The sequence below is a fragment of the Pristiophorus japonicus genome, chromosome 3 (genome assembly GCF_044704955.1).
Source record: "Pristiophorus japonicus isolate sPriJap1 chromosome 3, sPriJap1.hap1, whole genome shotgun sequence".
Classification (NCBI taxonomy): domain Eukaryota; kingdom Metazoa; phylum Chordata; class Chondrichthyes; family Pristiophoridae; genus Pristiophorus; species Pristiophorus japonicus.
This window is the reverse complement of record NC_091979.1, coordinates 64,204,833-64,349,011: the sequence shown is the minus strand read 5'-3', so window position 1 is coordinate 64,349,011 and position 144,179 is coordinate 64,204,833. Positions and strand designations below refer to the sequence as shown.

The 144,179-nt window shown below is 45.4% G+C and overlaps 1 protein-coding gene across 1 annotated transcript; it reads left to right on the top strand.

The window, feature by feature from the left end:
- Positions 1–59,011: 59,011 nt before the first annotated feature.
- LOC139253903 (histamine N-methyltransferase-like) lies at positions 59,012–123,012 on the top strand. The gene is made up of 8 exons (XM_070873602.1): positions 59,012–59,148; positions 79,918–79,973; positions 84,217–84,324; positions 89,886–89,961; positions 91,276–91,282; positions 95,436–95,543; positions 112,999–113,092; positions 122,648–123,012. Exons 1-8 carry the CDS (start codon positions 59,012–59,014, stop codon positions 122,986–122,988), a joined length of 927 nt encoding a protein of 308 aa, XP_070729703.1. The 3' UTR covers positions 122,989–123,012.
- Positions 123,013–144,179: the final 21,167 nt, after the last annotated feature.

Below are 144,179 nucleotides of genomic sequence, written 5' to 3'. Positions count from 1 at the left end.
CATTGCTTCTGCTGCCCCCTCCGCTTTGGGGCTATGTTGATGTCAATGATGGATCGGATTCGGTGGTGGTCCATCCAGCAGTTGTCAGCTCCTGTCATGGCGCGGGTGATGTGCACATCCTTGCAATCCCTGACTCGGACAATGACATAGTCGACGATCCCAGTGACTGCAGCATGGCTGGTGGAAGGCTGCTGACTTTCAGTGGGGGACACTGCAACTTTTGGTGTTGCCTCTCATACTCAATTAGTCACTTAAGGTTACATTGACAGGACCATCGACAAATGCAGCACCTTTAGACTCAAAACCATTTACTACTTTTAATACATAATAAATATATCAATGACCAGAGATTAGAAGGCCAATTTCTAGGAGACTTCAATGATCATAGCTGCTCACTTACAACTCTCAGCATTGACAGCTATCCTCAGTTTTCTGTTATGTCATCAATTCATTTTGTACTTTGCAATGTTGTTACATTGTTCTAGGAGCTGCTTCTATAGTCAATAATTGTTATTGTTTGCACATGTCCCAGACTGCATAGAACTAAACTTCAGGAGGAGAATGTATTGCAAACATAAGAAATGTGATGATCTTTTTCCTGTAGAATTTCAGTTTGTAAAACAGCCATCCTTAGTGCTAGCATATCAGAAACACAGGACAAACACCTACCTGAAACAGTTATAATTGGAAGTTTGCCATTGGTTTCCAGAAGGCTGTGGAAGTACTTGATGGAATCATGCACACTTTCGACATAATACATCACCTACACGAGAAAACACACTAAGAAATACAAATATATTCTCATTTAAGCTTCATCCTTAACTTAAAATTGATATTAGTTTTGTGAAGACATGCCCCACAGAGTCGAAAAGATTACCTTGAAATTCTGTTTGGGGCCAAGGTGTAATCCTGGCAGACTTCTGATCAGAGGGTCAGAAGATGGGTGGAACCTGCTTCTGCCTGAATAACACTCTGTTTTTCCTGGTTTGTCATTTTCCATTCATGGGGAGGTGTCGATGAATTTCCAGCTGCCCCCTCCCCAACACAACTACATCTGGGTGAGTTTTGCATAACCTGGCAATTTCACCCAGTACACCTTTATAAGGCTCAGCATAGAGCTGGTGAGTTGCATTGTGGCCTTTGGAAAGGACCCAGATCTTAAACTATTTTTGGCATGGTTTTTGTATCTGCCACTGTGAAGACCGAAGCAAAATAATTGTTTAAGGTCTCAGCCATTTCCACATTTCCCATTATTAAATCCCCCTTCTCATCTTCTAAGGGACCAACATTTACTTTAGTCACTCTTTTCCGTTTTATAATCGGTAAAAGCTTTTACTATCTGCTTTTATGTTTTGCGCAAGTTTACTTTCGTAATCTATCTTTCCTTTCTTTATTGCTTCCTTAGTCATTCTTTGCTGTCATTTAAAATTTTCCCAATCTTCTAGTTTCCCACTAACCTTGGCCACCTTATATGCATTGTTTTTTAATTTGATACTCTCCTTTATTTCCTTGGTTATCCACGGCTGGTTATCCCTTCTCTTACCGCGCTTCTTTTTCAGTGGGATATATTTTTGTTGAGCACTATGAAAGAAATCCTTAAAAGTCCTCCACTGTTCCTCAATTGTGCCACCGTTTAGTTTGTGTTCCCAGTCTATTTTAGCCAACTCTGCCCTCATCCCACTGTAGTCCCCTTTATTTAAGCATAGTATGCTCATTTGAGACACTACTTCCTCACCCTCAATCTGTATTACAAATTCAACCATACTGTGATCACTCATTCTGAGAGGATCTTTTACTAGGAGATCGTTTACTATTCCTGAATCATTACACAGGACCAGATCTAAGATAGCTTGCTCCCTTGTAGGTTCTGTCACATACTGTTCAAAGAGAATCCCGTATACATTCTATGAATTCCTCCTCAAGGCTACCCTGTGCGATTTGATTTCACCAATCGATATGTAGGTTAAAATCCCCCATGATTACTGCCATTCCTTTTTCACATGCCTCCATTATTCCCCTGATTATTGTCTGCCCCACCGTGAAGTTATTATTTGCTGGCCTATAAACTACGCCCACCAGTGACTTTTTCCATTTACTATCTCTAATCTACACCCACAATGATTCAACATTTTGTTCATTAGAGCCAATATCGTCTCTCACAACTGCCCTGATATCATCCTTCATTAACAGAGCTACCCCACCTCCCTTCCCCTCTTGTCTATCTTTCCAAATTGTCAGATGCCCCTGTATGTTTAATTCACTCTGCAGCCTCATAGCATCCCCCTCGCAGCTCACACTGCCACCCAACTTAGTGTCATCCGCAAATTTGGAGATACTACATTTAATCCCCTCGTCTAAATCATTAATGTACAATGTAAACAGCTGGGGCCCCAGCACAGAACCTTGCGGTACCCCACTAGTCACTGCCTGCCATTCTGAAAAGTCCCCATTTACCCCTACTCTTTGCTTCCTGTCTGACAACCAGTTCTCAATCCATGTCAGCACACTATCCCCAATCTTATGTGCTTTAACTTTGCAGATTAATCTCTTGTGTGGGACCTAGTCGAAAGCCTTCTGAAAGTCCAAATATACCACATCAACTGGTTCTCCCTTGTCCACTCTACTGGAAACATCCTCAAAAAATTCCAGAAGATTTGTCAAGCATGATTTCCCTTTCACAAATCCATGCTGACTTGGACCTATCATATCACCTCTTTCCAAATGCGCTGCTATGACATCCTTAATAATTGATTCCATCATTTTACCCACTACCGATGTCAAGCTGACCGATCTATAATTCCCTGTTTTCTCTCTCCCTCCTTTTTTAAAAAGTGGGGTTACATTGGCTACCCTCCACTCCATAGGAACTGATCCAGAGTCAATGGAATGTTGGAAAATGACTGTCAATGCATCCACTATTTCCAAGGCCACCTCCTTAAGTACTCTGGGATGCAGTCCATCAGGCCCTGGGGATTTATCGGCCTTCAATCCCATCAATTTCCCCAACACAATTTCCCGACTAATAAGGATTTCCCTCAGTTCCTCCTCCTTACTAGACCCTCCGACCCCTTTTATATCGTTATGGCTTTGCTCAGGTTCGGTGTTTCAGCAGTCAATAATTTGCGAAGGATAACCTCATGGCCAATGCCAAGCACAAAGAAGTCTCATAGCATTTGTTCCAGCTGCAAGTTGTTGCTGATCCATTTAAAAAGCACTGGTGGGGGTGATTCCTGCAGCTGAATGCATATTCAGCTAGTTGTGATTTGGAGAGGTCGCTAAAAGGAATGGCGATGTTCAAAATACAGGTTGTGCATCAAATGAACGTTGCACAATCATTGAAGTCACAATCATCCTCATTTCCATATCTGCTACAAACACAGGCAACACCAGTGCTGCCGACCTGCCATAAATTGCGGCTGCAGCAGGACCCGGCCGGAGTGGTCATAAGTGAGGCGGCTGCCATTTTGTTAATCCAAACCGGCCTTCTCAACTGGTGCAAACGGTCCCAATTTTAAGCCCTTTGTTTTTTAAGTTTGCTTTTTTCCAATTTTCTTCTTCTGCTCACATCCACTCTAACACTAACTCCCTGGGACCTTTCCGAGCTGAAAGGGCAGTAAACTATCTGTTGTGTATGGAGAAAGAGTCAGACTGAACACTGTGAGCTCAAAGTAAAGTATGACCTTAGTCTTTTATTGCAGGTCTCCAGAGTGCCTCTCCAACCTGTGAAACCTTCTTAAGTACCTGTGCTCCCAAGGGATTATGGGATCCTGTGGGATTCCGGGGGATGAGCCCTCTGGTGACTGTACAGAGTAAATACAAGTCCACATATATAACAACATTCCCCCCCAAAGTCAATCGTGCAACTATTTACAATGTGAGTCGATCTGGGGCCCTTCTTGCTCTGGTTGATTGTCTTGGTGTGAAAGCTGGTGTTGTTGAATCATTTGCTGGGCCCTCGCTGGGCTGCTGTGCAGCTGGTCTTGCTGGGCTGCCTGGTGTGTTGGGCCTGCAGGGCTGCTGTGGATTATGGGTTTTGCTTCGTGGTCAACCATGGTGCCGGTTGCCACTGGTGTGTATGGAGGGGGATCAAAAAAGGTGGGGTCCAAGGTGGGTTGCTCAGGATAGTCCATGAATCTGAGTTTGATTTGGTCCAAGTGTTTCCGGTGAATGAGTCCATTTGAAAGTTTGACCTGAAACACCCTGCTCTCCTCTTTAGCCACGACAGTGCCGGGAAGTCATTTGGGACCTTGTTCATAATTTAATACAAATACAGGATCATTGACTTCAATCTCGCACAACACATTTGCGCTATCATGGTATGCACTTTGTTGAAGCCGCCTGCTCTCTATCTGTTCATGTAGATCAGGGTGAACTAACAAGAGACTTGTCTTAAGTGCTCGTTTCATGAGCAGTTCAGCAGGTGGGATCCCAGTGAGTGAGTGGGGTCTCGTGCGGTAGCTAAGCAGGATGCGGGATAGGTGAGTCTACAGTGAGCCTTCAGTTACCCTCTTCAAACCTTGCTTGATGGTTTGTGCTGCTTTCTCTGCCTGACCATTGGATGCTGGTTTAAACAGGGCGGATGTGACATGTTTGATCCCATTACAGGTCATGAATTCTTTGAATTCAGCACTGGTAAAACATGGCCCGTTGTCGCTCACCAGGACATCGGGTAAGCCGTGTGTGGCAAACATGGCCCGCAGGCTTTCAATGGTGGCAGCGGAAGGGCTAGCCGACATTATCTCACATTCAATCCACTTGGAGTACGCGTCTACAACCACAAAGAACATTTTACCCAAGAACGGGCCTGCGTAGACGACGTGTACCCTAGACCATGGTTTGGAAGGCCAAGACCATAAACTTAATGGCGCCTCCCTGGGTACAATGCTTAACTGCAAGCATGTGTTACATCTGTGAACACAGGACTCTAAGTCCGCATTGGTACCGGGCCACCACATGTGGGATCTGGCTATCGCTTTCATCATTACAATGCCTGGGTGGGTACTGTGGAGGTCATTGATGAAGGTGTCTCTGCCCTTCTTGGGGACCAACACGACTGCCCCACAGAAGGCAATCTGCCTGTTTAGACATTTCATCTTTGCGCCGCTGGAACGGCTTTATCTCTTCCTGCATTTCCACTGGGACACTGGACCAGCTCCCGTGAAGCACATAGCTTTTGACTAGAGATAATAACGGGTCCTGGCTTGTCCAGGTTTTGATCTGATTGCTCACTCTCAAATGCTTCCATAACCATGGCTAGATCTGTGGTCTGCGCCATTTGCACCCCCTGTGGTGGGCAATATCAGCCTATTGAGAGCATTGGTGCAGTTTTCTGTGCTGGGCCCGTGGCCGATGGCATAGTTATATGCAGACAACGTGAGCGCCCATCTCTGGATGCGGGCCGATGCATTGGTATTTATCCCTTTACTCTCGGAAAACAGGGATATAAGTGGCTTATGGTCAGTTTCCAATTCGCATTTTAGCCCAAACAAGTATTGATGCATTTTCTTTACCCCATAGACACACGCTAACGCTTCTTTTTCAATCATGCTGTAGGCTCTCTCGGCCTTAGACAGACTCCTGGATGCATAAGCAACTGGTTGCAGGTTCCTGAAATCATTCGCTTGTTGCAATAAACACCCGATGCCATATGACGATGCATCACATGCTAGTACCAAACGGTTACATGAATCATACAACACAAACAATTTCTTTGAGCATAACAATTTTCTCGCTTTTACAAAGGCATTTTCTTGGCTTTTGCCCCAAACCCATTCGCCCCCTTTTCATAGTAAGATATGTAGTGGTTCCAGCAGGGTGCTGAGACCTGGTAAGAAGTTACCAAAGTAGTTCAACAGTCCCAGAAATGACTGCAGCTCCATCACGTTCTGTGGCCTCGGTGCGTTCTCGATTGCCTCCGTCTTCACATTGGTGGGCCTGATGCCATCCACAGCAATCCTCCTTCCCAGGAACTCCACTTCAGTACTTGTAGCAGCACTTGTGTGCTGAGAGAAGTGCTTCCTATTGTCACTGGTGGCAATGAACGCCTGGGCTATTGCTATGGCCTTACACAAGGTTGGGGTCTCTACAGTCAAAAGTTTGTGAAGTATGGTTTCGTGGCCAATGCCAAGTATGAAAGAGTCTCTGAGCATGTGCTCCAAATGTCCTTCAAATTTGCAATGTCCTAAAAGGCGTCTTAGCTCAGCGACATAACTTGCCACTTCCTGGCCTTCAGACCTTTTGTAGGTGTAAAACTGGTAACTCGCCATCAGAACGGTTTCCTTCAGGTTCAACTGCTCTCGGACCAGTGTGCACAAATCATTGTATGATTTCTCCATGGGTTTTGCTGAAGTGAGCAGATTCTTCATGAACATTGGTGAGGAGGATCGCCCTTCATTTGGCAGTGCTCTCTTCCTCATCCAGCTCGTTGGCCACAAAGTATTGGTCGAGTCGCTCAACAAAAGTTTCCCAATCATCTCTCTCTGAAAATTTCTCCAGGATGCCCATTGTTCTCTGCATCTTTGGGTTCAGTATCTGTATCTCGTTGCCAGTTGTTGTGTATGGAGAAAGAGTCAGACTGAACACTGTGAGCCCAAAGTAAAGTGTGACCTTAGTCTTTTATTGCAGATCTCCAGAGTGCCTGTCCAACCTGTGAAGCCTTCTTAAGTACCTGTGCTCCCAAGGGATTATGTGATCGCTTGGGACTCCGGGGGATGAGCCCTCTGGTGGCTGTACAGAGTCAATACAAGTCCACAAATATAACACCATCTATTCCAGAGCTCTGCCAGTGCCACAATATAATGTGTCACGGCGAGGTGTGTCTGGATGTTTGCCTGCCTCCTTCACTCACTGTGAGGATGTGTCTAGCCTTTTCTCAGTGCTTCCAGATGACCTACTTCTCTCAATGTACTTCAAAAAGGAAATAACGCTTGCAGTTACCCTGAATGAATAGCAGTTTCAGGCTATGCTGATCATGCTTAAAATGAGTAATGGCAGCTAGCTTTATATTGTTATTTATTACATTCTTGAATTTCTGGATCTCAAGCCATTAAATATTGGAGATAATATTTGTCTAAATGGTGATGATTTCTCTCCGAAATGATAGCTTTCTGTTTCAGTGGTGGTTGGCCAGTATTCAAAAATGTTAACTCGGGACACGAAATTGGCCATGGAGGCCGGTTTTGCTGAACAAATGGTGGCCGCCTCACTTCTGACGTGGAATGCGGCTGCTGCCGTTTTGGGTAGGTCGGCAGCACTGCCATTGCCTGCGCTCATCCAAATTTAAATGATGCAGATCATGATGTCAATTGATGCATGATCTGTGATTTTCGACATCGCCGCTCGTGATACCGCCCTTACTGATCCACTCATGGAAGAATGTGTGTGAGCAGTACAACAGAGACTCTGCCAGTGATGCTTAAAGGGACACACACACATCTTTCAGGTAAGTTTACATTCTTGCTTCTGAAACATTGTTTTACATTTTACTGGAGTACTGGCTTGGTGCAATACATGAAAAACATTGTTAAAGTGTGCAAGGAGTGCTACTGGACATTTGGTAGGTTTTGACTGCTATAGGAAGGCCTCTGAGAACACCACTTGCTCCCAGTAAATTCCAATAAATGGGAATACACAATAAATGGTAGGACAATGAGATGTGTAGAGGAACAGAGGGACCTTGGAGTGCATGTCCACAGATCCATGAAGGTAGCAGACAGGTAGATAAGGTGGTTAAGAAGGCATTTAGGATACTTGCCATTGTTAGCTGAGGCATAGAATATAAGAGCAGGGAGGTTATGCTAGAACTGTATAAAACACTAGTTAGGCCATAGCTGGAGTACTGCGTGCCATTCTGGTCACAGCATTACAGGAAAGATGTGATTGCCCTAGAGAGGGTACAGAGGAGATTTGAGGGTGTTGCCTGGACTGGAGAATTTTGGCTATGAGGAAAGATTGGATAGACTGGCGTTGTTTTCTTTGGAACAGAGGGGAGACCTAATTCAGGTGTATCAAATTATAAGGGGCCTAGATAGAGTGGATAGGAAGGACCTATTTCCCTTAGCAGAGGGTTCAACAACCAGGGCGCAAAGATTTAAAGTAATTGGTAGAAGGTTTAGAGGGGATTTGAGGAGATTTTTTTCACCCAGAGTGTGGTGGGGGTCTGGAACTCACTGCCTGAAAGGGATGTCGAGGCAGAAACCCCCATAGCATTAAAAAAGTTGAACTGTTTCTGTCAGAGTGTAGTGTACGGTGAGTGATAACTCTGATTTTCCAACTAGCTTCAACATTACACCAAGAAATATGACTAAAAGTGAGAGCTTCAGAATCCAAATCCTTTAATAAATGCAGTGTAAAACTGTTGGCAAAGAATAAAGATAGATCTAGAATTCTTGTAATACAACAGTAACAATTGAATAAAAACAGCAATAAAGAGAAGTTACTTATATATATACTATACATCAAAGATAAAACACAATCATTCCAGAATGATTGGATAAAAAGTTACTTACATAACTGTACTTCGAGGAAGGTTCGCAAATACAGAAGATCTGTTTCTGATTAACAAAAGGTAAAGATTGTTCGAGCTAAAATGGATGCTGCTCTTTCTCTTTCTGCCTATCTGTGTCCAATCGGAAAATGCCACCTCGAGGCAGGAAAATGGTAAGACAGCATACGGTGGCCACAAGTTGTCAAAAAGCTCCAACCATTACAAAAGTACTTGGATATGCACTTGAATTGCCATAACCTACTATTGCCGTAAGACTCCGGACCAAGAGCTGGAAAGTGGGATTAGGCTGGCTAGCTCTTTGTCAGCTGGCATGGACATGATGGCGGAATGGCTTCATTCTGTGCCTTAAATTTCTATGATTCTATGATTCTATGATTCAGTCCTGGGAGCTCTAGTTGCAGATCCCCTTGGGGTGAAACATCATTTAGAGATGGAGCAGAGGCAGCAAAGCGAACAAGCTCACAGAGGGAGGAGGAAGCAGAAGGAAGAGGCAACCCAGACAACACCTTTCTGGCCAGGATATCTTGGAGCGAATCTTCCACCTGTGGTACCAGTGGCCACAACCTCAATTCCCCTTTCAACATTTGTCCCACACCTTGCCTTCCCTCTATTACTGACCATCACAGCGTTCTCTTGGCCACAATGCTGTTTGCTAGTGCTGTTGGGGAGGGGTTAAACCAATATGGCAGGGGGATGGGAACCTATGCAGAGAGACACAGGGAAATAAAATGGGGGCAGAAGCAAAAGATAGAAAGAAGAAAGGTAAAAGTGGAAGGCAGATAAACCCAAGACAAAAATCAAAAAGTGCCACATTGCAGCAAAATTCTAAAGAGAAAAAGTGTGTTAAAAAGACAAGCCTGAAGGCTCTGTGTCTCAATGCGAGGAGGATTCGTAATAAGGTGGACATGTTAACTGCACAGGCAGCTATTAACGAATATGATGTAATTGGGATTACGGAGACATGGCTCCAAGATGATCAAGACTGAGAACTCAACATCAGGGGTATTCAATATTCAGGAAGGATAGACAGAAAGGAAAAGGAGGTGGGGGAACATTGCTGGTTAAAGAGGAAATTAACCCAATAGTAAGGAAGGACATTTGCTTGGATGATATGGAAGCTGTATGGGTAGAGATGCGGAATACCAAAGGGCAGAAAACGCTAGTGGGAATTGTGTATAGACCACCAAACAATAGTAGTGAGGTTGGAAATGGCATCAAACAAGAAATTAGGGATGCATGCAATAAAGGTACAGCAGTTATCATTGGCGACTTTAATGCACATATTGATTGGGCTAACCAAACTGGTAGCAATACGGTGGAGGAGGATTTCCTGGAGTGTATTAGGGATGGTTTTCCAGACCAATATGTTGAGGAACCAATTAGAGGGCTGGCCATCCTAGACTGAGTGATGTGCAATGAGAAAGGATTAATTAGCAATCTTGTTGTGCGAGGCCCCTTGGGGAAGAGTGACCATAATATGGTAGAATTCTTTATTAAGGTGAAGAGTGACATAGTTAATTCAGAGACTAGGGTCCTGAACTTAAGGAAAGGTAACGTCGATGGTATGAGACGTGAATTGGCTAAAATAGACTGACGAATGATACTTAAAGGGTTGACGGTAGATAGGCAATGGCAAACATTTAAAGATCACATGGATGAACTTCAACAATTGTACATCCCTGTCTGGAGTAAAAATAAAACGGGGAAGGTGGCTGAACAGTGGCTAATAAGGAAAATTAGGGATAGTGTTAAATCCAAGGAAGAGACATAAATTGGCCAGAAAAAGCAGCAAACCTGAGGACTGGGAGAAATATAGAATTCAGCAGAGGAGGTCAAAGGGTTTAATTAGGAGGGGGGAAATAGAGTATGAGAGGAATCTTGCTGGGAACATAAAAACTGACTGCAAAAGCTTCTATAGCTATGTGAAGAAAAAAAGATTAGTGAAGACAAATATAGGTCCCTTGCAGTCAGAATCAGGTGAATTTATAATGGGGAACAAAGAAATGGCAGACCAATTGATCAAATACTTTGGTTCCAGCTTCACGAAGAAAGACACATATAACCTTCCGGAAAGATTAGGGGACCGAGGGTCTAGCGAGAAGGAGGAAATGAAGGCAATCCTTATTCATCAGGAAATTGTGTTAGGGAAATTGATGACCAATAAATGCCCAGGGCCTGATAGTCTGCACCCCAGAGTACTTAAGGAAGTGACCTTAGAAATAGTGGATGCATTGGTGATCATTTTCCAACAGTCTATCGACTCTGGATCAGTTCCTATGGACTGGAGGGTAGCTAATGTAACACCACTTTTTAAAAAAGGAGGGAGACAGAAAACGGGAAATTATAGAATGGTTAGCCTGACATCAGTAGTGGGGAAAATGTTGGAATCAATTATTAAAAATGAAATAGCAGCGCATTTGGAAAACAGTGACAGGATCGGTTCAAGTCAGCATGGATTTATGAAAGGGAAATCATGCTTGACAAATTTTCTAGAATTTTTGGAGAATGTAACTAGTAGAGTGGACAAGGGAGAACCAGTGGATGTGGTGTATTTTGACTTTCAAAAGGCTTTTGACAAGGTCCCACACAAGAGATTGTTGTGCAAAATTAAAGCACATGGTATTGGGGGTAATGTATTGACGTGGATGGAGAACTTGTTGGCAGACAGGAAGCAGAGAGTCGGGATAAATGGGTCCTTCTTAGAATGGCAGGCAGTGGCAAGTGGTGTGCCGCAGGGCTCAGTGCTGGGGCCCCAGCTATTTACAATATACATCAATGATTTAGATGAAGGAATTGAGTGTAATATCTCCAAGTTTGCAGATAACACTAAGCTGGGTGGTGGTGTGAGCTGTGAGGAGGATGCTAAGAGGCTGCAGGATAACTTGGACAGGTTAGGTGAGTGGGAAAATGCATGGCAGATGCAGTGCAATGTGGATAAATGTGAGGTTATCCACATTGGTGGCAAAAACATGAAGGCTGAATATTATCTGAATGATGGCAGATTAGGAAAAGGGGAGGTGCAATGAGACCTGGGTGTCATGGTACATCAGTCATTGAACGTTGGCATGCTGCTACAGCAGGCGGTAAAGAAGGCAAATGACATGTTGGCCTTCATAGCTAGAGGATTTGAGTATAGGAGCAGGGAGGTCTTAATGCAGTTGTACAGGGCCTTGGTGAGGCCTCACCTGGAATATTGTGTTCAGTTTTGGTCTCCTAATCTGAGGAAGGACATTCTTGCTATTAAGGGAGTGCAGAGAAGGATCACCAGACTGATTCCCGGGATGGCCGGATTGACATATGAGGAGAGCCTGGATCGACTGGGCCTGTATTCACTGGAGTTTAGAAGAATGAGATGGGATCTCATAGAAACATATAAAATTCTGACGGGATTAGATAGGTAAGATGCAGGAAGAATGTTCCCGATGTTGGGGAAGTCCAGAACCAGGGGTCACAGTCTAAGGATAAGGGGTAAGCCATTTAGAACCGAGATGAGGAGAAACTTCTTCACTCAGAGAGTTGTTAACCTGTGGAATTCTCTACCACAGAGAGTTGTTGATGCCAGTTGGTTCGATATATTCAGGAGGGAGTGAGATATGACCCTGACTGCTGAAGGGATCAAGGGGTATGGAGAGAAAGCAGGAAAGGGGTACTGAGACGAATGATCAGCCATGATCTTATTGAATGGTGATGCAGGCTCGAAGGGTCAAATGGCCTACTCCTGCACCTATTGTCTATGTTTCTATGTTTCTGTGAAATAAAAGTCACCACAAAGCAAACTTTCCAATCAAACTTTATTGGTATATGCATCCAATATTAGATCAAAAAATAAACTAATCTGCATTATACATTCGCTTAGTGACTGTCTTGCATATGCATTTGCGTATCCTAGTGATGTTACGCAGTGCTACCTCAGTAGCTGTAGCATTGCTGGGGGAAGACTGTTGACTTTCAGTGGGGGACACTGCAGATGGCCTTGCAGGAAGACGTTTCTTCTTATTCCTCTCCTCTCCCACTTCTTAATCAACCATTGGCTGGGCAGGCTGGATATCTTCGGTATCTGAAATGAGGAGAGCGAAAGGGTGGAGTGGTGAGGGGAGAGCGGTAAAGCAAGAGGTGCATGCTTACATCATGTGCAGCTTGTAAATCAGAACAGATTGTTGGATGAGGGGAAATGGGATGTGAGAAGGAGAATTAGATATGAGGATACTGACATCCTGTCTCCTTTCAGCTCCATCACTGGCCAAGGGATCACTCATATCCCTGCCAAGAATGCCCAGTTTTTTTTATTCGTTCTTGGGATGTGGGCACCACTGGCAACGCCAGCATTTTTTGCCCATCCCTAAATGACATTGAGAAATTGGTGGTGAGCTGCCTTCTTGAACCGCTGCAGTCCTTGTGGTAATGGTGCTCCCACATTGCTGTTAAGGAGGGAGTTCCAGGATTTTGACCCAGCGATGATGAAGGAATGGCGATATACTTCCAAATCAGGATGGTGTGTGACTTGGAGGGGAATTTGAAGGTGGTGGTGTTCCCATGCACTTGCTCCCCTTGTCCTTCTAGGTGGTATAGGTCGCAAGTGTGGGAGATGCTACCAAAGAATCCTTGGCGAGTTGTTGCTGTGCATCTTGTAGATAGTACACACTGCAGCGACGGTACGCCGATGATGGAGGGAGTGAATGTTTAAGGTGGCGGATGGGCTGCCAATCAAGTGGGCTGCTTTGTCCTGGATGGTGTCGAGCTTCTTGAGTGTTGTTGGAGTGGTACTCATCCAGGCAAGTGGAGAGTATTCCATCACACTCCATACTTGTGCCTTGTAGATGGTGGAAAGGCTTTGGGGAGACAGGAGGTGAGACAGCCATCACAGAATACCAAGCTTCTGACCTGCTCTTGTTGCCATAGTGTTTATGTGGCTAGTCCAGTTAAGTTTCTGTTCAATGGTGACTCCCAGGATATTGATGGTAGGGGATTCGGCGATGGTAATGCCATTGAATATCAAGGGGCAGTGGTTAGATTCTAGCTTACTGGTGATTGTCATTGCCTGGCATTTGTCTGGCACAAATATTAATTGCCACTTATCAGCCCAAGCCTGAATGTCATCCAGGTCTTGCTGCATGCGGGCATGGATTGCTCCATTATCTGAGGAGTTATGAATGGCACTGAGCACTGTGCAATCATCAGCGAACATCCTCACTTCTCACCTTAAGATGGAGGGAAAGCCATTGATGAAGCAGCAGAAGATGGTTGGGCCTAGGACACTGCCCTGAGGAACTCCTGCAGTGATGTTCTGGGGCTGTGATGATTGACCTCCAACCACCACGACCATCTTCCTTTGGGCTAGGTATGACTCCAGCCAGTGGTGAGTACTGTCTCTTCCAAGGGGGTGAAGTAAAGCTATGGATGTATCTCGTGTTTGGTAGAGATTGCTGGTAGCTGAGTGAAGTGGGGGCGGGGTGGGGGGGGGTGGGGGGGGTCATGCATTGAGCAGTGTGTGAGGCTAGTGATGTAGTTGGTAGGAGATGGCTTTTGAAGATGCAGTTACTGTCTTGACCACTCGTCTGAGGTCATGAAACTTCTTTGGGCACTGGTGCCAAATCCTGGGGGCGACACTTCTGACAGTGACCGCCTTGGCGACCTGGCCCCACATCCTTCTTTCTGGAGGGCCTCCTGGTCCCCTGTGGTTAGAGGACCTCTCTTCCAGTATTGACCCTCTGCGCAAAGCTGGAGTGCTGCGTCCGAGACCCTGGATAACATTCGCCTGGCCTGCTGAGCCATTTGTGTTAGTGCTGAAGCACTTTTATCATTTTTAATATGCAGAAGGCAGTTCAGCTTTCAAAGCCGTTGACTGCCTAGTTCTGAAGAAGTTTTAATTTTTTATATGTGCAGAAGGCTGTTCGGCTTTAAGAGCTGAAGATTGCTTTGAAAAGGAGCAGGCTAGCTTTAAGTAAAGATAGCTTCTCTCCAGCGACCTGAACTTCGGCCCCTTGCTGAGCACACAGCCTGTCAGCAGCAGGTTCATCGCTAAGCTGTGCGCTCCTATTTTGTTAATTAGCAGGCAGCATCAAATTGACATGGTGCCTACACTTTCTGTGTGGGTGCATGCATGGATCACATTGCGGTGCCGATGCCCGTTTTCAGGCCTTATCGAATTTCAGGTTAGGCGGTGCAAAGATTTATTTTTTGCTAATGCGTTTTTCGTGAGGTTTCACAATCTTACGTCGTGCTGCAAGGTTGTACATTAAGAAGGTCAAGACTTCTAGTTGGCAGGTGGCTAAAGCTGATGAGGTTAATTGGGAGGGGCATCCATATGGGAGTCAATCTGTGCTAGCTGCAGATGGTACTGAAGTGTTTCAAAGTTTAAAGATTAAAGTCTAGTCAGGGCAAATCCACATCTGGTCTCAGCAGATAACAAATTTCAGTCAACACAAAATGCAAGAACTTGCATTTATAATGCACATTTCATGTCTACATGAATTCCCAAAGTGCTTCACAGTCAAAGAATTACATTTGAACTGTGGTCACTGTTGTTACATAAGTTAGCAGGACAGTCAATTTATGCACAGCAGGATCTCACGAAGAGCAATGACATAAATAAACTGGCACCATTTTTAACTGCAGGAAATAGAGATTGAGTTACCAATGAAATTCCTCTGCTTAGTCTTCAACTATTATTTCTAGACTTTCAATATCTTCCTAGAACATTCCACCAAACACCAGACAGTGCAAAAAATCATCAATGAGAATCGGCCAGCTATAGTAGCCAGGTATGGTATCAGGATTATGGTTTATGCCCATTGTTAAGGTGGCTAGTTGAATTTGGAAAGTCTACCAATCACAAACACTGTTACTTCACTGGCAGAAACTGATATTTAGTTACTTAAAAATATGTTGCTGATGTCATAGATGTTATTTATATATTGGCAACACTCATGCGCCGAGTTAAAAGGTTGAGGGCTGAAGTCTCACTTCAGGACTTGAGCACAAAATCTAAACTGACATTCCTCTATGATGCTGAGGAAGTGCTGCTTTGTCAGATGAGATATTAAATAGTGATCTTTTCTGTCTATTCAGGTGACTGTTAAAAACCCAATTAAAAGTTATTATTATTACTTACAATGATCATGGACCATAACTTACACAAGGACTAACTCCATTGATAAATTTGTTGTTGTCAAATGTAATATATTGAATCAAGCTTCGTGTAAATTTTACTCACGAATAAATCAGCTGTTTCATGCAATTATATTTTTCTATTTATTTGGCAGTAAAAGTCCTGTGTGTCTTATTTGACTATTAGGCTTTTTCAAACATATTTTGACGAAAATTTGAACTTGATCACCACGTTGGAAGTGCAAACTGAGTTTTGACTTTTAAAAAGCTTGTATCACTTGTTGACATGTGAGTCATGCTGTAATATTTTGAGGTTTTTACCTATTTAGCCTGGAAAGGATTTTGGTTGAATGTGTGTTATGATTTGGTTGTGAAGTTAGATTCAGTTCACAAAGGGTTAACTCTCAGACAGATGCCATTTAGGATGTTGATTGGGGCAATTAGTTTGAAGCCAAATGAAACAGCTGTCAACATTTTGTACTCTTGCATACCACCTCAATTTTGAGACAATGTGGGGATGGGGATAGCTAAACAGGCAAAAGCATTTGTGTCAAGGCAGAGGCTTTCTCATTCAAGGTGGTAACATGACATGATAGTTCGGGGCCACAAGAGACAAGGGCCCAGGGGCAGCACGGGCCAGCCCACACTGCAATATGTGTGCACATTAGGCCCGTGCAGCAGAGCTGGTCTCCAGTTAGTCTTGGGTAATCCTTGCCACTGGACCAAGACCTAGCTCTGTCAAGCCTGTGTGGTGGCTGGTGTGCAATGGCCACCCCACGTTAAAAAAGTCCATGCACAGGCTTCTTCCACCCTTCAAGATGTAGTTCGGGATCTGGAATATTAGGTTCTTCATTGAAACACTTTTTGGCATGGAAATAAGTCATCCTCATTTCGAGAAACTGCCTATGATGATGAAAAACCCAATGGAATTTTTTGAAAAACAGCAGGGAGTTTTCCCAGTTCCTGGGGCAATACTCTCTGACTAATTAGTTATTCATCTCTTTGGGATTTTGCAGGGTTGTTGTGTTTGCTTACATACTAAGAGTGGCTGCACTTCAGAAGTATTCATTGGATGCAAAACACCAAGGTTGCTTCAAAATATCTCTTTCCCTTAATCCCATCTGACTTTCCCAATCTTTATTTTGCTTTCTGTGGAGCATTGAGATATAATTTATATTTCCTGCTTTTAGAAATTCTGGTTTGGTCTCTGCCAATCTCAGTGGGGATTCTTCAATATGATTGGTTGATGTGTCTCGCTGTTTCTTGCTCTGCCCTTTAGAGGGCACCATGCTGGAACAGACGCCAGATTAGAGGAGCCTATGCTATGAAGCGAATCAAAACTTTATGGACAAATGTCAGCAAGGCGAATGGTGAGCGCTGTTCCTTCATCGATGACTGCAAAATCGGGACCGGTTTGAGGGTTCAAAGATAGGAGCAGAAGTGGAGTTGTTATGCTGCTGAGTGTGTACTGTAGGCCACCAAATAGTAGGATGGAAATGGAGGAGAAAATTTGCAGGAAAATTTAAGAAAAATGTAAAAACAATAGAGTAGCAATAATGGGGGACTTCAATTATCCAAATATGGACTGGGAAAAAACAGTGTAAAGGGCAAAGAAGGGGAGGAATTCTGGAAATGTGTACAAGAGACCTTTCTTGATCAGTACATTTCCAGTCTAACGAGGAAGGAAGCAGAGCTGGTTACAGTTCTGGGGAATAAAGTGGGACAAGTAGAGCAAGTTTCAGCGAGAGAGTATTTGATAAACAGTGATCACAATGTCATTACGTTTAGAGCAGCTATGGAAAATGACAAGGAACAATCAAAGGTGAAATGCTCAACTGGAATAGGGCTATGTTCAGTGAGTTGAATAGTGGTCTGGCCCAGGTGGAATGGAAAAAAGATTGACAGGTAAAACAGTAAATGAGCAATGGGAGGCCTTCAAAGAGGAGATAGTTCAGGTACAGATTAGACACATCCCTTTGAGGGTGAAATGAAGGGCATCCAAAGCTAGAGCTCAGCTTCCTGGATCACTAAAGAAATGGAAGAAAAGACTTGTACTTATGTAACGGCCTTTCACAACCACTGGACATCCCAAAGTGTATTACAGCTAATGAAGTACTTTTTGAAGTGTAATCACTGTTGTATTGAGTATAAAATGAAACAGAAAAAGGAGGCTTATGATAAATGCCAGGTTCATAATACAAGGGAGAATCAAGCTGAATATCGAGAGTGCAGAAGAGAGCTTAAAAAGGATATAAAACGGACAAAGAGAATGTATCAGAAAAGATTAGCAGATAATAAAGGGAACACTAAAGAACATAGGACTAGACTTTCCACTTTGCTGCCGATGTTCCAGCGATGGTCGATGTGTCAGCCTTACTGATCGCTGGAACATCGCCCATATTTTGGATCACGATTTTCCACTCGGCGATAGACCAGCGAAGTGAAATGGGCGAAGCAAAACGTCAGCGATGCTATGTGGGCCCAAGGAACGGCCAGCAATGTGGAAGGTAAAAGCTTCCCTAGCAACGGCCTTCTGTGCATCCGATTATTTTTTTTGATGGACAGCTTTTCCCGCATTTCGGGAGGTCAGGGGTCATCCACACATGTGCAGAAGGCTGTTGCTGATGGGGAGAGAGAGAGAGAGAGAGAAAGGAGAGGAGGAATGCAGTAGAGAATAGAGAATAGAGAATACAGAGAATGCAGAGAATACGGGTTCTGTAAAGGGGCTTTCACGGCAATGTGCATGCAGTCTATTGCTCTCTGCACCTTGGGGAAGTTTGCTGTTCTCGAGAAACCCAAAGCCCTCCCGGTCTGTGCCGCCCTGGTCATAGGGAAGCTTATAAAGTCCATCCTGCGAGCGTAAACGGTTTCAGTCACCTGTCGAATGGAGCAGTGTGTGGTGTGCTGAGAGATACCATAGATGTCACCAACTGAAGCCTGAAAGGATCCAGATGCATAGAAGGATAGTGCCGCAGTAACCTTTACCTCTTCGGGCAGTGCAGTCCTGATGGTGCTGGTAGGCTGCAGATCCCTTTGATGAGCTGGCATATCTCATCGATGACCTCCTTCCAGAAGTGCAGCCTCCTAAGTCAAGCATTTTCAGAAAAGTTGCAGTAAGATTGCTTTTCCCTGTACCTTCATTGGCTGTACTTTTGCCTCTTCTGCCTCCACATTACTCTGCCACCTCTTCGATTGATCCTTTCAGATGCCAGCGTGTGAGCAGTTACAAGTAATCGCAGAGAATCCATCGGCCCCATCACTATCACTAATATTATCACTTGCTATAAATGTACTTTTTAGTACAAAAATGCCTAATCTACTAAAATAAAAGCTAATATTAGTATAATTATTATATATAAGTATAAATGTGAGTGGATCTATCTGTAAAAGACCCTTAAATAACTCACAATTTATAAGCTTGCATTTTTTAGCAGCCTCCTCCCTTCCTCCCACATTCAAAATGGCATCAGTAGTGCCCAGTTCTGTGAGGAAGACCCGAGAAAAGCAATTATTCTCCAGCAATGTTCTCGGCGAGCGATCAGCCCGGCAATGTGTGGGCGATGTGCCGAAAGTTGGACTGGACAATGTGTGGCCAATCACCTCAGCGATCACCTTGACGATGTGAACCAAAAGTTGGGGGAGAATTTTCCGGCGTTGTTCCAGCCTAACTTTTCACTTTTCAGTCAAAATGGATGATAGCAGGCCATTTTGGGCGATATATGGGCACTCATCATAGGCAGTCCCTCGAATCGAGGATGTCAAAAAGTTCACTGGTGTTTCAATGAAGGACCTAGAACTCGAGGTCCAAACTAAATCTTGAAGGGTGGAAGATGCCCGTTGCACACCAGCCACCACATGGGCTTGACAGAGCTAGGTCTTGGTCCAGTAGCAAGGATTAACCAAGACGACTGGAGACCAGCTCCGCTGCATGGACCTAGTGCATACACATATTGCAGTGTGGGCTGGCCCGTGTTGCTCCCGGGCCCTTGCCTCTTTTGGGCCCCAAACTCACGCCTCTCTTGGGCCCGAATCACATCCCTCTACAATCTCTTGCCGCTCCTTCACCCTGACCTCGCCGCTTCTTCGCCCTGACCTCGCCGCTCCTGCAGTACCTGCCCACGCTCCAATCACTGATCTGGACCTTGATGACGTCCCTTTTCACTGCTGTTGCTCTCCTGCTCCAGCACAAGCTGCTCGCTCCACTCCCCGGCCTGCTCCAATGGTGCTCACAGGCCGGGGGCCACTCAGACTGCTGGGCTAGGCTGCCACGCTGCTCCTTCCGCTCCCTGGCATGCTCCGATGGTGCTCGCAGGCTGGGGGCCACGCAGACTGCTGGGCTAGGATATGGGCACTAGGCCAGCGATGTGAAGTGGAAAGTCTAGCCCATAAGAACATAAGAAATAGGAGCTGGAGTAGGCCATTTAGCCCCTTGAATCTGCTCCACTAATCAATGAGATCATGGCTGATCTTCTACCTCAACCACTTTCCTGCGCGATCCCCATATCCCTTGATTCCCTTAATATCCAAAAATCTATCGATCTCTGTCTTGAATATACTCAAAGATTGAGCCTCCACAGCCTTCTGGGTTAGAAAATCTAAAGATTCACCATCGTCTGAGTGAAGAAATTTCACCTCATCTCAGTGCTAAATGGCCGACCCTTTATTCTGAGACTGTGACCTCTGATTCTAGACTCCCCAGCCAGAGGAAAGATCCTTCCTGCATTTATCCTGTCAAGCCCTGTAAGAATTTTGTATGTTTCAATAAGATCACCTCTCATTCTTCTAAGCTCCAGAGAATATAGGCCTTATCCACTCAATCTCTCCTCATAGGACAATACCCCCATTCCAGGAATAAGTCTGGTAAACCTTGGTTGCACTCTCTCTATGGCAAGTATATCCTTTCTTTGGTAAGGAGACCAAAATAGTACACAATACTCCACCGGGGCCCTATATAGTTGTAGTACGATGTCTTTACTCTTATATTCAAATCCTCTTGTAATAAAGGCCAACATACCATTTGCTTCCTTAATTGCTTGCTGTACCTACATGTTAACTTTCAGTGATTCGTGTATAAGGATACCCAGGTCCCTCCGAACACCAACATTTCCCAATCTCTCACCATTTAAAAAATACTCTGCTTTTCTATTTTTCCTACCAAAGTGGATATGTTTACATTTAATTTGCCATGTGCTTGCCCACTCACTTAGCCTGTCTATATCCCCCTGAAGCATCTTTGCATCCTCCTTACAACATACATTCCCACCTAGCTTTGTATCATCATCAAACTTGGATATATTACACTTGGTCCCCTCATCCCAATCATTGATACAGTTTGTGAATAGCTGGGAACAAGCACCGATCCTTGTGGTACCCCAATAGTTACAGGCTGCAAACCCTAAAATGTCTATGATTCTCTGATTCTATGATACTATGACCCGTTTATTCCTACTTTCTCTTTTTCCTCCATTGACCAATCCTCAATCCATGCTAGTATATTACCCCCAAACCAATGAGCCGTAATTTTGTTCAATAACCTCTTATGTGGCAACTTATTGAATGTCTTCTGAAAATCCAAATACACCACATCCACTGATTCCCCTTATATATTCTGCTAGTTACAACCTCAAAAAACTAACAGATTTGTCAAACATAATTTACCTTTCATAAATCCGTGTTGATTCTGCCCAGTCCTATCATTATTTTCTTAGTGCCCCATTACCACATCCTTAATAATAGATTCTAGCATTTTCCCTACTATTCATGTCAGGTTAACTGGTCTGCAGCTCCCCATTTTCTCTCTCCCTCCTTTCTTAAATAGTGGAGTTACATTTGCTACCTTCCAATCTGCGGGAACCGTTCTAGAATCTATGGAATTTTGGAAGATGACACCAGTGCATCCACTGTCTCTATTGCCACCTCTTTCAAAAGCTTAGGATGTATGCCATCAGATTCAGGGGATTTATTGGCTTTCAGTCCCATTAATTTCTCCAGTACTTTTTTTTTTACTAATACTAATTACTTTCAGTTCCTCATTCACGTTAGATGCTTGGTTCTGCAATATTTCCGGGAGGTTTATTGCGTCTTCTTCCCTGAGGACAGACACAAAGTATGTTTAATTTCTCTGCCATTTCCTTATTCCCTATAATTTTTCCTGTCTTAGCCTGTAAGGGACCCACGTTTACTTTTGCTAATTTTTTCCTTTTTCTTTACCTATAGAAGCTTTTACAATCTGGTTTTATGTCTCTCGCTAGTTTACTCTCATATTCTATTTTCCCTTTCTTTATCAATTTTTTGGTCCTCCTTTGCTGAATTCTAAGATCCTCCCAATCCTCAGGCTTACTGCTCTTTTTGGTAACATTGTAAGCCCCTTCCTTTGATCTAATACTATCTTTAACTTCTCTTGTTAGCCATGGTTGGACCACTTTTCATGTCAGGTTTTTGTTGCTTAAAGGAATGTATGTGTGTTTTAAATTATGTATGAATTATTTAAATGCTAGCCATTGCTCATCTACCATCATACCTTTTAATGTAGTTTCCCAATTTATCTTAGCGAACTAGAGTCGCGTACCTACGTATTTTGCTTTGTTTCGATTTAAGACCCTAGTTTTGGATTTAACTAAATCACTTCAAACTTAATATAAAATTCTATCATATTATGATCACTCTTCCCAAAAGGCCCCTTTACGACAAGGTTATTAATTAACCCTTTCTTATTGCATAATACTAGATCTAAAATTGTCTTTTATAAACATATAAAGAGTAAAAGGATAGTCAAATGAAAGGTGAGGCTGATTACAGAACAAAAAGGAACTCTTCATGTGGAGGCAGAGGGCATGGCTGAGGTACTGAATGAGTGCTTTGCATCTTTCTTCACTAAAGAGGAAGATGCTGTCAATGTTACAGTGTAGGAAGAGGTGGGAGAGAAATTGGACAGGATAAAATCAGATAAACAGGAGGTATTAAAACAGTTGGCAGTGCTCAAAATAGTTAAGTCATCCAATCTAGATGGGATGCATCCTAGGTTACTTAGAGAATGAAGGGTGGAAATAGCAGAGGCTTAGGTCAAAACCTTTCAATAATTCAGAGGACTGGAGGGGTGCAAATGTTTCAGCCCTGTTTAAAAAAGTGGAGAGAGATAACCCAGATAACTAGTGGCTAGTCAGCCTAACATGTGTGGCGGGAAAACATCCAGAGACAATAAACCGAGACAAAATTAATTGTCACTTGTAAAACATGGGTTCTGTAAAGTCCTGTCCCCTCAGTACAGAGTCACCCGAGGCATGTAGTGAAGTCAAGATCACTCTGGAACTGCACCTTTTATTTCACAGCTCCGGAATGCTGCACTTGCCTGAGACCTGTGCTTATTTTCCTGTCTCTTGCAACTGCACCCCCGGTGGTAAGGTATACTGGTGGTTACAGGTCATATCTTATTACAGTCATGTATAGCTTGTTGGGATACAGTTATATATAATAATGTAAGATACATGACATCACCCTCCCCCAAGGTCTTATTGTCTTTATAAGTTCAGTCTCTCAGGTGGTCTACGCTCTCGCGTGGAGCGTCTGAGTTGTGGTTCAGTTGTTTGTCTTGGTGTCTGTTTTTCTTTGGGTGTGGTTGCTGGTATCTCACCTGGGCTGTCTGTTTCAATTGGTGTGATTGTTGTTGATTCGCCTGGGCTGTCTGTTGGGAATGACCTTTACTCAGGTTGTTCCCTCTGTCTGTCCACCAGGTGTGGTGCGAGTTCCACATTGTAGTCTGGTTCCACAGTACTGTTGGTAAATCTGCTTTTGACTTGGTCTACATGCCGCCGGCAGGTTTTGCTATTGTCCATTTATACTACCAGTAGCCTGTTTCCTTCCTTGCCCGTTACTGTCACTGCAAGCCTTTTGGGACCCCTGCCATAGTTTAGGACAAACACTTTGTCCCCTATGTCATTCCATCTCCCCCTCGAATTTCCGTCATGGTAGTCAGTCAGCTTATGGCGCTTTGCCTCACCGATTTCGTGCATGTCTGGGAGGATTAATGAGAGCCTTGTTTTTAAAGTCCTTTTCATCCACAGTTGCTCGGGGGGGGATCCCAGTCAGTGAGTGAGGACGAGATCTGTATGCCAACAGCAGTCGCGACAGGCGACCCTGCAGTGTGAGACCTTGGATTTTAAGCATGCCTTGTTTAATGATTTGCACTGCTCTATCCACCTGGCCGTTGGAGGCCGGCTTGACAGAAAGGAGATAAGGAAAAGTGGAGGGCACAGAAACCCAAGAAAAAGAACAAAAAGGGCCACTGTACAGCAAAATTCTAAAAGGACAAAGGGTGTTAAAAAAACAAGCCTGAAGGCTTTGTGTCTTAATGCAAAGAGTATCTGCAATAAGGTGGATGAATTAACTGTGCAAATAGATGTTAACAAATATGATGTAATTGGGATTATGGAGACATGGCTCCAGGATGATCAGGGCTGGGAACTCAACATCCAGGGGTATTCAACATTCAGGATGAATAGAATAAAAGGAAAAGGAGGTGGGGTAGCATTGCTGGTTAAAGAGGAGATTAATGCAATAGTTCAGAAGGACATTAGCTTGGATGATGTGGAATCTTTATAGGTTGAGCTGCAAAACACCAAAGGGCAAAAAACGTTAGTGGGAGTTGTGTACAGACCTCCAAACAGTAGTAGTGACGTTGGGGAGGGCATCAAACAGAAAATTAGGGATGAATGCAATAAAGGAGCAGCAGTTATAATGGGTGACTTTAATATGCACATAGATTGGGCGAGCCAAACTGGAAGCAATACGGTGGAGGAGGATTTCCTGGAGTGCATAAGGGATGGTTTTCTAGATCAATATGTCGAGGAACCAACTAGGGGGGAGGCCATCTTAGACTGGGTGTTGTGTAATGAGAGAGGATTAATTAGCAATCTTGTTGTGCGAGGCCCCTTGGGGAAGAGTGACCATAATATGGTGGAATTCTGCATTCGGATGGAGAATGAAACAGTTAATTCAGAGACCATGGTCCAGAACTTAAAGAAGGGTAACTTTGAAGGTATGAGGCGTGAATTGGCTAGGATAGATTGGCGAATGATACTTAAGGTGTTGACTGTGGATGGGCAATGGCAGACATTTAGAGACCGCATGGATGAACTACAACAATTGTACATTCCTGTCTGGCGTAAAAATAAAAAAGGGAAGGTGGCTCAACCGTGGCTATCAAGGGAAATCAGGGATAGTATTAAAGCCAAAGAAGTGGCATACAAATTGGCCAGAAATAGCAGCGAACCCGGGGACTGGGAGAAATTTAGAACTCAGCAGAGGAGGACAAAGGGTTTTATTAGGGCAGGGAAAATGGAGTACGAGAAGAAGCTTGCAGGGGATATTAAGACGGATTGCAAAAGTTTCTTTAGATATGTAAAGAGAAAAAGGTTAGTAAAGACAAATGTAGGTCCCCTGCAGTCAGAATCAGGGGAAGTCATAACGGGGAACAAAGAAATGGCAGACCAATTGAACAAGTACTTTGGTTCGATATTCACTAAGGAGGACACAAACAACCTTTCGGATATAAAAGGGGTCAGAGGGTCTAGTAAGGAGGAGGAACTGAGGGAAATCTTTATTAGTCGGGAAATTGTGTTGGGGAAATAGATGGGATTGAAGGCCGATAAATCCCCAGGGCCTGATGGACTGCATCCCAGAGTACTTAAGGAGGTGGCCGTGGAAATAGCGGATGCATTGACAGTCATTTTCCAACATTCCATTGACTCTGGATCAGTTCCTATGGAGTTGAGGGTAGCCAATGTAACCCCACTTTTTAAAAAAGGAGGGAGAGAGAAAACCGGGAATTATAGACCGGTCAGCCTGACCTCAGTAGTGGGTAAAATGATGGAATCAATTATTAAGGATGTCATAGCAGCGCATTTGAAAAGAGGTGACATGATAGGTCCAAGTCAGCATGGAATTGTGAAAGGGAAATCATGCTTGACAAATCTTCTGGAATTTTTTGAGGATGTTTCCAGTAGAGTGGACAAGGGAGAACCAGTTGATGTGGTATATTTGGACTTTCAGAAGGCTTTCGACAAGGTCCCACACAAGAGATTAATGTGCAAAATTAAAGCACATGGGATTGGGGGTAGTGTGCTGACATGGATTGAGAACTGGTTGTCAGACAGGAAGCAAAGAGTAGGAGTAAATGGGGACTTTTCAGAATGGCAGGCAGTGATGAGTGAGGTACCGCAAGGTTCTGTGCTGGGGCATCAGCTGTTTACACTGTACATTAATGAGTTAGACGAGGGGATTAAATGTAGTATCTACAAATTTGCGGATGACACTAAGTTGGGTGGCAGTGTGAGCTGCGAGGAGGATGCTATGAGGCTGCAGAGTGACTTGGATAGGTTAGGTGAGTGGGCAAATGCATGGCAGATGAAGTATAATGTGGATAAATGTGAGGTTATCCACTTTGGTGGTAAAAACAGAGAGACAGACTATTATCTGAATGGTGACAGATTAGGAAAAGGGGAGGTGCAATGAGACCTGGGTGCCATGGTACATCAGTCATTGAAGGTTGCCATGCAGGTACAGCAGGCGGTTAAGAAAGCAAATGGCATGTTGGCCTTCATAGCGAGGGGATTTGAGTACAGGGGCAGGGAGGTGTTGCTACAGTTGTACAGGGCCTTGGTGAGGCCACACCTGGAGTATTGTGTACAGTTTTGGTCTCCTAACCTGAGGAAGGACATTCTTGCTATTGAGGGAGTGCAGCGAAGGTTCACCAGACTGATTCCCGGGATGGTGGGACTGACCTATCAAGAACGACTGGATCAACTGGGCTTGTATTCACTGGAGTTCAGAAGAATGAGAGGGGACCTCATAGAAACGTTTAAAATTCTGACGGGTTTAGACAGGTTAAATGCAGGAAGAATGTTCCCAATGTTGGGGAAGTCCAGAACCAGGGGTCACAGTCTAAGGATAAGGGGTCAGCCATTTAGGACCGAGATGAGGAGAAACTTCTTCACCCAGAGAGTGGTGAACCTGTGGAATGCTCTACCACAGAAACTTGTTGAGGCCAATTCACTAAATATATTCAAAAGGGAGTTAGATGAAGTCCTTACTACTTGGGGGATCAAGGGGTATGGCGAGAAAGCAGGAATGGGGTACTGAAGTTGCATGTTCAGCCATGAACTCATTGAATAGCGATGCAGACTCGAAGGGCCGAATGGCCTACTCCTGCACCTATTTTCTATGTATCTATGTTTCTATGTGCCGTCTTGACGTCAATTATAAAGTCTTGGAATTCTGCGCTGCTGAAACATGGACCATTGTCACTGAACAATATGTCAGGGATTCCGTGCGTTGCAAACATGGTTGCGAGGCTCTCCACAGTGGTGGAGGCTGAGCTCGAGTTTAAAATGGTGCATTCGATCCACTTTGAAAATGCATCTACAACTACGAGGAACATTTTGCCCATGAATGGGCCCGCATAGTCTACGTGCACCTGCGACCACGGTTTGGTAGGCCAGGGCCAGGGGCTCAGTCGAGCCACCCTGGGAGCATTGCTGAGTTGGGCACAAATGGTGCACCTTCGGACGCAGAGCTCCAAGTCCGCGTCAATACCAGGCCACCAGACGTGGGATGTGGCTATGGCCTTCATGAAAACGATCCCCGGGTGCTCGCGGTGGAGCTCCCGGACAAATGCCTCTCTGCCTCGCAGAGGCATGACTACTCGGCTGGCCCACATCAGGCAGTCTGCTCGTACTGATAGCTTATGCATGCGCCTGTGAAAGGGTTTTAATTCCTCGGGGCAGGCATCGCGAGCCTCTGCCCAGTCACCGGTTAGGATACATCTTTTTACTAAGGATAACGTGGGGTCTTTGGCCGTCCAGGCTCTGATTTGACGAGCCGTCATGGGCGAACCTGTGGACTCAAAGGCATTTATTGCCATGACTATCTCACAGTTCTGTTCGTCAGACCCTTCCGTAGTCGCCAGGGGTAGCCTGCTGAGCGCGTCGGCACAGTTATCTGTGCCTGGTCTGTGCCTTATGGTATAGTCGTAAGACGCCAACATGAGTGCCCACCGTTGAATTCGCGCCGAGGCGTTGGCGTTTATTGCCTTGCTTTCGGATAGGAGGGACGTGAGGGGCTTGTGGTCAGTTTCTAACGCGAACTTGGCCCCAAAAAGGTATTGGTGCATCTTTTTGACACCGTATACGCACGCGAGCGCCTCCTTCTCTACCATTCCGTACCCGCGCTCCGCCCGCAAAAGTGACCTGGAGGCATAAGCTATGGGTTGTAATTTGCCCGCACTATTGACATGTTGCAAAACGCACCCGACCCCATACGCTGACGCATCGCATGTGAGAACTAGCTTTTTACCTGGGTCAAAGAAAGTCAAAACATTGTTGGAACACAGAAAGTTGCGTGCCTTATTGAAGGCGCGTTCCTGGGCGTCCCCCCAAAACCAATCGCACTCCTTCCTGAGTAGCACGTGGAGAGGCTCCAGCAGCGTGCTTAAGTTCTGCATAAAGTTCCCAAAGTAATTGAGTAGCCTGAGAAAGGCGTGCAGTTCTGAGACATTCCGGGGCCTGAGTGCCGGGCGAATTGCTTCTGTTTTGGACTCTGTTGGGCGGATTCCATCAGCGGCAATCCTTCTGCCCAAAAATTCAACCTCGGTTGCGAGAAACAGGCACTTGGATTTCTTGACTCGTAGGCCTACCTGATCCAACCGCTTTAGTACTTCCTCCAAATTACGGAGATGGGAGTCAGTGTTTATGCCCATGATAAGTATGTCGTCTTGAAATACAACCATCCCCGGGATGGACTTGAGCAGACTCTCCATGTTGCGCTGGAATATGGCAGCTGCCGACCTGCTGCCGAATGGGCATCGATTGTACATGAAAAGGCCTCGATGTGTGTTGATGGTGGTGAGTAGCTTGGATTCCTCGGTCAATTCTTGCGTCATATACACAGATGTGAGGTCTAATTTTGAGAAACGTTTACCTCCAGCCAATGTGGCAAATAAGTCCTCCGCTCTGGGCAGCGGGTACTGGTCCTGTAGGGAGACTCTGTTTATGGTAGATTTGACGTCCCCACAGATTCGTATGGATCAGGCTTCATGACTGGGACGATGGGACTTGCCCAGTCGCTAAATTCCACAGGTGATATAATGCCTTCCCGCAGAAGCCTGTCTAGTTCGTGTTCAATCTTTTCCCTCATCACATAGGGTACAGCTCTGGCCTTATGATGGACCGGTCTAACATCCTGTATGATGTAGATTTTGACTTTGGCCCCTTTGAAAGTGCCCACACCTGCTGAAAGAGATGTTCAAATCGCAGGAGGTCCGTTCCTCTAATGACATGGCATGGACATCATCCCATTTCCAGTTTAGTTTTGCTAGCCAGCTTCTCCCCAGCAGTGCTGGGGGGTCTCCGGGGACAATCCACAGGGGAAGTCGGTTCACTGTCCCTTTGTGTGTGACAGAGACCATGGCGCTGCCGAGGACTGGTACGATTCATTTGGTATAGGTCCTTAGTTTGGTGTCGACCCTTGTGAGTTTTGGTCTGTCTCTTTTATGCGGCCACAGTTGTTCAAATTGTTGAGCGCCCATGAGAGATTGACTCGCTCCTGTATCCAGCTCCATGTTGACAGATATCCCGTTGAGTAGGACCTTCATCATTATGTCGTAGGAGCAGCGGCCATTGATCGTGTTGACCCGCTGTACATCGGTGTCCCGGGTACTGTCCCCACTGTCTTCTGGTCCGCTTTCCGACCCATCCGATTCGTATACCAGCCGAGCTGCTGTTTTTTTGCACATGTGGGACAAATGCCCTGTATATTCACAGTTCCTGCAAATAGCCTGCTGAAATCGACATTCCCTTAATGAGTGCCCACCCCCTCACCTCCAGCACAGGCTGCTTGCAAAGAATAAGCTGCGTCTGGCTGATCTCTCTTGAGTTTCTCTCAGTTTGTAGTTGATTGCTCGCATTGTGGGTTGATGAGGTGTGAACGGCCGTTCCTGTGGCCCTTGATGGCTTCTGTTGCCTCTGCTTGCTGTCGAAAGCCTGTTCTGCCGGTTTTGTCTGTGTGTGGGGGTAGCAGCTTTTCTAATGCTGTGAACTCCTTGTTCCATTATTTCGTTAGTTGTCGTACCTGCATTGTAAATCAACCTCGTTTCTTCTTCCCCTACCAAGAATGTCTGTGCAACCAGTGCTGCTGCCTCTAAGGTCAGGTTCTTGGTCTCTATGAGCTTTCGGAATATGCCTGCATTGCCTATTCCTTCAATGAAAGAGTCTTTCAGCATTTCTCTCCTCAGTTCATCGGAGAACTCACATAAACTAGCCAACCTCCGAAGTTCCGCCACGAAGTCGTGTATACTCTGGCCCACACAGCGTCTGTAGTTGTAGAACCTGTGTCTGGCCATGTGTAGGCTGCTCGCTGGCTTCAGGTGGTCTCTTACAGTGTGCTCAATTCTTCAAACGACTTGCTTGCTGGTTTCTCAGGTGCCAACAGATCCTTCATTAAAGCATATGTTTTCGAGCCACAGCTGGTCAAGAGATGGGCTCTTCTCTTGTCTGCCGTATCGTCGCCTAACCAGTCTTTGGTTACAAAGCTTTGCTGGAGCCTTTCTATAAAGTCCTCCCAATTGTCTCCCGCATTGTACTTTTCATCTGATCCGTTGTTCGCCATTCTGTGGATTCTGTAATCCCCTAACCCGTCGCCATGTAAAGTCCTGTCCTCTCAGTACAGATTCACCCGAGGCATGTAGTGAAGTCAAGGTCACTCTGGACCTGCACCTTTTATTTCACAGCTCTGGAATGCTGCACTTGCCTGAGACCTGTGCTTATATACCTGTCTCTTGCAAGTGCACCCCTGGTGGTAAGGTTTGCTGGTGGTTACAGGTAAAATCTTATTATCGTCATGTATAGCATGTTGGGATACAGTTATATATAATAATGTAAGATACATGACAGGTTCTTTAAATGTTAGCCATTGCTCGTCTACCATAAGCTGATTTCTTCCTATCTTGACTATCTTTTCTCCCCTTGTCCAATCTCTTCCCACCTACATCTGTGACTCTTTCGACGGCCTCTGCCACTTTAACAGTTTCCAATTTCATGGTCCTACCCATCTCCTTTTCACACGGATGTCCACTCTCTCTACACCAATATCCCCCACCAGGATGGCCTGAGGGCGCTCCGCTTCTTCCATAAACAGAGGCCTAACCAGTCCCCATCCATCACCACCCACCTCTTCCTGACTGAACTTGTTCTCACATTGAACAAATTCTCCTTTGATTCCACTCACTTCCTCCAAATAAAAAGTGTTGCTATGTGGGTCCGAGCTATGCCTGCCTTTTCGTGGGATACACAGGCTCTTTCCAACGTTCCCTACAAGGTGCGCGGCCATTTTCACGTATGAAACTGTAAATGGGCCATGCAGCCCCTTAAAGGGGCCGCACACCCAAACAAAAAATAAGAGCGAACATTGGTCCCCTCCCTCACGCCTTTTTCTGTTACATTGATGACTGTATCTGTGGTGTATGTAGCACACAAATCACTGACTCCACACGGTCTGGTGTAAGTCTAACTGCTGTGACCTTCGTTCTTTATTGTTCAGCTCCAGAGTGCCTCCCAGGTGTGGTGGTCAGCCTTATATAGCACCCGTTGCAGGTACTACCAGGGTTTCCCACCTCAGCGCCCTCTGTGGTGTGGCATAGTACTTACATTACATTTAAGGTACTGGGACGATACACACATCATTACATAACATCACCTTCCCCCCCCACCCACCTGGACGCAGGACAACTATACACACGTCATTACATAACATCACACTTGTCCAACGGAAGGCAGGTGGGCATAGACAGTGCGTTAGTATGGTACATATTATCTGGTACATTAATCGGTTATTGACTGGTAGAGGAACCTTGATTTCCTTGTTAGCCTTTATCATTAATTGTACTTCATCCATTATTTTACACAAATACAGTGGCCATTCAGCATAAAAAAAGTAATTCTTATTAAAAATTCACTATCTCACATTAACATAGCTCATTTTAGACTCGCTCTGCCAAACAGAAGTACTTTGTGGGGACCACCTCTTTGTAAGGCCCTTTTAAGACTCCCGGGTGCATTTCCTCTTTAAGGCGCCATCTTTGATGCAGGATGATTCCACGAGGCTTCTCCTTGGGCGCCGCCATCTTTGATGCTCTGCAGCTCCGACACGATACCGCCGCCATCTTCTTCTCCGCCGCTCCGAATGCCCTCCGCCGTCGCAGCCTCCGCTCCCCTCCGCTGCCACCTGACTTGCCGCCTCTCCTGCGGCCGTCGTGGCCTCTCCAGCAGCCGCACTTGCCGCGTCCCCGCGGCCTCCGTAGCGGCCTTCCCTGCGGCTGCCATGGCCGCCCGACGCTACCAGCTCCTCTGCGGGGCCCTTCCGAACCGCCGGCCCCTGGATCCCTCAGCACCCCGCCCGCAACGCCCCGCCGGCTCACCCCCCCCCCCCCCCCACTAGGCCCCTCTGTGCAGGGCTGCTTGCCTGTGGGGGCTGAGGTTGCAGGGACTCTGTGTGAGGTCCGGGCCTGGGACTTGCCTGTGGGGATTAAGGCTGCAGGGTCTCTGTGTGAGATCCAGGTCTGGGACTTGCCTGTGGGTGGATTGAGGCTGCAGCTCCAGCTCAGTCGGCGCTGCTCTCTGGGGACCCAGGGCACGGCAGCACCCCGGGGAGCAGCAGCCTGTGGAGGAATGAAGTCTTCCCAGCTCCCACGGACCTTCCCCATCCACCTCCGGCCGAGGAGCGTCGGCCCATCGCCTGCAACGACCCACAAAGGTAAACCGTGCGTCTCGTCCCCGTGAGATACCTGCACCATCGCTCTGCCAAGAACAGGTATTAGTTCCCTGGTGTAGGTACGCAGCTTCACCGTGACCGGGACCAGCTTGGGTCGTGCAGCTGGGTTAATCCACAGTTTATCAAACGTTCTCTGACTCATCAACGACGGACCCGAGCCCATGTCCACTTCCATACTCACAGGGACTCCGTTGATTTTTACTTCACTTATCACTGGGGGCGAATCGTCGGTGCACGTATACAGTCCAAGCACCTCATCTTCTTCTACCTGTTCCTCGCTGAACAGCAGATCATCTCCCATCTCCTCAGCCACATGGTGAGTCCGATTTCTTTTACACATACGCTGAAGGTGGCCTTTAACGTGACAGGTATTGCACGTCTACTCTGCAAACTTGCACCGGAGAGCCCCATGGCTTCCTCCACAGCGCCAGCATGGTGCTGCTTGATTGGCCCCCCTCAGCGTACTCTGAGCTCCAGGATCCCGAGGTTCGTGCTCTCTGCCCCGGGCAGAGCCACGTTCTGCAGTTTTGTCCGTGGTGGGCGCTATCCTGTGGACAGTGCCTGCCGGGTTCGAGACTGTGTGGATTATTTGCTTGGTGCTGCAAGTTGAGGTCATATATGCCCGGCTGATGGCGATGGTCTTTGTCAGAGTGACTGTGGGTTCCATGGCCAGCAGCTTGCGAAGGAGGCCCTCGTGGCCAATCCCCATAACGAAAACGTCCCGCAAAGCCTCGTCAAGGTGTGTGCCAAAATCACACGGCGCCGCGAGTCTCCTGAGGTCCGCAGCATATTTGTGATATCCTGGCCCTCAGATCTGCAGTGATGGTAAAATTTGTATCTGGCTGTGAGGATGCTCTCCTTCGGTTTCAACTGGTCACGAATGAGTTCAGTCAGCTCCTCGTATGACTTGTCCCTGGCGCTCCCAGGTGCCAGCAAATCCCTGACGAGACAGTAAACCTCATCTCCACAACTGGAGAGCAATATCGCCTTACGCTTCTCTCTCATTGCGTCCGTGTCCTCCGTCAGGTCATTTGCTGTGAAGTAGTACTCGAGCCTTTCCGTAAAGGCCTCCCAATCATTGCCCACGGTAAAATCCTTTAGCGATCCCAGAGTAGCCATGGTTGCGTGGAGTTCGTCCGCTTCCTCGTTGCCAATGTGGTGTATGTAGCACACAAATCACTGTCTCCACACGGTCTGGTGTAAGTCTAACTGCTGTGACCTTCGTCCTTTATTGTTCAGCTCCAGAGTGCCTTCCAGGTGTGGTGGTCAACCTTTTATAGCACTCGTTGCAGGTACTACCAGGGTTTCCCACCGCAGCGCCCTCTGTAGTGTGGCATAGTACTTACATTACATTTAAGGTACTGGGACGATACACACATCATTACATAACAGTATCAGTGCCATTTCCTGCTCTCGCGCTGAATTAGAAAATGTCATCAATTTTGCTTCCAATTTCCACCCTTCACTCATCATCACATTGTCCATCTCCGACTCTTTGTCTCCCATCCTCAACTTCTCTGTTTCCATTTCTGAGGATAGGCTATCGACCAATATCCACTATAAGCCCACTGATTCCCACAGCTACCTTGATGACACTTCATCCCACCCTGCTTTCTGTAAGGACTCTATTCCATTCTCCAAGTTTCTCCGTCTCAGTCGCAATTGCTCTAACAATGCTACCTCCCATACCAGTGCTATCGATGTCTTCCTTTTTCCTCAATCAAGGATTCTACTCCACCATGGTTGACATTGCCCTCGACTGTGTCTGTTCCATTTCCTGCATTTCTGCTCTCACCCCTTTCATTCCCTCTCAGAACTATGAAATGGTTCACCTTGTCCTCACTTTCCACCTCACCAGCCTCCGCATTCAATGGATCATTCTTCTCTATTTTCGCCACCTCCAGCGTGGTCCCACCACAATCACATCTTCCCCTCCCCATCCCTATCAGCATTCTGAAGGGTCTCCTCTTTCCACGACACCCTGGTCCATTCCTCAATCACCCCCAGCACTCCCTCCTCTTCCCGCGATACCTTCCTGTGCAAACACAGGAGATACAGCACATGCCCTTTTACCTCTTCCCTCTCCACTGTTCAGGGCCCCAAACACTCCTTCCAGGTAAAACAGCGATTTACTTGTACTTCTTTCAATTTAATGTCTTGTAGTCGCTGCTCACAATATGGTCTCCTCTACACTGGGGAGACCAAACGCAAATTGGGTGACCGCCTTGCGGAACACCTCCATTCGGTCCATAAGTGTGATCCCGAGCTTCCAGTCACTTGTCACTTAAATTCTCCGCTCCATTCCCACTTTGATCTCTCCATCCTTGGCCTCTTACACTGTTCCAATGAAGCTCAACGCATGCTCGAGGAACAGCACCTCATCTTTCGTTTTGGCATTTTACAGCCTTCCTAGTTCAACATTGAATTCAACAATTAAAGATCAGAACCACTGCCCCTCCACTCGCCCACCCCCCCCCCCTATTTTTTCGGGCAGCACTGTTGGTAATGATTCTGCTATACCCATTTACACCTGCTCTAGACCCATCTTTAGTTTCTTTACTTGTCCTATTATCATCCCTTTTTGCATTGCACATCATACCTTTCACCATTCAATCTCTCCTGCGTTCCACTCTATCTCAGAACATCGCTTTTGTTCTGTATTCCTCTCCGACCTTTCCCTGCTTAAAACCTGTTACATCTCTAACATTTTCCAGTTCTGATGAAAGGTCATTGACCTGCAATGCTAACTCTCTATCTCTCTCCACAGATTTTGTCAAATAGTTCCAGCATTTTCTGTTTTTCTTTCAGATTTCCAGCATCCGCAGTATTTTGCTTTTATATATAGGTTAATAAATTACAGTTAAAGGCAAATCATATCTGACTATCCCGATTGTGTTTATCGATGAAATAACAAAGAGGGTTAATTAATGTAGTGCAGTTGATGCTGTGTATATGGACTTTCAGAAGCAGTAAAATTCACACCCTTTGGATCAAACGGGCAGTTGCAGCGGCGATACACAATTTCCTGTTGTGCACATCACCAACACCCCTCACTCTGCCTCATCAAGCCTACTCCATTAAATTACTGCTCAAACCCACTTACCTTGCAAGTGCACCCATCTTCACATCCCAATCTATTCATCCACAAATGCCATTCATCCTTATGCAATTTCATGCCTCTCCATGAAAGTTACCCTTGCAAATGCATTGCATCCATTGGCTGAACACATTGCATTACAGTCAATCATAGTTCTGTTTTTTCTCACATTGTAGGAGAACACTAGGGAGAGGGAGATAACTGGAGGCAGTCCTCACAGCCTCAAACGACTGAGGAAGAAGCACTTGAGATCAATGGTTGTTTTGGATCGATAATAATAGACTCAGGTTCTGGATCTGGATGAATGTTAAATAAGAGACAAGACAAATGAAGTAAAGAATAAAACACCGTTTACTGAGAGAAAAGAAACATAATAATAATACAGTTTATGAAGAAAAGAGAATTATGATAAGATGCAACAAAGCTCACGGCTGTCATCACGTTGGGAACTCCGCAACGACAGCTGATCTGGAGCCTTGGGGGTCCCGGCACCACTCACGAATCACGGTCCAAGGTGAAGTTCAAAGAGCTACGGGACAGTGTTGAACCAACATGGGTGCATGTGGCTTATGGCCAACTCCTAATCTGTAAGGCCCCAGCTGCTTGTCCACAAAGCTTGAGATCTCGAGGCGCCGACCGTCTCATAACAAGCTGGTGTGCGTCTCAAGGTTGCTTTCCCTCTCTCTCTCTCTCTATAGCAACAACATTCCACGGGGCATGGGACAGAAATACACTATAAATGTCTAAATATCATAATTAACAGTATGTGATTAACCCCATACAATACAATACACCCTTGATATTTAGACATTCTAAGTAATATAATCAAGTTGAAGGTATCAGTTACACGTTGAGTATGTGCAAGCAATGCCCGCAATCTACACCAAAAAATACATACAAGCAGTAATATCAGTAATAACGCGACGAGTAAAACAATGATAGGACGTATTAACAGCTTCAAAGCGGCAGATGTTTTTGGGGACCATCCGTAAAAGATGTCCCACCAATGGTGTACCGTAAGGTCAGTGACCATTGTCGCAACTCTGACCAAGGGCCTTCACTGTAATTCATAGCAACTTGCAGAGTATGAAGAGTACGCCCTCATTTGCTCAATTTGTCAGTGACCTTTTGATTATCTTTTAGAAATTGAGCTAAACGAGTTAGGTCTACAGTGGGAGGAAGGTTAGTAATGCCTAGGACAGTGCGATGGCGCACAACATTTTTCCATCGTCCCCATCTTTAAAGCAAGCATTTAGAGGAGGATCTTTACGGGCGCCGTCAAGATAAATGGGATAGACACTAGTAATACAAACATGATTCAGACCGATTTCATGTAAAATTGTATCATTGTATGGTACAAGTGTCCAAATACATGTTCCCGCTGTATGCTGTAGGAAGCATGGTTCAAACACAGGTGTGTGCAAAGGACACACCATACCGAAAGGCCATATTTGACAATCTTGAGCTTGGTGAGTTCTATTGCGAGCATCAATCCATCCACCCTTGAACTTGGGTACTCACAGATTTTGGCCATACAGGTGGGGAAACACTATAAACTGGCACCAAATGTTGGTTTTTGTGATGTTGACTATTCTCATAGTGAAGTTACACCCCTAGTCATCACAATGTGTATGTTGCATATCAGGTTTTACCCCTAGATTTCTATTGCCGAAGTGGAATATCTTGCTCTAACTATTTGCATGCCCTGACATAGCAATACATTCTAACTCGGCCCTTAATAGTTGCCGGGTTACTTCTTCAAACATGCATTGTGTGTGATGACCTCATTCTTGTTGTCGCCCGGTGACACTCCCTATCTCTTGAGTAGTTTTATCTATGTGTTCCCATCGCATTACGTCCGACAGAAAACATCTGTTCTGTGAGACCTCTGTCCCATGCATTTCACAATCGAATTGCATCTCCAGTGAGTCTCCCTACTTTTTGTATTTTGTTTTGTAAGGTCTCGATATCCATAGAGTTTAATGTTCCTATCCCTGTTGCTATGCCTCCTAATATTGTGGCTAATATATCACGCCTTTGTCTTACTAACGTTTTCAGATTTGCTTTAAGTGTTGTTATATTACAAGTGTCAGATGGCTTGTCCGCATACCAGACTTATAGTGTGTGATTTAATATGGGTGGGGATGTAAGCACAGGTGTACATGTAGAGTGTAGTCGTTGCAAATGATCCATGGGGCTCTTAGAATGCTTAACTACACGCATTGACCAAAAGTGGCCCATAATCCCCCTACCAGTGATTACGGAGGTATTTGTACATCCATACCATAGAGACGCATTTAACTTAATTTCGTCTGACATAGTGTCATTGCTTGACGTAACGCTGCGGGCCCAACTCCTTAACCACGTGACGTTGTGCAATAACGACACATTGGGGTGCACATTGCATATCATTGTCATATCTTTTTGCCACTTGATTAATAACGTGATGCTGGCCCCTGTGCTTACTGTTAATAGCACCTGTCCTGGGTCTCCCCAGTACCCGCATGCATCACAAGTGATGTTCCAGTGTCCTATAGTGCAGGCTTGCCCGGAAGGACAGGTAAAATTGTCTTGCGTACGATCAGTGGTAGCTAACCGCCACCCTATACGGCCATCCCATGCTGTGTTTGAGGATGGAAGTAGCACAGTCACAGATAACGAGACACAGAGACTTGCCAGCACGAGTTGGTAAGTCCGCCATTTTGGGCAGAATTCCTGTGGGAGGAAACATAAGTATATTAATTCAGTCCCGTTTAGTCAATTTACCCTTGTCAACACAGAGAGGAATATCTTGACCAGTCAGGAGCACCCAATAAGTGTTTCCTTCTCCTTTCGCTAAGATTTCCCCTGCTTGTAAGGGTTTCTGGGGGTACTGCACCCACACTTTTCCTCCTTCACAAACTGTGTCCTGAGTCTGATTTTCTTTTTCAATAGTAGGGACACTAACTTTGCCTAACATGAGGCTTATGGGAGATCCCCCGCGCAAAGGTCGGTGATTCAGATTGTGCACTGCTTGTGGTGAGACCTTCAACCACCTTTGCAATGTGTTAGTGGGAGTTAATATTTTAATCTGTTGTTTAAGTGGTCCATTCATGCATTCTATTAACCCTGCAGCTTACGGATAGTAAGGTATGTGAAACATCCAATAGATCCCGTTGTCTACCGCCCACTGTTGCACTGTTTGACCTGTGAAGTGCGACCCATTATCGGACTGTACTTCTGCTGGCTCACCATAGTATGTGATTAAATTCTCCAGTCCTTTAATCATACTTTGTTGATTCGCTTTCGTCACTTTAGCTATCAAAAGTCCAGAATAGGTATCAACAGCAGTGAGCAAATATTGGAACTGTTGTTGCAATGGTAAAGGTCCTACATAATCAACTTGCTATATTTGTGCTGGTTGAGTCCCTCTCTTAATATGGGCACTGGGTTGTCGTTGTAGGGGAAAATGCTTCACCTTTCGACAAATTTCACAAGTGTTTATGATCTGTTTAACACCGCCTGTAGTCAAATGTAACCCCCTATTTCGTGCCCATTGTATCGTACCCTGAATGCCCAAATGTCCAGATTTGTGGTGTGCCCACTTGCCTATGCCATATTCTTCCTCTTCTGCCTCTTTGACAGCCCATACCCGGGCTATATTATCAACAGTGTTATTATATTCAGAGGTCTTTGAAGTGTTTTCATGTGAGCATCCACAAGATACACAGTTATTTTCATCTTCTGGGCTTTGGACCATATTTGTTCCCATAGGTGCTTTCCCCACATGTCTTTCCCAGTTATTTGCCAGTTATGTTCATGCCAGTTTTGCATCCAGCTCGCCATGCCATTGGCTACTGTCCATGAGTCAGTATATATGTGTACTTGTTGCTGTTCCTCTTCTAACGCAAGGACTACAGCTGCTAGTTCTGCTAGCTGGCTGGAGCCTCCCACGCCCTCATCATGCTCAATTGTCTGGGTTTTTGGATTGAAGACAGCGGCTCACCATCGCCGAAGGCTGTTTCGCCAGACCGCTGAGCCATCGGTGAACCAGGCATGGCTACGTTCTTCAGGTGTTAACTGTTCAAAAGACACGGCCCAGGAGATCGGTGACTCCTGGGTTAAACTGACAGACGACTGCGTAAGTTCACTCTCAGCTGTTTGTGGGTATTCAGCCACATGCTCATGTAGTCGGGTGATTCCTTCTTTTCCTTTACTTGCTCTGTCTGCGATATACCATTTCCAGCGCACTATGGAGCTTTGCTGCGCTCACCCGACCTTGTGTGTCTCATTTTCTGAGAGAACACAGGATAATATGAGTAGGTCTGGTCTTAAACTGACTTTGTCGTCCCCTGTCTGTCCTTCTGTTTCTGTTTGGGCCCAATAACATGCTAACAACTGTTTCTCGAGTGGAGTGTAATGAGTAGCAGCATGTGTCAATTTTCTAGACCAGAACCCTAACAGTATACGGGTGCTATGTTGAACCTGCCACAAACTCCATACTGTAGTATCATTGGTAACGGATACCTGTTGCTCAAAAGGCTGTCCAGGCACTTGCGGGGCGCGGGGTAAAGCTTGAGCTATGGCTTCTTTGGCTGCATCAAAAGCCACCTGTTGTTCCTTTCCCCACTCGACGTGGGCCTTTTTCCGTGTTACGGCATACAGCGGTTTTAATAACATCGTGAGGTGAGGTATGTGTCTCCTCCAGTAACCCAATAGTCCCACGAACTGTTGTGTCTCAGTTTTATTCGTGGGGGTGGCCATTTCTTGAATTTTATTCTTCACAGGCTCGGGTATGATGTGCTCACCCTGAGACCATTGGATCTCCAGAAACTGGACAGTCTTGCTAGGGCCCTGCACCTTCTTTGGATTTATCTCCCAGCCCCTGTCTTGCATGCGTTGGACTAAAGTAGCTCGGGCTTCTGACACCACTGCCTCGGTGGGACCCCTTATTAGTACATCATCGATGCAGTGTGCCAGTGAGACATTAGGAGCCAACGTGCACATGTCCAGATCCCGAGCCACCAATCCGTGGCATAGGGTAGGGCTATGTAGGTAACCCTGAGGTAGGCGTTTAAACGTGTATTGCCTCCCTTCCCAAGTGAATGCAAACTGGTCCTGGGATTCTTCCGCTATTGGAATGGAGAAAAAGGCATTGGCCAAGTCGATTACCGCATACCACTCCGTACCTTCTTCAGACAGCCGCTCGGTTATAGTTACTACATCTGGGACAGCGGTTGCCAGGGGAGGGGCAAATTTGTTCAGTTGTCGGTAGTCCACAGTCATCCTCCAACTTTTGTCGGGTTTCTGCATAGGCCAAACAGGGCTATTGTAGGGGGACACCGCATGTCTAATGATACCTACCTCCAAGAGCCCTTGTATGGTTTCCCCTATTTGTTTGTGTCTCCCAGATATTCGGTACTGTTTCATAGTCACTATACGCGATGGCCGTGGTATTACCACTGGTTCCCACTTTGCTTCCCCTGCAATCACAGTGATCGCCCGTATCCCAAATGAGAATCGCCCGAACGAGATGTTGTGTGTGGTTCCCTTTAAAAGGTCCATCCCAATAATATGTTCCTTTACTGCCGATATTAAGACCATTACCCAGTGCGGGGGCCCATTTCCCAACACCAATCTGATAGTTGTTCGGACAGCGGGCGTTTCTGCCCCTCCGAACCCATTAATCATTATACGGGTCCCTGTGTGTTTCCTAGGATTTCCATGGATAATAGTAACTTCTGCCCCTGTGTCTAGTAAAGCAACATCTCTTTGTATGTTCCACTCCCGCCAATGTATCATAATCAGAATGTGTGGCCTCAGATCCCCGGGAGCTTGGGTTGAAGTGGTTCTAATGGGGGTTACTCCCGGATCCCGGCCACACCCCTAGTCGAGGGGATTACTAGCCTTCCACAGCTCTTCTACGTTGGGGTATAGGCTAGCGGGAGGTGGTTTCTCCACATCCGCAGACTTATCGCTATCCGACTTAGTCTCCCTCACCTCCCTCCTTTCACCCTTCTCTGTTCCCGGGACGCAGTGTTGCTTCCATATAAAATACATCGCTCCTGTTGGGATTCCATCAATTTTTCCCTTGGGGACCCCTACCTTCAGTAAAGCCGTGAACATGTCCCTCCGCGTAATTATTTTTTTTATCTTTCCTGACCCTGTACCTTTCCCAGAGGTCGAACCTTGTCGCTGGTCTTGCTCCCCCTCGACATTAGCCGTTCTTGACTCTCGCACGCTATCTTCTGCATCCTCCTACTGTCCTAACAATAGGCAAGCTTGCCCCACCCGCTGCCCTTGGGCTGGTCCCAATAATGCGAGTAGCGCACCCCTCATCATAGGAGGGCCACTCTTCATCAGCCTGCTCCGCATTCCTGCCGTAAAGAGCTCCTGATCTGGCCCCCCATATGGTTGGTGATATATTCCTCCCTGTGTTGCCATGTTGCGCAACTGTATCGCACCCTCCGCCATAGTATTCCAAGGTTTTACCTCCCCTTCCTAATCAACGGCAGAGGGATATTTTTGCCGGACCCCTATAGTAACCATGTCCCATAGTGAACTTGTGCCCTGGACATTCCGTAGCACTGCTGTGATAAGGTGGTCCGTAGTCATAGTCCCCATTTTTGTTAACTCTTCAGGGTTAAGTATTACGCCTGATGCTCCCTGGTCCCAAATCCGGGTTAGCCATTCTGACAATGATTCCTCGGGTTTTTGGCAAAATCGAGACCCTATTTCTTGTAACTCACGAGTGGTGAAGTCACGCACCCCTCTAGTGGTTACCGGCTGTTCCCCATCTTGCTGTTTCGTCTTATTTGTCATAAGAAGTCTAGCTTCCGTGCCCGGAGCGTATGGGGGAGGGTTTTTAGTTTCCTCCCGTTCCCTCCCCTCTCCATCTGTCCACTCATATTCTGAGTCAGAGGAGTACCAGATGTCTCAGTCCCAAATAGCCGGATCCCAAGTGGGTCCAGCTACCAGTGCACGTACCTTTGACCGATCTATCTGTAATTTTCGTCGTCTGGCTTTCTTTTTATTTTGTACTGTTGGCAGACGGCATATTAAAGTTTCTGATTGTTCATTGACCTTGTCCGCCCGTTATTGTACAGTGCGGACCGCTTCAGTCAGAGTCGAGTTTTGACTTTCCAAAACCTTAACAGCTGTTTTTAACTGTAGGTTTTCTGCCTCACTTTCCTTAAGTTGTTTACACATCGCCCTTAATGCTGTCAACAAAATCCATCCCATTTGTGGGGGACTACTTTTCTCCTGTGGGAAGCCTGCTTCCTCCAGGAGAGACAGTACCGCGTGGGGTACGGTTCTATCTTTGCTCTGTTCCAATAACTGCGTATCCCAATGTTGCGGGGGTCCAAACTGGGCTAGCACATTGGCAAGAGAGCCAAAACCCTCAACCCTCGTGCTCCACCCTGGTATTCTATACTTCTCTCCTGCAGGAGGAGACTGCTTCTTATCTTTTCTCTTAAACATTTTACCAGATCCTGTTCGTGACGCCAAAATGTTTTGGGTCGATAATAATAGGCCCAGGTTCGGGATCTGGATGAATGTTAAATAAGAGACAAGACAAATGAAGTAAAGAATAAAACACCATTTACTGAGAGAATAGAAACATAATAATAATACAATTTATGAAGAAAAGAGAAGAATGATAAGATGCAACAAAGCTCACAGCCTTCGGCCCGTTGGAAACTCCACAATGGCAGCTGGTCTGGAGCCTTGGGGGTCCCGGCACCGCTCGCGAATCACGGTCCAAGGTGAAGGTCAAAGAACTACGGGACAGTGCTGTTCCTTTATACTATTAAGCAAACATACTATTGAACAAAACATGGATGCATGTGGCTTATGACCAACTCCTAATCTGTAAGGTCCCAGCTGCTCACCCGCAAAGCATGAGATCTCGAGGCGCCGACCGTCTCATAACAAGCTGGTGTGCGTCTCAAGGTTGCTTTCCCCCTTTCTCTCTCCATCGCAACAACATTCCACGGGGCATGGGACAGAAACACACTGTAAATGTCTAAATATCAGAATTGACAGTATGTGATTCACCCCATACCATACAATGGTGCCTTGGCGTCTCTGGCCATTGGAGATGGGGATATGTGGACTTCCCAGTTACCTGGTGACAGAAATAAATTTCAGCGACCCACATGTCATAGAAACAGAGAAACACAGAAAATAGGTGCAGGAGTAGGCCATTCGGCCCTTCTAGCCTGCACCGCCATTCAATGAGTTCATGGCTGAACATGCAACTTCAGTAACCCATTCCTGCTTTCTCGCCATACCCCTTGATCCCCCTAGTAGTAAGGACTTCATCTAACTCCTTTTTGAATATATTTAGTGAATTGGCCTCAACAACTTTCTGTGGTAGAGAATTCCACAGGTTCACCACTCTCTGGGTGAAGAAGTTTCTCCTCATCTCGGTCCTAAATGGCTTACCCCTTATCCTCAGACTGTGACCACTGGTTCTGGACTTCCCCAACATTGGGAACATTCTTCCTGCATCTAACCTGTCTAAACCCGTCAGAATTTTAAACGTTTCCATGAGTTCCCCTCTCATTCTTCTGAACTCCAGTGAATACAAGCCCAGTTGATCCAGTCTTTCTTGATAGGTCAGTCCCACCATCCCGGGAATCAGTCTGGTGAACCTTCGCTGCACTCCCTCAATTGCAAGAATGTCCTTCCTCAAGTTAGGAGACCAAAACTGTATACAATACTCCAGGTGTGGCCTCACCAAGGCCCTGTACAACTGTAGCAACACCTCCCTGCCCCTGTACTCAAATCCCCTCGCTATGAAGGCCAACATGCCATTTGCTTTCTTAACCGCCTGCTGTACCTGCATGCCAACCTTCAATGAATGATGTACCATGACACCCAGGTCTCGTTGCACCTCCCCTTTTCCTAATTTGTCACCATTCAGATAATAGTCTGTCTCTCTGTTTTTACCACCAAAGTGGATAACCTCACATTTATCCACATTATACTTCATCTACATGTATTTGTCCACTCACCTAACCTATCCAAGTCGCTCTGCAGCCTCATAGCATCCTCCTCGCAGCTCACACTGCCACCCAACTTAGTGTCATCCGCAAATTTGGAGTTACTACATTTAATCCCCTCGTCTAAATCATTAATGTACAATGTAAACAGCTGGGGCCCCAGCAGAGAACCTTGCGGTACCCCACTAGTCACTGCCTGCCATTCTGAATGCAACACTCAATCATATTGACTTGATTTCAGCAGCGAGTGAAATATGAGGATCATCATCATGGAACATTGCAACATTCTTATCTTGCCAGTACTAATTCATACCTTCTCTCTTTGGCTGGGCCAAGCAGCAGCAGTCGGTGGAGCAGAGGATCTGAATCCTTGAGGTAATACCATCAGAGCACTCATGCTTACCATGCACCAGCGTAGAGACTCGCACTTCGGTGGGTCCAGCTCGGCAGATAGTTGGATTGTCACCTGGTGAATCACAATCCACAAGTAAGCAGAGCAGTGGTGGCAGGGACAGCTGCGGAGACTCCTCACTGGGGCACGCTGCTCTCTCCAAGCTCTGCTCAGCTGGACATAGATGCTGCACCACCACTGCGCCATCGATAAGAGAAATAATCGTTGAGGGTCAGCAAAAAATATGTAATGAACTGGCAGGCCTTCCACACACATTGTCCACAATTGCAGACAGAATGCAGAAGTCCACATCAAGCATGAGTGCTGTCACAGGGCATTGCAAGGGTGTAATTTTCCATGGAGTGAGTGGCCAATACTGTGGAACATCAATCGTGGCAATCAAATAAGACCATGCTTTGCTTGACCATGGTGGTGCAGACTCTGGATGTGAACATGCCTGGCTTCTTAACTAGGATGACAGACACCATAGCCTTGGCCTTACAGCGCGTCACTTATCTGCACTAAGCTTCTTTCCAGCACAGATAGCAGTGAAGTGCGGTGTTATGGGGAAAGGGGACATGGAAGTGGGGACTACACTCAAAGTGCTCCCATTTCTCACCATTGAGTTTGGGAGGGGCAGTTAGTACCCAACATGCTGTCTCGTGTCCTAATGGCTGAGTATGTCCAGCACAGGTGCAGAAGGAGCAGTCTTTGGCGGGGCCCCCATGGGCTCCAAGACCCAGAGCTCGTCGGACAAGCGCATCTCAGCAGTCAGAGTAGGGAGCTGAGCAGCCTGCCTCTAACACAGCTGAAGCCACAGGGGTTGCACCCTGTAGGAATGGTAGGAAAAGGAAAAGTAAAGCTTTGAAACTGCACAAGGGTATGGATGTAGGTGTTTGAAAAAAAGTTGTTCCGTTTCTGTTCTTTAATAGAATTATTTAAAACGTATTACTTTGTGCCACTTTCCCGCGTCGCCTATTCTTGGTTGCTAGGTCGCAATTCGCCTTCTCAGATGCTTGTTGATGAATGGGAAGACATGAAATTACAGGGACCAATGTGTTTGGTTGGTAGAAGGTGATGAAAGTGGTGGTGGGATGTGGTTGTTAATTGGGCCCAGTGGTGGTAACTAACTGAACTTCACGGATATTAGTCAATTCCTGCATTCTGGGCAGAATGTGGCGTGTTGGGGTTGCCATCCTTCTTCTCCTCCTCCTCCTCTTCCTCCTCAGATTCATCCACAGACAACGTATGCTCAGTGCCTTGTTCCTCATACAACTCCAATCTTTACTGTTGCACAATGTTGAAAAGAGTGCAGCACACCATGGTCATTCTGGGTAGCCTGGCTGGTAAATACTGAAGGGTGCCTCCAGATCTGTCCAGGCACCTGAAGGGCATCTTGAGCATGCAGATCGCTTGCTCAATAATACATCTGGTTGCCATGTAGCTTTTCTTGTACTATTCTTGGGCTTCATTGAGCTACTCAAGTTTAAAGAGGGGGGGATCTATTGTCTCCTAAAAGCAACCCCTTAAGTCTGATTGCAGGTCCAAAGAGGTCAAGTGCTTGCACTGCCAGGATGAAAGTATCATGGCAGCTCCCTGGGAATCTGGTGCACACCTGCATAAACCTTTCCTTGTGGTTGCACACCAGCTTCACATTAATGGAGTGGAACCCCTTGTGGTGTACAAATATTCCTGGTTGATCCAGGGGTGCGTGGGTTGCCACATTTATACAGTTGATGATACCCTGCACCTGTGAGAAGCCAGCTAGAGACGCAAACCTGAGCGGCTGCTCATTCTGACAAGCAGCGTCACTGGCAAAGTTGAAATAATTGCCGGACCTGCCAGCAACACATCAGTGACCTGCCTTATGCATTTGTGTGCAGACGACTGGGAGATCCTTGATATGTCTCTGCTGGCGTCCTGGAAGGATACAGAGAGAAAATATTTAAGAGTGCTGGTCACTTTCACAGCCACTGGTATTGTGTGGTCACCAGGTCCAGCTGGTAACAGGTCTTCTTCTAGGAGGCTGCAGATGTCTGCCACCAACTGACGTGACAATCTCAGTCTCTGAAAGCACTGCTTTCCTGATAGGTCAAAGAAGCTGAACCAATGCCTGTACACCCTGCTTTGCGGAGAGTGTCTCCTGCGAGTTCAGCACCTCTGCTGCTCCCCTCTGAGTTCAGCACCTGCAATGCATTCCGACAGACTGCCGATGATGAAATGACAGCAGACTGTTGTTGCTGCTGATCGTCACCTTGTTTCTGGTCTGAGGCCCAACCTAAGGCAGCTATCCTGATCGGAGTCTCAACACTCTAAATTGCAGAAACTAATCTCTCACCACAAGTACTGTGAACAAACCCAAGAAAGCAGCTGTGAGCACTGAGTATTTATTTTACTTTAATGAGCCCCATGAATTGCTGTTGTGTTCTCGCCTTAGTTTCAAGGCAAATTTCAGGAAGCCCAGGAAACGAGTGTTGGTTGAAATATCGCAACAATTGAACGATGAACAAATTTACATTGTTAACCCGCCTCTCCAAAGGAGTTTATGCACAACCAGCCAAGAACACCCGAGTTAAACCCGGAAGTCAGCGCGTTGAAGCTGCCGTCCGGACACGTGTACATTTTCAGTCACTTTAACCCCACCACCCAAACCCTAAACACAAGTGCTGCACCAGCATCACAAGGACGGCAGTGGCTCAAAAACAAGGCTCACCACAGCCTTCTCAGGGCAAGTAAAGGTAGGCAATAAATAGAGTATTGCCAGATTCACCCACTTGCTGTGATCAAATTTGACAAAAATCCTCATTTCTTTCTTTCGGTGACTTTCTTTATGGCTGACCCTGTTACCATTCTGTGCTGCTTTCCTTTTTTGTAAATCACTACCTTACTTCAGCCAATTAGCTAAAGTGCTTCTGTGGCTTTAACTTTTTCTTGTAAAGAAAAAAGAAAGACTTGCATTTATATAGCACCTTTCATGACCTCAAGACTTTCCAAAGCGCTTTACAGCTAATTAAGTACCTTTGAAGTGTCTTCACTGTGTTAAAGTAGGAAATGTGACAATTTGCGTACAGCAAGGTCCCACAAACTGCAGTGTGATAATGATCAGATAATCTGGTTTTAGCTGTTGGTTGATGGATAAATATTAGCCAGGACACCCAGATGAATTTCCCTGGTCCTCTTCGAATGCTGATATGAGATCGTTTATGTGCACCTGAGGATAAATGGGACCTCAGTTTAACATCTCAACCAAAAGACGGCACTTCTGATAACGCAGCACTTGCTCTATACTGCAATGGAGTGTCAGCTAAGATCTTGTGCTCAAGTCCTTGGAATGAGACTTGAACCGACAACCTTCAATGATAATACAAATGTTGTTTTGGTTTATTAAATTCAGTATAAACCTGGCCTGGCCGTTGAAGCATCCTGAATATGTTGTATTTTATTTTTTTAAGTTAATTGCTATTTTCCCACTTCCCTCTTCTGGACAGAACACTTCCCAGGCACCTTTCTGAGCTGAAAGGCAGCAAGCTATCTGCCAGTGTCCCAATATAACCAGTCACTTGGAGGTGTGTCCGAAGTTTGGCCTCCCTCTCTCCCTCACTGTAAGGATGTGTCTAGTCTTTGCTCAGTGCTTCAATAACACCTGTTCTTCTCAATGTACTTCAGAAAGGAAACAAGTTACAATAAATGAGTAACATTTTCAGGCTGTTCTGATTATAGATAAAATGAGTTATGGGAATTAGCTTTATATATGTATTTGTTACATTTTGGAATTTCTGAATTTCAAGACATTGAAGATAATGCCTGTTTAAATGGAAGATTTAATGAGTAATTTATCTCAAAAACAATAGCTGGTTGAAAGCAAACGTTTTTGAAGATGTTTCATACTTGCAAATGCCAGAGTAATCATTTTGTTTTTTTCATTTTTAGTGAATAATAACCTGATATTTCCAAATCTGAGCTGACTGATATATTACGAGAATAAAAACATAGAAACATAGAAAATAAGAGCAGTATTAGGCCATTTGGCCCTTTGAGCCTGCACCGCCATTCAATATGATCCTCTATCTCTGCACCATATCCTCGCTTTCTCCCCATACCCCTTATGCCTTTTGTGTCTAGAAATTTGTCTATCTCCTTCTTAAATATATTCAGTGACTTGGCCTCCACAGCCTTCTGTGGTAGATAATTCCACAAGTTCACCACCCTCTGAGTGAAGAAATTTCTCCTCATCTCAGTTCTAAATTTCCTACCCCGTATCCTGAGACTGTGACCCCTTGTTCTAGACTTCCCAGCCAGGGGAAACATCCTCCCAGCATAAAGTCTGTCTAGCCCTGTCAGAATGTTATACGTTTCAATGAGATCCCCTCTCATTCTTCTCAACTTTAGTGAATACAGGCCTAGTCGACCCAATGTCTCCTCATACAATGGTCCTGCCATCCCAGGAATCAGTCTGGTGAACCTTCACTGCACTCCCTCTATGGCAAGTGTATCCTTTCTTAGGTAAGGAGACCAAAACTGCACACAGGTGTGGTGTCATCAAGGCCCTGCATAACTGTCGTAAGACATCCTTGCCCCTGTACTCAAATCCTCTTGCAATGAAGGCCAACATACCATTTGCCTTTCTAACTGCTTGCTGCACCTGCATGTTTACTTTCAATGACTGGTGTACAAGGACACCCAGGTCCCTTTGGACATCGACATTTCCCAAGCTATCACCATTTAAATTATTATGTCTGTAATGTACTTATGAATGACTCCACGAGGCAATGTGTTGTACTCAAACTGTAGTGACCTTGGTCCTTTATTCCAAACTCCAGAGTGATGCACAAGCATAGTGTGCAGCCTTTTATACTGGGCCCTGACACCAGGGCAGGAAACCCCCCGGTCTCCACCAGTTGCACCCTCGAGGTGCCATCATGTATATACACAGTGTAAACCTTATTGACAGTACATCAGGTAAACATCTTATGCAACCACACAGTGACTACACAGAAATAAAATCCATAGTCTGCATTTACAACATCACTCTCCCCCAAGTCCTTTGTGCCAATTACCTTTGCACTATATGCTCTGGCTTAGTTCTCCCCAGACTTAAGTGCCAATAGCCCTTTCACTTTGGCTGTGCTTTGGCTTGGCTCTCTCCCTGTTAACCCCCAAATCCTTTTGCCACAACATTTGGTGGTGGTTACCAGGTCAGATGGTTCGATGATGCAGTGGAGGTTCCAGTGGATTCTGGGTATGATCCATGTGTGTGTCCATGGCTATGTACATCCATTTCCCTTCCCCAGCGAGATCATGCAGCTGGTTTGTTACATTAACATACAGGATCGGACACAGTGCAAGTACAAAGAAAGGAAGAGAAAACATTTTTTTTACAGTTTGTATCGTGACACCTTGGCTCAGTGACTTACATTCGTTACCTTTTACGATTGGGTAGATTGCATTCATGGTTCAGTCATGGTCAGTGCTGAGGTAACAGTACAGGTATGCAAGGACGCTAGTTCCAGAGCAACGGATGGGGTCCTAGTCATCTGATGGCGGTGCGGAACCCCCTGCTAGCGGGGTAGGCTTGGTTCACTTACCTAGCCAGGACTCAGGGGCCCTTGCCATTGCCTAGTGGTCACAAATATGTGTGGCTTCCCTGTCCTCCTTTGAGGGCTGCAGAATCTTCTGCCTGCTCTCTAACGGTGTTGGGAACCTGGCTGTTCCAGGTCCCGTTTGGGGAACTCGTTGGTCCTGAGCTTTCGCTCCTGGACATGGCCGAGGTAGTGACTGGGTCTGGGGGCTGCACCGTCTCCACCTGGATGGTGGGCAACGGCGGTTGACCACATATTGGCGCCATTTTCGTTTCCAGGTCCATGGCAAATAGTGCCATTGGGTGCCTACAGCGTGGGATAGACCTGGGGCAGGGTATCAAGATCAGTGCCTTCACCCTCCTGAGGTCTCTCGCTTGCTACTCTTGGGGATGCTCTACTCCCAACATCTCGCAGCAACAGTTTATTCTTTACATTAGGAATAGTACTGTCAAGTCGCAACAACATTTTGTTCACAATCTTAATCGGTTCGTTACATTGATTGCCATGCACACAATGTCTCTTTAATTTAAGTTGGTTGCAGGTCCCCTTTAAGAGAACCCTGCTAGCTTCACCCCAGTCAAATCCTTTGTTAGATACTACATGTTGGTCCCTCAGCATTACTCCTCGTGATATTGCCGCGGCCATCTTTATTTTCAGCCACGCTGCCCCTCGCTGCATCAGGGACGCCACCTTGCCTCTGTCCTCAAGGTCGACTGCCTTGATCCTTCTCTCCCGCGATTCTGTCACAAGAGTGCCTGTGAATTTGATCTTCCTCCCCCAGGAGTCCTGTCACTGGAGCCGGAAATGTACATTTAGATCATTCCGATCGGATTATTGCCATGCAGTCTTGATGGACGGTCTGTGCCACAGGTGCTGCACTGGTTTGTTCTCTGGCGCCTGGCCCAAACAAAGGTGAGGTTTTCCTCTGCCTCTGAGCATGGGGGACATCAATTGTTGCAGTGGAAAGGTCTTACCATTTCCACTGGATCTACCCCATTCACCTTCTTCCGAGTAGTGTTGGACCATCACATGCAACAATCCACAGAGGTAAACATAGAAACATAGAAAAAAGGTGCAGGAGCAGGCCATTCAGCCCTTCCGATGAGGTCCTACAAGACAACTTTAGGGAGCAAGGAGCTAAATTAAAAAGTAGGACCTCAAAAGTAGTAATCTCATGATTGCTACCAGTGCCACATGCCAGTCAGATTAGGAATCGCAGGATAGCTCAGATGAATACGTGGCTTGAGGAGTGGTGCAGAAAGGAGGGATTCAAATTCCTGGGACATTGGAATCGGTTCTGGGGGAGGTGGGACCAGTGCAAATCGGACGGTCTGCACCGGGCAGGACCGGAACCAATGTACTAGGGGGAGTGTTTGCTAGTGCTGTTGGGGAGGGGTTAAACTAATATTGCAGGGGGATGGGAACCTATGCAGGGAGACAGAGGCAAGTAGAAAGGGGGCAGAAGCAAAAGATAGAAAGAAGAATAGTAAAAGTGGAGGGAGAGAAACCCAAGGCAAAAAGCAAAAAGGGCCACATTACAGTAAAATTCTAAAGGGGCAAAGTGTGTTAAAAAGACAAGCCTGAAGGCTCTGTGCCTCAATGCGAGGAGTATTCATAATAAGGTGGACGAATTAACTGCGCAGATAGCAGTTAACAGATATGATGTAATTGGCATCACGGAGACATAGCTCCAGGGTGACCAAGGCTGGGAACTTAACATCCAGGGGTATTCAACATTTAGGAAGGATAGACAGAAAGGAAAAGGAGGTGAGGTGGCGTTGCTGGTTAAAGAGGAAATTAATGCAATAGTAAGGAAGGATATTCGCTTCGATGATGTGGAATCAGTATGGGTGGAGCTACGGAATACCAAAGGGCAGAAAACGCTAGTGGGAGTTGTGTACAGACCACCAAACAGTAGTAGTGAGGTTGGGGACAGCGTCAAACAAGAAATTAGGGATGCGTGCAATAAAGGTACAGTAGTTATCATGGGCGACTTTAATCTACATATTGATTGGGCTAACCAAACTGGTAGTAATGCGGTGCAGGAGCATTTCCTGGAGTGTATTAGGGATGCTTTTCCAGACCAATATGTCGAGGAACCAACCAGAGGGTTGGCCATCCTATACTGAGTGATGTGTAATGAGAAAGGACTAATTAGCAATCTTGTTTTGTGAGGCCTCTTGGGGAAGAGTGACCATAATATGATAGAATTCTTTATTTAGGTGGAGAGTGACACAGTTAATTCAGAGACGAGGGTCCTGAACTTAAGGAAAGGTAACTTTGATGGTATGAGATGTGAACTGGCTAGAATAGACTGGCGAGTGATAGTTAAAGGGTTGACGGTGGATAGGCAATGGCAAACATTTAAAGATCACATGGATGAACTTCAACAATTGTACATCCCTGTCTGGAGTAAAAATAAAACGGGGAAGGTGGCTGAACCGTGGCTAACAAGGGAAGTTAGGGATAGTGATAAATCCAAGGAAGAGGCATATAAATTGGCCAGAAAAAGCAGCAAACCTGAGGACTGGGAGAAATTTAGAATTCAACAGAGGAGGACAAAGGGTTTAATTAGGAGGGGGAAAATAGAGTATGAGAGGAAGCTTGCTGGGAACATAAAAACTGACTGCAAAAGCTTCTATAGATATGTGAAGAGAAAAAGATTCGTGAAAACAAACGTAGGTCCCTTGCAGTCAGATTCAGTTGCATTTATAATGGGGAATAAAGAAAAAGCGGACCAAATACTTTGGTTCTGTCTTCATGAAGAAAGACATAAATAACCTTCCGGAAATAGTAGGGACCGAAGGTCTAGTGAGAAGGAGGAACTGAAGAAATCCTTATCAGGCAGGAAATTGTGTTAGGGAAATTGATGGGATTGAAGGCCGATAAATCCCCGGGGCCTGATAGTCTGCATCCCAGAGTACATAAGGAAATAGCCCTAGAAATAGTAGATGCATTGTTGATCATTTTCCAACAGTCTATCGACTCTGGATCGATTCCTATGGACTGGAGGGTAGCTAATGTAACATCACTTTTTAAGAAAGGAGGGAGAGAAAAAACACAGGTAATTATAGACCAGTTAACCTGACATTAATAGTGGGGAAAATGTTGGAATCAATTATAAAAGATGAAATAGCAGCACATTTGGAAAGCAGTGACGGGATCGGTCCAAGTCAGTATGGAGTTATGAAAGGGAAATCCTGCTTGACAAATCTTCGAGAATTTTTTGAGGATGCAACTGGTAGAGTGGACAAGGGAGAACCAGTGGATGTGGTGTATTTGGACTTTCAAAAGGCTTTTGACAAGGTCCCACAGAAGAGATTGGTGTGCAAAGGTAAAGCACATGGAATTGGGGGTAATGTACTGACATGGATAGAGAACTGGTTGGCAGACAGGAAGCAGAGAGTCGGGATAAACTGGTCCTTTTCAGAATGCCAGGCAGTGACTAGTGGGGTGCCACAGGGCTCCGTGCTGGGATCCCAGCTATTTATAATATACAGTAATGATTTGGATGAGGGAATTGAGTGTAATATCTCCAAGTTTGCAGATGACACTAAGTTGGGTGGCGGTGTGAGCTGTCAGGAGGATGCTAAAAGGCTGCAGGGTGACTTGGACAGGTTAGGTGAGTGGGCAAACATGTGGCAGATGCAGTAGAATGTGGATAAATGTGAGGTTATGCATTTTGGTGGCAAAAACACGAAGGCAGAATATTATCTGAATGGTGACAGATTAGGAAAAGGGGAGGTGCTGCGGGACCTGGGTGTCATGGTACATCAGTCATTGAAAGTTGGAATGCAGCTTCAGCGGTTGGTGAAGAAGGCAAATGGTATGTTGCCCTTCATAGCTAGGGGATTTGAGTAAAGTGCAGAGAGGTCTTACTGCAGTTGTACAGGGCCTGAGTGAGGCCTCATCTGGAATATTGTGTTCAGTTTTGGTCTCCTAATCTGAGGAAGGACGTTCTTGCTATTGAGGGAGTGCAGCGAAGGTTCATCAGACTGATTCCTGGGATGGCAAGCCTGACATATGAGGAGAGATTGGATCGACTGGGCCTGTATTCACTGGAATTTAGAAGGATGAGAGGGGATCTCTTAGAAATGTATAAGATTCTGACGGGACTGGACAGGTTAGGTGCAGGAAGAATGTTCCCGATGTTACGGCTAAAGGGATCAAGGGGTATGGAGAGAAAGCAGGAAAGGGGTACTGAGATGAATGATCAGCCATGATCTTATTGAATGATGGTGCAGGCTCGAAGTGCCGAATGGCCTACTCCTGCACCTATTTTCTATGTTTCTATGTTTAACTACCTCTTGAATATATCCAACGAACTGGACTCAACAACTTTCTGTGGTAGAGAATTCCACAGGTTCACCACAATCTGGGTGAAAAAGTTTCTCCTCATCTCGGTCCTATATGGCTTACCCTTATCCTTAGACTGTTACCGCTGGTTCTGGACTTCCCCAACATCGGGAATATTCTTCCTGCATCTAACCTGTCCAGTCCCGTCATAATTTTATATGTTTCGATGAGATCCCCTCTCATTCTTCTAAATTCCAGTGAGTATAAGCCTAGCCGATCCAGGCTTTCTTCATATGTCAGTCCTGCCATCCCGGGAATTAGTCTGGTTAACCTTTGCTGCAATCCCTCAATAACAAGCACATCCTTCCTCAGATTTGGAGACCAAAACTGCACACAATACTCAAAGTTTGGTCTCACCAAGGTCCTGTACAACTTCAGTAAGACCTCCCTGCTCCTATACTTAAATCCTCTCACTATGAAGGCCAGCATGCCATTTGCTTTCTTTACTGCCTGTTGTACCTGCATGCCTACCTTCAGTGACTGATGTACCATGACACCCAGGTCTCGTTGCATCTTCCCTTTTACCAATCTGTCACCATTCAGATAATATTCCGCCTTCCTGTTTTTGCCACCAAAGTGCATAACCTCACATTTATTCACATTATGCTGCATCTGCCATGCATTTGCCATTTCACCTAACCTGTCCAAGACACCCTGCAGCCTCTAAACTGTCACCCAGCTTAGTGTCATCTGCAAACTTGGAGATATTACATTCAATTCCTTCGTCTAAATCATTCATGTATATTGTAAATAGCTGGTGTCGCACCACTGAACCTTGCCGCACCCCACTAGTCACTGCCTGCCATTCTGAAAATGACCCGTTTATTCCCACTCTTTGCTTCTTGTCTGCCAACCAGTTCTCTATCCACGTCAGTACATTAACCCCAATACTATGTGCCTTAATTTTGCACACTAATCTCTTGTGTGGGACCTTGTCAAAAGCCTTTTGAAAGTCTAAATACACTACATCCACTGGTTCTCCCTAATCCACTCTACTAGTTACATCCTCAAAAAATTATCGAAGATTTGTCAAGCATGATTTCCCTTTCATAAATCCATGCTGATTTGTACCGATCCTGTCACTGCTTTCAAATGCGCTGCTATTTCATCTTTAATAATTGATTCTAGCATTTTCCCCACCACTGATGTCAGGATAGCTGGTCTATAATTCCCTGTTTTCTTTCTCCCTCCTTTTTTAAAAAGTGGGTTACATTAGGTACCCACCAATCCATAGGTACCGATCCAGATTCCATGGAATTTTGGAAAATAACCACCAATGCATCTACTATTTCTAGGGCCACTTCCTTAAGTACTCTTGGATGCAGCCTATCAGGCCCTGGGGATTTAGTGGTCTTCAGTCGCATCAGTTTCCCGAACACTATTTCCTGACTAATAAGGATTTCCCTCAGTTCCCCCTTCTCGCGAGACCCTAGGTCCCCTTGTATTTTTGGGAGGTTATTCGTGTCTTCCTTCGTGAAGACAGAAAAAAGTATTTGTTCAATTGGTGTGCTATTTCCTTGTTCCCTATTATAAATTCACCTGATTCTGACTGCAAGGGACCTACATTAGTCTTCACTTGTGCACCATGCCATTATGGATTACACTTATATCTGCACTACCAAGGACTGCGATCAGCTCCTTGGTGTAGGTGCGCAACTTTTTCTGTACTGGAACCAGCTCGGGTCGTTTTTTGTTCCATAGCCTCTCGAAGGCAGCCTGCCTCATCACTGACTGGCTCGCTCCCGTGTCCACTTCCATGAAGACTGGAACGGCGTTTATCTCGACTTCCATCTTCACTGGAGGACAATCGGCGGTGCAGGTATACACTCCATACACTTCTTCTTGGGGCTGAGCTGCCTCTCTGGCCAAATCATTATACTCCCTACTGGATTCAAAGTCATCTACCGACTCCTCTGCTAGACAGTGAGTCGTATTTCTTTTACACATATGCTGGAGGTGGCCCTTCGTGAACCAGGCTTTGCATACGTACTCAGCAAACCGACACTGATGAGCCCTATAGTTTCCTCCGCAACGCCAGCATGGTGCTACTCGATTAGCACCCCTCGACGGACTCTGAGTTCTGGAACCCTGAGGTCTGTGTATCTCTGCACTGGGCAGAGCCACGTTCTACAGTCATGCCTGTGAAAGGCATCATCCTGTGTACAGTACTTGCTAGGTTTGAGTCCACAGGATGAATGATTTGCTTTGTGCTGCAGGTCAAGATCCTGAACGCCTGACTGATGCTGATAGCCTTCTGCAAGTTGACTGTGGTGTCGGCAGATAATAGCTTGTGAAGGAGGCCCTTGTGGCCAATTCCTATAATGAAGATGTCTCGCAATGCGTCGTTGAGGTGCATGCCAAACTCTCATGGTGCTGCAAGTCTCCTGAGGTCGGCAGCATATTTTGCAATTTCCTGGCCTTCAGGTATGCGGTGAGTGTAGAATCTGTACCTGGCCGTAAGGATGCTCTCTTTTGGTTTTAGTTGGTCGCGAATTAGTTCAGTCAGCTCATCGTATATCTTGTCCTTGGCCTTCATGTGTGCCAGCAAGTCCCTGACGAGGCGGTCGACTTCGGATCCACAACTGGTCAGCAGTATAGCCTTGCGCTTCTCCGCCAATGTGTCCGTCTCCCCTGCCAGGCCGTTTGCCACAAAATATTGCTCGAGCCTTTCCGTGATGGCATCCCAATCATCACCCTCTGTAAAGTCTTTTAGTATGCCAAAGGTAGCCATGATTGCCTGAAAGTCCTTATTCTCGTCGCCAGTTATTATGTCTGTAATGTACTTTTGAATGACTCCACGAGGCAATGTGTTGTACTCAAACTGTAGTGACCTTGGCCCTTCATTCCAAACTCCAGAGTGAGGCACAAACATGGTGTGCAGCCTTTTATACTGGGCTCTGCCACCAGGGCAGGAAAACCCGGTCTCCACCAGTTGCACCCTCGAGTGGTGCCAGCATGTATATATACACAGTATAAACCTTATTGAAAGTACATCAGGTAAACAAGTCTCCATCTTATGCAACCACACAGTGACTACACAGAGAGTACCTCCATAGTCTGCTTATACAACATAAATAATACTTTGTCTTTATGTTTTTCCTACCAAAATGGATAACTTCACATTTATCCACGTCATACTGCATCTGCCATGTATTTGCCCACTCACATCACCTATTTAAATCACCTTGCAGCATCTTTGCATCCTCCTCACAACTCACAATCCCACCTAGTTTTGTGTTGTCAGCAAACTTGGAAATATTACACTGGAGTTCCCTCATCCAAATCATTTATTTATATATATATTGTGATCCCTGTGGTACCCCACTAGTCACTGCCCGCCACCCCGAAAAAGACCCATTTATTCCTACTCTCTGTTTCCTGTCAGTTAACCAATTTTCAATCCATGCCAATATATTACCCCCAAATCCTGTGTGCTTTAATTTTGCACACTAACCTCTTATGTGGCACTTTATCAAAGGCCTTCTGAAAATCCAAATACATTACTTCCACTGGTTCTCCTTTAACTATTCTATCAGTTACATTCTGAAAAAGCTACAGTAGGTTTGTCAAACACAAATATTTTAGCTTACTTTACTTGAGTGCAGCCAATATCTTGGCTGAGGTCCAACAACAGTTGATCCATTGACAGTTTCGGTGTTCTGAGGAGCTTTCCATTCTCTAGATTTCACACAAAAAGTATTGTACTCACCTAAGTGTTACTACACAATGTGAGATCGAATTCTGTGGTCTTATATTGAAAAGATTTGTTAGGTAGGACTTTTAATTGGAGCTTTGTGGAAACTAAATTGTTAGTAATCATTCCTGTGTTTATTCAATTTTTACTACAGATAGAGGGTTCAAAGGTTTTGTTTTAATTATGTTTTACTGAGAATTCACCAAGCTAGCCTGGTGCTGGTAGGTACATATATTAAGAAGTTTCAGGCTGCTGGTGGAAAGGAGGCTAAGGTTGAGGAAGATAATTGAGTGAGCCAGGCAGGTGGGAGTTCATGTGTGTTAGCTGTGGACAGTACTGGAGTGTTTCAAAGTTTTACGATTAAAGCAGTTAGAGCAATAATTGTTTGAAGGCAAGGTCCACATCCTGATTTCTACAGATAGCAACATTGAGAGTGAACTGAACTGTCACCCTTTCTTAACTGCAGGAAACCAGAGATGGAGTCATCTATGAAATCCCTCTCCTCAGATTTCAGCTATTATTTGAAGACTTTTAACCTTTTCTTAGACCGCTCCACTGAACATATGTGCATGCAAAAATTCATTGATGAGAAGCTGCCAGACGTAGTAGCCAGGTATGGCATGTTTAGAGTCCTGTTCAAAACTGAGGAATCTGTAAAGACTATGAGCAACGTAAGCTTTAACTTAATTGGTAGACATCTACGTTTAGTTACTTATCACTGTTTTTCTGTTGTTATTTATACATCGGCTTGTGATAGTTGGTACAGGTACAACGTTCGAAATCCCGAATCCTCAGGACCGACTCCATTTGGTTTTGGTATTTTTCCAGATTTCAGACCAGACAATCAATAATCTGAAATCTGGAATGCTCGACCGAATCCGTGCCGGGTTTTGAGTGGCGAGGTCTGAAATTTGGCAAAACCAGAAATCTGGCACAGATTCAGTTAAGGATTTAAGATTTCAAACTTGATTTTCTTGCCTGAAATCCGGAATCCTTGACCGAAACCGTGCCGGACTTTGGGTTTTGCCTCAAAAACGTCCGGTTTTCGGACAATAATTCCAGATTCCGGAAGACTCCATCAGCTATATGCAGAATGTCCAGTTTTTGGACAATTCTGGTTTTCAGAGTTCCGGATTCGGGACGTTGCACCTGTAACACTCTTGCTCTGAGTTAAAAGATTGTAGCCTATAAATTCAGGTAGGCAGTGCCTGTTTTTCGGGTGCTAACCGGTTAACTGAGCCCCCAATATAGGGGGCCGGAAGAGCGCACACATTTCCAGCCGGAAGTGCGCCACCCGCCATATTGGGAAAGAGAAAGAAACTGTCGTACAGTGCCTAAAGCCGGTTTGAGGGGACGCTTTATCTGCAAATAGAAAAATGCTCTGATTGGGTTCACTTCATCACATGACCTGCTTGCTGATTGGTCTCTTGAAGGATAAGACATATCCAGCAGTTTCTCGGGAATGTGTAATTAGAACCGCCCTGCCTATGTAATCTGTGTCTTCCCAAAGTGTAATTCGAGCCATTCTCACTGCCGATCCAGACAGAAGAGAGTTGACTTGGAACAGACAGGGCTCACTCTCATGGGTTAAGATTTTCTCCCACCCCATCCCTCCAAACAAGTTCCTGCTCCCACCGCCCAAGTGCGTGACCTTGTCGGCCTGACCTGGCAGTCAGCCGACAAAAAAAATAACATGGTATCGCCGGCAGCGTCATCTCCCTTTTTAGGTGTAAGGGAGTCGTGTCTATGAGGGGGTCAGGTTCCTTTCTGACCAACTTGAGCTATTCGAATCGCTCCCACTCCCTTGGGTTCTAGACTCTGGATTTATTTGGGGGGTGTGACAAACGTGCAAAGGACACTGGTTTGATGCAAAATAATTTTGTTTTTATTACAGTCAAGGAAATACAAGCTTATTATTCTAGTAAGAAAATACAAGATCAAAATTATAATACTCGAATAAAGAACCATACACTACACATTCAAAGGAGGTTCCAGTAAAATTATACCTCCCACCTCCCAATACCTAATTCTAGCTAGGTTGGACTCCAGGGCAGGCAGGGACTTTGCTTACCAATCCTTTTGACAGTTAATGGTAAATCGCGGTTTTCGGGATCGCTGGATGTGGTAGGTTCTGCTTCCTGTACCCCGAATGTCGGAGAAGACTTTTTGCTGTGCAATCTTCAGTTGGGTTGAGTCCGCTGATGCGGTATGGTGCCTTTATGGATCTGTGGGGTAAGTACCCACTTTCATTGGCTAGAAATAGGTTTCTACAGTCTGAGAGGTAATGTTTTACACATTGGTACATCAGAATCAGATTGTAGAGTGGAAACTTTTCTATTCTTCGGTTTTCTTCCATTGGAGTTTTGGTTCGAGTTTGGTCGATCGCGGTGGTTTTTCGTTGATACCACGTTGGTCGTGGTCGGTTGCTGCCACGATGGTGATGTTCTTCCTCCCTTCAGGACTTCAGGACTTTGAGGCTGGAGAAGTTAGTTTACAACTGTCGCGTTGGTTTCTCTCCTTGTCGTGATGACACAAGTGTGGTCTCGGTTGTAAAGCCAAGTATGTCATCTGAGGTAGTAGCAACCTTGTAGCTACTTAGCAACCTAACCTCTGTTGAAAACAGGGGCCAGTTATACAATTTCAGTGGTCCTAATCTTGGCATTAAATCTGTTCAGAATTCTTTGTTTAAATTTGGCGGGCTTGGTTCTTCTTTGTAATATTTTTGTGGGCTCGTTAAAAGTTGATATGTTTTGGGTGGGTTGATGTTCGAAAACTGTTTCCTGATGGAAATATTAGTTTGGTAATTGCAATGTCCTTTTGTGCTTAGTTTTTTGCATACAGGCTGGATTGGGTCTCTTTGTGATGTATATGCTGAAATGATTTTCCAGACCCATGTTGATGGGTAGCTATCTCTGGGTGATTTTGTGATGTTAATGTCTCTTGTGGAGAAGGATTCTCGAATACTCATTCCTCCAGACAGGTTAACTTAGTCCTCACACGCAGGTAGCCTCACTTAATCAGGTTGTCTCCTGCTAGTTCCTTAGGCCCGCCCACAGCCTTGAATTTGTCTTTTAAAATCCAAAATTCTGTTAAAGTTTGTAGTTTTTCCCATAAGCACTTTAGAGTTCCAAACTTTTCGGTAGATAGTCCCAAATTAAATTTCCTTTCGAATGAGCCCAAACACTGGGGCGGGGGTGGGCGGGGGGATGCGGTTCTTGTGAATTTTGCACCTCCTTCAGTCCCCCCTGTTGACACTCCACATTCTTGAGTGTCAATCAAGGTAAGCAAAATTCCTGCTCCAGAGAATTAACCTTCCCTGCATTTACACTAGCTAAACATTAATGTGCATCCCGCATCCTGCAATTTACAGGCAAGCACAATCATTACAATTCCGTTATAGCATAGAGGGGGTATGATGTCCCTCTTTTACTCAATTTTCACAGTAAAATAACGGTATACAGTCAAACATAACTTTAAGTAAAGTAAAATAAAAGCACATAGTCAAAACACATTCTCAAGTAACAGAAAGGTCCATAGTCAAACACATTTTAAGTAACACTCTTACAACACTTGAGATTTTGCGGTTTACAGCAGGTAAAATCAACACAAATTAAACATGGTAGTATGGTGTCACCCCTCCCTGCGCGATTCCCAAGTTTGACCAAGGAGCGTACAGCACCCTTTGGTGTCTGACTTGATGGCCTCTGCGTTTCACTCGGCAAGTGAGACAAAATAAGTAAAGTATAATCGCGAGTTGACAAATAACTAAGCGATTCGGATCCAGACTGGGACTTCTATATTTCTGAATAGGTCCCACCAAGGCGGAATTGTGATCTCGAGAATCTTTTTCCCTATTTCAATTGTTTTTTCTTCTAGAGTGTAGAAGTGTTTTTGTGAGATAATAACAGCTTTTAGCAGGGCAGTAAGATGTTCGGGTAGCGGGGGAATTGCATAGCCAAAATGTACAACATAATAGTGAAAACGTTGTTTATGAACCCCTTCTAGGTCTCCGTGAGCCCATGGTCTCCCTAGCGTTTAGGGTGTATAGGTCTGCTTTGTCTACATTTCCAAAGTCTAACTCATAAAATTTCTTGAACATGTCTCTAAGTAGGGCCTGGCATAGCAGCTCTGTTTCCTTCAGACACCATGCAGGTAGGTGTACCTCGGTAAGGTATTAAAGTAATACCTCATAATGCTACTGCATAATGTACTCCCTGATATAACACCTTTTTGGTCGGTACCAATACTAATCCATTCCAGGTCCCTTGTTGCTGGTAGGACACCTTTCTATTACTGTTCGTAAGGGCGTGGTTGTGGGCAGGGGTTTCTTAATGTGTGCTCTTAGTTCAGTGGTGTTTATTGGTAGTGGGGAGTATGGGACTACGCACCCGTGTAGGCTAGAGACCCACCCCATCCCATCCCCTTCATCTTGCCATTGCCTGGCGAAGGCGATCGATATGCCTGCGGGACACTCTCTGATCCCCACAAGAATTCCTTGTTCGGATTCCCAACATTTGTCCCAACACACTTTTACTCCTCCCCGTGTCCCCGTGATGGTGCAGTACGTATCATTAGCTGTCTTTCCCAATCCGATTCTTGGTCCTTTGTGTCCTTGCTGAGTTTTCTGAGCCAGCACCATCTTCCCAGGGGATTGTTCCCTTTGCAAGTAAAACACATGCTTTCCCTCTGTAACAACGACTCGGGAAGCGATGATCCGCATCCGGGGGCATGGAAGTAAGGCCTCCCCGAAAGTAAAACCTTCCTGGCTGGAGTAGCGGGTAGAATTAGATCCCAGCCACCCTGGCCGTCTTCTCTTGCGGGCATAAACGGCGAGTTCTTCTATGTCTCGGGGGCCACCCCTGGCGGTTACGACCGGTGCTCTTCCTCCTGAACACCCGTAAATGAAGGATTCTTCCACGCCTCCTCGGTCATTGCCGCTCATCCGTATCAGGGTGAGCAGGAACAGGATCCTTCTCATGTTGACCTCTTTCCTGTAGGGGCACATAAAACAGATTGTCCAGCTCTGAGAAAGTTCCCTGGCTTGACAAAGGTGACCGAGTTCCAATTTGGGCTGATAGCCTTTAATTGACTGGTTGTCTTATTCAATTCCTTGAATCTTTTATCTCACAGCCGTTTTGCTTGTTATCTTACCGATGCTTCTTTAATAGCTATACTGGTAGATTCTTCTTACTCGTGGGTATTACCCAGCCTGTGCCTCTTTTAATAACTGTAGATTCTTTCCTTACCCCAGTTAACTAATACATATATTCTTATCATTACACAGATGAATCTTACACTACTCTAAATTATTCACGAAACATACTTAAATTCATATGGTACTATATATGTATATCTGCCACCCGTCTCCGGGTGGCCAGGTTAATTCCTGCCTTCTTTCTTTCTTCTTCTTCCGCCAGGTGTCCAGTGAGGTCGGTAGTAGGTCGGCCTGCACTGCAGGACCCGGAATGTCCTGACCGGAGGTGGGTTCGATTCCCACATTATTGGGGGAATATCCCCTCCGGTGCTCCAGCACACCGCTCCTTTTGCGGTGGCTGCCTGGTTCGTTTCTTCCCCTGGGGGTTCTGCCTGGTTGAGGGCTACAGGCTGGGGACTCTCACTTGGTGGCTGGTCCACCGCTATCTCTTCTGAGGGTCCCTCGTTGCCCAAGGCTACCAGCTGGGTGTCCCTGCTCGCAGGCTGGTCTCTGACCTCAGGTACTCTTTTGCGGCTGGTCCCTTTCCCGGGGCTGAACCGTTTAAATTGGGGCGCTGGTGACCACGGTATCTTTGGCCATGGTGTGCGGAGTCCTTCTTAAAGCTCTAGCTGCTGGGGGTGCGTCCGAGTCCCAAATGATTGGGGGGGAAAGCTCTTCCAGTCCACCGCCCCTCTAGGTGCAGTCTGTGGGTCCGCCATGTCCCCTGTGGGATTTCCACAGTCGGGGGCTGTTGTCTGGGGGTTCTTGTCTTTAGTACGGCTTACAGGTTTTTGCTGTCCCTTACGTTTAGCTGCTGCCCCTGGGTTGAAAAGTTTGCACTGATTTATGTGGAACCACTTTGTTTGGCGGGGCAATTTTATGGCATAGACCATGGGGCTTGCCTTGTCGACAATGTGGTATGGTCCCATGTACAGTGCCTCAAAGACCCCTACTCTAGCGTAGTTCCTTACCATAACCTGGTCCCCTATCTCCCACATGGTGTTAGCGGCGCTCTAGCAGCAGTCGGTTGCTCTGATTCTGTTTTCCCATGTTCTTCGCAGCCTGCCAGTGAATCTGTTTAAGGTGTTCAAACAGATTCCTGACAAAGCTGTCCCAGTTCGCTTCCCTAAGCTGACCTTCCGTAAGTACCGGGGCTAACACATGGGTGGGGGTTCGCATGGCTCTGCTGGTCATGAACTCGTATAGGGAGTACCCCGTGCTCTTTGACTGGCTGGCCCGGATCCCCATGAGGACTAGTGGTAGGACCTCTACCCACCCTGTGGGTGAGTTAATTGTCTCTTTGCGCAGCCTTTCTTTGATGGCACAGTTTAAACACTCCACAGGCCTGGATGACTGCGGGTTGTGGGCGACATGCCATTTTCCTTTGATGCCGAGTACCTTAAGGGTCTCCTGCATCACCTGCCCGGTGAAGTGACTCCCTTGGTCGGACTCCACATATTGTGGTAGTCCCCAGTGGGAGAACACTTACTTGACCAGAGTCCTGGCTGTTTCCAGGGCAGTGGCTGTTCGGCATGGGAAGGCTTCCACCCATTTGGTGAATACATCCACCAATACTAGGCAGTACTTGTAACCTTTCTGGGCAGTCGGTAGCGGCCCGATGTAATTGATTTGGATCGACTGCCAGGGTCCCACTACCCTCCTGATATGTCCCATAGACACCTTTCTTTTCTGGGGGTCGGGGTTGTTGGCCGCGCACCAGATAGCTAGCACAGAACTCGTGGACGTCTTCCCTGAGTCCTGGCCACAACCCTGCCTGTTCCACTCGTTGCCAAGTGGTCTCAGGTCCAGGGTGCCCTGCTCCTGGACCCTTGTGGGCCAGCTGGAGGAATTCTCTCCGGTGCTGTTGCAGTACTACCCATTGCCCCCCACCCCGAACAGCATGCCTTCTTTAATGGCAATTGCTGCGGTGCCGTTCGGGCCGTCTATCCCCTTTAGCTAGCATGTTCAGGACAGTTTTGAGGACGGGGTCTTGGGTCTGAACCGTTTTTAGGTCCAGGGGCAAAGCTATCCCTGCCTTCCCTGCCGTCCCCATCCTGCCCCTGACTGCTGCGATCCCAGAGCTTGCCCATGCGGGCCCCTGCTTGGCCAAAATGTCGGCCTGCTGGTTTCCCTCGCTACGGGGTTCGGTGGTGGAATGTGCCTTCACCTTATTTATGTAGATATTCCCTTCCTCCCCAATGCTTTCATGATCTTTTCCAGTAGAGCCTTAATTGCCAGGGGTCTCCCGTCTGCGGATGTGTATCCGTGGCGGGACCAGATAGCCAGGTACTCCGTACACGAATTGTATGTGAACATACTGTCTGAGCAAATCGTGTATGGGGTTGGGAATTCTTCGGGGTGTGTGACTACGTATACCACCGCAGACAGTTCAGCGTGCTGGGCGCTCATAGTGCCAGGGAGCTTAATCGCCAGAGCAATGCCTGCCTCGGGGTCATAAACTCCGCAGCCTGTGAGTCGTTCACCCGCAGATACCATGCTTGAACCGTCCCCATAGATCTCTCGGGCTGTGGGGTGTAACCCAGCCTGAAAGCCTATGTCAATTTCCCATACCCCTTCTATGGAACACCGGTGGGCTGTCCTGGATAAATCATGTTGGCTGCGAATCATGGCTCGCAGAGACCCTTTACCCTTAGGTCCATGTGGGAGAGGAGCAGTGTCCAGTGAGCAATGCGGGCACTGCTCACTGTCCCGCCCTTAATTCTCCCGTCCAGGAGCATTTGGGTGAGCGTATAATGGGTAAGGAGTGTGATGGGTGACCCCGCTGTGAAGATCAGTGATCTTTTCACAGCCAAGTGAGTGGCTAGGAGATGCCTCTCCAGTTGGAGTATCCCTTTTCCACATCTGTGAGTATCCTGGAGGAGTAGACCACTGGTCTCAGCCGGTCGTGACGCTCTTGGATCAGTATTGCACTCAGGCTGTCCCCACTGGCTGCTACCTCCAGGAAAAACTCTTTACCTCCATCTATGGCCCCTAGAGCTGGCGCGGTCTGCAGGTCTTTCTTGAGTTGGATAAATGCTGCCTCGCAACCTTTGTCCCATTCCCACTCCACTCCCTTGTGTAGGAGTCGGAGCAGAGGGGCTGCGGTGGCTGCATAATGCTCAATGAAATCTCCGCAGTACCCAGTTAGCCCTCGAAAAGATCTTACTCATGTTACTGTTTTGCGGCTGGTAACTTCTGCACTGCTTCCCTTCGAGCTTTGTCAATGGCTCTTTCCCCTACGCGCACAGTCCCAGGAATTTTACTTCCTTCAGACCGATCTGTGCCTTCTTGCGGTTTACTTTAAATCTTTCTTCTTTCAGCAGCTCCAGCAGTTCAGCCAGCAGTGGGCCATGCTCCTCCCCCTCATCGGTGAACAGGAGGAGGTCATCCACATATCGTACTGATTGCTGGGGTCTGCTGAAGTTCTTTAAACAGTTGGCCATACACTGATGGAAAATACTGGGGCTTTTGTGGAAGCCCTGAGGGAGACAGTTGCTGCCCTTTAAAGGTAAAAGCAAACGTACTGATCTTCCCTTCTTAAAGATATGGACCAGAACCCGTTGGAAATATCCAGCACCGTGCAGGTGGTGGCGGAGGCTGGAACACTTCCAATGAGTTTGGCGACAGCAGCAACAGTGGGTGCACAGGCGGGGATGTTACGGTTGAGTACTCGATAGTCCACCGTGGCTCTCCAGGAGTTGTCCAGTTTCTTAACCGGCCACAATGGAGAGTTCACGTGGGTAGCTATTGGTCTCAATACCCCCTGTTTAACCAAAGAACCCAAGGCTGTTTCCATGTCTGCCTCTGCCTCCCTGGGGAAGTTGTACTGTTTCTGTGTCGGGTCATGGAGTCCCATCTATGCTAACCTCAACCCCGTTTATTCTCCCACAGTCGTGTTTGTGAGTGGCAAAAGCTGCAAGCTTTATCCTCACATATTCTTGATATTCTATCAGGGTGTTACTGACCAGTGATTCAAGGTCGGAACCCTCCTATGGCTTCATGGTGCACACAGTCCCTTTTCCCTGTTTTCCCGGGATAACTATCACCTCACTGTCCTGTCCCACACAGACTGACCCCCAAAGGCAGTGATTTCTTAAATCCACGAGGAACCCGTGGCCTCGGATGAAGTCAGCCCCCAGGATCCCTCTCTCTTCCTGCTCCCACTTCATCATGACACAAGTCCACTTGTTGTGGAGTGTATCTAAATGAATGGAGAGCGGAATGGAGAATGAGCCAGTCTGTTCATTGCCTGTGAAACCCACCAAGCTGTAGGGGACCCCGTTAGACAGAGGTGAGGTGGCGGGGTTAGCTGCATAGACAAGAGTGCTTGAGGCACCGATGTCCAGCATGTAAGTCCCTTTCACCTTTTCCACTTCCATCTGTACGGTCGGTCTCCCCCACGCATCATACTCGAGGGCACACAGGTGGACAGGCTGTGCCTGTCCTAGTCACGGTTTTGGTTGGGAGGAGGCAGATGGGATCTCGGTATCGGTGGCGGTGGCTACCTTCCCAGGGCCACCTAACATGGCTCGGAGTGCAGTTAAAACAGGTATCAAACGAGTGGGGAGGGGCTGGCTTCTCGGTCTCGGCCTTTTTGGCTGGGGCTCGAGAACTCTTTCCTGCGCTATTCTTCCAAGGATTTTTATAGAAACATAGAGAAACATAGAAAATAGGTGCAGGAGTAGGCGATTCGGCCCTTCTAGCCTGCACCGCCATTCAATGAGTTCATGGCTGAACATGCAACTTCAGTACCCCCTTCCTGCTTTCTCACCATACCCCTTGATTCCCCTAGTAGTAAGGACTTCATCTAACTCCTTTTTGAATATATTTAGTGAATTGGCCTCAACAACTTTCTGTGGTAGAGAATTCCACAGGTTCACCACTCTCTGGGTGAAGAAATTCCTCCTCATCTCGGTCCTAAATGGCTTACCCCTTATCCTTAGACTGTGTCCCCTGGTTCTGGACTTCCCCAACATTGGGAACATTCTTCCTGCATCTAACCTGTCTAACCCCGTCAGAATTTTAAACGTTTCTATGAGGACCCTCTCATTCTTCTGAACTCCAGTGAACACAAGCCCAGTTGATCTAGTCTTTCTTGATATGTCAGTCCCGCCATCCCGGGAATCAGTCTGGTGAACCTTCGCTGCACTCCCTCAATTGCAAGAATGTCCTTCCTCAGGTTAGGAGACCAAAACTGTACACAATACTCCAGGTGTGGCCTCACAAAGGCCCTGTACAACTGTAGCAACACCTCCCTGCCCCTGTACTCAAGTCCCCTCGCTATGAAGGCCAACATGCCATTTGCTTTCTTAACCGCCTGCTGCACCTGCATGCCAACCTTCAATGACTGATGTACCATGACACCCAGGTCTCGTTGCACCTCCCCTTTTCTTAATCTGTCACCATTCAGATAATAGTCTGTCTCTCTGTTTTTACCACCAAAGTGGATAACCTCACATTTATCCACATTATACTTCATCTGCCATGCATTTGCCCACTCACCTAACCTATCCAAGTTGCTCTGCAGCCTCATAGCATCCTCCTCGCAGCTCACACTGCCACCCAACTTAGTGTCATCCGCAAATTTGGAGATACTACATTTAATCCCCTCGTCTAAATCATTAATATACAGTGTAAACAGCTGGGGCCCCAGCACAGAACCTTGCAGTACCCCACTAGTCACTGCCTGCCATTCTGAAAAGTCCCCATTTACTCCTACTCTTTGCTTCCTGTCTGACAACCAGTTCTCAATCCATGTCAGCACACGACCCCCAATCCCATGTGCTTTAACTTTGCACATTAATCTCTTGTGTGGGACCTTGTCAAAAGCCTTCTGAAAGTCCAAATATACCACATCAACTGGTTCTCCCTTGTCCACTCTACTGGAAACATCCTCAAAAAATTCCAGAAGATTTGTCAAGCATGATTTCCCTTTCACAAATCCATGCTGACTTGGACCTATCATGTCATCTCTTTCCAAATGCGCTGCTATGACATCCTTAATAATTGATTCCATCATTTTACCCACTACCGATGTCAGGCTGCCGGTCTATAATTCCCTGTTATCTCTCTCCCTCCTTTTTTAAAAAGTGGGGTTACATTGGCTGCCCTCCACTCCATAGGAACTGATCCAGAGTCAATGGAATGTTGGAAAATGACTGTCAATGCATCCACTATTTCCAAGGCCACCTCCTTAAGTACTCTGGGATGCAGTCCATCAGGCCCTGGGGATTTATCGGCCTTCAATCCCATCAATTTCCCCAACACAATTTCCCGACTAATGAGGATTTCCCTCAGTTCCTCCTCCTTACTAGACCCTCCGACCCCTTTTATATCCGGAAGGTTGTTTGTGTCCTCCTCAGTGAATACCGAACCAAAGTACTTGTTCAATTATAATCCCTTCTCCAGTGCCCACTCTTTCCGCACCCAAAGCGGGTACGTTTTGTATCGGAGGGGTTGCCCCCTTCGTGGCGCCATTCCCTCTTATCTTGGCTAGGTCGGAGTTCGTGAACCCTTCCCTTTTGTGGGTGCTCTTCTGTCCCTCTGCCGTTTCTGTAAGCTAGGGTCAGTTGCCTAAGCACTCCCTGTTCGGCGGATTAGGGATCTCTTGGGTCGAACCAGGCCTCAGTCTTGGTTCTTATTTGGGGTAAACTGTTAGCTACTAGGCTTCAGAGCCAGTGGGCTAACTCGTCCGGGCTTAAGTTATCTCTGTCTATGTCCCCAATACAGGCGCTTTTGTACACAGGCCACAGTCGGTCTGCAAAAGCCTGTGGGGTTTCTCCTGTGAGTTGCACCGTTTTCTCTACTCGAGAGAAGGGACTCCTGGCATTGCAGCCCGTGGCTTCTAAAATGTCCTTTTGGATGGCAGCAAGTGTTTTCTGCCCTCTTTTGCTCTCAGTAGAGAGGGACTGGTACAGTTTGCTGTCTAGGGATAGGAGAAGCATATTTGCCATTTCTGCATCATCGCTACCATTAATATCCCCTGTCTGTTCCACCTCCACAAAGTGAACCGAGGGGTCTCCCTTTGGAGTTAGCTTTCCCAGGTGGCTTATCATAGCCCTAAGCTGGTGGGGAGTGTGGGGGACCCCACACTGACTTTCCAGGGGCCCTGGACCCCTGTTAACGGTGGGAGGGCTAAACATCTGTTGCCGGACCGGGCACGTTGGCCCTGGTTCTGGCTCTCCCTGTTCTGGCTCGCCTCCCTCTCCTCCCTGCGGCCAAGCCGAGCTGAAACTCGGTGCCACAGGTGGTGGTGGTTCCCTATCCCTGTCCGCCTCGCAACTGATTTTCCCCCCCTGATACTGAACCGGTGTAGTCACTGGTGCCACAGGTGGTGGCCAGATAGTTTCCTCCTTCTCTTCCAGGTTTACCTGGGGCATATTAGGCATACCCGGGCTTATCATGCATACCATGCCTTTCGCCTTGGATAGAGCAATGTTTTATATTTGTTGCTGGCAGGGACCGTGGTCTCCCGATTCAAACCCATTAGTTCTAGCAACTTTATACACTGCTTGCACATCTTTTAATCTGTCCTGGAGCTCTTTTACTTGTCAGGTGAGGCGAGTGCTTTCCTCCCTCAGTGACTTTTCATTACTTTTGGCCTCGGTAACCTGACATTGAAAATAGTCCTGACTGTTTTTAAACCTTTCCATTATCTGGGTCCTTTCCTGTTTTAGCTTAGGAGTTCTCCCAACAATCTTTCTTCTGACATAACCCTTTCCTGGTAGTTCTCTGTGCATTCCCATAACTCTGCCTGTAATGTTTCATTCATTCTGTCTAGGAGTTGGACCTGTCGCTGTAGACAGACCAAGCAAATTGCTTTCTCTACTGCTTCTTTGTGATCTTTGCTTGCTGTCCACTGGGCTGCAGCGCCAGCTGGGCGCTCAGCACGCAATAGACTAAGCACCCATTCTTTAGTTACATTGAACTTCTTATACACATAGGAGGAAATCCTCTCTTCCATCTTGGTTATTTGCCCCAAACCAGCACTCTCCACATCACACCCCTTGTACCAGAGTCCTTCTGCGGTCGCCATTTTGTGAGGGGGTGGTCTCTATGAGGGGGTCAGGTTCCCTTCTGACCAACTTGAGTGGTTCGGATCGCTCCCACTCCCTTGGGTTCCAGACTCTGGATTTATTTAGGATGCAGGGTGGGTGACAAACGTGCAAAGGACACTGATTTGATGCAAAAGAACTTTGTTTTTATTACAGTCAAGGAAATACAAGCTGATTTCTCTCGTAGGAAAATACAAGGCCAAACTTACAATCGTTCTAATAAGGTACAGTACAAGGAAAGGTACCAGGCCAAACTTATAATACTCTAATAAAGAACCATACACTACACATTCAAAGGGGGTTACAGTAAAATTATACCTCCCACCTCCCAATACCTAATTCTAGCTCGGTTGGACTCCAGGGTAGGCAAGGGACTATGCTTATCAATCCTTTTGACAGTTAACGGTCGATCACGGTTTCAGGGTTTGCTGGATGTGGTAGGGTCTGCTTGCCATACCCCGAACATCAGAGAAGACTTCTAGCTGTGCAATCTTCAGTTGGGTTGAGTCCGCTAATGCGGTAAGGTGCGTTTTTGGATCTGTGGGGTAAGTACCCGTTTTCTTTGGCTAGAAATAGGTTTCTACAGTCTGTTATGTAATGTTTTACCCGTTGGTAGGTCAGGATCAGATTGTTGAGTGGAAACTTTTCGATCCTACAGTTTTCTCCCATTAGAGTTTTGGTTCGTGTTTGGTTGATACCACGTTGGTCGTGGTCGGTTGCTGCCGCGATGGTGATGTTCTTCCTCCCTTCAGGACTTCAGGACTTCGAGGCTGGAGAAGTTAGTTTACAACTGTCACGTTGGTTTCTCTCCTTGTCATGCTGACACAAGCGTGGTCTTGGTTGTATAGCCAACTATGTCATCTGAGGTAGTAGCAACCTTGTAGCTATTTAGCAACCTAACCTCTGTTGAAAACAGGGACCAGTTATACGATTTCAATGATTCTAATCTTGGTGCCAAATCTGTTCAGAATTCTTTGTTTAAATTTGGCAAGCTTGGTTCTTCTTTGTAATATTTTGGCACGCTCGTTAAAGGTTGATATGTCTTGGGTGGGTTGATGTTCGAAAACTGTTTCCTGATGGAAATATTAGTTTGGTAATTGCAATGTCCTTTTGTGCTTAGTTTTTTGCATGCAGGCTGGATTGGGTCTCTTTGTGATTTATATGCTGAAATGATTCTCCAGACCCATGTTGATGGGTAGCTATCTCTGAGTGATTTTGTGATGTTAATGTCTCTTGTGGAGAAGGATTCTCGAATACTCATTTCTCCAGACAGGTTAACTTAGTCCTCACACCCAGGTAACCTCACTTAATCAAGTTATCTCCTGCTAGTTCCTTCGGCCCGCCCACAGCCTTGAATTTGTCTTTTAAAATCCAAAATTTTATTAAAGTTCGTAGTTTCTTCCATAAGCACTTTAGAGTTCCAAACTTTTCGGTAGATAGTCCCAAATTAAATTTCATTTCGAATGAGCCCAAACATTGGGGGGCGGTTCTTGCGAATTTTGCACCTCCTTTAAAGGGTGGCTGCGCTGCCAAGCCACGGATAGTATACCAACAGCAAAGACTGTCAGTGGTATTGACCAGCGGCGGGGCCGCTCCCGTGGGCCAATTCCGGGAAAGGGGTAATTTCAGAGGGGCAATTCAGGAAGGGGCCCCTCCAATCGTTGACCGGTCGGCAGGTGCATGCCCCACAGGAAAATGGGCGGAGCGATCCTGGACACCACTCCAAACCTGAGGAAGGGCAATTTAAAAAATGGCGACCCCTCCATGGAGACTTGGCGGCCATTCCGCATTGACGTGTGGCCGCTGCTTTCATGCGGCCAGAGGTTGTATAGAAATGGGCAATTTCGGCCCACTGCAGTTTAAGCATAATCAGATACTGCTTGCAATGAGATAAATATAGTAGACATACATCCCGTGATAAATGAGAATGATCTACTGCCCTAGAACAGAATGGACCAACATTGAGGTAGAATGTGGTTTCTGAACAGGTCCCCACTGGTGGAGATGTTGGGCCGAAGCCCGCATGAGAAACACCTTGATGAAACTCTCTCCTCAGTTTGCCTGTTTCTCTCTCTCTGTTGCCCGTTTTTATACCTTATTTCGGTGGTTAGTTGGCTACGTTGCATCAATCATTTTTACCCATTCAATTGTCCAATCACAGGGGAAAGATTACTTATGAGGTCATTTTCTTCCTTTTCGCTGTCTGAATGTCTTGTTGCTCTTTCAAAACACAGCTTATTTATAGAATCATAGAAATTTACAGCATGGAAGGAGGCCGTTTCAGCCCGTCATGTCCGCGCCGGCCAACAAGAGGATAGCCAGCCTAATTCCACTTTCCAGCTCTAGATCTGTAACTCTGCAGGTTACAGCACTTCAAGTGCACATCCGTGTACTTTTTAAATGTGCTGAGGGATTCTGCCTCTACCACCCTTTCAGCCAGTGAGTTCCAGACCCCTATAACACTCTGGGTGAAGAGATTTCTCCTCAAATCCTCTCTAAACCTACCAATTGCTTGAAATTTATGCCCCCTGGTTGTGTTGATCCCTCTGCGAAGGGAAATAGGCCCTTTCTATCCACTATATCTAGGCCCCACATAATTTTATATACCTCAATGAGGTCTCCCCTCAGCCTCCTCTGATCCAAGGAAAACAAAGTCAGCCTATCCAATCTGTCCTTATAGCAAAGATTCTCCACACCTGCCAACATCCTTGTAAATCTCCTCTGTACCCTCTCCAGTGCAATCATATCCTTCCTGTAATGCGGTGACCAGAACTGCACGCAGTACTCCAGCTGCAGCCTAACTAGTGTTTTATACAGTTCAAGCATAACCCTCCCCCCCGCTCTTGTATTCTATGCCTCGGCTAATAAAGGCAAACATTCCGGATGCCTGCTTAACTACCTTATCTATCTTGCCTGCTGCCTCCAGGGATCTGTGGACATGCACTCCAAGGTCCCTTTCTTCCTCTACACTTCTCAGTGTCTGACCATTTAATGTGTATTCCCTTTCCTTGTTAGCTCTCCCCAAATGCATTACCTCAAGCTTATCCGATTAAATTCCATTTGCCACTGTTCTGCCACCTGGCCATTTAATATCTTCCTGCAGTCTATAGTTTTCTTCATTATTAACCACACAGCCGATTTTAGTATCATCTGTAAACTTCTTAATCATATCCCCTATATTCAAGTCTCATAGGCCGTCCCTCGAAGTGAGGATGACTTGTCCCACACCAAAAAGGGATGAGTTCACAGGTGTTTCAATGAAGGTCCTAATATTCCAGATCCTGAACGACATCTTGAAGAGTGTAAGATGCCTGTGTGTGGATTTTTGTCACGTGTAGTGGCCGTTGCACACCAGCCACCACACGGGCTTGACAGAGCTTGGTCTTGGTCCAGTGGCAAGGATTAACCAAGATGACTGGAGACCTGCTCTGCTGCACGGACCTCGTGCGCACACATATCGCAGCGTGGGCTGGTCCATGCTGCCCCTGGGCCCTCGCCTCTTCTGAACCTCAAACTCACACCTCTCCTTGGCCCCAGTCACTTCCCTCTACAAACTCTTGTTGCTCCTTTGCCCCTCCTGCTGTGCCTGCCCGCATTGCAATCAGCGACCTGGCTTCGCAGCTGTCGCCCTCCTGCAGCAGCACGCACTGCTCCCTGCAATGGTATTGTAAGGGGGAGATGGGAAGGCTTCCTCTCCCATGAGCGGGCCCACTGATATAAAGGGTCGATGCTCGCCCCAGCCCACGTAGCAATTCTCGAAGTTAGCAGACAGAGACGGATGGCAAAGAATAACAATCTTTATTACGAACGTCCGGGAACACCTCTTATCACAGTCGCCTGTGAGTGGAGAATCTCCCCGAACAGCACAATCATACAACTTTTATACATTTCAAAAACCCCACTGTTCCCGGACAAGACCTCCCTAGATTTCTAATTGGACTACCTTATCAGTACTGCTCCGGATTGACAGGTCATGAGCTCTGACTGACAGGCCATGATCTCGTGACCATCTTAGACCGTTCCCAGAATGGTATCATTAGGTTGGAATTTGTTATACATTTCCTTGGTGCCTGTGAGTCCGCCTCGAGCCTCTTCGCAAGGTCTTATCAATGTCTGTTTAGGTTCTCACATCGTATCCTGTCGGAATATTATTGAAATGATAACTTCTGGAGCCTTGGTCGGTGCAGGAACCAGCACTTTAATCCTTGTCCCGCTGGTACCCCTAATGCCAAATTTCTCTTACAGTCTGCTGCTGCACGCCCACATTACAACAGCGACTATACTCCGAAAGTACTTTATTGGCTACAAAGCACTTTGAGACGTCCGGCAGCTATGAAAGGCGCAATATAAATGCAAGTCCTTCCTTCTTTGGGACGGTTTACTACATTGTCCAATGATCTGAATGGCCCATAGTGTCATGTATTTCTCACATCTCTGTCCTACATTACAACAGTTACTGCACTCCAAAACTACTCCATTGGCTGTGAAGCGCTTTGAGACATCCGGTGGCCGTAAAGGGCGCCATATAAATCCAGAGTGTTCTTTATCTTTCAGACGACTCTGGGTTCCCCCCAGAGGGATTATTTATCCCTCAATCAACATCACTAAAAAGCAGATTGTCTGGTCATTGTCACATTGCTGTTTGTGGGAGCTTGCTGTGCACTGGCTGGTTGTCGTGTTTCCCGCGTTTCAGCAGCGACTACACTTTCTTAAAAAAAAAAGTGGTTCTGTGACGTGCTTTGGGACGTCCGGCGGTTGTGGAGGGCGCTATATAGATGCAAGTCTTTCTTTTTTTTTCTGACTGACATCTTTCACCTTTGTAAATTTGATTCGGGTTGTTTTCAATTTGTTTCAGCACAGCCTGAAATGGAGGAAGCATAAAGATTCAGCAAGTGTGTGACTGCTGACACTGAGAGTCTTGTCATGAGGTTGTGGTGATCGGAAGAGATAAAGCCCAGAGCTTATGTTGAAGGGTGTGGTGCGAAACCAAATTTTCAGTGCCATCTGACAGTACATCAATCACCGTGCAGCTTTTACGGGCTGACAAAACTGTTGGGTATTTGCTTTTTGTGAAAGCCTCAATTACATCTTTGTTCACCGCGAGGAAGCGATGGCTTCAGGCTGCATTCTGGGTGTGGGAAACTGTCAGCATTCTATTCAAGTCTAGATCATTGATGTATACTACAAAAAGCAAGGGACCTAGTACTGAGCTCCGTGGAACCCCACTGGAGCAGCCTTCCAGTCACAAAAATACCCATCAACCTCTGCTTCCTGCCTTTAAGCCAGTTTTGGATCCAACTTGCCGCTTTGCCCTGGATCCCATGGGCTTTTACTTTCGTGACCAGTCTGCCATGTGGGACCTTATCAAAAGCCTTACTGAAATCCATATACACTACTCAAACACACTACCCTCATTGACCCTCCTTGTTACCTCCTCAAAAAATTCAATCAAGTTAGTCAGATACGACCTTCCCTTAACAAATCCGTGCTCACTTCTTTAAAGCTCCTTTCTAAATCTCTTATCACCATAGCTATGCCGTGAAGGCCTGTGTTTCTGTCTTGATCTTACAACAACTTTATCTCTCTGTGTTTGCTGAGCTTTGCACGAGTTTTTCTTTTTATCAAATCATTATTTCTTTTGTAATTCACAATTTCTTCGGATTCATGATTTCTTACAATTGTGGGGGATGGGTTGTAAGTTAGACAAAGTTACTTTAAAATTTAAGCAACTGAGCAGCAGATCAGAGATGCAGTAGCTGAGTCTTACAGGGAAGCCCAGTGTCGAAGGGTAGGGGCGGTAACTGGTGCAAGGCGGGATTTCCTGCGTCTAACCCAAAATTGGTGAGTGGAGCGCTGGGCTGCAACATTGCGGCACAGACCGCGTGAATTTGTCAACGCAAGGCCACGGCCATTGAAAAAAAAAGGTGTCACACACTTCTGCTTTAATTTTCGTCCCGAGAGCAGAGTGTGACCCGGTTCACGACCAGCGAGGTTGGCGCGGACATCGCCCACGGCAGCTTCGCGGGACGCTACCAAAATTCCACTCTGCTAGCCGGGCACTGCCGGTTTGTGCCTCGGCGGAATTTCACGGGAGATAGTAGCAGCCCCACGACCCGGGAAAGAAATAGTTTCAGCCCCTGTTAGCGCCCCTTGACGGGAGGCGCATGTGACGTGAATTTCTCCCCCATAGCCTTGATATCCAGAGAATCCAGGAATTTGGAAGTCAAGTTTGAAAGAAAAAGAAAGACTTGCATTTATATTACACCTTTCACCACCTCTGAATGTCTCAAAGCACTTTACAGCCAATAAGAAATATTGAAGTGTGGTCTCTGTTGGACTGTAGGAAGTACAGCAGCAAATTTGCACACAGGAAACTTCCACTACCAGAAATGTATTAATGAACAGATAATCTGCTTTTGTGATATTGATTGAGGGATAAATATTGGCCAGGACATTGGGATAACTCACCTGTTATTCTTCGAAATAGAGACCTGGGACCTCTTGCGTCCACCTGAGAGAACAGATAGGCCCTTGGTTTAGTGTCTCATCCAAAAGACAGCACCTCTGCCAGTGCAGCACTCTCTCAGCACTGGAGTGTCAGACCAGATTTTTGTGCTCATATCTCTGGAGTGGGACTTGAACCCACAATGTTCTAACTCAAAGGTGATGGTGTTAGCAAAACTAGCTGACAAAACTAGGGTCATTACAGTTGGCCCTCGCAGACTTGGGCTATGAAAGGAAGAAATAAATGAGTCAGGATTTCTGTTCCTGTTCCTGGTAACAATACAGTGACTGGAAATTGCCTGTTTAAGGAAGACAGGTGAGGACAGAAGCAGGTTTAGCTGTGATGGCACATGCTGATAATCAAATTACCTCAACCTACAATCTTTTGACTCAGACGCGAGAGTGCGACTGACTGAGTCATGACTGAAAAGATCTAGTGCTGATTGAGGAAAACAAAGAGCAGGCATGGTCGGATGAGGGGCAGTGGGCAGTTTAAACGTGTGGTTTGGGCTAAAATGCAGTTTATTCCTAAGAGTATAGTTCAAGTAACCAGTATGATTTCTATGGTGTCTTTGCAAGAACTCAGTTAACAATCAAGTTAATAAGTTATACATTTTCTCTGTGTCAGTTAAACCTTGCTCAGTGTTTGTATCATTGGCTTTAATCACAAAGGGGGCGATTTTCAGTGGGCATCCGCCCGTTTAAGCCTAAAAGATGTGGTCTCACCCGCCCATTCTGCACTGAAGTGCGCCTGATGCCATTTTGGCTCGGGCCACCTCATGGGTATCCAGCGCATCTGCCTGAAATCGATGGATGCCGATTTAATATATGCAAATGAGGGTCCTGTACTTGTTTAAGACCCCAAATGCCATTCCAACAACTTTAGCATGCTGTTCGTCAGTTCTACAATAGACTCACCATTTGTGGGTGGGAATAGTTGGGAAGATGCCATTTCCAGCATTATTTTAAAAGATCATCATCTGCTCTCGAGTAAATCACCAGTTTAGTCATTTTGACTGCCAGTCTGCTGCTTTTACCATTTTTGCTGTGTTGGCTGTTTGAGCTGAAATTAATCTTTCCAAAAAATTATCTGGCTGAGTTAGCACTGGAATGTTGACCAGGGGCTTCTGGAAAACATCACAATGGCATTTTGGATTTGGTGATTGGTATGGCATTGTGTGTAGAAGATGAGGAGGAGGAGCAGGCAGAAGTCCAGAAACCTGCAGCTCCAGAGAGAAGGGGCAGAAGGAGGAAGCTCACAGAAGGCTTTAGTCCACTGGAGTATCTTAGCCAAACTGTTACCCAAAAATTGGACAAAGCAAGTTTATCATTGGATCGAAATTCTATATTTATTCCAGCTTTAATAGCCTTTATTACATAAATGGATTTTTATTTCTGTCATTGTGTTCGTGACAGAAAAATAAAAAAGAGAAACAATTTCTTCTTGATTCGTCGGTAAAATAGTTTGAATACTTTGATATCAATTGCTTTGGAGATATACAAATTAAGTACTGGGCATTTGCATGTTAAAAATAAGACATACATAGCTGTGGTTAGTAAAGCAATTTGTTACAAATGTCATTGTAGGTTGGTTCGTGTCACTTCAAAATAGAATTTGTTTTACTTGCAGCATTGGGAAAGAAGGAAGCTCCAGTCTTAATGTCCTGGGAGTAGGAAGTGGGTCAGGTAGGTTCTGCGGTGTTCATTGTTCTATATCTAATGACTAAGTATTGTATTTATGATACATGTATTTCATCGTCACACACTGCGGATTTAATCAAATATAGTTACTATTATAAACTGAGAAATGGGATCAACTATTGAATGTTGATGGATCCTCTTTATTTTATCCTATAGCAAACACAAGAAGAATGCACACTAGATTTCCAATGTCTCGTATTGTTAAGGGGCATGAGCAGAAAACTATAATTGGAAATACGTTGGGCTAAAATTTGGATTGCCTCAAAAAGGGCGTGGGAATTGGGATTCACGATCACCCCATGGCAAGGAATTAAGGAAGAATGCAACCTTCGTGCTGCCTGCTAATTGTAATGTTTGTAGCGTTCAACCCAGCTGAGCATGCTTCTGAGTGGCTGAATGCTCAGCAGTGGGCCCAAGATCGTACGAGGCTTGCACTAATACAAGCTAGACTCCATTTCTTAAAGGTCGTTTATTCCTCTTAAAGGGAAAGTTCATTCTGCCTGCAGCAACTCATGCAACTAGCTGGAGGAGATAGTGCAAATGTCACAACAGGGGAGAGAGCATGCACTAAGGTTCTCTGATGCAGCACTGGAGGCCTTGGTGCAGGAGGTGGAAAGAGGAGAGAGGTCCTATTTCCACAGAGGGCAAGGAGGCAAAATCAAAAACGCCAGTGGGAGCAGATCAACATAGTTGTCAATGACAACAGTGTTGCCACGAGGACCTGACTGCAGTGCAGGAAGAAGTTAAATGATATTACAGGAGCGGTCAAGGTCAGTGAATTATCTTCAAATGGCATATCCCATCATCTGCACCATTAGCTTCACACACTGCTCAATGGACCACACCCCCATCACTCACCGACCAGCAATCTCTATCAATCACGACTCATACCTCATTTATAGCTTCCCCTCACCCTCACACACTTATCACTGCTGCAAGACTCACACCCACATCTCTCAGCTTTCACACACTGCCTGCTATTCAACCATGACAGACATATTACCGAAACACTTTGCCTCACACTCACTGACACACTTCCCCTTCTCTTGGGTGGCTCACAATCGGAGCCAACAGGGTCTGCCCGAAGGGGCACAGGTGTGCCTGCATGATCTCACCCCCCCGGATGAGATGGTGCTGGCCATTCTGGGGAGGACAATCGCTGTGACCATGGCCATTGACCGGGCAAAGCAATCCAAGATAAGGGTTTCCTCATTCCTAATACATCTTCTCACATTCCACTTTCCTCTCTTCTGGCTTACAAACTGCAGGTGGTGTAAGCATGCACTTCTTGCTCTGCTGCCAAAGCTCCACCCGCCCCCACTACCCCTTCATTACAACTATCAACAAGAGCAGGCATTGACGACGAGATCCAACACCACCTCCAGTGCGCCAGTGTAGCCTTCGGCCGCCTTGGGAAAAAAGTGCTTGAAGACCAGGCCCTCAAAACTGTCACCAAGCTCATGGTCTATAGGGCTGTAGTAATTCCCGCCCTCCTGTATGGCTCAGAAACATGGACCATGTACAGTTGACACCTCAAGTCACTGGAGAAATACCACCAACAATATCTCCGCAAGATCCTACAAATCCCCTGGGAGGACAGACGCACCAACATTAGCGTCCTCGACCAGGCCAACATTCCCAGCATTGAAGCACTGACCACACTTGATCAGCTCTGCTGGGCAGGCCACATAGTGTGCATGCCAGACACGAGACTCCCAATGCAAGTGCTCTACGCAGAGCTACTTCATGGCAAATGAGCCAAAGGTGGGCAGTGGAAACTTTACAAGGACACCCTCAAAGCCTCCCTGATAAAGTGCAACATCCCCACTGATACCTGGGAGTCCCTGGGCAAAGACCACCCTAAGTGGAGGAAGTGCATCCAGGAGGGCGCTGAGCACCTCAAGTCTCGTCGCCGAGAGAATGCAGAAATCAAGCGCAGGCAGTGGAAGGAGCTTGCGGCAAACCTGTCCCACCCTCCCTTACCTTCAACGACTATCTGTCCCACCTGTGACAGAGACAGTGGTTCTCAAATTGGACCGTACAGACACCTAAGAACTCATGTTAAGAGTGGAAGCAAGTCTTCCTCGATTCCGAGGGACTGCTTATGATGATGACCCTTGTGTTCTTCATTCAGACACCCAAGAACTGCCACCTGGCCAGGCACTGGCAGAGGAGCAGGAAGACAGCTATCATGGTGACACAGCGACACTCTATTTCAAACTCCCAGTCACCAACTCAGATACTGACACTCCCCGTACTTTAGAGGATAAGTTAGACGCGAGATCTGCACATGATGAGACACTGGCTATGATTAGCCTGTGGCCAGGGCAAGGGGAAAGGGTAGTGTAGATGCCAGCTCCTCGGAGGGCAAAGTCGCACATGAGTTCTGTTGCAGAAAGAATCAGATGAGGACTTCGATGGGATGGCCTACAGAAGAAGGCTGATGGGTATACACACTGAAATGCTTAGTGCAATGGCAGGCCTGCCAGAAAGTCTAAGTGCAATACCAAGGAGCATGGAAGAGACCTGGACCAACATTGCACTCATTTTGCGCAGAACTTGGAGCCCATAATTTCCAGCATGGATTCGATGAGCAACTTCATTACTGCACTTGTCAACCCAACCATGATGCAACGACTGATAACCGATGTCTCAGCTTCCATTGCAGCACAGACGGAAGCGACCTAATGTCTGACTGCTGCAGTGGATGCTCAAACTTCTGCCATGCAAGCTCAGACTGCTGTCATTGTGACTGCGATTACCATTGTGGAAAGGGGCTTGCAGGGTGTCGCAGCAGTCCAACAATCTGTCCTCCAAACAGATTTCTAGGATTGCTGAGGTGCTGCCCCAGCAGAGTGGCAGCAACTCTGTGGAGCATGAACCTACTGTGATGTTATGTATTGATGTGTGTATCGTCCTGGTACCTTAAATGTAATATAAGCACAATGGTACACCACAGAGGGCGCTGTCATGGGAAACCTGAAAGTACCTGCAACAGGCAATATAAAAGGCTGACCACCACACCTGAGAGGCACTCTGAGGCTGTTCAATAAAGGACGACGGTCACAACAGTTAGATTTACACCAGACCGTGTGGAGTCAGTGATTTGTGTGCTACATACACCACATTGGCGACAAGGAAGTGGACGAATTCCACGCAACCATGGCTACTCTGGGCTCGCTAAAGGATTTTACCGTGGGCAATGATTGGGAGGCCTTTACGGAAAGGCTCGAGTACTACTTCACAGCAAACGACCTGACGGAGGACACGGACGCAATGAGAGAGAAGCGTAAGGCGATATTGCTCTCCAGTTGTGGAGATGAGGTTTACTGTCTCGTCAGGGATTTGCTGGCACCCGGGAGCGCCAAGGACAAGTCATACGAGAAGCTGACTGAACTCATTCGTGACCAGTTGAAACTGAAGGGGAGCATTCTCATGGCGAGATACAAATTTTACCATCACTGCAGACCAGAGGGCCAGGATGTCACCAAATATGCTGCGGATCTCAGGAGACTCGCGGCGCCGTGTGATTTTGGCGCACACCTTGACGAGGCGTTACGGGACGTTTTCGTTATGGGGATTGGCCACGAGGGCCTCCTTCACAAGCTGCTAGCCACAGAACCCATAGTCACTCTGACAAAGGCCATCACCATCAGCCGGGCACAAATAAAATTTGTATAAGGTGTTAGAAATTGTTGCAGAACATTTTCCTGATGGAGAGTGCACTGCATATAAAAAATGGCGGATTCAAAGAATAATGTGGAATTTTGTTTGACTTGGGGAAAGGAATGCGGCATATCTGCCCATCAGTTCCCATGTCCAAGAATCTCACTGCAGATTTGAGAAGGAGTAACTTGTTCAGAACAAAATCCTTTTATTATTTGATGTCCATTTTCCATAATTTGAGTGCTACTTTAACAAAATCTACAGTATGTTTTCTTATTTCAATGTATTCATTTTATTTCCTTATATTAAAACAAATAATAGACTTGTGAACTGAATTCAATGAAAATATAATTAAGAAGTATTGCTTTTGCAAAATAGCACTGGTTGTAGTTCTGTGAAAATTGATTTGAAAGGTAAAGGAAAATTACAATGAAAGGTATATAATTTAAAAGACCATTTGAAATCCGAGCAATTTTAATGCATCTTACTTATTCCCATTGATGAGGCACTGTAATGAATTCATGGAGAGAAGCATTCAGATGTGTTTTGTTTTTCCATTTAGGTAAAATAGACTTTGAAATACTTGGTAAAATTAAGTCCAAACATCCAGGCCTTTCAATTCGGAATGAGGTGGTGGAGCCTAATCCTGAGCAACTCTCCAGTTACAAAGGTATTTTTTTAAACTTAAATTTTTATATACACCACGTGTTTCCAGGTGAAAACTGCAGTTTTATTTGAGGTGTTAAATCATTTTGGAACAACAAGTCTGTTTCAGGTAGTGACCGAGTGTATGTGAGACATCGCTGTCTTTTTGATTGATCATGGAACCAGTAGTTGGTACTAACCTATGTAAAGATGCTGAGAACCATTTACTGCGAACTAAATTTCTCATTTATTTATTATTATCTTCTGTGATTATGTTTTCATGAACTTTTTTGAGCATCAATGACCTTTATAGAAACATAGAAACATAGAAACATAGAAACATAGAAAATAGGTGCAGGAGCAGGCCATTCAGCCCTTCTAGCCTGCACCGCCATTCAATGAGTTCATGGCTGAACATGAAACTTCAGTACCCGCTTCCTGCTTTCACGCCATACCCCTTAATCCCCCGAGTAGTAAGGACTTCATCTAACTCCCTTTTGAATATGTTTAGTGAATTGGCCTCAACTACTTTCTGTGGTAGAGAATTCCACAGGTTCACCACTCTCTGGGTGAAGAAGTTTCTCCTCATCTCGGTCCTAAATGGCTGACCGCTTATCCTTAGACTGTGACCCCTGGTTCTGGACTTCCCCAACATTGGGAACATTCTTCCTGCATCCAACTTGTCCAAACCCGTCAGAATTTTAAACGTTTCTATGAGGTCCCCTCTCATTCTTCTGAACTCCAGTGAATACAAGCCCAGTTGATCCAGTCTTTCTTGATAGGTCAGTCCCACCATCCCGGGAATCAGTCTGGCGAATCTTCGCTGCACTCCCTCAATAGCAAGAATGTCCTTCCTCAAGTTAGGAGACCAAAACTGTACACAATACTCCAGGTGTGGCCTCACCAAGGCCCTGTACAACTGGAGCAACACCTCCCTGCCCCTGTACTCAAATCCCCTCGCTATGAAGGCCAACATGCCATTTGCTTTCTTAACCGCCTGCTGTACCTGCATGCCAACCTTCAATGACTGATGTACCATGACACCCAGGTCTCGTTGCACCTTCTCTTTTCCTAATCTGTCACCATTCAGATAATAGTCTGTCTCTCTGTTTTTACCACCAAAGTGGATAACCTCACATTTATCCACATTATACTTCATCTGCCACGCATTTGCCCACTCACCTAACCTATCCAAGTCACTCTGCAGCCTCATAGCATCCTCCTCGCAGCTCACACTGCCACCCAACTTAGTGTCATCCGCAAATTTGGAGATACTACATTTAACCCCCTCGTCTAAATCATTAATGTACAATGTAAACAGCTGGGGCCCCAGCACAGAACCCTGCGGTACCCCACTAGTCACTGCCTGCCATTCCGAAAAGTACCCATTTACTCCTACTCTTTGCTTCCTGTCTGACAACCAGTTCTCAATCCCACGTCAGCACACTACCCCCAATCCCATGTGCTCTAACTTTGCACATCAATCTCTTGTGTGGGACCTTGTCGAAAGCCTTCTGAAAGTCCAAATATACCACATCAACTGGTACTCCTTTGTCCACTCTACTGGAAACATCCTCAAAAAATTCCAGAAGATTTGTCAAGCATGATTTCCCTTTCACAAATCCATGCTGACTTGGACCTATCATGTCACCATTTTCCAAATGCGCTGCTATGACATCCTTAATAATTGATTCCATCATTTTACCCACTACTGAGGTCAGGCTGACCGGTCTATAATTCCCTGCTTTCTCTCTCCCTCCTTTTTTAAAAAGTGGGGTTACATTGGCTACCCTCCACTCGATAGGAACTGATCCAGAGTCAATGGAATGTTGGAAAATGACTGTCAATGCATCCGCTATTTCCAAGGCCACCTCCTTAAGTACTCTGGGATGCAGTCCATCAGGCCCTGGGGATTTATCGGCCTTCAATCCCATCAATTTCCCCAACACAATTTCCCGACTAATAAAGATTTCCCTCAGTTCCTCCTCCTTACTAGACCCTCTGACCGCTTTTATATCCGGAAGGTTGTTTGTGTCCTCCTTCGTGAATACTGAACCAAAGTACTTGTTCAATTGGTCTGCCATTTCTTTGTTCCCCGTTATGACTTCCCCTGATTCTGACTGCAGGGGACCTACGTTTGTCTTTACTAACCTTTTTCTCTTTACATACCTATAGAAACTTTTGCAATCCGCCTTAATGTTCCCTGCAAGCTTCTTCTCGTACTCCATTTTCCCTGCCCTAATCAAACCCTTTGTCCTCCTCTGCTGAGTTCTAAATTTCTCCCAGTCCCTAGGTTCGCTGCTATTTCTGACTAATTTGTATGCCATTTCCTTGGCTTTAATACTATCCCTCATATCCCTAGATAGCCACGGTTGAGCCACCTTCCCTTTTTTATTTTTACGCCAGACAGGAATGTACAATTGTTATAATTCATCCATGCGGTCTCTAAATGTCTGCCATTGCCCATCCACAGTCAACCCCTTAAGTATCATTAGCCAATCTATCTTAGCCAATTCATGCCTCATACCTTCAAAGTTATCCTTCTTTAAGTTCTGGACCATGGTCTCTGAATTAACTGTTTCATTCTCCATCCTAATGCAGAATTCCACCAAATTATGGTCACTCTTCCCCAAGGGGCCTCGCACAATGAGATTGCTAATTAATCCTCTCTCATTACACAACACCCAGTCGAAGATGGCCTACCCCCTAGTTGGTTCCTCGACATATTGGTCTAGAAAACCATCCCTTATGCACTCCAGGAAATCCTCCTCCACCGTATTGCTTCCAGTTTGGTTAGCCCAATCTATGTGCATATTAAAGTCACCCATTATAACTGCTGCACCTTTATTGCATGCACTCCTAATTTCCTGTTTGATGCCCTCCCCAACGTCACTACTACTGTTTGGAGGTCTGTACACAACTCGCACTAACGATTTTTGCCCTTTAGTGTTCTGCAGCTCTACCCATATAGATTCCACATCATCCAAGCTAATGTCTTTCCTAACTATTGCATTAATCTCCTCTTTAACCAGCAATGCTACCCCACCTCCTTTTCCTTTTATTCTATCCTTCCTGAATGTTGAATACCCCTGGATGTTGAGTTCCCAGCCCTGATCATCCTGGAGCCACGTCTCCGTAATCCCAATCACATCATATTTGTTAACATCTATTTGCACAGTTAATTCATCCACCTTATTGCGGATACTCCTTGCATTAAGACACAAAGCCTTCAGGCTTGCATTTTTAACACCCTTTGTCCTTTTAGAATTTTAATGTACAGTGGCCCTTTTTGTTCTTTGCCTTAGGTTTCTCTGCCCTCCACTTTTCCTCATCTCCTTTCTGTCTTTTGCTTTTGTCTCATTTTTGTCTCCCTCTGTCTCCCTGCATAGGTTCCCATCCCCCTGCAATATTAGTTTAACTCCTCCCCAACAGCACTAGCAAACACTCCCCCTAGGACATTGGTTCCGGTCTTGCCCAGGTGCAGACCGTCCTGTTTGTACTGGTCCCACCTCCCCCAGAAACAGTTCCAATGCCCCAAGAATTTGAATCCCTCCCTGCTGCACCACTGCTCAAGCCATGTATTCATCTGCGCTATCCTGCGATTCCTACTCTGACTAGCACGTGGCACTGGTAGCAATCCCGAGATTACTACTTTTGAGGTCCTACTTTTTAATTTAGCTCCTAGCTCCTTAAATTCGTTTCGTAGGACCTCATCCCTTTTTTTACCTATGTCGTTGGTACCAATGTGCACCACGACAACTGGCTGTTCTCCCTCCCATTTCAGAATGTCCTGCACCCGCTCCGAGACATCCTTGACCCTTGCACCAGGGAGGCAACATACCATCCTGGAGTCTCGGTTGCGTCCGCAGAAACGCCTATCTATTCCCCTCACCATCGAATCCCCTATCACTATCGCGCTCCCAATCTTTTTCCTGCCCTCCTTTGCAGCAGAGCCACCTGCGGTGCCATGAACCTGGCTGCTGCTTGTTTTCTTTTGGATGAATTTTGTGCTCCATCGCGTTGAGACTGTGTATAACCAATTGCAGAGAAAAAGAAATCGAAACAGATGGGGGGAGCACAATGTTACCAAATAAAGAACACTCTGAACTGAAAATGAAGGATCAAAGTATTTTCAATCCCTGTTTCTGATCTGAACCATGGTCAAATGAGAAGGCTGCAATGCAATGTTCCCTAAATGCATTTCTTGTACAGGTTGAGCGTCCAAAATCCAGAAACCTCAGGACTGAGGCCATTCTGGGTTCCGTGTTTTTCCGAATTTGGGAACGTCTTTGCCTGGGGCGAGGAAGGTGGGGTCGGGCATCCGAGGTAAGGGGGCGAGGTCAGCCCGCCGAGGTAAGGGGGAGAGGTGGGAGACGGTTCTGGGGTGAAGTCGGGCCGGGACGAGGTCGGGCTACCGAGGGCCGGGGCGAAGTCGGGTTGCCGAGGCAGGGGAATCCGGATTTTGGAACACTTTCCGTTTTCCCGACAACCCTGCCACGGATCGGCCCAGTGTCCGGATTCCGGAACATTCTGAATTTTGGAACTCCGGATATCGGATGCTCGACCTGTATTGAAAAGTCAACAAGCCGGCTGCGCGGCTTACAGGGAACATTGCTGCAGTGTCTTCCTGGATGTGAGAAGGAAAATTGCCCGAGAGTTCTAGCATATCCTGGCAGGTACTTGCGGGCAGTGTTTGATGCCCCTATGAACAAGCTCCGCACACATCTATTTGGTAATAGAGTTTTTATTTTAATGCAGCAAGTGGTTGTGATCTGGAATGCACTACCTGAAAATGTGTTGGAAGCAGATTCAATAAAAACTTTCAAAATGGAATTGGATAAATAGTTGAAAAGGAAAAAATAAATTGCAGGGCAATGGAGAAAGATCAGAGGAGTGAGCTTCATTGGATGACTCTTTCAAGGAGTCGACACAGGCACGCTGGGCCGAATGGCCCATTATGTAGCTTATGACAGCTCCCACACTGTAACTGGAAGCATCACATGCTAAATTAAGCTTATGCTCTGTGTTAAATTAGAGCATGGCTAGACAGACTTCTCTTTGAAGCATTGTAAACTTCTCATTTCACTGTCATCCACTTCCACTGGACATCCTTCTGGAGGAGCTCATGAAATGGAGCTAATATGGTTGCTAACTTCGTAATAAATGTGTGTCGTACTGGGCTATTCCATGGAAAGATCTTACCTCAGACATGTTCTGTGGCTTTGGAGCATTGATGACAGCATCAACCTTTTCCTTCACTGGTTGCAAGCCATTTGCATCAACTTTCAGACCAAGGTACACAACCTCAGGCTGCACAAAAACACATTTGCTCCTTTTCAATTTGACATTGTGGACATTCAACCTTTGAAGCACTGTATCTAACACTTAGAGATTTTTTTTCTCGCTGCTCGATGCAATCAGCACATCATCTTAATTGAATAAGCAATTTGGAACTCCTTGCAAAATCTTATCCATCATAGCCTGGAAGAGTTTTAGGGAAGGACTTTACACCATATGGTAGCTTGGTGTATGGGTACAGTGTGTGTTGACGGTGACGCACTGTTGACTCTCCTTGTCCACATTCAGCTGAGCGTAAGCATGCGACAGGTCACGATTGGAGAAAACCTTTGGCCCAGATAGTGCTGCATACAAATCTTGTGATGTAGGTAACGGGTTCTGCTCATCGTCAACTGCTTGGTTGATAGTAAGTTTGCAATCACCACATAAGCGTGCAGTTTTGCCGCTTTGGGCACTATCACAAACTGGCTAGCCCATTCACTTTTGTCAATTTTTACTAGCATTCCGTTCTCTCTCCGCTTCGCTAGCTCTTCCTCCACAAGATTTTTCAATGCATAGGGGACCACCTTGCCTTAAAATAGACAGGCTTCATGTTGGACTTGACGCAGATATGCACGGTATACCCAGTGATGCCCTCATAACTGTCTGTGACCATGATTTCGTACTTGTTCAGCATTGTGTTGAGTCACTTCTTTGAAGCATCTATACTGAAGATGATTTTCCAGTCTAGTTTTAACTTTCTCAACCAGTCTTTGCCCTTGAGAGATAGAAATATAGAAACATAAAAAATAGGTGCAGGAGTAGGCATTCGGCCCTTCGAGCCTGCACCGCCATTCAATGAGTTCATGGCTGAATATGCAACTTCAGTACCCCATTCCTGCTTTCTCGCCATACCCCTTGATCCCCCTAGTAGTAAGGACTACATCCAACTCCTTTTTGAATATATTTAGTGAATTGGCCTCAACAACTTTCAGTGGTAGAGAATTCCACAGGTTCACCACTCTCTGGGTGAAGAAGTTTCTCCTCATCTTGGTCCTAAATGGCTTACCCCTTATCCTTAGACTGTGGCCCCTGGTTCTGGACTTCCCCAACATTGGGAACATTCTTCCTGCATCTAACTTGTCTAAACCCGTCAGAATTTTAAACGTTTCTATGAGATCCCCTCTCATTCTTCTGAACTCCAGTGAATACAAGCCCAGTTGATCCAGTCTTTCTTGATAGGTCAGTCCCTAGCTTGTTGTTGTAGTTTGCTACATTGATAGGCAGTTTTACTGACTGGCCATTGTGTGGAACTGTACCTGCCATTTGGTCACATGTCTCTAGGATTTCTCCGAAGTAGGTTTTTAATTCTACTGTACTCCATGTAAGAGGTATTTGATTAAACTTACTCTCATGTGTCCTTAATCATTATAAAGTAGTCTGCCACTGAGTTGATACACTTATCAATATATTGCTCATTGATCCCATGACTGCTAGCATTGCCGCTAGTGGCGTCGATACTGTAGATGCCTAGTTCTTCAACATCAGCTGTGTTCACTTCAATATTGTCAACTCTTCTCTTTTGCTTTGCATTGCCAATAGAATGGTACTTACTTCCTGCTTTTGATCTAGCTCTACAAGCTGTTGAAATATGGCTTTGCTTCTTGCTGTGAAAACACTTGCATTTCTGTATTGGTAGGTCTGTGGTGAGTGATTTCTATTGCAGTGAAAACAATTCACTGAACTGCTCTCACTGACGTACATTTGACCCAGTCTCACAGCTTTATTTTTGGCGGTGGCTTTGTGACTGTAGACCTCAGCTGCACTGGTCACTTGAGTTGAACGGAGCTCCCCAGCATTCTGAGATGCCATCTCCATAGACAGGGCAATTTTGCATGCTATGTCAAACGTTAGGTTCGGAGTGTTCAGTAACTTGGACGGTGTGCGCTCATCCACAGTCCACACACAAACTGACTCGCAACACATGATCCAAAAATGTGCTGAAGTTACAATGCAAAGACAGGATCTTAAGAACTACAATGTGCTCATTGTTGGTTTCACTTTGTTTTAGTTCCTGGTACTGTACTGGTCTCTGTCAGAGTATAGCGTATGGCGAGCGTTAACTCTGATTCTCCAGCCAGCTTCAACACTACACCAAGAAATATGACTCAATCCAAATCCTTTAATAAATGCAGTGTGAAATTGTTGATAAAGAATAAAAGACAGATCTAGAATTCTTGTATTACAACAGTAACAATCGAATAAAAACAGCAATAAAAAGAAGTTGCTTAACTTTTACTGTGCATGAAAGATAAAATTCAATGGCCTGGAAATTCCGACGTCCTGGGCCCGTATGAAGTTTCTATGGACCCGGGAAGGCATCGGAAAAGCCAGTGTTCAGCACGCAATGCGCATGCGCTGAAAACTAACTTTTTCAATCTGTCAAGCTGGAGCTTGACAGATGGTAGACAGATCACGAGCGGGGACAGTTGCACGGGCAAGATTGCGGGATTTACACATATCTTGCCCAGAAAATGTCCTCAAAATTCTTGTGCCTGAAAAAACAGGTGCATAGTCTACTTTTACAGGTGCAAGTGTTTAAAAACACAAAAACACAATACAATAAAATAAAATTAACACATTGTATTGTTAAAAACTCTGCCCACTAAGGTAAATTTATTTTTAACCTGAATTACATAACTTAAAAAAAGAAATCGGAAATATATTTTTTTCTAAGGCATTTTATTAACTTCAATTTTAATTAATTTTAATTATGTGAGGTCTGTTTTTTATTTTTTATTCGTGTGTTTTTGTTTTTTTTCCCATTAATAGCACTGAGAACTCATAGATACATGAGTCTCAGTGCTAATAATAGGAACCTGTGAACTACCAACCTGATTGGCTGAGTCGTCACACATGACTGCATCTTCTGCGTGGGAACCTTCCGGACAGGAGCGCACTTTGCAGCGCAGGAAGAGAAGGCCTCCTCACTGGAATCCAGGACGCCTTCTAGACCACGAGGTAGATTCGTAAAACATCTCCGGTCGAAAGGCAATTGCCCGCGAGAAGCCTCCGATCGTAATTATTGGCCCAACAATTCTGGTTGAACGATTGGATAAGGAGAAGTTACTTACATAACTGTACTTCTGTGAAGGTTTGCTACTACCGAAGAATTGTTTCTAATTAACAAAAGTTACAGATAGTTCTAGCTAAAATGGAGGCAGACCATGCTGCTTGCTGGCTGTGTTTCTCTCTCCTCTATCTTTCTCTTTGTGTCTCTGTCCAATCGGAAAATGCCACCCAGTGGAGGGAAAACATCATGACAACTACAGTGGCCACAATCAGTCAAGAAGCTCCAACCATTACAGGTACCAAACTTATAGCTCTGCTATTTCTAATGGCTTTGGGTCAAAATGGTATCTCTGGGCTGGAATTGCCCCTTTTTTTAAGAGCCATCAGCACCTCAAGGAGAAAAGCATAGCGTAGTGTTGATGACACCGATCGACGTCTGCCCCACTCCTCACCGACTTCTGCCCCAAACACCGCCCGGAAGAAACAAAAAATTTGAAGAGCTCAATTTCACAACACTCTCCACCAAGAACAATCTTAAAAATCAGTAAGTGCTTCCCCTTTCAGGCGGGAGTTAGATATGACCCTTATGGCTAAGGGGATCAAGGGGTATGGAGAGAAAGCAAGAAAGGGGTACTGAGGGAATGATCAGCCATGATCTTATTGAATGGCAGTGCAGGTTCGAGGGGCTGATTGGCCGACTCCTGCACCTATTTTCTATGTTTCTATGTTTCTATGTTTCTATGTTTCTATGTTTGGCACACTTGATTTTCTCGACAATGTCTTCAAATGACGCATCCTTCGCTTTCTCTGGTGTCAATGCTCCGTAGACATCTGGCCCAATCTACGTTAGAAAAATTGCTTTCTTCCATTCACAAGTTACTTTATTTTTAGCTTGAACATTCTCATCTGTTATTGGCTCTCAAAAATCATGATCATCCGCTCAATATAAGAACTGAATGGTTCATGAGCTCAGTTATACATGCCGAGGCTTCCAATGAATTCCATAGGCATGGCCATGGTTGTCCCCATCCCATCGAACAGTGACTCCGCACACTACCTGTGTATATATGAGAATCAGCGCCACTGTTGCTGTGTGCACGTACACGTGAAGGCAAAGCACAGATGATTCTGCATTAGCATTAACGGTAAAACATTGCAAAAATTCAGTTTAGATGTCACAAATTCATCTTAAACTTATCCACTTGTAGGTTGAACGCTGTGTCCTTCCATGATCTCTAAAAACGGCTTTGGGATCCCATCCATATCACCAGAATGTTATATCTGTGGTGGTATATATGTGGATAGAACAAATGAAGGACAGAGGCACGATGAGTTGCTAGTCCACATGCTTGCTTTACTAGGCTAGATCGAACTGAGCATGCTCATATTAAACCATGTGACAAACCATGTGATAATACATGACACTAATGAGGGGGTGGTAGATACTGACAGTGAGTATCTAAAATAATGGTGAGTTTTCAACTGCCAGCCAACTGGTTCTCACCTGAAAAACGGTCAACTAGCAGAGGAAAATCTGGTAGGGACCTTGTCCACTCAACTGTCTGTTTGATTCAATTTTTCTGTATAATGACAGAAATAGATTTAAAATAATGAGGGATTCCAGCACTTTCTACTAGATATTCTGATTGATGTGTACTATTTGAGAAAACAATTAAAGATTTTCAATGATGGGGCTAAGATTGCAGCCTCACGGGTCCGTACACAGTGCAGACGGAGCCAGCGAAGCCCCAGAAAAGTCTGTTTTCGGCGCCCCGAAAACTGGCTTTTCCGATCTGTCAAGATTTCTCTTGACAGATCCTCCGCATCCCCGGGAGAGGGACATTCGCGTGGGTGAGATTGGAATATTTGCCCAACTCATGCCCAGCGAATGTCCTTCAAACCCATACGCCTGGTGAAAGCAGGCGCATAGCTTACTTTTGCCAGTGTAACAGTTTTGCAACATCTGAAAACGTAATTAAAATCCACATTTTTATAGTAAAAACCCTGTCCATTTGAGGTAAGTTTATTTTAAAACCCTATTAAAGCAGGTTAAAAAAAAATTCTAAAATATATTTTTTTCTAAAACATTGAATTAACTTTAATTTCAATTAATTTTAAATGTGTGAAGTGTTTTTATTTATTATGTTGTGTTTCTTGTTTCAGAGGTGTATTATCATTGATAATAATGGGAACTCAGAGAAATGGAGTTCCCATTACCATCAATGACAATACTACAGAGTGATTGATGGTCCAGGCTCACGTGACTCCAGCATTTCCGGGCGTACAAGGAACATAAGAACATAAGAAATAGGAACAGGAGTAGGCCATATGGTCCCTCAAGCCTGCTCTGACATGCAATAAGATCATAGACTCAACTCCACTTCCCCACCCGCTCCCCATAACCACTTATAGTTACAGGAAGTCCTGTCCTCATATGCTACGCATCGAATGAAGGCATGTGACCGCAATCAAAGGCATCTCCGGGACCACCAGGTACTTGTGTAAAAATATTTTAGGTCAGAGGCGTTCGTCCGAAGGAAGCCTCCAATGCGAATTTTAGGCCCATTGTGATACATTGAGGTGTGAACAACTTGCTTCAGCCCTTAAATATCTGCTATCTTTCCTCAGCTAAACCTAACATAGCAATTTTCTCTCTTACAACCAGAAGGTCATGAAATGTATGAAATTGGATATGGTATAGCAAAAAAAAAGTCGAGTTTACATTTACTTTATTTAATTCCTTCTAATTCTACCTGTGTTCCAGCACTTGTGAAAGAATAGAGTCAGGGTCTGAACACCTCCTTCACTTGGAACCACATGAGCTCAGAAGAATATGAAAAGAAAGCCAAGGAAAGCCATGAAATCAAACAATTTGATTTCATTCACATGATCCAGGTAACTGAAGCTAAAGATAGCCTTACAACCGAGAGTCTAACCTCCGCCCTTTGACATTCAATGGCATTACCATCGCTGAATCACCCACCGTCAGCATCCTGGGGGTCACCATTGACCAGAAAATTAATTGGATCAGCCACAGAAATACTGTGGCAACAACAGCAGGTCAGAGGCTGGTTATTCTGCTGTGAGTGTCTCATCTCCTGACTCCCCAAAGCCTTTCTACCATTTAAAGGCACAAATCAGGAGTGTGATGGAATACTCTCCACTTGCCTGGATGAGTGCAGCTCCAACAACATTCAAGAAGCTCAACAGCATCCAGGGCAAAGCAGCCCACTTGATTGGTACCCCGTCCACCATCTTAAACATTCACTCCCTCCATCACCGTGCACCGTGGCTGCAATGTGTACCAGCTACAAGATGCACTGCTCCAACTCGCCAAGGCTTCTTCGGCAGCACCTCCCAAACCCGCGACCTCTACCACCTAGAAGGACAAGGGAAGCAGGCGCATGGGAGCACCACCACCCATGCGTTTCCCTCTAAGTCATACACCATCCTGACTTGGAAATATATCGCTGTTACTACCACACGAACTGCAGTGGTTCAAGGTGATGGCTTACCACCATCTTCTCAAGGGCAATTAGGGATGGGCAATAAATGCCGGCCTTGCCAGTGACGCCCACATCCCATGAACGAATTTTAAAAATCAACCAGCAGACAGGGGAATCATTCAACCCATCATTCTGGGCTGGATGTGAATCCAGTTCTGGACATTAAATGCCTAACTGTGCCACTTAGTGCTAAAATATTGGTGGTTGCATGTGCCACAGACATTTGTAGAAGTAATATTCTTTCTGACTTCTTTCTTCAGGTATATTATTCTCTATCTTTGATCTGTCTGCCCTTGACAACTCTGGTGCAAACAGGTGTGTGTGTGGGTAGCCTGTTTGTAGACTTCAGACAATGACCCCGAGCATCTGCCAGGTTGTGTTGGATGACTTGATTCTCTCTCGTAATTTTCCTGCCATGTTGCAGGAATGCACTGCAGCATTCCCACTTGACCATAGTTTAGATCAGGAAATGAGTGGAGCAGGAAAAAGTGATTGATGCCCAGGTCACAGGACTTATTTTGGAATGGAATGCCATAATAGGGTTGGTAACTTGAGAGGATGATCTGGAATGGGCTGAAGGGCTCCTTTCATCCAAACCTAGCTTGTGCTGTGCTGTGATGTAACTGTGGTGAGAACGATTTGCATGTGTTATGGATCTCATTCTTTCCACACTAAGGCTGAAATCTTACCAGCACTGCAAGTGCGAGTTTGGAGATGGGTCCGCTGTCAAAATGGAAGTGATTGACAGTGGGGTTTAAAGGTATTTAAGTAGCATTTTACAACATCCTAACGATTTTCCACATTTTTTTGGAGGTTCCCGGCTCAGGGATCACGTTAAGTAAGTGGGTCTGGTTCTCAGTGACTCTCCATTGCTGTGAATAGTTGACAGCTGTAAAAGTGGTATAAAAGCTACCGTTTCACAGCTGTTCAATTTCCAATCATAGAAGCTGGAGCCTTCAGGATTCTGGAATACACTTTTCAGGTTTATGGAGGTTTGAAGTGTTTGGATTAAACTCTATCAAGTGTCACTTCTTTGGAGCAACCTCTCTCACCATTGACAGATCGCTCCTGTCATCACAACTTCAGCTGCCATAAATTCCAGCAGCATCTGTGCCCTTGAAAAAATCTCACCTTGGTCCTCAGAATCCCACCATGATCAGCCCCAACACCAACATCACCAGGCACACCAGCAGCACCAACAACAACACCAACCTTCTCCACAATCACCTGATGCTGCTCAGGACGCAGGGCATTAGCACATGACCACATTGCTGTCTGGTAGGCCAGGGATGGCCTCACAATGGCCACATTTACTTCACTTGATGCTATGCACCCTGACTTCCACATGATGCACCAGGTTGGCACCACCCCACTCCAACACCATTCAGCATCCCTACAATGCCAAAGCCATTCCTTTTACATTCATCACCATTGCAGGGCCACCCTTATATCTCACCATTCACTGCAACTCACTAAACTGCTTCCAAAGGAACACACAAATCTGTCCAAGAAGGTAAATTGAAAATAAAGCTTCCTATGTTTGACAGCTTATTAACATAAACTTTACATGAACATTGGCTAATAGACCCAAGTGTCTACCTTAGTGTGTTGTTAGTTGGTATGATTGCACTAGGGTGAATGTGAGGGGTGGCTAGTGAGATGGGGAAGTGATAATGCAGATAGAGAGAGAGAGATGGGTGGATTTGCAAGGCAGGTTGGTGTGAGTAAGGATGTGCAGGAGTAGGATAGGGAAGTCAGAGTGATGGGAATATGATGAATGGCACAGCAGGATTAGGTTGAGTGTGGCTTTGCAGTAATGTTTTGTGATTTCCTGAAATCATTGAAAGCTTTGCACCACTGCAACCAGGTCCTCCTGACGACATCCCTGCTTGTGCCCTCCTGTGCAATTGGTGTCTTGGGGAGTTTTCTTCCACCAATAAAAGGGAAGAGATCCTCCCTGCGTGCTGTGACTCCCCCCATAAGCATATGGAGGGAGTATTGGGAGAGCCTGGGTACAGCCGTACACCTCTGTGCAGTGCATGTCAGTATTTGCAGCACCTCAATGCTGCAGAACACTGACAGCACAACTGTCAAAATGAATGTGGCCATGGTCCCTTTAAGGAAACCGGCTGATGACATGTCTTCAAATGATGTCATGAGACCAGCTTCCTTTTAATTGGCCAGGAACCTCACTTAACAAGCCCAACCAGGGGAAAGTCATTGGGGAAACTGACATGGAGCCAGGAGCCAATTCGAATCCAGCCCTGACATCGCCTGCCTCTCGCCCACCTCAGATGGGGAAATCGCAGCCTTAGCTTCACCAAATACCCTCTGATGAAAATGGTGCCCTTTTAAGGTGTCACCTGCTTGTGCAGTTTGACTCTTGTAACCAAAGCAGTAACAATACTATATCTCAGTCAGCTCTACCTGAGTTTAAAGAGAAAATTAAATTGAAATTCATATAATAACTCCTTGAGTGTGGAACTGATAGCTCTTTCAAAGAGCCGGCACAGGCACGATGGGCCGAATGGCCTCCTTCTGAGCTGGATTCTTGGTGTCAAAGGAAGCCAGATTGAAAAAGGTGAATAATTTAGCAGAAGAAAATAAAGGTGGAAACAATATGTCTTGAAAAATTGCGATGAACCACTGATTGTTTGGGCAGCTGAGTGACACACTCTGTTAGATAGACTACTGAGACTTGGGTTCAGATCCAACCCAGACTAATGAGATGAAAGTCTTCTCTGTTTGTTGGCTACAAGGGTTCTGTGTGAAATGTATTTGGGGAGAGTCATCTGAGGCCACAGTATTTTGTTGGGGCAAAATACAGGGAGCCAAGAAGGCCCCTGGTATATGCTGAGTTTACTGATATCAGTTGGGAGAAAACTAGAGTCATTACAATTGGCCTTAGCAGCCTTGGGCTGAGGAAGGAAGGAAGAAATCAGTAAGGATATCTGTTCTTGGTAAAAATACAGTGACTTCTATCAGAAGTTGCTTGTTTTTAGAAGATGGGTGAGGACAGAAGCAGGTTCAGCTGTTTTTTTTTTCAATTATCCATGGAATATGGGCATCGCTAGCAAGGCCAGCATTTATTGCCCATCCCTAATTGCCCTTGAGAAGGTGGTCATGAGCTGCATTCTTGAATCGCTGAAGTCGGTGAGATGAAGATACTCTCTCAGTGCTGATAGGTAGGCAGTTCCAGGATTTTGGCCCAGCGAAGTTGAAGGAATAATTGTATATTTCCATGTCAAAATGGTGTGCGACTTAGAGAGTAACTTGGAATTGGTGGTGTTCCCATGCACCTGCTGTTCTTGTCCTTCCAGGTGGTAGAGCCTGTGGGTTTGGGAGGTACTGTTGAAGAAGCCTTGGTGAGTTGTATACAGTGCATCTTGTATATGGTACACACTGCAGACACGGTGCGGCAGTGGTAGAGGAAATGAATATTAAAGTGGTGGATGGGGTACCAATCAAGCGGGCTGCTTTGTCCTGGTTGGTGTTAAGCTTCTTGAGTGTTGTTGGAGCTGCACTCATCCAGGGAAGTGGAGAGTATTCCATCACACTCCTGACTTGTGCCTTGTAGATGGTAAAAAGGTTTTGGGGTGTCAGGAGGTGAGTCACTTGCAGAATACCTAGTCTCTGACCTGCTCTTGTAGTCGCAAGCTTTATGTGGCTGGTCCAGTTAAGTTTCTGGTCAATGGTGACTCCAGGATGTTGATTTTGAGGATTCAATGATGGTAATGCCACTGAATATCAATGGGAGGTGATTAGATAGTTATTGTCTTGCACTTGTGAGGCACGAATGCTATTTGCTGCTTCTCAGAAGTTGTAGGCAGCTGATTCCTTCTGGGATTCATCACCTTGGGCTTAAGATCCCAGGACTTTCCAAACGGAACTCACCAGCTCTCTGTTGAGGCCTTATATTGGGCCCGCCACACAGCACTGCCCCACAGTAATCAAGATCCACAGCGCGGTCCTGGACAACATAGACCACTTTCCATACTTCGGGAGCCTATTATCAGCAGGGGCAGACATCGACGACGAGGTTCAACATCGACTCCAGTGCATCAGCGCAGCCTTCGGCAGTCTGAGGAAGAGAGTGTTCGAAGATCAGGCCCTCAAATCTGCCTCCAAGCTCATGGTCTACAGGACTGTAGTGATACCCGCCCTCCTGTATGGCTCATAAACGTGGACCATATACAGTAGACACCTCAAATCGCTGGAGAAATTCCATCAACTATGTCTCCGCAAGATCCTGCAAATCCCCTGGGAGGACAGATGCACCAACGTCAGCGTCCTCGATCAGGCCAACATCCCCAGCATCGAAGCACGGACCACACTCGAGCAGGTCCGTTCGGCGGGCCACATTGTTTGCATGCCTGACGCAAGATTCCCAAAGCAAGCGCTCTACTTGGAACTCCTACCCTGAAAATGAGCCCCAGGTGGGCAGAGTAAACGATTCAAGGACACCCTCAAAACCTCCTTGATAAAATGTAACATCCCAACCGACACCGAGGAGTCCCTGGCCAAAGATTGCTCGAAGTGGAGGAAGAGCATCCGGGAGGGCGCTGAGCACCTTGAGTCTCGTCGACGAGAGCTTGCAGAAAACAAGTGTAGTCAGTGGAAGGAGTGTGCGGCAAACCAGTCACACCCACCCTTTCCTTCAACGACTGTCTGTCCCACCTGTGACAGGGAAAGTAATTCCCTCGCCAAAGAAGTCACTTTTAGAGTGGAAGCAAGTCTTCCTCGGTTTCGAGGGACTGCCGATGATGATGACATTGGGTGTATGGGGTGGAATTCCCAGGTTATAGAAATATAGAAACATTGAAAATAGGTGCAGGAGTAGGCCATTCGGCCCTTCGAGCCTGCATCGCCATTCAATGAGTTCATGGCTGAAGATGTAACTTCAGTACCCCATTCCTGCTTTCTCGCCATTCCCCTTGATCCCCCTAGTAGTAAGGACTACATCTAACTCCTTTTTGAATATATTTAGTGAATTGGCCTCAACAACTTTCTGTGGTAGAGAATTCCACAGGTTCACCACTCTCTGGGTGAAGAAGTTTCTCCTCATCTCGGTCCTAAATGGCTTACCCCTTATCCTTAGACTGTGACCCCTGGTTCTGGACTTCCCCAACATTGGGAACATTCTTCCTGCACCTAACCTGTCTGAACCCATCAGAATTTTAAACGTTTCGATGAGGTCCCCTCTCATTCTTCTGAACTCCAGTGAATACAAGCCCAGTTGATCCAGTCTTTCTTGATAGGTCAGTCCCGCCATCCCGGGAATCAGTCTGGTGAACCTTCGCTGCACTCCCTCAATAGCAAGAATGTCCTTCCTCAAGTTAGGAGACCAAAACTGTACACAACACTCCAGGTGTGGCCTCACCAAGGCCCTGTACAACTGTAGTAACACCTCCCTGTCCCTGTACTCAAATTCCCTCGCTATGAAGGCCAACATGCCATTTGCTTTCTTAACTGCCTGCTGTACCTGCATGCCAACCTTTAACGACTGATGTACCATGACACCCAGGTCTCGTTGCACCTCCCCTTTTCCTAATCTGTCACCATTCAGATAATAGTCTGTCTCTCTGTTTTTAGCACCTAAGTGGATAACCTCACATTTATCCACATTATCTGCCATGCATTTGCCCACTCACCTAACCTATCCAATCACTCTGCAGCCTCATAGCATCCTCCTCGCAGCTCACACTGCCACCCAACTTAGTGTCATCCGTAAATTTGGAGATACTACATTTAATCTCATCGTCTAAATCATTAATGTACAATGTAAACAGCTGAGGCCCCAGCACAGAACCTTGCGGTACCCCATTCTGAAAAGTACCCATTTACTCCGACTCTTTGCTTCCTGTCTGCCAACCAGTTCTCAATCCACGTCAGCACACTACCCCCAATCCCATGTGCTTTAACTTTGCACATTATTCTCTTGTGTGGGACTTTGTCGAAAGCCTTCTGAAAGTCAAATACACCACATCAACTGGTTCTCCCTTGTCCACTCTACTGGAAACATCCTCAAAAAATTCAAGAAGATTTGTCAAGCATGATTTCCCTTTCACAAATCCATGCTGACTTGGACCTATCATGTCACCTCTTTCCAAATGCGTCTCTATGGTATGCTACATCCATACCATAGAGACGCATTTAACTTAATTTCGTTTGACATAGTGTCATTGCTTGATGTAACGCTGCGGGCCCAACTCCTTAACCACGTGATGTTGTGCAATAATGACACATTGGGGTGCACATTGCATATCATTGTCATATCTTTTTGCCACTTGATTAATAACGTGATGCTGGCCCCTGTGCTTACTGTTAATAGCACCTGTCCTGGGTCTCCCCAGTACCCGCATGCATCACAAGTGATGGTCCAGTGTCCTATAGTGCAGGCTTGCCCGGAAGGACAGGTAAAATTGTCTTGCGTACGATCAGTGTTTGCTAACCGCCACCCTATATGGCCATCCCATGCTGTGTTTGAAGATGGAAATAGCACAGTCACAGATAACGAAACACAGAGACTTGCCAGTACGAGTTGGTAAGTCCGCCATTTTGGGCAGAATTCCTGTGGGAGGAAACATAAGTATATTAATTCAGTCCCGTTTAGTCAATTTACCCTTGTCAACACAGAGAGGAATATCTTGACCAGTCAGGAGCACCCAATAAGTGTTTCCTTCTCCTTTCGCTAAGATTTCCCCTGCTTGTAAGGGTTTCTGGGGGTACTGCACCCACACTTTTCCTCCTTCACAAACTGTGTCCTGTGTCTGATTTTCTTTTTCAATGGTAGGGACACTAACTTTGCCTAACATGTGGCTTATGGGAGATCCCCCGCGCAATGGTCGGTGATTCAGATTGTGCACTGCTTGTGGTAAGACCTTCAACCACCCTTGCAATGTGTTAGTGGGAGTTAATATTTTAATCTGTTGCTTAAATAGTCCATTCATGCATTCTATTATCCCTGCAGCTTACGGATAGTAAGGTATGTGAAACATCCAATAGATCCCGTTGTCTACAGCCCACTGTTGCACTGTTTGACCTGTGAAGTGCAACCCATTATCGGACTGTACTTCTGCTGGCTCACCGTAGTATGTGATTAAATTCTCCAGTCCTTTAATCATACTTTGTTGATTCGCTTTAGTCACTGGATAAGCTATCAAAAGTCCAGAATAGATATCAACAGCGGTGAGCAAATATTGGAACCGTTGTTGCAATGGTAAAGGTCCTACATAATCAACTTGCCATATTTGTGCTGGTTGAGTCCCTCTCTTAATATGGGCACCGGGTTGTCGTTGTAGGGGAAAATGCTTTACCTTTTGACAAATTTCACAGGTGTTTATGATCTGTTTAACACCGTCTGTAGTCAAATGTAACCCCCTATTTCATGCCCATTGTATCGTACCCTGAATGCCCAAATGTCCAGATTTGTGGTGTGCCCACTTGCCTATGCCATATTCTTCCTCTTCTGTCTCTTTGACAGCCCGTACCCGGGCTATATTATCAATGGTGTTGTTATATTCAGAGGTCTTTGAAGTGTTTTTCATGTGAGCGTCCACAAGATACACAGTTATTTTCATCTTCTGGGCTTTGGACCATATTTGTTCCCATAGGTGCTTTCCCCACAAGTCTTTCCCAGTTATTTGCCAGTTATGTTCATGCCAGTTTTGCATCCAGCTCGCCATGCCATTGGCTACTGTCCATGAGTCAGTATATATGTGTACTTGTTGCTGTTCCTCTTCTAACGCAAGGACTACAGCTACTAGTTCTGCTAGCTGGCTGGAGCCTCCCACGCCCTCATCATGCTCAATTGTCTGGGTTTTTGGATTGAAGACAGCGGCTCACCATCGCCGAAGGCCGTTTCGCCAGACCGCTGAGCCATCGGTGAACCAGGCATGGCTACGTTCTTCAGGTGTTAACTGTTCAAAAGACACGGCCCAGGAGATCGGTGACTCCTGGGTTAAACTGACAGACGACTGCGTAAGTTCACTCTCAGCTGTTTGTGGGTATTCAGCCACATGCTCATGTAGTCGGGTGATTCCTTCTTTTCCTTTACTTGCTCTGTCTGCGATATACCATTTCCAGTGCACTATGGAGCTTTGCTGCGCTCGCCCGACCTTGTGTGTCTCATTTTCTGAGAGAACCCAGCATAATATGGGTAGGTCTGGTCTTAAACTGACTTTATCGTCCCCTGTCTGTCCTTCTGTTTCTGTTAGGGTCCAATAACATGCTAGTAATTGTTTCTCGAGTGGAGTGTAACGAGTAGCAGCATGTGTCAATTTTCTAGACCAGAACCCTAACGGTATACAAGTGCTATGTTGAACCTGCCACAAACTCCATACTGCAGTATCATTGGTAACAGATACCTGTAGCTCAAAAGGCTGCGCAGGCACTCGCGGGGTTAGGGGTAAAGCTTGAGCTACGGCTTCTTTGGCTGCATCAAAAGCCACCTGTTGCTCCAACTATTTGCATGCCCTGACATGGCAATATGTTCTAACTCGGCCCTTAATAGTTGCCGGGTTACTTTTTCAAACATGCATTGTGTGTGATGACCTAATTCTTGTTGTCGCCCGGTGACACTCCCTATTTCTTGAGTAGTTGTATCTATGTGTTCCCATCGCATTACTTCTGACAGCCAACGAGAAAACATCCGTTCTGTGAGAACTCTATCCCATGCATTTCGCACTCGAATTGCATCTAACATTCTTCCTGCATCTAACCTGTCTAAACCCGTCAGAATTGTAAACGTTTCTATGAGATCCCCTCTCATTCCTCTGAACTTCAGTGAATACATGCAAAACACCCAGATGTATTTGGGGGCTGAGGGGGAAGGGGCAGCAGCAAGTTTGTCCACACCTGCCCTGTGAAAATGGCAAACCAGAAAAAAGAGCGCAATCCTGGCCAAAGTAGGTTTTGCCCATCTTCTGGCCCTCTGATCAGAAGTCTCATAGGATTTAACCGAGGCCCCACCATGGGCTCAGGTGGAAAATGTAGTATAAATAGTCGTTCAAATACAGACGAAAGGGAAGAGAGTAGAGTAACAGTCCGGAATTGTGCACAGGCATGGCAAGTAAAGGTGAAACTAAAAGATATAAAGTGATTAAACCAGGAGAGAGAAATAAGGATCAAGTGAGTAAAACATTAGAGCTGAAGGACAGGCTAGGGTCTGTGGCCCAAATAAGGTATTCTTTATACAAAAGCACAGAGTATGAGGAACAAATTGAATGAATTGTAGGCGCAAATTCAACTTGGAGGGTTATTACATGGTAACCATAACTGAGACATGGCTGTATGACGGTCAGGACTGGGAACTAAATATACCAGGTTGTAAGGTCTACAGGAAAGAGAGAAAATGGTAGAGGGGGAGGAGTAGCCTTAGTGATTAAGGGTGAAATCACTTTAATGATAAGCAGGCAGTGGAGACTTTGAGTAGAATTAAGAAATAGGAAAGGATTTAAGACACTAGAGGGATTTGCATATAGGCCCCTTGTTAGCAGCTACAAAGTGCTAGATTGTATAAATGTAGAGATTAGACAACCATGTAGTAAAGGCAGAGTGGTTTTAAAGGGGGATTTTAAATTTCATATAGATTGGGATAAGCAGACTAGCACATGCCAGAAAGGTTGTGAATTTCTTGAGTGTGTCTGGGATAGGTTTCTGCAACAATGGGGTCAAGTTTCGGCCTGAGTTGCTCCTATTTTTTTGGAGCAACTGGTTTAGAATGGAGTATCGTAGAAATTGCAAATCTCGGCATTTAGTTTGATCCAGTTCTAGTCATTTAGAACAGTTTCATTTTGGAACAGATTTTTTTTTTCAAAAGGGAACGTGTCCGGCCTGTTTTGAAAGTTTAGGCAGTGAAAACTTACTCCAAACTAACTTAGAATGGAGTAAGTGTAGATTTTTGTACGCTCAGAAAAACCTTGCCTACACTTAGAAAATCAGGCGTAAGGAAGAGAGCTGGGGGGGAAAGGGAAGTTTACAAACATGAAACACATCATTTTTACAAATAAAGAACCATCATCAATAATAAATGATAAATAAATCAATAAATCAACCAATAAATCGATCAAAAAAATAAAAAAATTAAAAATGTAAAAATTTACAAATCAATAGACAAACAATTACCTTTCTACTCACCGACTACAGCACCGAGAGCCCTCCAACAGTGTGCTGAGACCCCCAGTGTGTCTCTCTCTGTCGGTCAGTGTGTGTGTCTCTCTCTCTGTCTGTGTCAGTGTCTCTCTCTCTGTCTGTCAGTGACTTTGTGTTTGACAGCGAGGGAGGAGTGGGGGGGTGTTGGAGAGGGGTGGAGCGGGGGAGTGGGGGAGAGAGGAGAGGGAGGGAGCGGGGGAGAGGAGAGGGAGGGGGGAGAGGAGAAGGAGGGGGGGAGAGGGAGGGGGAGAGGGGAGAGGGAGGGAGGGGGGAGAGGGAGGGAGGGGGGAGAGGGGAGAGGGAGGGAGGGGGAGAGGGGAGAAGGAGGGGGAGGGGAGAGGGAGGGAGGGGGGAGAGGGGTGAGGGAGGGAGAGGGGAGAGGGAGGGAGGAGGGGAGAGGAGGGAGGGAGGGAGGGGAGAGAGGAGAGGGAGGGAGGGGAGAGAGGAGAGGGAGGGGAGATAGGGGAGAGAGGAGAGGAAGGGAGGGGGGAGAGGGGAGCGAGGGAGGGGGAGACAGGGGAGAGAGAGTGGGGGAGAGGGGAGGGAGGGAGGGGGTAGAGAGGGGAGGGAGGGGGGGAGAGGGGAGGGAGAGGGGGAGAGGAGAGGGGAGGGAGCAGGGGAGAGGAGAGGGGAGGGAGCAGGGGAGGAGAGGGAGAGAGGAGGGAGGGGATGGAGAGAGGAGAGGGAGGGGAGGGAGAGAGGAGAGGGCGGGAGAGAGGAGGGAGGGAGAGGGGAGAGGGAGAGGGAGGGAGGGAGGAGAGCGGGGAGGCTGAATGGGCCTGACCAATGAGAAGAAGCCGGGCGGGTGGGCGGGGCCCGCCAAAGACGTGAAGAGGGAGCGGACCGGAGCTGAACGGAGGGGCGGGGGGAGCCAGAGTGGAATGGGAGCGGCGGGGAGAGCAGGAGCTGGGGGCGGGGGGGGCAGCGGTTGGCAGTGGAGCGGGAGCTGGGGGTGGTGGGGGAGCCGGAGAGAGTCAGAGGGAGTGTGAGATGAACAGGGGGGGAGTCACAGCCAGAGCAGGAGCTGGAGGAGGGATGTGCAGTCCGATCTTCGCCGCCCCAGTGAGTCGATCCATCCAGGGTGAGGGGCAGCGTGCTTCGGGCCCCTCCCACACAGCCTCGAGCGCCTAGAGCTACTGCACATGTGTGCACACTGTAGCGCGCATGTGCAGAGCTACCGGCACTGTTTCCAGCGCTGGGACCTGGCTCCGCCCCCGACCCCTTGTGCTGCACCGCGCCGAGGACCTGGATCGACCTGAGGGAGTGGAGAATACCGAGGTAAGTTTTTGGCGTGGTTTTGAGCGCAGAAATCAGGCTTGGCTTGTGGGGCTGCGCCGTTCTAGGCACGGCCCGAAACTTGACCCCAATATGTCCGAGAGGCAACAAGGGGGTATGCCATTTTAGATTTAGCAATGAGTAATGAGCCAGATTTAGTTAACAGCCTAACAATGCATGAACATTTATCCAGTAGCGATCATAACATGATCAAGTTCAACGTAGTGTTTGAAAGGGAAAAATGTGAAACATAGTGTTTGAAAGGGAGAATAAGTGCGACAAAATTTATATTAGGAAAAAGAGGGTGTAGAATTTACTAATATTTCGCAAAGATTCCTGGTACCTTTCCCCTGCTGAGGAGAAGAATCCCTTTCTGGACTTTTAAAATAGAAGGAAAAACTTCGGGACACAAATGAGTTTAAAGGGGCAGACGAGGCCTGCAGGGGATGAAAGGGGAAGCATTCATGGAGACACCCCCCCCTCCCCCCCCGTAGTATTTGGACTCATAAGAAAGGGAATTTAATTTGGAACTATCTACCAGAATGTTTGAAATCCTAAAGTGCACATGGAAGAAACTACGAACTTTAATCGAATTTGGGATTTTTAAAAGGTGAATGTTGTGTCTGCAAGAAAAGGGGTGGGGTCAGTCTCTAAAGGGCCAGTTTGGACATTGGAGTGAATCAAATTGTCTGGGAACTGTTTACCCTCAAAACCTGTCCCGAGAAGACATTTACATTTTAACAATCGACCACGGAAGAAACATTATCCACCCCACCCAGAGGACCTAATTGTCACATACATATTCCAACACCTTTTCACAGGCATAGAAATATCTGGCTCAGGCCAGACTATCATAATGGACAAGAGCTCATCAACTCAGAAAAGCCTATCAACGCCAGATTAAAACCACTTAATCAAGTTTCAGTTAGCTGGACTGCAAAATTGAAACAAAGAGCTGGACCAGATTTGGTGGGAGGTAAGGAAGCCTTTTTGGGGTATATCTATTCCCAGTTTTACAAGGAAAAGAAAACACAAGCAGCTGCAGGTGGGGAAGAAATGGAGTAGTGAAGAAAACTGCAAGAAATCATTAAGGACCGACCGAGCACGCCAACAGCAAAGGCCCATGAAATGGAAGGTTGTCAGCAACCAAATTGACAACCTGGGCCATCACAACCAGTGAAACGACCAACCGAAACCAACTCAGCAAAAACTGAAGAATCGACATTTATTTCCATTCTACAATCTACTTCTGAACGACCAACGGGTGAGAAATTATCGAAAAGGACTAACTAAAACTATTCCTAGCCAAAGAAAGTGGGTACTTACCCCATACATCCAAAATGCAAATTACCACATCAATGGACTCACCCCAACTGAAGACTACACAGTCCAAAGTACTCTCCTCTGTCCGGGGTACGGCTTACCTAGAAGGCCAAGTGCATCGAACCCCGAAACCGCGATTCACCGGCCACTGTCAAAAGGGATTGGTGAGCATAGCCCCTGAACCCCCAGAGCTACAACTTAGTTAGTTAGGGGAATTGGGAGGGGGAGGCTGAGATAATTTGTGTAAATGTATCTGCATTCTCCTCTTTATCCAATTGAGAGTTTAAGCTGTATTATTTTCCCCACAGGCTGTATGTTGACAATTTATTCAATGTGTTGTACCCCTCAGTGTGTATTGGTATTACTATTTTGTGTGTGTTATTAAAGGTGCTCCTTTTACTTCCTTTTAAATACAATGAAACCATACCTGCTTCCTACCTTGAAACCGATTGTCTGTCCAAGTCTATCACAGTCCCTTCATAATTCCAGAGTCTAGAACTAAGGGTGTGGAGCAATTCGAAACTGCTCATATAAGGTCAGAAGGGAAAGCTGACCGTCCCGAAAACCACCCCTTACAAGGGTGCAATGCTGGCTTCTTTAAAACTGATGATGGTGATATTGTTAATGATAAGGAAATGGTGCACATGTTGAGTAATTACTTTGTATCAGTGTTTACAGTAGAGGAAGAGGATAGCATACTAGAAATTGCAAGGAAACTAATGGTGAATCAGGGACAGGGACTCAACAAAAATAATTTCAGCAAAATAACAGTAATAAAGAAAAGAAAGACATTAAAGAGCGACAAATGCCCAGGACCAGTTGGTTTCCATCCCAGGGTTTTAAAGGAAGTAGGTGAGCACATTACAGATGGCCTAACTATAATCATCCATAGTTCTCTCAATTCAGGAACCGTTCCTTTAGATTGGAAAATTCCACATTTCACTCTGCTATTTAAGAATGGTGAGAGAGGGAAAAGAGGGAATTGTAGACCAGTTAACCTAAGATCTGTTGTCGGGAAATTATTATAATTAAGAATAGGATGACTAAACACCTTGAAAATTTCCAGCTAATCAGGGAGAGCCAACATGGATTTGTAAAAGGTAGGTCATGTCTGACTAACCTGATTGAATTTTTTGAAGAGGTGACTAAAGTAGTGGACAGGGGAATGTCTATGGTGTTATTTTTATGGAGTTCCAGAACTCATTTGATAAAATCCCTCATAAGAGATTGTTAACTAAGGTTGAAGTCCATGGAATTGAAGGCAAATTAGTGACCTGTTTAGGAAATTGGCTGAGTGGCAGGAGACAGACAGTATGGATATTGGGCAGGTATTCTAATTGGCAGGATGTGACAAGTGATATCCCTCAGGGATCTATGTTGGGGTCTCAACTATTGACTTAGATGATGGGATAGAAAGCCAGATATCCAAATTTGCTGATGACACAAAGATAGGTGACATTGCAGGCAGTGTAGATGAAAGCATAAAATTACAAAGAGCGAATGATAGATTAAGTGAATAGGCAAAACTGTAGCAAATGGATTTCAATGTAGGCAAATGTGAGGTTATGCACTTTAGACATAACAAGGATAGAACAGGGTATAGTTGGACCTCTCTAGTCCGGCACCCTTGGGGCCTGACCAGTGCCAGACCAGGAACTTTTCTGAACCACGGGAGGTCCACTGGTGACAACACTGCTGACAATGACCTGGACGTATTCTGCGCATGCAATGCGCAGCAGTTAGTCAGCGAAAATCACTTCATTTTTTAAAATCCTCAGGCCCAGTTTCGACGCCTCAGTCAGCCCTTTCCTTCTCTTTCCTTGCCCGGCCCACTTACCTCAATGAATATCAACACCAACACCTCAAAAAGCCACACACATGCACATAAGAAAAAATCTAGAGTTCGGAGATAAAGTGGAGGATAAAGTCAAGAAGAGCTGCCAACCCTTATCCATGATCCTACTCCTGGCGCCAGTCCATGTGTAAGCCGCGAGCAGAGCCTGACTGGTGGAAGCGGCAGCCTCCTCGCACCAATACACACACAGACAACCCCCTGAGACTGGGGGAGGAGAAAATGTTGGCTCAGCCCGGCGCTGCAGCTGCAGCCTTAAGAACATGTGCGCACGCCGCCAATCAGGCAAGGAGAAGCGGCCTCGGCAGTGAGGAGTGTGTGTCAAACCACAGCTCCAGCCAAACCTTCAGCTGGCCAGGGCAAAGCTGTCAAGATTTGTCATCCAAAATGCATCACATGTACATTTAAAACGTGGAGCCACAATTATTTTTTCAATGGACGCCACCCACGCCGGGACTGATGGTGGACCAGGGATGTTTCCGGACAAAGAGTCCCGGACTGGAGAGGTACAACTTGTACTTTCTAAATGGTGAAAAGCTACAAACAAAGGGCTGAAATTTCCCCAACCCCTTTTTATGGCACCCTCACCCAAGGTATGCTGCTTTTGTCCACCTCCAGGCATGCCGAAAATCTTCCTCCCGATGCTGGCCACTCCCCAGCCTCTCCTCGGTGGTGGCGTAGCGTGGCCCTGTAGATTGGGGGAGGAACCAGGTCCCGGTGCTGAAAACAGTGCCGGGACCTCTGCACATGCGCGCTAGAGTCTGTGCGTATGTGCAGTAGCACCTGGCAGGCCGAATCTGTGAGTACGCGTTGCAGGCTGTGTGGGAGGGGTCAGAGGCACACCATCCCTAGCCCTGGCTGAATGGGCTCCCTCATCGGTGGCCCGCTGTGTTCCCCAAGGTTGGACTTCTATTTTTTATTTATTATTTACTGATTGATTGATTGCTTATTACTTTGGTATTGGTGCTTTAGGTGCAGAGTTCCTTCTATTTTTTATTTGTTAATTAATTGCTTATTACGTTTTGTGCTTGATGCAAATGTACTGCTTTGTTTCACGGCCCCACCACCCGGTTCCTTTCCCTCCCCTATCCCTGCCCTAATGTCTGCCGATGTACTAATGTGCGCTGCTTTCTTCATTGCCTACAATGTTTTTCAGAGCTGGCCACATACGGTGACCTAAGTCGATTTGGAGTAAGTTTTAGCTGGCCAAAGTGGCATAAATGGCCAAAACTGGTGTAAGTGGCTGGGAACGCCCCCTTTTGAAAAAAAAACCTGAACTCAAAAAAATCGTACCTAAGTTACTCTGGAGTAAGTTTATTGGGGAAAATTGCCTTTTTCAACTTATGCTAGAAAATCCAACTTACTCCAAAAAAAATTGGAGTAATCATGGCCAAAATTGGGCCCATAGCTAGATACTTGGGAGTCCAGTTATGCAGATCATTAAAATGTCATGAACTGCTCAGAAAATAATCAAAAAGACGAATGGAATGCTGGCCTTTATATCTGGAGGACTAAATTACGACGGGTAGAAGTTATGCCAAAGCTATACAAAGCCCTGGTTAGACCACACCGGGAGTACTGGGAGCAGTTCAGAGCACCACAAATTAGGAAGGAAATAAGGACCTTGGAGGGAATGCAGTGTAGGTTTGATAATGATAGCTGGACTCCAGTTATGAGAAGAGATTGCACAAAATAGGGTTGTATTCCTTGGAATTTAGAAGGTTAAGGGGTGATTTGATCATAGTTTTCAAGATATTAAGGGGAACTGAGAGTCGGTAGAGATAAACTATTTTTGCTGATTGGGCAGTCTCGGATTAGAGACCAGACCTTTCAGGAGTGAAATTATGAAACACGTCTACACACATAAGGTGGTAGAAGTTTGTAACGCTCATCTGCAAATGGCAATTGATGCTAGATCAATTGTTAACTTCTGTTCATCAAAGGTATGAAGGGATATCGGCCAAGGATGGGTACATGGAGTTAAGTTGCAGATCAGCCATTATCTCATTGAATGGCAGAACAGGCTCGAAGGGCTAAATGGCCTACTTCTGTTCTTAGATTCCTATATTCCTATAAACAGAATTTCAAGGTGGTGTCTTCAGACACTGTGAGGCATGTATCACAGAGAAAAAAATCCAAAATTTCTGTCATTCCTAACTAACAAAACTAATATCAATTTTGAGAAGGATATAGCTTCTATGAGAATATATTTGTATTTCTCACTCTGTGTTTTCTTGTCTAGATGTTGTATTATGTAGAAAGTGTGCATGATTCAATCAAGTACTTCCACAGTCTTCTGGAAACTAATGGCAAGCTTCTAATTATAATTGTTTCAGGTAGGTGATTGTCCAGTGTTTCTGACATGCTGGCAATAAGAATGCCTGTACGCACTGAAACTCTACAGGAAAAATATAATCACATTTCTTATCTTTGCTATTCATTCTGCTCCTGACGTTCAGTTCTATGCAACCTGGTACGTGTGCAAACAACAAAGATTATTGACTATAGGAGCAGCTCCTGGATCAAAGTAAAAAATTGCAAAGTGCATAATGAATTGACTCGATAATAGAAAACTGAGGATAGCTGTCAATGCTGAGAGTTGTAAGTGAGCAGCTATGATCACTGAAGTCTCCTGGAGATATATTTATTACTTATTAAAAATATTAAGTGGTCTTGAGTCTAACTTAAGAATTAGGAGCAGGAGTAGGCCTTTTGGCTCCTCGAGCCTGCTTCACCATTCAATGAGATCATGGCTGACCTTTTACCTCGACTGCACTTTCCTGCGCTATCCCGATATACCCTTAATATCCAAAAATCTGTCAATCTCTGTCTTGAATATAATTGAAGACTGAGCCTTTACAGCCCTCTGAAATAGAGAATTGCAAAGATTCGCCACCCACTGAGTCTTAAATGGCCGACCCCTTATTCTGAGACTGACCCCTGGTTCTAGACTCCTCAGCCAGAGGAAACATCCATCCTGCATCTATCCCGTCAAGCCCTGTAAGAAATTTGTATGTTTCAATTAGATCATCTCTCATTCTTCTAAACTCTCGTCAATATAGGCGTAGTCTACTCAATCTCTCCTCATCGGACAATACTTCCATCCCAGGAATCAGTCTGGGGAAGCTTTGTTACACTCCCTCAATGACAAGTATATCCTCCCTTAGGTTAGGAGGCCAAAACTGTACACAATACTCCAGGTGCGGTCTCACCAGGGCCTTATATAATTGCAGTACGATTTCTTTACCTTATCCTCAAATCCTCTTGAATAAAGGCCAACATACCATTTGTTTTCTTAATTGCTTGCTGTAACTGCATGTTAACTTTCAGTGATTCATGTACAAGGACACTCGGGACCCTCTGAACACCAACATTTCCCAATCTCTCACCATTTAAAAAATACTCTGCTTTTCTATTTTTCCTACCAAAGTGGATAACTTCACATTTCTTCACATTATATTCTATTTGCCATGTTCTTGCCCACTCATTTAGGCTGTCTATATCCTCTTGAAGTCTCTTTGCATCTTCCGCACAACTTACATTCCCACCTAGCTTTGTATCATCAGCAAACTTGGATATATTACATTTTCTCCCCTCATCCAAATCATTGATATATAGATTGTGAATAGCTGGGGCCCAAGCACAGATCCTTGCAGTACCCCACTAATTAGAGCTTGCCAACCTGAAAATGACCCGTTTTTATTCCTACTCTCTGATTTTAAACACTAATTTTGTTCTTGTCTGGCACCTTATCGAATGCCTTCTGAAAATCGAAATACACCATATCCACTGGTCCCCCCCTAATCTATTCTACGACTTATAACTACAAAAAACTCTAACAGATTTGTCAAACATGATTTCCCTTTCATAAATCTGTGTTGACTCTGCCCATTATTATTTTCTAAGTGTCCTGTTACCACAACCTTAATAATAGATTCTTGCATTTTCCCTACTACTGATGAGAGGCTAACTGGTCTATATTTCTCCATTTTCTCTCTCCCTCCTTTCTTAAATAGCAGGCTTACATTAGCTACCTTCGAATTTGCGGGAACTGTTCAAGAATCTATGGAAGTTAGAACATGACAACCAATGCATCCACTATCTCTGTAGCCATCGCTTTAAAAACCCACTCATTTAGGCTGTCTATATCCTCTTGAAGTCTCTTTGCATCTTCCGCACAACTTACATTCCCACCTAGCTTTGTATCATCAGCAAACTTGGATATATTACATTTTCTCCCCTCATCCAAATCATTGATATATAGATTGTGAATAGCTGGGGCCCAAGCACAGATCCTTGCAGTACCCCACTAATTAGAGCTTGCCAACCTGAAAATGACCCGTTTTTATTCCTAGGATGTGGGCCATCAGGTCCAGGAAATTTATCAGTTTTCAGTCCCATTAATTTTTCCAGTACTATTTTTTTACTAATAATAATTTATTTCAGTTCTTCATTGTTGCTAGACCCTTGGCACTCCACTATTTCAAGGAGGTTTTTTGTATTTTCTTCCGTGAAGACAGACGCAAAGTGTTTGTTTAATTTCTCTGCCATTTCCTTATTCCCCATTAAGGAAATTATAATTTCTCCTGCCTCAGTTTGTAAGTGACCCACATTTACTTTTGCTAATCTTTCCCTTTTTACATGCCTATAGAAGCTTTTACTGTCTGTCTTTATGTCTCTTGCTAGTTTAATCTCATATTCTATTTTCCCTTTCTTTATTCATTTTTTGGTCCTCCTTGCTGAATTCTATTATCCTCCCAATCCTCAGGCTTATTGCTCTTTTTGGCAACATTATAAGCCTCTTTCTTTGATCTAATATGATATTTAACTTCTCTTGCTAGCCTCAGTTGGACCACTTTTCCTGTGGGGTCCTGTTGTTGTGGAAAAATATTTCCGAGACTGTATAATATATAAAAAGAGAGGTTTATTAAATCGGAGACAAAGCTTTGGGAGAAGTGTTAAAGACCCCTGTCTTTGAACCATCTTCTCAAATTGGTATCTGCAGTGAAGTCCTTTTATCTTACAAATTACGTCACTTTACAACACATGCTTTAGCACTACAAAGCTGTTAATATCGAAGGCTAAGCTTTTGATATTAACCATCCTGCATTGTGACAGGGCAGTATAAACAAGTGCAGGTCTTTTGACACCGGTATAAACAAACATACCTAGCACTTAACTCTCCAGTGTTCATTATCTCACTTTCCAATCTGCATTAACTCAAGGCCAGCATACCTTAAAGTCTAACTGTTTAAAGCATAATGCATCAGTATTGTCCCTTACAAAATTCATTTAAAGGGGAAAATAAAACAAATGTTTGGTCCCGTATACAATCAAATATATGTCCAAAAATCCGCTCCAACAATATTCCCCCTTTTGGTCCTGGAGGATGTTTACTAAATCCAGATGCCCACAATGATAGTAGCATATATTCGTCCTTTGAGGTATGTTACTTCCCTGATGTTCCGTATATGCCTGTAGCTCTAGGCTACCCTTCAAAGATAGTGGTTGGTGTCATTGTCGTCTGTTTCTTCATCCTTGGTGTCTTCAGGTATTTCCATCAGGTGTGCTTCTTCTTCGGCGATTACACTGGCTACTGGCATCAGTCGAGCCATCATAACTTTACAGCAGATATTAAAACACCCGATAATCAGACAGCAAGTAATTATTATTACAACCAGAATAATTACTCCATGCATAAGATAGGACCCCCAGGATCCCTCTAATAGCCAGTCAAATCAGCCAGATCCTCCTGCTGTCGTGGATAACTTCTTTACCTCCCTTCTTATGTGATCAGCGAGGTTGGTTATGTTTTCTGAATTATCGGGAATGTAAGTGCAACATTCAGCTCCAATTAAGGCACATGTGCCCTCACTTTGTGCTAGTATATAATCTAGGGCCATTCGGTTCTGGAGTACCATTGTGCGTATGGCTACCATTTCAGCTGTTATGCCCTCTATTGCTTCAGCAGTGTCGTTAACTATCTGTTCCAGTACCCTATCTAGGTTACGTAATTCATCCATGGTGCGTCCTATCCCGAATGGGGGCATCATGACCCCAAATAGCCTCTCTACCGGGGTAAGATCTCGTCTTAGTCAACCTGGTGTCTGTACTTCTGCTAAAGTACGTACCCGTCTGACAAAAGGGACCACATATCCCAAATAACAGGACCCCCTCCAGTTCTGAGGCAACCAGGGGTAGGCCATGTGCCCGCACACAAAATAAGTGCCATTGTATGCTGTTAGATTCGATCCCAATCTCTCTCTCAGCCCCCATCGCCACCTAATCTTAGGGTCCCAGTCCTGGCTACGTGTCTGATTCTTCAAACCCTCTATTTCAAAGAACCCCTGGTTTGTTGTTTCGCTGGCTATTATGTTCCACCTGGTGAGGTTAAAGTATCCTGCTACAAAACCTGTTTCCTCACCGGTCAGGTTTCTAGTGAAACAAATGTCAGCGGTGGGCCTTCCAACTCCTGAGGTGTTGGTCAAAACCAGGAACGGGGGTCGTACCGACCTATTGTATTCCGACTGGTACCATCCGTCAAATGCATCCAAAAGGTAACCCCCCGATCTCCACGTTTCTTTATCCCCACTCTGGTTCCAAGTATCATTTACTTCCCCTGTACCGTTTTGTCGCATTACCCACTCTGCTACTTGCGAAATGTTAAGGGAGATTGACCTCAAAGGGATGCCTCCTTTGCTATGTATGGGGATGTGCGAACATACCCAGCAACTGGAAAAGTTCTCATTTTGCGCATAAACATAAGACATGTACAAAAAGGTATTCACATGTAACTCTCGTTTCGGTCTAGCTAGCAGGCCGGACCTAACACGAACTATGATAATCGCACCGATTGCAATATATAGTTTCATCTTATTACTCTATAATTAACAAATAGTCAAAGGCAAAATGGCCGTATGGCTTGCTTGAAGAATCTCTCGCTGTCAATCTGTAAATAGACAAACAACAACAACTAATATGTGTGCTAAACGGCTGGTTCAAAAACCTTAAGCTGGGTCCAATGCTTCCATTGTCCGTTCCCTTTAACATCGATGCAGGCACAAGTGTCCCTGCTGATTATAACCTCATACGGTCCTATCCATTTTTGGGGCAAACCCGGGAGGACCCTTACCATAACGTGACTTCCCGCCAACGGGACTTCAGGGAGCTTTGTAAGCTCCGCTCCCGCGTCTCTTTCTTCCTGATTGTCCCTAACTAATTTACGCATCCCTTTTAATTGAGTACTTAGTTCCAAAACATTTTATCTTTTAATGGGCCTACATCGGCCCCCCCCTGTTATGATGTTCTCTGGTAATTGCATCGCCCTTCCTGTCATTAGTTCATAAGGAGTTAATCCGGTTGTCCGGTTTGTCGTGGCTCTTAACTTCATCAATATAATGGGTAATACTTCTGTCCACGTTTTTCCGGACATTTGCATGGCCTTTGCCAGGGCATTCTTAAGGGTACGGTTCATGCGCTCTACCATTTCAGAACTCTGCGGCTGGTAGGGGATGTGGAATTTTTCCAGTGAAGTGGGTGCCTTGGTCGGAATCTATTTGAAGAGGCACTCCCCACCGGGGAATCACCTGCTCGGTCAATATCCTTGCCACTGTTGAGGCAGTGCAATCACGTGTGGGGAAAGTTTCCACCCACCGGGTAAATTGATCTATAATCACTCGGCAATATCTTTTTCCATGGGATAGGGGCAAAGGACCTGTGAAATCAATTTGTCCGTGTTCCCATGGCCCCCGTGGACGGGGCTGGTGTCCCATTTTAATTTTAATGGGTCTGCCTGGATTATATTGTGCGCACGTAACGCATCGATGGCAATATTTGGCGATAACTCTCCCCATCCCTTTCCACCACCAATCTCTCCCAAGACTCCCGGTCATGGCCTCTCGTCCTGAATGAGACAGGCCATGATGCAACTCTAATAAAGTATTCTGTATGCATTCAGGCACCATTACCTTGTTGTTTCATCTCCAAACGTTATCCTTCCCTTGTGTTGCGCCCTGCTTTGTCCACATACCTATTTCCTCCTCAGAAGTGTCCTGGTGTAGTTTCTCAATACTTATCTATTCGTCTCGGGCCCCAGCGGCACTGACTTAATTTTAATAATTTAAAATCATTATCAATGGAGAGTGTTTTTTTTACCTCTTCTCATTTTTTTTTTATTTCAATCGCAAACACCCCTTCTCCCCCATGCTGTCATATAATCGTGTACTATCCCAAATACATATCTACTGTCCGTATAGATATTAACAATCATATTTTCCGATAATTCCAGTGCCCGGGTGAGGGCTACCAGTTCTGCCACTTGAGCTGATGACCCCCCATTACTTCGCCCTGATTCAACTGTCTCTAGATCCTGGTTAACGACGGCCCATCCGGTACGAGGTCGTCCCTCTACGTATTTTCGTGAACCGTCCACAAACAAGGTTTGTTCTGTGGTTTGAGGGGGGGCGTCTTTTATTCTATCCTCTTCCATATCCTCACATACCTCTTCTCAAAAGTGGGATTCCCCTTCACCCATCATACCTTCTGCGGGGTTGTTTCCTACATCCCTAATTATGGTTACCGCTTTGTTGGGTGTTAAGAGGACTGCTTCCCACTTTGCCCGTCTCATATTAGATACGGTTTTCAGTTTTCCTGTGTTTAACATTTCTACCAATGTGTGTTTAGTGTGGAGAATGATGTTTCCAGTCATCACCACAGGCTCGCTTAATTTTTACCGCCCAAGCTGCGTAATCTAGCGCGGCTATACATCTAGATAACCCAGTCACCACCGGGCTTTTGGTGGTAGAGTAATAGGCTAGAGGTCTCCTTTTATCAGGGATAAAGTTCCGGCTGTAATTAAAGAGGCCCAGTACCTTCCTCACCCCCCTTACCATTACTGGTCTCGGCATGTCCTTGACAGCCTTTTTCCTATCCGAGGGCATTTCTTTCAGCCCCTTGAGAGGCAGTACCCTAGGTACAGGACCTGGGATTTCCCTACCTGGGCCTTTTTGGGGAGTTAGTGGTGCTAACTGTTTCTTTTAAGATACCCTTTTACACTAGCCCTTTTACTATTTCTACAACCGCTGTTCTAGCTTCAGGTCCTATAGGGTATTATGGCAAGTCCCCCTTTTCTGCCCTCCTCCTGTTCCCGTGGCAGAGACCTTTTCCTGCTTTATCTTTTTCTTTTCTAAACTGCTAAAGTTACTGTTTTAGCCTTTTTCAAAAGTCCCTTTTACACCTTCACAGATAGCTCACCACTCACCCAGGAGTTTGACCTGATCCCTGAAGTATTTCTAAATTTAAAACTCTTTTTATTTTACTGAGCTAGAAGCTTTCATGTCAAGGTTTTACACAAAGGAAAATGGGAGCGTTTTAAAAGGCATTCTTTATCTCATTCCTAGACTAAATTTATGTCTTTCAACCCAATTGCATGTTTTCTTTTGACAAGTAAGTGAGCGTGTCAAATTCTTTTTTTTTTACTACCGGGACCATGTATTTTTATCTTTTACTCAACAAACCTATCCTTTGTGCATTTCCTAGCTCCGTAACTTATCATCCGAATATATCCACACCTTCGTTTCTAACTGAAAATGTAATACCATAAGGTTCACAGTTTCTTAAACTTCCCACATACAGGACAACACTACGAAGGGTTAAAAAACATTTCACTCTGTTTGGAAAGCGTGGATGGAGCTAAAACAGGCAGACAACTCCACACCTTCCCAAGCAGGCTTTCATTCATTCCACAGTCAAAATCACTCGAGTACTCTCTTCATTCAAAATAGACACTCACAAAAGTCTCTCTTCATTCAACAAAGCTTATGTCTGGATCCATATGTCACTTAAGATAGTCACTATCAGCTTTTTTATGGCATTACGTAATTACGCAAGTTACAATTAATGATAGGAATTAATTAATGACCCGGGAAGCCCGCGTTTTACATTCCCTTCCTTACCTTCCATGTTCGCCATTCTCGGACGTTTCCCTTTGTTTCTGTAATACTCACGGCCACGACTATTCTGTGGAGACCCTTTGTCTTCGCAGCAAAGCTAGCGTGTTTCCTTACCACCGGAGTTTTCGGCTCTAGGTTGGATCGATCAGTTCCCTTCCGCACCGACCTTATTTACTAAAGGGACAACTCAAACTAGTTAGTCAGCCTCTTCCCGCTATCTGTTTACTCGTATCTTATACACTATCCCATCGTGCCCGTACACCTCTCTTTTCAGTCTCTAACACCAGATTCCAGATACTGTCTTAAGTGATCACGTCTGATCAGACAGTATCCTGTCGTGACGCCATTTTGTTGTGGAAAAATATTTCCGAGACTGTATAATATATAAAAAGAGAGGTTTATTAAATCGGAGACAAAGCTTTGGGAGAAGTGTTAAAGACCCCTGTCTTTGAACCATCTTCTCAAATTGGTATTTGCAGTGAAGTCCTTTTATCTTACAAATTACATCACTTTACAACACATGCTTTAGCACTACAAAGCTGTTACTATCGAAGGCTAAGCTTTTGATATTAACCATCCTGCATTGTGACAGGGCAGTATAAACAAGTGCAGGTCTTTTGACACCGGTATAAACAAACATACCTAGCACTTAACTCTCCAGTGTTCATTATCTCACTTTCCAATCTGCATTAACTCAAGGCCAGCATGCCTTAAAGTCGAACTGTTTAAAGCATAATGCATCAGTATTGTCCCTTACAAAATTCATTTAAAGGGGAAAATAAAACAAATGTTTGGTCCCGTATACAATCAAATATATGTCCAAAAATCCGCTCCAACACTGTGTCTTAAGAATGTATGTTTGTTGTAAATTATGTATTAATTCTTTAAATGCTAGCCATTGCTTGTCTACCATCATAACTTTTAATGTAGTTTCCCAATCTACCTTAGCCAACTTAACCCTCATAGCTACTTAATTTCCTTTGTTTAGATTTAAGATCTTAGCTTTGGATTTAACTAAATCACTTTCAAACTTAATGTAAAATTCTATCATATTATGCTCACTCTTCCCTATGGCCCCCTTTACAACAAGGTTATTAATGAACCCTGTCTCATTGCACAATACTAGACCTAAAATAACCTGTTCTCTAGTTGGTTCCTCAACATACTGATGTAGAAAACCATTTTGTATACATTCCATGAATTTGTCCTCCACACTATTACTACAAATTTGGTTTGCCCAGTCTATACGTAGATTAAAATCCCCCATGATGATTGTATTACTTTTGTTACATGCACCTCGAATTTCCTCATTTATACCATGCCCTACATTACCACTACTATTTGGGGGCCACTCCCACCAATGTTTTCTGCCCCTTGCTGTTTCTTAGCTCCACCCAAACTGATTTTACTTCTTGATTTTTCGAGTTAAGATCCTTTCCCTCTCTTTGCAGTAGAGTCAATAGAGATTTGTGAAAGGGAGTTAAATGCTTCAAAAAGGGAAATGTTAAAAGGTATGGGGAATGGAATGGAATTAGATGTGGGGAGAAACACTCGATGGGGAGAATAATTTTTTTTTCTGTGCTGCATTGCTCTATGATTCTCTCATATTTGAAACTGGAGAAACTGAGAAACTGTACATTACTTTTCAACAGCAAATCAAGATTAACAATATACAATCTATAGACCAATTGACAAACTCTTTCCTAATGTATACCAACCATTAAAGTTATACATGCAATAACTCTCTTTGGGTAGTTTAGCATACATATGTTACAGCAGGTTTATTTGTTCCCCAGAAAACAGAAATAATTTATAAATACTATCAAGACATAAAGAAATAATTTACCGAGGACTCCTACTTAATATAACCAATTTTGGCAGCAGCTTTTCAATCATATTAATATATCTTTGAAAATATATTTCAAATATTACTATCAACAGATGATGGTGGATGGCATTCACTCTGGGAAACATTTGGATCCCGTTTTCCTCGCAGTTGTCTTTTCCTTGATGTCCGCAAAATGCTTGATGACATGCGAATGAAGTATAAGATCTATGAGCTTTCCTCTGACCTAGATATTACAGAGTATTTCATTGAAGGAAATGAAAATGGGGAGCTTCTGTTGGATTTCCTCACAGAATCCTTGCACTTTCGGAAAACCGCTCCCACGGATCTGAAGGCTGAAGTTCTTCAATACCTACGCCAGCCTCAGTGCTCAAGAGAGGAAAATGGGAAAATTATTTTCAACAATAATTTGCAAGCAATTGTGGTTAACTATTGATTTGATTTCTGTCAATTAGTCATTATCCAGCTAACTTCATTTATCATTTTCTTAATAGCTACAAATCTTTCTCAAGATTTGTTGATGTTAAGATCTAGTAGTTATTAGATTGTGCTTGCACCAATGTTTTGACTTAATCTACTAAGTTGCTCTCTAATTTGTAATGTAATTCCTCACAATATAAATGATATAAAATTCATGGATGAAGTGCTGAACCTTTGAAAATATCTTCTTGTAACTCAATCATTTTGATGAATCCTACACTTGACCATTCATTGTTACATTTCCCTGGTGTCTATGCCACAATGTCCCGTGGAAAGCTAATTTTGTTTCATCTAAGAATTGGCAGTGGGGATTTTTGTTGCGGCAGAATGAATTTATTTGCTCTCTTTTTACTTCTGACATCTTTATACCTATTGCCAGTTGCATTCTAAGATAAAGGCTAATTTACTCGCAATATTTCTGAGGCAAGGATCAGGAACTGAAACATACATTACTAAGGACTAGTTTTCTGCACTTTTCATTAGGTTCATTGGGCTGGATTTTCGGCTTTCTCCGTTCCGGGGCGAAAACAGAAACATGTGGGAAAATTACCGGTTTCACAACATTACCGATTTAAGGCCTAACATTTGGCACTTGGGGTCTGCACCAGGGGCGCAGTGCAAAGGGAGGCATTGCACTATTATTCGGAGCTCAAAAACGTGATGCTCGCCAACTTTAGTGCGAGGTCAGGAGCGCTGCGAGAGAGGCCTTGGGAGGGGCAAAAAAAACATTCAAAAAATATTACCAAGACCCTTATCTAACAAATCGCTGCAACAAAATTAAAAAATTAAAACTTTAATTAAGGAACCGAGAATAGCGACCGGGCTTAATGACCGTGCTTAGCGACCGAGTTTTCACTGCGGAGGGTCAAAACTCGGCGAAAACCAGGTCACAAACCAACCGAAAATCCAGCCACTTTATGTAGGTAGAGAATATTTTTGCAGGCTACTGGAATTACTTTATAACATTTAATTCTACTTGATAAACATTGGTTTTATTGTCTGAGCATTGCCAAGTAAAGTAGCGGAGGTCACCAAACTCCAGATAGTTTGAAAACATTTTCAGGAACCAGTGGGAACTGCAAAATACATGACTCTGGCCTATCTTTGTGTATTTGCTTGTAGTTTAATAGCCAGATAAGGAGTATTTTCTGTATCATTTAACCCTAAAAATCTTTTCATACATATTACTATGGCTACATGATAAACATTTTAGAAGAGTCACAGAAACTTATAACTATATATTGGTTTTATTGTCTCGACATGCCCATGTAAAATAGGCCGAAGCCACCATACTTCCGATAGTTTTGAAGCATTTTTAAAAGCAGATAATAAAAGGACAATGTTCTTTGTGTTTTGTGATGTACACAAATATCCACATAGAGCTTGTTTACTGGCAACTGATTTTCGACAGTAATTTGCTTTAAACAATTTTCTTTGTAGAATGTCAGGATTATCACAACTTTTACAAAGCATACACCTACAACCAGTACCATAAAATAGCCCTGAAATATTTCATTTGAAAACACTGATCGTGTGATCCATGAGACAAAATTCTTTGGTGTAAGTCCAGTACCCAGTATACCTCGAAAAGTGCATTGAACTATTGATCTATGTGGCAAATACCAGCTTTTTGGCAAAGCGTGACAATACCTGTAGTAGAAGTTTATTAATATGTGATTGTAACTGTACATGTTTCAGTAATAACACATCCTGTGATGTTACCAAGAGCTTAATAACATGGCTAAATCTCAAATATGGTCAATAATCACAATGTTTTATGATTGTCAATAAAAGTGCAAGGAATAAGTATTTGTAATTGTAATTCTTCTGAGGTACATATCACAATTTGTTCCATAGTGACATGTTCTTCGAATCAAATTTGTATTAATTGTTTTTAAAACACACTTACTTACATTTATATAGTGTGTCTTTTAATGTAGAGAAATGTCTCCAGGCACTTCACAGAGGAAGAAAAGAAATGGATGGATGCAGAACCTTTGTGGGTTTGCTTGGAGAGGTTTCAAAAGACTGTCTCCTTGTGTTCATTCCATCTCAAATACCGCTATTACTGTTATCTTTTGCATTGGTACCTCACTGATTTGCAAAATACTTTATTCATCCTGTAACTTGTATGTACACCATTGCCAAGTAGCACATTATACCACTGCTCTATACGAGGTTTATTTGTGCTGTTCTAGTGCTGGAAACAATTATTTTCTGAAAAATACCGAAAAAATAATTACTCTCTCTTCCTTATAGAGCTGGCTGAAGGTATATCAGCAAAATACAAACGAGTATCTGATAGTAAATTGCATCTAATTCAATATTACTTCCTTTTTATATCAATGTATTTAGTGATGATTTAATAATCAAGTCAAGTATAACAGTTAACTTGATATAGTTGGGGAAACTTTCCTTTGTAAATACATTAAGTTTCTGTTTTTGCCTCGTTCTTCTCTTGTCATCTGCTCTTTAGTTAAACTTTCATCTTACTGGCTCACACAAACACCATCACCAGATATATTGGGCCTGTTCTGGCTGGGAATAAAATGATGTGTTAACAACCCACACTGTTATTAATGTGCAAATTGGCCAACAAATTCAGGGATTAAGAGGTACAGTATGAGTTGCGAATCTCCAGAACTTGCTGGTTATTTACACCGTCCCACCATTTTCTTTGCACAATGAGCAACGCAGATTTGCTACACGACCTGCTATTTTTGACATCGCCGTTCCCAGCAATACCCTTTCCTAAACATGCACAGGTGAATGTGCGTTCAGCTGCACAGGGGACCCCCAATCAACACTACTTAAAGGGATACATCCAACTTGCAGGCAAGTTGATTTCTTTCCCTTGTACTGGCTCTTGCAGATTTTATATCAATTCTGGCTTGCTAGAAGTCATATTGGGGGAGAAATTCGGTATGGTAGCGCACCCAGTTAGTGCATGGCGAGGGCGCTGGTGGGTCGAATCCAGCGTCGCACGGCAAATTCGCTGGCCCCATAGCGCCGGCGATAATAGTTAGCGCCTTGGCACCTTCCACTATATAGATCATAACATCATCAATCATGCAATGCTTGCTGGGTGCCCGATCTGCAAACTTCAGTAGCCTCCCCACCTTACTGCCTCGTGTGGACAGCGCCAGGGAGTAGAGGCATGAACCAGACGGCTGGCAGGGCGCTACTTAAAGAGTGTATGACCTCGCCCTCTGGGGAGCTGGCATCTGCACTACTCTTTCCCCCTCGCCTGAGTGTAGTCCACTCGTGCCCGGTGACCCACCATGTGCCTCTATACTACTCTCCCAAGTTCACGCAGTGACATTTTCTGAACTGATGCCAGGGAGGGTCAGATCAAGTGAATGTGCCTCTTCTCCATCATTCTTCTCCTCTACTTCTTGCTGCACAGGCTGGGCAGCTGGCGGTTATTGGGTATCTGAAAGGAGAAAGGCACAAGGGTCGGGTTGTGGTGAGGGGAGGGGCAAAACACAGATGTACATGTTTACACCACTAGCAGCTTGTAAGTGTGAAGCAATTGTGGGATGAGAGGAAGTGAGATGTGGGAAGAATGATTAAATATGAGCAAATCGTTATCATCAATGCTTTCAACCTCACCAAGCGCCATGGCCTCAGTGACGGCCCATCCAATGATCTCCAGCACAGTCTGCTCCAGCACAAACAGGTTGTACAGCCATGCTTACCGCCCTGCCCCCACTGCCCTGCCCCCACCCCCGCCCCTCCACCCACGCCTGATTGTTCCTGTTTGCACCGGTTGTGTGACCCCATGGCCTGCAAGAGAAAGTGAAGTGTGTCGATGTGTGTGGCGCAATGTGTTTAGATGATGTGCCTGTCATGGTTGAATTGTTGGCATTGTGTGCAAGGTTGGCAGATAGGAAGCAGAGAGTCGGGATAAACAGGCCCTTTTCAGAATGGCAGACAGTGACTAGTGGGGTGCTGCAGGGCTCAGTGCTGGGACCCCAGCTATTTACAATATACATCAATGATTTAGATGCAGGAATTGAGTGTAATATCTCCAAATTTGCAGATGACACTAAGCTGGGTGGCGGTGTGAGCTGTGAGGAGGATGCTAAGAGGGTGCAGGGTGACTTGGACAGGTTAGGTGAGAGGGCAAACGCATGGCAGATGCAGTATAATATGGATAAATGTGAAGTTATCCACTTTGGTTGCAAAAACACGAAGGCAGGATATTATCTGAATGGCGGCAGATTAGGAAAAGAGAAGGTGCAACGAGACCTGGGTGTCATGGTTCATCAGTCATTGAAAGTTGGCATGCAGGTACAGCAGGCGGTGAAGAAGGCAAATGGTATGTTGGCATTCATAGTTAGGGGATTTGAGTATAGGAGCAGGCAGGTCTTACAGCAGTTGTACAGGGCCTTGGTGAGGCCTCACCTGGAATATTGTGTTCCATTTTGGTCTCCTAATCTGAGGCAGGATATTCTTGCTATTGAGGGAGTTCAGCGAAGGTTCAGCAGGCTGATTTCTGGGATGGCAGGACTGACATATGAGAAGAGCCTGGATCGACTGGGCCTTTATTCACTGGAGTTTAGAAGGATGAGAGGGGATCTCATAAAAACATATAAAATTCTGACGGGACTGGACAGGTTAGATGCAGGAAGAAAGTTCCCGATGTTGCGGAAGTCCAGACCAGGGTACACAGTCTTAGGATAAGGGGTAAGCCATTTAAGACTGAGATGAGCTGAAACTTCTTCACTCAGAGAGTGGTTAACCTGTGGAATTCTCTACCACAGAGAGCTTTTGATGCCAGTTCGTTAGATGTATTCAAGAGGGAGTTAGTTATGACCCTTACGGCTAAAAGGATCAAGAAGTATGGAGAGAAAGCAGGAAAGGGGTACTGAGGTGAATTATCAGCCATGATCTTATTGAATGGTGGTATAGGCTCGAAGGGCTGAATGGCCTACTTCTGCACCTTTTTTCTATGTTTCTATGTGATGGTTTATCAGTCATTGAATGTTGGCATGCAGGTACAGCAGGCAGTGAAGAAGGCAAATGGCATGTTGGCCTTCATAGCGAGAGGTTTTGACTATAGGAGCAGGGAGGTCTTACTGCAGTTGTACAGGGCCTTGGTGAGGCCACACTTTGAATATTGTGTACAGTTTTGGTCTCCTAATCTGAGGAAGGACATTCTTGCTATTGAGAGAGTGCAGCGAAGGTTCACCAGACTGATTCCCGGGATGGCAGGACTGACATATGAAGAAAGACTGGATCAACTAGGTTTATATTCACTGGAATTTAGAAGAAGAGCGGATCTCATAGAAACATGTAAAATTCTGACAGTATTGGACAGGTTAGATCCAGGAAGAATATTCCCGATGTTGGGGAAGTCCAGAATCAGGGGTCACAGTCTAAGGGTAAGGGGTAAGCCATTTAGGACTGAGATGAGGAGAAACTTCTTCACTCAGAGAATTATGGTATTCTCTACCACAGAAAGTTGTTGAGGCCAGTTCGTTAGATATATTCAAAAGGGAGTTAGATGTGGCCCTTTCAGATAAAGGGATCAAGGGTTATGGAGAGAAAGCCGGAATGGGGTACTAAAGTTGCATGATCAGCCATGATCACATTGAATGATGGTGCAGGCTCGAAGGGCTGAATGGCCTACTCCTGCACCGATTTTCTATGTTTCTATGTTTCTTTGATCAGTTTTGGGTTGAGGAGAGCAGAATGAGATAGTGCCTTATATGGTCCAAACAGATCTGTCGGTGAATGGCTAAATTAGTTGACTGCCATATACATTCAAGGCTGTGCCCTTGGACTTAAGGGAGCAGAAATGACGACCATACCAGGGGGAACGACAAGGGTGAGAGAGAGTAATGGTCTTAATGGGGACTAAGGCATCAAAGTTCGAAGTGCTGGTGTGGTTGAGCTGATCAGTAGCTGCAGAAATGTCATGGTGAATGGGGAGCCCAAGGATAGACACTTCAGATTTTGAAAGTGCTGTTGTAAGTGAATTGGGAGAGAGATTTTTCCGGGGCATACACAGAAGGAAGTAGGGTTGGGAGGGGGATGTAGGTGAATAGCGATTCAAGGATCAGAGATGGCCTTATCGGTGATTGACACGATGGGAGTAGCAAGGCCACGTGAGATGAAAAGCTCAAGGGGGTGGCCATGAATATGGATAGGGGCATTTATATGGAGGCAGAGATTAAGAGAGGATAGTAGGGCAGTGAATTCAGAGAAGAGAGAGCATGAGGAATTGAGATGGAGATTGAAGTCACAGGTTGCAAAGTTTCTTGGTGCAGAGGCTGAGGAAAGAAAGCACTGAAGATATCTCAGTGATAAAATTGTCCTGCTACTTGGGTGGGCTTTAGAGAACAAGGATTTTAAATGTGAGGTGAGAGGGGTGGAACAAGGTGTGATCCTCATAAGTGGTGGAAGGTATAGCCCGTTGGGGAGAATGGAGGTTGGGGCAGGTAGGGTTGCTGCTCGTAAGGAGGCAGTGACAAGTACCTTAATGAGACCTTCGGAGGATGCCAAGAGAGGCACAGTGGCAAGCTGTAGGCTTATCTAAGAAGGAATCAAGCCTGGGAAGGCGGCAGGAGAGTAGGAAGGTTAAGGCATGCTGAAGGGTTGGGATAAGGATTTGGGAGGGCCGGGAGGAGAGGAATGAAAGAAGACATGATTGCAGGAGAGAAGGGTCTAAAGAGAAAAAGTGAAAAAAAAGTGGAAATAGAAGCGACGGTCTCAAGTCTGGAGCGGCAGCCAAAATGGGGATGAGATTGTATAAAGGGAAAATTCAAGTTACATAGGCCTGGTTATGTAGCAAGATTAGGATACACATATCCTGGTAGCAAATGGGGAATAGAGAGGAGACTGGAGGGTGTCCAGAGTTAACGTCAGAGGACATGTGGTGGGATAAAGCCGACGTAGGTAGGTGCAGTCAGTATCGAGCATCACTGAACTCACAGGTGTGGCAGGGGTGGGAGTCCTGAAGCTATTGGAAGGTGAAGAATTGGGGGATGGACTGTCGGAGGTATTTCCATGGGAACCAAGATCCAGGAAGTTTGCAGATTCGGTTGCGAGGCAGAAAAACGGTGCCGAATTTGGATGTCTCCATTAGGCGGTGGGGAAATATACTTTAGCCCAGGAGAGTGAATCTCTGGCCAGGAGCCAGACTGTAGCTGAAGCTGAAAAACCAGGAGGACGACTAGGGACCCGCGACCACGGAACTTGGGAAACCATGGAATGTCGCATCAGAACATAAAGCATTATACATTGACGGGGATAGGCTGAAACCATAGAATGCCGCATCAGAACTCATGGAAATCCTGTACCGTGGCCCCAACCATATTAATTTCAACATTCTCCCCTTTATACATCTCCATGGCTCCCCCCCCCACCCAACCCCCAAGTTGGTTTCGCTCGTATGCGTCTGAATCTTCTTCTGGATCTTCAAGGTTGGCATCAGGTTCTGAAAATTATAACAGAACAGTCAAATGGTTAGCAGCACAGGAGAGGGCAGGATGGGTGGCATGAGTAGGCTCTCACATAGCAGGCCAGGCAGCAGGTTGATTTGAAGGGCCACGATGAATTTTCAGGACTTACCCTCTCCCTCGCCTGTGGGCCCAGCTTGTGCAGTACTGATTGCTTTTCTCCAGGTAGGACCCATCAAAGCAGCGATCCTCTCTTCCAAGGGTATCAGTTGGTGCAGATTTGACAGGCCTCTTCCTGTTCGAGTTCTTTCCCTTTTGTTGTGGGAGAATTTCTTCTGCAAAGATGAAACTGCAACTTTTCAGAGAGGGTATCTTTCTGCTGGTGGGATATATACAGCTGGTTTCACTTACAATTGCAATTGCATTGAATAAATGAAAATATTACACTAACTACTTGACTAAGGTCCTGCCATTTCTTTTTACACTGGCTTCCAGATCTCGTGGTATTCACCACTGTGCAGTAATCTTCTGCAACTTGGCTCCAGCGTTTCTTCATTTCTTTGGGTGGCACTTTTGTGCGACCTCTGTTGCTGGTATCCAGCTCCTGCCATCTGTTCTCACTGACATTAACTGGTATCTACACTTTGTCATGCAAGAAATTCTTCTTTCTTGGTGCACATTGTTGCATTGCTGTATTGAATTGACACTCAGTGATTTTTCAAAACATTTGCATGCAGCAATGATTTTCACCGATGCAGCACTCCTTCTGGAACTTCAGCAGCAACACAGAGCACTCACTGATTTCAGCAGATGATTTCTTCCACAGCACTCCTCACAGCACTCCTTCAGGCACCAAAATCAATCAGAAGGCTTTCCCTTTAAAAGTGGCCGATTGCCAATGTTATTCCCCATTGCGTATGCGCGAGAGCTCCAATGCGCATGCACAATGCTGCCGGCGCTGTTACACACGTTGGGCCCTAGCCCCGCCCCCCTGCTGGCACTCTTTCAGCTGCACGGCCCTAGCTCCGCCCCCCCACTGTGATTGCCATGCCGCGCCAAGCACAAGGAAGGTCCACAGAGTGGGGAGAACACAGCGATATATTTTCGGCGCCATTTTGAGAGCAGAAAGTCGATGCACCTCACATAAGAGCACTTAAAAAACTGGAGGACCAAATTTGGGCCCACATTCTCTGTGTCCATGAAACCTTGCTCAGTGTTTGAATCATTGGCCTTAAACTCAAAGGAGATGATTTTCAATGGGCATCCGCCCTGTTTAAGTCTAAACATCTGGGCGTGATCTCCCTCGCCCATTCTACACTGAAGTGCGTCTGATGCCATTTTGGGTTGGACGTCCTGATAGGTGTCCAGCGCACCTGACTGAACTCAATCGGTGCCCATTTAATATATGCAAATGTGGGTCCTGTGTTTGTTTAAGACCCGACATGTCATTTTCAACAACTTTAGCATGTCCCTTTGGAGTGGAGTAGGCGCTTACGTACCTGTTGATGGAAGATTGAAACTGAGTCAACCATCTGCAGTAGGTGTGCCATACATCAGTTACTGTTGATGGACTTGAATTATGATATCATCTCAACGCTTTCATGTTTTTTTTTTGTTACTCGTTCATGGGATGGGGGCATTGCTGGCAAGGCCAGCATTTATTGCCCATCCCTAATTGCCTTTGAGAAGGTGGTGGTGAGCCGCTTTCTTGAACCATTGCAGTTTTTGTGAAGGTATGTCGGGTGGTCCGTCTGGTTTTATTCTTCTTATTTCTCATCGCGGTTTGTTACAACTGAGTGACTTGTTAGGCCATTTCAGAGGTCAGTTGTTGTTTGTCTGGAGTCACATGTTGGCCAGGCCAGGTAAGGATAGCAGATTTACTTACCTAATGGACATTAGTGAACCAGATCTTTATTACTTTTGTGACAATCTCATAGTTTCATTGTCACCATTACTGATATTAGCTTTTTATTCCAGATTTATTCATTTCATTAAATTTAAATTCTCCAGCTATCATGGTGGGATTTGAACTCGGGTCTCCAGATCATTAATTCATGTCTCTGGATTACGAGTCTAGTAACATTACCACTTTGCAAATTTGAATATGTTTAATCTTAAATAACTGATGCACTGTTATTTTATGGCATAGGATCTACAAAGGAGAGGGGCAGAAATGTTTTCAATCAGAGAGTTGTCAGGATCTGGAAAGCTCTACCCGTAAATGTGTTGGAAACTGATTCCAAAAATAATTTTAAAAGGTACTTGAGGATGAGAAACTTTCAGGGTTATGGACAAAAACGTGGAGATGTGGAATTAAAAACGACTGCTCTTTCAAAGAGCACAGACTTGATGGGCTAAATGGCCTCCTTCTATGCTGTAAGTTTCTATGATGTTATCTCAACTCCTTCATGTATTACCATTGAATATGTTTTGTCCTAAGTAATTGATGCACAGTTATTTTATGAATGTTTTTAACTCACATTTAAAACAAAATGCAAATACAAATTTACTTCCTTGAAAACTGTATATAACAAATGGTTGTTTCTAAATGTGTGTATCATTTGATATTTCAAATTAAAAAATGCTTCCAATTTTTATGTGTTATACAGCGACTTGTGTAGTAAAATATCAATCTCTTCTTCTAAATGTTTGACATGAATTCAAATACTGCATGAAACTGAGTGTAAAAGGCAAAGCCTAGAGTCTGCACAGCTCTGCAGAAAACAATGAATTAGCCAACTAACTAAGAACATTGGGATAGAATTTCACCAGCCTAATGCACATTTTAATGTGTTTTTGTGCATTAAAAGTGCTTTTTGTTCTTAAAATAAAGTCCACAAAATTCCCCAAACTTAAAAAATGGCGTTTTCAAAATATCGCCAAAAAGCGGATCGCCAATGTGCAACGTGAAAAAAAAACGCACCCCCTAAGTTTGGCCATTCGGCGAACCCTGTTATGTACCTGGACTTGTATATACACTGTACAGCCACCAGAGGGCTCATTCCCTGGAATCCGAAGGGATCTCATAATCCCTTGGGAGCACAGGTATTTAAGAGTGCTTCACAGGTTGGAGAGGGACTCTGGAGTCCTGCAATAAAAGACTAAGGTCACGCATTACTTTGAGCTCACAGAGTTCAGTCTGACTCTTTCTCCATACACTACAACTGGTGATGAGATACAGATAGCGAACCCAAAGATGCAGAGCACAGTGGGCATCCTGGAGAAATTTTCGGAGGGAGATGATTGGGAAACCTTTGTGGAGCGACTTGACCAATACTTCGTGGCCAACGAGCTAGATGGGGAAGAGAGCGCTGCCAAACGTAGAGTGATCCTCCTCACCGTCTGTGAGGTACCAACGTACGGCCTCATGAAGAATCTGCTCACTCCAGTGAAACCCATGGAGAAATCGCACGAAGATTTGTGCACACTGGTCCGAGAGCAGTTGCACCCAAAGGAAAGCGTTCTGATGGCAAGGTACCGGTTCTACACCTACAAAAGATCTGAAGGCCAGGAAGTGGCGAGTTATGTCGCCGAGCTAAGATGCTTTGCAGGACATTGTGAATTTGAAGGACGGTTGGAGCACATGCTCAGAGACTTTTTCTTACTTGGCATTGGCCACAAAACCATACTTTGCAAACTTTTGACTGTAGAGACCCCATCCTTGAGTAAGGCCATCGCGATAGCCCAGGCGTTCATTGCCACCAGTGACAATACTAAGCAAATCTCTCAGCACACAAGTGCTGCTACAAGTATTGTGAACAAAGTGATATTGTTTTCGAATCGTAACGGACAGGGCAGGTCACACATCCCTGCAGCTACATGTCCGCAGATATCTGAGAGTCCACCATCAAGGGTGATGAATGCAAGATCATTAACATCTTGTTGGCGCTGCGGGGGTGATCATCGTTTCCATTCATGCCAATTCAAAGGATACATTTACAAAGGCTGTGGAATAATGGAACACCTCCAACGAGTGTGCAGGCGAGCTGCTAGGCCTGCTAAACCTGCAAACCACCACGTTACAAAGGAGGACAGATCCACGGAGGATCATCACGAAACATAACCTTTGATAAATGAGGCAGAGGTACATGGGCTGCACACATTCACCATGAATTGTCCCCCGATAATGCTGAAGGTTGAACTAAATGGACTCCCAGTGTCAATGGAGCTGGTCACGGGCGCGAGCCAGTCCATCATGGGCAAAAAGAGTTTCGAAAGGTTGTAGTGCAACAAGGCCTTGTAAGGGGTAGTTTTCAGGGGGTCAGCTTTCCCTTCTGACCTTATATGAGCGGTTCCGAATCGCTCCACACCCTTGGTTCTAGACACTGGAATTATGAAAGGACTGTGATAGACTGGACAGACAATCGGTTTCAAGGTAGGAAGCAGATATGACTTTATTGTGTTTAAAAAGAAGTAAAAAGGCACACCTTTAATATTAACACCAATACATACTGAGGGGTACAACACATTGAATAAAATGTCAAATTACAGCCTGTGGGGAAAAGAATACAGCTTAAACTCTAAATGGGGTAAAGAGGAGAATGCAGATACATTTACACAAGTTATCCCAGCCTCCGCCTCCCAATTCCCCTAACTAACTAAGTTATAGCTCTGGGGTTTCAGCGGTTATGCTCACCAATCCCTTTTTGCTGGTGAATCACAGTTTCGGGGTACGCTGCACTTGGCCTTCGAGGCGAGCCGCACCCCAGACGGAGGAGAGGACTTTGGACTGCGTAGTCTTCGGTTGGGGTGCGTCTGTTGATGCGGTAAGTTGCGTTTTGGATGTATGGGGTAAGTACCCACTTTCTTTGGTTAGGAATAGTTTTAGTTAGTCCTTTTTGGTAATTTCTCACCCGTTGGGTTGTTCAGAAGTAGATTGTAGAGTGGTTGTCAATTTGGTTGCTGACAACCTTCTGTTTCATGGGCCTCATGCTCGGTCAGTTCTTGATGAGTTCTGGTAGTTTCCTTCACGACTCCATTTCTTCACTCCGGCTGCTTGTGTTTCTGTCTGTGTTCGAGTCTGTGTCCTGTTCAAGTCTGTGTTCTGCTAGTTTCTCCTTGTAAAACTGGGGGATAGATATACCCCCAAAAAAGGCTTCCTTATCTCCCATCAAATCTAGCTCAGCTCTTTGTTTCGATTGTGCAGCCCAGCTGACTGAAACTTGATTAAGTGGTTTTAATCTGGCGTTAATAGGCTTTTCGAAGTTGGTGAGCTCTCGTCCATTGTGCTAGTCTGGCCTGAGCCAGATATTTCTATGCCTGTTGGAAAAGTGTTGGAATATGTATATGACATTTAGGTTCTTTGGGTGGGGTGGATAAATAGTTCCCAGACAATTTGATTAGCTCCAATGTCCAAACTGGCCCTTCAGAGATGGACCCCACCCCTTTTCTTGCCAACCCAACATTCATCTTTTAAAAATCCCAAATTTGATTCAAGTTCGCAGTTTCTTCCATGTGCACTTTAGTATTTCAGACTTTCTGGTAGATCGTTTCAAATTAAATTCCCTTTCCTATGAGTCCAAACACTGGGGTGGTGGGGGTCTCCATGAATGCATTCCCTTTTTATCCCCTGCAGGCTTCATCTGCCCCTTTTAACTCATTTTAAAAGTCCAGAAAGGGGTCCCTCTCCTCTGCAGGATAAAGGTACCAGGAATCTTTGTGAAATATTGGTAAATTCTACATTCTCAAGGCCAGTCTTAACTCCAATTCGCAAAAAACTAAGAACTTACACAAAAGAACTAATTCCTGTTATCGGCAGTGCTACCGTAAAGGTCTTCTATGATGGAGCGGTGCACAAGCTACCACTCTGGGTGGTACCGGGCGATGGTCCCACACTGCTCGGCAGGAACTGGCTGGGAAAGATACGCTGGAACTGGGACGACATCCGAGCCCTCTCATCCGCTGACGACACTTCATGTGCACAGATCTTAAACAAATTTACTTCACTGTTCGAGCCAGGCATCAGGAAATTCCAAGGAGCAAAAGTGCAGATCCACCTAATTCCGGGGGCGCGACCCATCCATCACTAGGCGAGAGCAGTACCGCACATGATGAGAGAAAGGGTAGCAATCAAGCTCGACCGGCTGCAAAGAGAGGGCATCATCTCACCGTTCGAGTTCAGCAAGTGGGCCAGTCCTATTGTCCCAGTCCTCAAGGTAGTTGGCAACGTCAGAATCTGTGGCAATTACAAAGTAACTATCAATCGTTTCTCCCTGCAGGACCAATATCCACTTCCAAAAGCCGACGACCTTGGCGGGCGGAAAGACAGTCACGAAGCTGGATCTGACCTCAGCCTACATGATGCAGGAACTGGAGGAATCAGCGAAGGCCCTCACCAGCATCAACACGCAGAAAGGTCTTTTGTTTATAACAGATGCCTATTTGGAATCCGATCAGCGGTGGCAATATTCCAGAGAAACATGGAAAGTTTACTGATGTCGGTCCCGCACACCATGGTCTTCCAGGACGACATCTTGGTCACAGGTCGGAACACAGTAGAGCATCTGCAGAGCCTGGAGGAGGTACTGAGTCGACTCAACCGCGTGGGGCTCAGGTTAAAATGCTCGAAGTGTGTTTTCCTAGCACCTGAAGTAGAGTTCTTCAGAAGGAGGATTGCGGCGGACGGCATCAGGCCCACCAACGCGAAGACGGAGGCAATGGAGAACACTCTGAGGCCACAGAATGTGACGGAGCTGCGGTCTTGAACTACTTTGATAACTTCTTACCAGGTCTCAGCACCCTGTTAGAACCACTACATGTCTTACTATGAAAAGGGGGCGAATGGGTTTGGGGAAAAACCCAAGAAAATGCCTTTGTAAAAGCGAGAAAATTGTTATGCTCAAACAAATTGCTTGTGTTGTATGATCGTTGTAAGCGTTTGGTACTAGCATGTGATGCGTTGTCATATGGCGTCGGGTGTGTCTTGCAACAAGCCAATGATTTTGGGAAACTGCAACCGGTTGCTTAAGCGGCGCAAAGACAAAATGTCCATACAGGCGGACTGTCTTTTGTGGGGTAATCGCATGGTTTTGCCGAAGAAAGGCAGGGAAACGTTCATACGCGACCTACACGTACCCACCCAGGCATCGTAATGATGAAAGCGATAGCCAGATCCCATGCGTGGTGGCCTGGCATTGATGTTGTCTTAGAGTCCTGCGTTCACAGATGTAATACATGCTCGCAGTTAAGCAATGTACCCAGGGAGGCACCGCTATGTATATGGTCTTGGCCCTCCAAATTGTGGTCTCGGGTACACGTCAACTATGCAGGTCCGTTCTTGGGTAAAATGTTCCTTGTGGTTGTAGACGTGTACTCCAAGTGGATTGATGCGAGATAATGTCGGCTAGCACATCCGCTGCTATCACTGAAAGCCTGCGGGCCACGTTTGCCACACATGGCTTACCCGATGTCCTGGTGAGCGTCAACGAGCCATGTTTTACCAGTGTTGAGTTCAAAGAATTTATGATCTGTAATGGGATCAAACATGTCACATCTGCCCCATTTAAACCATTGTCCAATGGTCAGACAGAGAGAGCAGTGCAAACAATCAAGCAAGACTTGAAAAGGGTAACTGAAGGCTCACTGCAGACTCGCCTATCCCGAGTCCTGCTTAGCTGCCACACGAGACCAAACTCACGCACTGGGATCCCACCTGCTGAACTGCTCATGAAAAGAGCACTTAAGACAAGGCTCTCATTAGTTCACCCTGATCTATGTGAACAAGTAGAGAGCAGGCGGCTTCAACAAAATGCATACCATGATAGGGCAAATGTGTCACGCGAGATTGAAGCCAATGATCCTGTATTTGTTTTAAATTATGGGCAAGGTCCCAAGTGGCTTCCTGGCACTGACGTGGCCAAAGAGGACAGCAGGGTGTTTCGGGTCAAACTTTGAAATGGACTAATTCGCCAGAAACAATTGGACCAAATCAAACTCAGATTTTCGGACTATCCTGAGCAACCCACCTTCGACCCTACCTTTTTTGATCCCCCAACACACATACCAGTGGCAACCGACACCATGGTTGACCACGAAGCAGAACCTATCATCCACAGCAGGCCTGCAGGGCCCAACACACCTGGCAGCCAGCTGTACAGCAGCCCAGCGAGGGCCCAAAAAATTACTCAACAACACCAGCCTTCACACCGAGACGATCAAACAGGGCAAGAAGGGCCCCAGATCGACTCACATTGTAAATAGTTAGACTATTGACTTTAGGGGGGAATGTTGTTATGTATCTGGACTTGTATATACTCTGTACAGCCACCAGAGGGCTCATTCCCGGGAGTCCCAAGGGATCGAATAATCCCTTGGGAGCACAGATATTTGAGTGCTTCACAGGTTGGAGAGGGACTCTGGAGACCTGCAATAAAAGACTAAGGTCACACATTACTTTGAGCTCACAGTGTTCAGTCTGATTCTTTCTCCATACACTACATACCCATTCTGGAATGAAAAAAAAACACATGACAAAAGCAGCCGTTGCAGCCTCAGAAACGTCAGAAAGCAGGAAGACCTGCAAAAAAGGTAAGTTAAAGAGCTCAATTTTCCCAAAAGCATTGTTTTGGAGTACTTGAAGAGTTAAGCCCGTTTTTTAGGGACCAAGTCCGGCAAAAAAAAGTTCAAAGTTTCCCCATTTGATTTCTTCATTTTGGCACAGCCTAACCTGTCCTTTAATTTTGGGGGTGGAGCCTTGATCTGCGCCAAAAAGATCGAGTTGCAACGGTAACCAGGGATACAATGCGAGCTGAGGCTGCAAAGTGAAACATACAGGCAGCTCGCAACACATTAAAACATATAAGAACAGTATGGTACAGAACCTACAAGGGAGCAAGCTCTCTTAGATCTGGTCCTGCGTTACAAGACAGGAAAAATAAACGATCTCCTAGTAAAAGATCCTCTCGGAATGAGTGATCACAGTATGGTTGAATTTGTAATACAGATTGAGGGTGAGGAAGTTGTGTCAGAAACGATCATACTATGCTTAAACAAAGAGGACTACAGTGGGATGAGGGCAGAGTTAGCTAAAGTAGACTGGAAACACAGACTGAACGGTGGCACAAGTGAGGAACAGTGGAGGACTTTTATGGAGCTCTTTCATAGTGCTCAATAAAAATATATTCTGGTGAAAAAGAAGGGTGGAAAGAGAAGGGATAACCAGCCGTGGATAACCAAGGAAATAAAGGAGAGTATCAAATTAAAAACCAATGCTTTTAAGGTGGCCAAGGTTAGTGGGAAACTAGAAGATTGGGAACATTTTAAACAACAGCAAAGAATGACGAAGAAAGCATTAAAGAAAGGAAAGATAGATTATAAAATTAAACTTGCGCAAAACATAAAAACAGATAGTAAAAGCTTTTACCGATATATAAAACGGAAAAGAGTGACTAAAGTCAATATTGGTCCCTTAGAAGATGAGAAGGGTGATTTATTAATGAGAAGTGTGGCGAGTTGGTCTTACTGCAGGTGAAGGGTCCACAGCCAGCTCGGGAATGGAAGACCAGCAGGAAGAGCAGTGCAAGGAAGGTAGTGCAGGGGTCCCCTGCGGTCATCCCCCTGCAAACCAGATACACTGCTTTGAGTACTGTTGAGAGGGATGACTCATCAGGGGAGGGCAGCAGCAGCCAAGTTCATGGCACCGTGGCTGGCTCTGTTGCACAGAAGCGCAGGAAAAAGAGTGGGAGAGCGATAGTGATAGGGGATTCAATTGTAAGGGGAATAGATAGGCGTTTCTGCGGCCGCAATCGAGACTCCAGGATGGTATGTTGCCTCCCTGGTGCAAGGTTCAAGGATGTCAAGGAGCGGGTGCAGGACATTCTAAAAAGGGAGAGAGAACAACCAGTTGTCGTGGTGCACATTGGTACCAACGACATAGGTAAAAAAAAGAGGGATGAGGTCCTACGAGACGAATTGAAGGAGCTAGCAGCTAAATTAAAAAGTAGGACCTCAAAAGTAGTAATCACGGGATTGCTACCAGTGCCACGTGCTAGTCAGAGTGGGAATCGCAGGATAGCGCAGATGAATACGTGGCTTGAGCAGTGGTGCAGCAGGGAGGGATTCAAATTCCTGGGGCATTGGAACAGGTTCTGGGGGAGGTGGGACCAGTACAAACCGGATGGTCTACACCTGGGCAGGACCGGAACCAATGTCCTAGGGGGAGTGTTTGCTCGTGCTGTTGGGGAGGAGTTAAACTAACATGGTAGGGGGATGGGAACCAATACAGGGAGACAGAGGGAAACAAAAAGGAGACAAAAGCAAAAGACAGAAAGGAGATGAGTAAAAGTGGAGGGCAGAGAAACCCAAGGCAAAAAACAAAAAGGGCCACTGAATATAAAGGGGCTGCAGGAGGGGTCAAAACTAAAAATCATGGTTTAAAAACTAGGATTAAAACACTCTACCTAAATGCACGCAGCATTTGAAATAAAGTAAATGAGTTGACGGCACAAATCATTACAAATGGGTATGATTTGGTGGCCATTACAGAAACATGGTTGCAGGGTGGCCAAGACTGGCAATTAAACATAGAAGGGTATCTGACGATTCAGAAAGATACACAAGAAGGGAAAGGAGGTGGGGTAGCTCTGTTAATAAAGGATGATATCAGGGCAGTTGTGAGAGACGATATTGGCTCTAATGAACAAAATGTTGAATCATTGTGGGTGGAGATTAGAGATAGTAAGGGGAAAAAGTCACTGTTGGGCGTAGTTTATAGGCCCCCAAATAATAACTTCACGGTGGGGCGGGCAATAATCAAGGGAATAATGGAGGCATGTGAAAAAGGAACGGCAGTAGTCATGGGGGATTTTAACCGACATATCGATTGGTCAACTCAAATCGCACGGGGTAGCCTGGAGGAGGAATTCATAGAATGCAGACGGGATTGTTTCTGAGAACAGTATGTAACAGAACCTACAAGAGAGCAAGCGAACTTAGATCTGGTCCTGTGTAACGAGATAGGAAAAATAAAAGATCTCCTGGTAAAAGATCCTCTCGGAATGAGTGATCACAGTATGGTTGAATTTGTAATACAGATTGAGGGTGAGGAAGTTGTGTCAGAAACGAGCGTACTATGCTTAAACAAAGGGGACTACAGTGGGATGAGGGCAGAGTTGGCTAAAGTAGACTGGGAACACAGACTAAACGGTGGCACAATTGAGGAACAGTGGAGGACTTTTTAGGAGCTCTTTCATAGGGCTCAACAAAAATATAGTCCAGTGAAAAAGAAGAGCGGTAAGAGAAGGGATAACCAGCCGTGGATAACCAAGGAAATAAAGGAGAGCATCAAATCAAAGACCAATGCGTATAAGGTGGCCAAGGTTAGTGGGAAACTAGAGGATTGGGAACATTTTAAGTAACAGCAAAGACTGACTAAAAAAGCAATAAAGAAAGGAAAGATAGATTACGAAGGTAAACTTGCGCCAAACATAAAAACGGACAGTAAAAGCTTTTACACATATATAAAACGGAAAAGAGTGACTAAAGTAAATGTTGGTCCCTTAGAAGATGAGAAGTGGGATTTAATAATGGGAAATGTGGAAATGGCTGAGATCTTAAACAATTATTTTGCTTCGGTCTTCACAGTGGAAGACACAAAAACCATGCCAAAAATTGCTGGTCACAGGAATGTGGGAAGGGAGGACCTTGAGACAATTACTATCACTAGCGGGGTAGTGCTGGACAGGCTAATGGGACTCAAGGTAGACATGTCCCCTGGTCTTGATGAAATGCATCACAGGGTATTAAAAGAGATGGCGGAAGTTATAGCAGATGCATTCATTATAATCTACCAAAATTCTCTGGACTCTGGGGAGGTACTAGCGGATTGGAAGGCAGCTAATGTAACACCTCTCTTTAAAAAAGGGGGCAGACAAAAGGCAGGTAACTATAGGCTGGTTAGTTTAACATCTGTAGTGGGGAAAATGCTTGAAACTATCATTAAGGAAGAAATAACGGGACATCTAAATAGGAATAGTGCAATCAAGCAGATGCAGCATGGATTCATGAAGGGGAAATCATGTTTAACTAATTTACTGGAATTCTTTGAGGATATAACGAGCATGGTGGATAGAGGTGTACCGATGGATGTGGTGTATTTAGATTTCCAAAAGGCATTCGATAAGGTGCCACACAAAAGGTTACTACAGAAGATCGAGGTATGCGGAGTCAGAGGAAATGTATTAGCATGGATAGAGAATTGGCTGGCAAACAGAAAGCAGAGAGTCGGGATAAATGGGTCCTTTTCGGGTTGGAAATCGATGGTTAGTGGTGTGCCACAGGGATCGGTGCTGGGACCACAACTGTTTACAATACACACAGATGACCTGGAAGAGGGGACAGAGTGTAGTGTAACAAAATTTGCAGATGACATGAAGAATAGTGAGAAAGCAGGTTGTGTAGAGGACACAGAGAGGCTGCAAAGAGATTTGGATAGGTTAAGCGAATGGGCTAAGGTTTGGCAAATTGAATACAATGTTGGAAAGTGTGAGGTCATCCACCTTGGGAAAAAAAACAGTAAAAGCGAATATTATTTGAATGGGGAGAAATTACAACATGCTGCGGTGCAGAGGGACCTGGGGGTTCTTGTGCATGAATCCCAAAATGTTAGTTTGCAGGTGCAGCAGGTAATCAGGAAGGCGAATGGAATGTTGACCTTCATTGCGAGAGAGATGAAGTACAAAAGCAGGGAGGTCCTGCTGCAACTGTATAGGGTATTGGTAAGGCCGCACCTGGAGTACTGCGTGCAGTTTTGGTCACCTTACTTAAGGAAGGATATACTAGCTTTGGAGAGGGTGCAGAGACGATTCACTAGGCTGATTCCGGAGATGAGTGGGTTACCTTATGATGATAGATTGAGTAGACTGGGTCTTTACTCATTGGAGTTCAGAAGGATGAGGGGTGATCTTCTAGAAACATTTAAAATAATGAAAGGGATAGACAAGATAGAGGCAGAGAGATTGTTTCCACTGGTCGGGGAGACTAGAACTAGGGGGCACAGCCTCAAAATACGGGGGAGCCAATTTAAAACTGAGTTGAGAAGGAATTTCTTCTCCCAGCCGGTTGTGAATCTGTGGAATTCTCTGCCCAAGGAAGCAGTTGAGGCTAGCTCATTGAATGTATTCAAGTCACAGATAGATAGATTTTTAATCAATAAGGGAATTAATGGTTATGGGGAGAGGGCGGGTAAGTGGATCTGAGTCCATGGCCAGATCAGCCATGATCTTATTGAATGGCGGAGCAGGCTCGAGGGGCTAGATGGCCTACTCCTGTTCCTAATTCTTATGTTCTTATGTTCTAAGTGTGGAAATGGCTGAGACTTTAAACAATTATGTTGCTTCGGTCTTCACAGTGGAAGACACAAAAACCATGCCAAAAATTGCTGGTCACAGGAATGTGGGAAGGGAGTAACTTGAGACAATCACGATCACTAGGGAGGTCGTGCTGGACAGGCTAATGGGACTCAAGGTAGACATGTCCCCTGGTCCTGATGAAATGCATCCCAGGGTATTAAAAGAGATGGCGGAAGTTATAGCAAATGCATTCGTTATAATCTACCAAAATTCTCTGGACTCTGGGGAGGTACCATCGGATTGGAAAGCAGCTAATGTAACGCCTCTGTTTAAAAAAGGGGGCAGACAAAAGGCAGGTAACTAAAGGCTGGTTAGTTTAACATCTGTCATGGAGAAAATGCTTGAAGCTATCATGAAGGAAGAAATTGCGGTACATCTAGATAGGAATAGTGCAA

Bases quoted from the DNA above. Each gene is read 5' to 3' on its own strand.
- LOC139253903 (XM_070873602.1), top strand. From the start codon at position 59,012: ATGGAGTCATCTATGAAATCCCTCTCCTCAGATTTCAGCTATTATTTG. The intron at 59,149-79,917 runs GTATGGCATGTT...TTTTACTTGCAG, and splicing joins CTGCCAGACGTAGTAGCCAG to CATTGGGAAAGAAGGAAGCT. The intron at 95,544-112,998 runs GTAACTGAAGCT...TTTCTTGTCTAG, and splicing joins ATTTCATTCACATGATCCAG to ATGTTGTATTATGTAGAAAG.